The following is a 144179-nucleotide window of genomic DNA, read 5'->3' as shown; positions in this document are numbered from 1 at the left end:
ATAAAACTGAATTAAAGTGTTAAGTATCAAAATATTTTAGATAAGAAATAAAAGATGTGAAGTGTAAGCCCTTAGAAATTACGAATGTATGTGTCATGAGCACATATGCCTTTTTATTTCATTTTTTCCATTATGCATTCATATCTAGCATGTACAATTTGCAAAGAATAATTCCACATTTGCAGTCACAATGAGTGTGTAAGCTTTCGTTGAAATCCCTTATAAACACGCATCATTGTTTGCGATGCGAATATTTCTACAATCTCAACTCCTTTTTTTTCTCCTCACATAAATGATTACTGGAACGTATAATACACGGATAGGGAAATTGCTATCAAGAAAATATTGCGCATTTATACGTGTTCCCTTCACCAGAGGAATTATAATCACGTATGTTCTTCGACATGCCAATAGTTGAATTTCAAGATATTCTATTGCGACAAAAGAGATCAATGGTCAAACTGTTTGCTGTGTTAAAGGTAGAATTGAGAAGACTCCCCATTTAAACAAACATGTTATCAGCCATATCTGAGTGCTGTTGAATTCGTGCTGGATTCGCACAATCGGTTACCAGAGCAGACAAACAACATAAACGATACTGTTAGTAATAGAAAAAAACATACCTGAGCAAAATTTAGGCAGTTATGCGGAATGAAGGGTCTTGTTGAGCTCCATTAAAATTCACATGAACCTTTCTCCTTTTGTAGATTTCCCAATTGGGTGTTACTCCCAAAGCAGTAGGAATGACATCATAAACATAATTTTGCTTTTTGTCAGGAAAGAAACTTTTGAAACGTACTCGGTCGAGAGCTGTCAGCTGATTGAAAAGTTTTAGTATTTGCTCAGTCATTACAAATGGGTCACAAAGTTCATTCTACTACAATGTCACCTGAGCTTGTTTTAATTTTAGCTCTTTGACATAGGTAATATACGCTGCTTCGCCCTTACAGATACAGTGAAACCTGTCTATAGTGACCACCCAAGGGAAACACAAAATGTGGCCTCTTTAGACAGGTGGCTGCTATAGAAAGGTTCCTATACACACAATCTGTCTCCATGGGAATCGGTTTAAGTGGTCACTATAGGCAGGTGGCCACTATAGACAGGTGGCCACTAACACAGGTTTGACTGTACATGTACCTTCTAGCTTATTTTGTAACGAATGAATTTGTTCCATCGATTATCAATATTCATGTTTTTTTTCCTATACATATACTGCCGTCAAGAATGACATCATGCAACATTTATATGGTCTAACCATAGAGCTATTAATAGCTCCATGGTCTAACTTAACGTTTCTGCGCTGCATACTAGTGCCCCACATTTAGCACGGCTACCCTAATGACGAGCTCGGGCATTGGAGGAATTCTTTTCTACCGGGTACCCACTACACCTGGGTGGAGAGTGGCAAACGTAGATAAATACCTTGTCAAAACGTTGGGGCCCAGTGGATTTAGTCTTCTGACTTTGAAACAGAGGGTCTTGAGTTAAAATCCCAGCCATGGCGTAGTTTCCTTCAGCAAGAAATGTATCCGCATTGTGCTTTACTCAACCCAGATGAGGTGAATAGGTGCCTGGCAGGAATTAATTCCTTGAAATGCCGAGCACTGGAAGAATGTTTGAGCTACAGCCGTAATAATATCCAAGTACTTTGGAAGCGCATAGAGACGTTAGTCATCATGCGTTATGCGCTATACAAGAACTGTCTATTATCATTAAAGGACGTAAGTGCCGCGGTGGGATTCGAACCCGAGAGGCCCTTGTTTTATTATGACATTGGAAAACCAAATGCATCATAAGCACAAGAGACAGTGTTAGCCAGATATATTATATATTACAGAGAGTAACATAATGTCCTCATAACACCACTTTTATTATATGATATAGAATTAAATAATGTCATAACAGTGGTTATATTAATTAATATTACATGTTAGCCTACGTATAAACCTAAGCCGGATATGGATACGTCGAGAGACAGAAACATGTCTGAGGTGATGGTGGATATCAAGCTCATTGTTGACCTTTTTGGCGTTGGTGTTATGTCAATTTACATGAGCATAACACCTAACCTACGATGAGGTTCTTTCCGAACAGTCACTAACTCGGTGTTGAGCCACTAATTGTGATCTGTATCATTTTGTAAGCTCGGAATAGGTTTTGGAGATAGGAAACGCAATCCAGTCTATGCTTCCAATTACGACACCAACAGCGTACACAGCAAAAACTGTGGTGTTAACCGGTGTACATAGAGGACCACACCAGTTGTTTTACTCCGGTGTTAAATTGTTGGTGTTAGTTTTACACCCATAGGTTTTATTACAACACCTTTGGTTGTTTCATTTACACTCTTTGGTGCTATGTTCAATCTCTAGGGTGTAATTTTAACACCTTAGGGTGTGGTCCTCTATTAGCACCAACTGGTGTCACTTTTAACACTACAGTTTTTACAGTGTACTTAAAATTACCCATTGTATTGCATATTATATCATATTAGCTGTATTGTAGGTAATCATGGTGATGGTCCCGTGACTATAAATCTTTATGGAGGAAATATATTATTCGTTTTAACGTGAGCTTTTAATGATTTCCGCCTCATTGGCCGTGATTATGATCATTATTCTAACCGAGATCAAATGAATTAGGATTGCTAATAAATGTGCATTTTATTTCAACTTCCTCAATTTCCTATGGCCATGAAGCCACGAAACATGTTATTGTTTCTGTTTTTAGGGCTAATGTAATGATTTGTCTCATAGCTAACTGAGAGGACTTATTTCCGGCCATCTATATTGGATATAATTCTTTCAAACCCATACATTTAAGACAATTAACAAATAGGTAAAATGAGGAAATAATATATCGTTAATTGGACATTGTATCATGAAGTGTTTCATTCGTCCAAAGTGTTGCTTTCATCGATATGAAATTTTGCCTCTTTGCTGAATACATCCCTTATTAATATTCTATTATCGCACGTAGAATCCATTGAAGATTATACTACCATGTTAGAGAAATTTGTTATTGTTTACGACTGTGCAAATAAAAATGAAATCGCACTTTGCTCCCTCCATTCATATCCATTCTTATTCATATCCAGTATTATTTCCATATAGTCACAATGATATGCAGTATTGAAATATGAACCGAAGCTTGGATAATGTGGATTTATTTTTAGTTTAACTATAATGACAAAAATACCATATACACGAGGAATGATCATGCCGTGTGACATAGTTTTTCGATATTTTTTTTCTGAATTCCTCGTCTGACTCATCTTTACATTTTTACATTTGTACATATGTATATAAACAAGGTACATAGTTTTTTGCTTAATCCAAAGTAATCTACTTGATCTACTTTCCACAAATTGTCGACGATGCTCTATCGTCTTAAGTGAAAGGCTCTCTCTCTCTCTCTATATATATATATGATACATGTATGTATATATACTTACATTTGTAAATATAATGAGGATGTGTGTGTTAGATATTCGCTGAGTTCTATGATGGAGCTTTCCGTTTATTTACATTAATTTTTTTATGATGAATACGGCCTTGCTGAAAAATAGCTTTCTATAATATGTTGTTGATAGCATGTTTTTTATTACCCGATCTAAATGAATAAACAAACATGATATTTAACTAAAATATTTTCTTGGGATTAATATATATTGCATTGTTAAGCATTTTGAAACATTTTCCAGATTGGTCACTGAATAATTTCTGAATTTTAAAATCTTTATTTAGTTTGCTTTACCTTCAGTAAACCTGTTTGATTATATTAAAACTAAAATGTACGGAGGCTTTAATGGGGACACTTAATGTTATTTTTCATATCACTTATCATGATGTCTATGTTGACTATATATACAACCTGTTCTGTTTTATATAAGGTATTTATGTTTTAATTTAATATGTAGTGACGATTGGCAATATTTTGTTTTCATCTAGTTTTTTTTCATACCACTCTCTTCATCCTCCTTCGCCATTCTCTCTGAACATGATTTTTTTTTACTTCTCTTGACCTCTTCAAAACACATCTCAAAACACAATAGCCATAAACCTTTAACTTGTCTTATGCAATCAACAGCGCTTTGAATCCTCTGGAAAAACGCTATACAAAAAATATTATTATTATCATTATTATTACGTGATAAAAATTATCTGGTTTAACGTTTAAGTTAAATGCTTGACATGCAGTTATATGGATTGACAAAATTATTGATATCAGTTTGTTATATGATAAATTCCCTCGCTTATTCCATCATAAACGATAATTTCATTTGCATGTGTAGGTTTAGGCGGGAAAAAAAATCAATGGCTGCAGCCACACCAGAAATTAGGGCGCCATCAGTTGGCGACAAATATAAAGCGTAAAAACACAGGATGTATTAGCCCGCGTAGCCCATCTCAGTTATGAGGATGGCAACATGGTCAATATAGCTAGAGCTGAAGAGGTAATAATGTGCCAGTTTGTAAAATTATGACTTCAATGAGATCAAATAAAAAAATGTTTTAGTGTCATTATTAATTGTCTTTCTATATGTTTTATTTCTTTTATTTGATCACTTCTATTGCATTAAAGCTGTGAGTATTCTTCTTTACAAAAAAGGAATCAACCGTTGCCCTGAATCTGTGAGGGCTGGTATCATGATTTCTGCTAATTACCCCCTCTGTGCCTCAATGTAATCATACACCGATGACAAGTTTTTATCACTCGTCATCAGTCAAAATACGTTCTCAATCAATTCCAATCTACATTAATGAGCTTTGCTGGCCTGGATATGTGCCATTTGAAGAATCACGGATACTTTAGAATGTGGAACGATTCTCGTTCTTCGAAAAGATGGCGTAAAACCCCAAAAGACTTACTTGCATTTGAAATGGCGATTGTCAATGTTATGATTTGTTGTCGTAATAACAGTTGTACTGTCGTACAGCATTTCTCCGTCCACAGAACAGATGGATACATCACATTGTAAAATCCTCGATTTTAACACAATAATAGGGGGTGAGTGATTCGCAAATATCTAAGCATGATTTCGGGTCGCTTTTGAATGCCAGCGCGTATATGAAATGTACGGAGCCTTTAAAGTGCCATCGACTTGGCGAGATAATTCATCTCGCCATGTCGACATGTAATGTTTTATAAATCAACCTGACAAGATAACGTATCTCGCCAAGTCGACAATATAAGGTTATTATGTCGACATGGCAAGGTAAAGTATCTCGCCAAGTCGTCAAGTCGATAGCACTTTAAAGGCTCCGAAGATATGCAAAGCACAATGTTATTGATTAATTATACGTATTACTTGCCACTCCTCTTGGCATGATCTGACCGATGCGGTCATGCTCTTCACTAGGCATGCAACTAGGCACTTAGTAGACCAGTTCGGTATTACGTCATGGGCAATTTTGGTCAAGTGACCTTTCATTTCTTACATTATGATAGGCAGATTTCAAAGCAACATATTATGTAAGCATGCCATTCATAGCAGGATGCAGAAATTGTTTAGACCAGGTGACTAGAATAGCACACCAATGAACATTCTGTGAAAGTATTTGTTGCATTTTTACTTTGAATGGATTAACAAGTTGCTATGACAAATGTACTTGGCAAACTGTGAAATATCAGTCGCTAGTGGACGCATTGTTGTTTATTTGTGGATCTAATTAAAATATAAAATAATTTCTGAATAATCAAGACATCATAGTTGTTGCTTCTCTCACTAGATATTCAACCACCATGGGCCGATTGCACGACAGGGTCTTTCAAAGGACCGTCTTTTGTGTTGCCAATCTTTTTTGATGCGCTGTATGTATCATACATTTCTGAAATGTATGATAATCAAATATAATTTGTTAGCTAGCATTTAATTCAGTTTGTGTACAATTTCATGATATATCACATCATTTTATAAACAAAGATTTTGTTTACTTTAACGGATGAATGAAATATGTTTGCAGGTACTTTATTTGAAATGCGTTTCACATGGCGCATCATAACAAATGGGCGACACGAAAGACGGTTCTTGCAAAGACCCTTTCGTGCAATCGGCCCCATGTCCCTTTTAATCCGAATGATCTTTTTCTGATCATGCGCAGAATGGAACTGGCTCATTGCGCCTCTAAAGCCGGGTGCACTACGATTCGTTGCCATTCGGATTACCAAGAAATTGCAATAACATTTGAAATGAACATTCTAATCAATAAATCTTAGTAATCAGAGTTAAGAGTAGTGGTAGACTACTGAAGTCGAAATTCCGTCTAGTTCGAACCTTCCTGTAAGAATAAAAGCAAATTCGCTTCAAGATCGTAATGACGTCATCAACGGCTGCGACTTGAAGCCGATTTAGACTTTGCTCCGAGCACAGAGCTTGCTGCAAAACAAAATTGTGATTTTATTATTCCTAACAGTATGTCGAATTTGATCCGTCATCATTGTCCTTACACCACAACCCAATGTACTTCAATTCAGATCCATTAACACAGTCAATATTATAGATTTTATATCCCTGACATCATCAGAAGTGTACCCTTCACCATCGAAAATCATAATTATCACCACAACCATCACCATCATTGTCTTCTTTTTCAGCATCATCGATGTTATCATTTCTTTACCACCATCGATGTCATCAGTAACCGTCGTCGCCGACATCAGTTTTATCACTCAAGGATCCCTACTGAAAAGGACACCGTGTCCATCGGTGTGTGCCACAGTACGTTCACAATGTGGGACACCACAGTGTGTTCACAGTGTGGGACACAAAGGGAAATCACCTTCACAGTGTTCATTTCAACAGTGTGAATCACATAATCAAACGGTTGGGCATGGGAACACAGTCACATTGTGGAGGTGTCGTCAGTGTGAAAATACATGTAGTTTCATATTGTTGATTTTGAGCATTTCAACTGTGTGAATTATTAATTCTACATAGTCCACTTTGTGAGCACACTGATCACATTGTGTCACACACTGTGTTTTCTTTTGTTTTACCAACAGGGAAGAATAGAAGAATGGCAGCTGGACCCCGTCATACAAATAATTGCGACAGATTCACATCTAATTAAGATTGCAGTTGACCTAAAACTCATACACACATTTCGATCAATCACAATTTTAGATTAGTTTGAATCTATCGGAACACTCTGTAAGACGGGGCCCCAGGGATGCATAGGATGTTGCGGCTATAAATCGCAATCATCCCTGACGAAATTGGCTTTAGAGGGCACTCAATAGGTCTTACGATTTTCCGAATCTTGACGGAAATAATGATATTCATTAAATCAACACACCCTTTGGGGATATACGTTAATTATAATTTCATCTGTCTTGTCACCCTGGAGCCGGCGGCTGAGCAGATTGACGTGACACGTTTACCCAACATGGATCCTGGCCAGTTTCTTCAACGTTCACCTGAAATAAAAGGAAAGGAAAAGGGGAAAAAATGATACCTTGGCTTATTTGAGGTATGAAATACCAAGGCATTGTTTGCGTACCCTTGCTCTGTAACTGAATATTATATAATTTGATATTTTCAATATTATTCTCATTATTTTTTAATATCATTATTATCATTATTATTTATAATCATCATTACAACCATGGATTACCGAACTGTCCCATCTGAGTAAAAAGGGGGATTTGTTTTCCCTTTTGTGTATCTGTTGTAAGAGGTGAAATGAAACTCTTGGATTTCAAGCCTTATGCATATAAAAGTTATCCACTTATTCTATAGAAGTTTTTGCTCTTATCATTTCCTTGATTTTTCGGATATGACATGTGTCAAGCGTGTTAAAATGCAGAATATTTTGTCGCCATCAGGACTTGCCTCTGGGATCGGTTGGAATTTCCCCGTTCATCTTCTTGTCTTAATGTATACCTCAAATTTATAAGTTTTTTTTATAAATCAGGTTTATCTACTCCAACTTGTTAAATTAATGGATAAAGAGAGTACATGTTATGACTCATCTATTTCCGAATCCAGTACCACACACGTCAACTGCTGCATTCGTTTCGCATGACAATCTTCCAAATGCATTGCAGAAATGAGAATTAGAAGTGGAGAAAGGGGTATGGTCATTTATAAAGATAGAAGCCCCTAGAAACATGGCTGAAACGACAACGAATGCTTCGAATGTCTGGTAGACCAGACCCACGAGGTGACAATAATCAGTTTTTATAGCACATTTCGCATAATGAATATGTCTCTATGCGCTTCTTAAGAAAAGAAAACTATGTACACTGTAAAAACTGTGGTGTTAAAACAGACACCAATTGGTGTTAATAGAGGACCACACCCTGAGGTGTTAAAATTACACCCTAGAGATTGAACATAACACCAAAGAGTGTAAATGTAACAACCATATGTGTTGTAATAACACCTATAGGTGTAAAACTAACACCACCAATTTAACACCGGTGTAAAATAACTGGTGTGGTCCTCTATGTACACCGGTTAACACCACAGTTTTTGCTGTGTATGGGCTAGTTCACCTTGTTCACATTTAACGTTAAAAATTCAAATTCATACATGTATCTTATCCTGATAAAATATTTCAGTGTTCGATCATCTTAAATATATACACAAAATACATTTTTGAAATGAATGAAAATGAATCTCCCCTTTAAATGGAGCAGTTCTACCTCAATTTACTCTCTTCTAAATTCTAATCACTCTATAGTTATAATGATGCATGTAAGTGGGTGCAAGCATTAAGTAATTGACGCTGACATTTGCTTTCTTCACTTAGCTTCAATGGGAAAATCGTAATTATTTCGCTTCGCCGGCATGTTAAAAGCGAAACCCTACATTAATGGGCAAGTTTCGATAAGGCATGTAATTTGAACCACTATTTGCATTCAAATATTGCTGCACATTGTGTTAAAAATAATATCAGCATTAAAAGGAACATGTTGAAACTTTCATGCTTCCGAATTTATCAAAGTCCTCGAATTGTTGACGAGTGCGTGGTTCACTTAATAAAGACGATATTCACTCGTCAAAATTTGTGGACTGCAATATATTCTGTTGGGAAAAAAGAAAGCTTCTACATGCCTTTTCAATCTCTCTCTCTGATCTTTTATAATCAATTCAGATTAAAAACCTATTTTTCTTCCATTTGACTTTCCATTCACGTTTCATGTAGATATACGACACAATACTACAGAGATAGAGAGAGATAGAGAATGGTTGAGCGCAGTGGTTTAAATATTTCCGGCAATATATTTTTTCATTAACTCCTATACCATATATAGTTAAGCATTATCAGTAGTTGTAGTCTTCACCATAATTCCGAATGGAATAGTCTATAAAAACATATCGTAATTGTTGAACACAAAAACAAATGTAGAAAGGGAAAACACTATACTTGCGTAGACAAAATTCCTTTATAAAAAAAAAAGTTGCTACAAAATTAGACTAAGCTTGCCATTTGACATTTTATTCTTTCATTTTAATTGTTTTGATCATTGGTTTTAGGTGGAGCTGGATTCTTTACAAACCAAACATTATTGAAAACCACAAATCTTTTGGAATCATATAAATATATAACCTATATATATATGACTCTCGGATTTTTGTCGAGGCCCACCTACCAAAATTTAGGAAAACGACTATTTTGATTAAAAAGAAAACGTTTCGTAAACTTTGAACAAAATCTAAGGCACAAACAGACTGAGAACTAATCTGCATTCGCCAATGTCCGGCAAATGGGCGACAATTAACTACATGCACATACGGTTTACATCAAAGTTAGATCGAAGCCATGATAGTGTGCATGCTTTGCAACATGCATGACACCCAATCGTGCTTAAATTTGTTTGACCCACGTAGACCTTCCGAAAATAAAGCATGTTCGGACAGTTCTGTGAAATATACTTTAGTTTATTCCCCTTATTTTTTTCTCCGTCTAGGGCTACTTGCGGCCCAACTGAGAGAGCTTTGGAGCCCACTGGATATGCAATCTCCATCATCAAAGATTTTCTCAGTGAGCAATGCTTGATTTAAAGTCCTCTTAAGTATTATGTCTCATCGCCTTCGGCCTTGTGTATAAAGGGGTACCCTGTCGTAAAATAGTGATATCTATATTTTTTTTAATGCTGAAAATTACACCAAAATTCGATAACAAATGTCGAACATGTCGAAGTTCTGGAGTTATATGCACGTCATAAATATTAATTAGGTGTGCTAATATCTCATACACCCTTTCCTTTTTCTTCTGTTATTGCATGAAATTATTTCATATTTCCATACATGTGTCTATATGATATGTCTCCCTTACAATAGAATAAGTTGCAGTTAGGAATATCTTATTGATTGAATATGTCTTGGAGGAAACAATTTGAACAAACATTATTTCAAAGATGTAACAGAATACAAAAGAACAAGTGGGGACACAACATCATATATGTCCTCAGTGAATATTTACGAATACATGTAACATGACTTTTTTACCGAAATAATGCAAAACTCTTGAATAACATAACTTTGTAATTCCTTGTTGATTGTGATCAAATTTCGGTGTTTCATTTGTCTGATATTTCTGTATCTGTTCAAATCATATAGGTTTCAGCATACAGTCCCCCTTTAAAATGATTTCACTCTTGCCTTTTTTTTCGATGACGCAGAATGCTCGTAATCTCGCTATAAACGTTCCCTTGCCTGTTATAAGGAAGATGGATTGGATTTGTAAAGTCGGTCACAAGATTAGTGTCAGAAATCCCCAAGATTGATGAGAAATGTGAATATCCCCGGAGATAAAAATATAATCTATAGCTTCAATAATATAATCGACTTTACTTGATACTGCTTTCACGCCAACATGACCAAAGTACGGTCGCAGAGGCCGCACCCATGCAGCGACAAATGAAATCGTGTTGTGAAAGCATTTCATAATAATCAGCGACCGATGCAAGATTGATGTGGAAGCACATCGTACTCAGCGATCGATCGAAATGCAATGAGCCCAATACGTTCCCCGCGCGCTATCTCTACTTCCGCTTCTGGCTAGGTCTTTTAAAAAAAAAACCAAGTGCACACCTAGTTACCAATAATGCATATAGCATTTCCATTTATTTGAAAGCAAGATAAAAGAGCTTTGTAGATTAAATGATTGCTCACGGGCATAGGTGCCGCGGCCGGGGATCGAACCCCGGACTTTCCATGTATAGCCAGGCGCCTTATACACCACTCGGCCACGGCACCTCCACAGCACTGTACACTGTTAAAAAACCCGTGATTTTACAGAAAATAAACAGAAGATTTTGTAGAAAGCAATAACAGAATCATTCTGTAAATTCATAAAACAAGAATTTTTCTGCAATTGAACAGAACAGGTCTGTTTAAAAAGGGGGAAAAGGGTGTTTTATTCAAGGAAATTTGTAAGATTCCATACATCAAATACCAATTTCCTGTAGGATTACGCAATTCGGTAAGATTACAGGTGTTCTCGAGACTCTGCTGCAGGAACTTCTTTTATTATAAGGATAAATTTTCTAACAGTGTATACATGGTATAGGTCTGCTATACAGCGACCGATCGCTCTGGGCCTGCCCACATTTTGACTGCGGTGTGAAAGCATGTCCGATCGGTCGCTGGGTATGTTCTCTGCCACCGTACATTGGTGTGAAAGCAGTATTAAATTTGATGGGTCACATTAAAATATGAATATCCATGTGCAATGCCATGGACCTATGTCCATGGTTATGCCTAGACATAGCGAGAGACGAGGCTTTGCCTTATTCTACGTGGGACAATACTGCATTTATTGCTATACCTATATCAAGGAGCTGTGTGGAAGCTCCTTGCCTATATAGACGCATTTGTATTCGTTACAAAGCAAATAGTTGAAGTTTCGAAGTACATTATGTGAGTTAAGACAAATGTAAATAACGGGAAAACTGTTGCAGATCAATTGGGAATTCACAAATGATTTCAGTGAGAGATATGTATTAGGCCTCTGAATGGAAGTAAAGCTAAATCGCATTTATAAATTCTTTATTTGTATTTTGCCGGCTCATTGAAGGCATTGATAACTATGGCGAGATTACAGGAAAGGTGTGGGTGTGTGTTGGGGGTATGTTGGATGTATGTCCTCATTAAGAGGAGCAATTTCCGCCATGGTATATGCTGAAAGCCCACATAATGAAAAAGCACCATCCATTAGTCGAAAGCCGCTTGGGGTCACAAATTTGTAGAAATACAGAGCTATATCGTAGCAATCATAATGATTAACCAAGCGATACCTTTTAACAAGTATAAACACGTGGTAGGTAAGAATTTGAAATAGCGAATTGGAAGAGAGGAACATTTCATGTTTTATTCTCACAACGTTAAAGGGGGAGCTTACCCTGGCGTTGTGTTTGTCTTGAACCCCCCCCCCCCACCAAGAAAAAAAATGAATGAAAATTAAAACAGATATACCGTATTGGGAAACTTGAAATTAAGAAAAAGGTTAAAGTATCTGAATCATTCTTTATCTCTTCTCTTGTTATTAAAGGCGGAGTCTACCATAACATAGGGTTGTCTTTCACACACACACACACAAACAAACAAGAATCATAACTTACCATAAGAACAGACTTATAAGCATTCTTAAACAATCGTTTGTCACCCCCTTTTTGTTGCATTATGAAAGGTTAGTCTCTCATGGCGTAATGTTTTTTTCCAACAAAAACAAAATCAGATATACCCATCGATAAAGCTCTTGGGTACTCGCAAGGATATTAGTGTTAAAATGTTGAATTTGTAAATGAATTGAAACAAATTTCGTCGATAATTTATGTGATTTAACATTAATATTTAATTATGGACCATTCAAAATGGCATGCAAGTTGTATGATGTACTCAGGGCATGTTCCATTATCTCATGTAATATCCTATTATAACCACTACAACAAAATCACTCTGTTGTTGTACTCAGATATGTTTTCGCGAAAACCATTGTAAGGTTCCTTGGCCTTTGAAGTGGCTTCTTCCTATAACATGTATAATGAGCATTAGAAATTCACAGGTTGATCATGGGGAACACACTACTAATTTCGACAATGCTCTTAGTTGTTGCAGGATTTGATGAAGTGGAAACACTATCCGTTGACATTTTCCACATAACATCCCCAGGCTAAGAAGGCCATTTCATGTTGAAAGGGAACCAGAGGTACGACCGGACGGTTACCTATGGAAATGTCGTTGTAAACGAAATTTAAAGGGACGATATAAAACTCCTAAGATCGAATTCGCTAGGGAAGTTTGATGTACATAAATTATCACGGGGGGGGGGGGGGGGGGGTCAGAAATATCGAACTGAGCAAAAGGTGCAGCAATAGCAGCAGCTGCAGTGTTGAAATTGCTATTATAATTCAAATTTAAGTATCTCATATCTGAAATATTATTGGAAAAATATAGAAACATATCAATCGGAACGTAATGATTATTAGAAATTTTATGATAATTTCATTTAATCGTTAATTTAATAAGGAAACTCAGGCAGTCATCAGTACCAGTCATACCAGGCTACTAGGCACGTTAGATATATTCGTAAATAAGGAGGGGAAATGAACAGAAGAGGTAGGGAGCATAGTAGGGAAGTAGAAGTAGTAGTAATAGAAGTAGTAGTAGAAGTAGTAGTAGTAGTAGTAGTAGTGGTAGAAGAATTAGATAAAGCATAGGAAACGATGGTAACACTTCTGAAAATGATATTGATATGTTCAACATATCATAACTGCGTGTACATTAAAGGCAAAGCATTAGCCATGAACTATTCATTGTCTTTTCTCATGTTTTGCTCGGGGAAAATTCTAATATATTACACGAAAAAATGTAATGGGACAACCACTTTTTTTTCTTTATTAGACTCTAATCATACAGTATTTTCTTTACGTCTACATCGCATGTGTCATATGCGTGTTTGTTTATGGAATGCAAGAATGAAAGACGATCCTATAAACAGATTTATATGTGAAGATGATTCCTTCGTAAGATTTAGTCGTCATTAATCCAATAACCAGGATTACTGCGAGATGACGCCAACCTGATTGAGGCAAACTTAACCCCTCAACCCCGCCCCCTTGGAGATATTTGAAATTGAGCCGTACGATAAGATAACACTGTCTTATGTTTCGAGGAGAATATGTAGCGTCAAATTGATTTTGACATCCCAAATTAATGAAGTATTCCGGATTTATTACTATCATTATTATTTTCGAGATATTACGCAATGGAACGGGATTTGCCTACCTTGTTAGAGTCAGGGCGAAAAGCAAACTAGATCTTCAAAGTAACATATTTTCAATCTTTAAAAGGTCAAGTCCACATCGCAAAGTAAATTTGATTTGAAAAGAGAAATTAAATTAGGAAAATTTTCATCGAAATCAAAATGACATTATGTCTATGACATTATGTATGACATAATATATGACATTTTGAACGAAGCGCACGTTTTGTGTGCAAAATTACTTTTACATTTTTAAAAATATCACTATGATTTGAAGTAATGAAATGAATTAAAACTAGAAATGTAAAATGTCTGATTCGTCATGGAATTTGTAAAATTCTCATCAAAATAATTCACTCTGTTTTTGTGCCATAACTAAAATCGTGAGAGATCGAGAAATCGCTGCTACCTACACCCATACACGCGCACCCCCACACTCACACACACACAGATAGGCCGACACTAAATCTTCCATGCACACAATAACATGCAGAAATGGTCAAACATAATATAGTTATTAATTTCTTTATTTTCCAAATTTCAGATCCACACAAACCATTGTTTAGAGCACGCACGCTTGATTACAGATTGTAATTCATTATTGCGCCGAGCATAATTGATATTTCTAATAACACTGCATGTCGTTAAAATAGAAGCAATTAAGCTCCCGACACGGTTAGTACCCAACCCGGTGATGATGTATATCAAATTATATATCTAAATGACCACCTTGTTAATATTTGACATGTCTAGAGACCCATTAAAAAGGGGAGTTATGCACTGTTTCAATGAAAAACACGCATAGTACTACCTATTATTACCCACATATTTCCCCGATAAATTATGTTAATGGTGGGGTCCTGTAATGAAGTAGAAATCCTTAAAGGATTAAGAAGTGCTTTTTGCAGACTGTTATCAAATTTAATGTCAAAACTACTTGGTTGATGTCATCCCGCATGGTATAATTTAGTTTCTCCAACTAGCAGTTGTCATATGTTTCATTTTGTATTAATATGTCAATTATTCATTTACTCGAGGAAACCTTAATTGATAATTAATCAATTCCAGTGGGTTCCCTTTTTATTATACTATGTTGTCTTATATTTCACCCTAGCTTGTTGATTTGTTCCTTATTGATTTATCAATCAGATAATAGGATTAGGCATATTGCCTTCTGGGGGGCGTTTCACAAAGATTTAAGTATGACTTAGGTCGCACTTAAATGTCGACGCGTACAAGATATGCAACGCGCAATCTTATTGATCAATACGCAGTAGTGCGCGTCCTCCTGGCATGATCTGACCAATGCTGTCATGCCTTTTATACTGCGCGCAACTAGACATTTAAGTGCGACTCTAAGTCATACTTAAATCTTTGTGAAACACGCCCCTGGTCACATTTTTGTTTTACATTATGCCTTAATTTTCAGGGGATTCTAGCATTGACTTAGTAAGGGGATAGCCCCTTCCCTCCCTAACCAACAAAGAAAACAATATTCATAACTTATTACGAGAACTAGCAATAAACTTGAATTGTATACGATGCAGATAAACAGGAGTGGTCATAGGGTATATTGATAAAAGGAGTTGGGTTAAAAATGCAAAACGGTACTTTTTACGGGGGTGCATGACGGCGCCAAAATATCTTTAATTGTGATGATTAGATTATCTAAAGAAAAATACGTATTTTACACTTTCATAAATCTGGTGTTCATGCACCTAATGTACCCGATTTCCAAAAATACTTATTTCCTTCTAGAACAGATATGGATGATTAGCCAAAACAGTGTAGAAATCGGATCGTGTTAATGAAATCAAACTTATCCTCGCTTGGTCCGTTTTGTTATTTCTGTTTAAGAAATATAATAAATGATAGAAATCTTTTGACAATTTCCTTATCATGTTTATGCTGTCATTTCGTGTTATCTTGCAGTTTAAAACTGGTCAACTTAATACTACAGCTTCAATAGATTTGTCTATTGTTTTGAACATACGTTAGAATATTTAAGACAAGTTTGTATTACAGATAATCAGGGGCCTTTTTTTTCATTTTTGCTTCAGAGTAGGGAAAAGGTCGCAAAGGGGCCGCGGGGGGGGGGGGGTGCTGAAGCACGCCCAGTCCCAATTTTTTTTTAAACTGCGTACAAAAACGTAAAAAAAAAACCATCTGAATGCGATTTTTTGCATGGTCGTCTCCTGCCCCCCCCCCACACACACACTTTCAAAACTATTCCGCGGCCCCAGTTGCAAACCTTTCCGTTTTGAATGCAATTAAAAGAAATATGAAAACAAGTTTCTAGTGAGTTCTAATGTGTCTACCGCACTGGTATATCATTATTGTTACGTGCTTTGTCCTGGGTTGAATGTGGCACTTTTTTATCAATAAAGTTGTGGCAAGAAAAATCCTAGTTGGATTAAAGTGCAGCACGAGGAAACAGCAAATAGGTCTAATTGACCAACACGGATGATATGGATAAGAGTTCATTTCACAAATTGCAATTACTTAACAGTGATTGTGTTAATATCTCGGGTGTAGCTGGGCTGCATTTTACATCCATGTGATAAATTCTTACGTGTAAACCATTCACCTCAGCAGGATGGAGTGAAGCCAATACAGACAGAATTCTTGCTGAATGAACGTAATGCCTGAAGCAGAATTCGATGTTCAGATAAAAAGGCAAGTCAAAACCATACACAATGTGCAACAAACGATGCTGAATGAAATATTCGGAATGCATAGTATAAATTTTCAATTTTCGTAGAAATGATTACTGATTATCCTGTTGCACGAGCTTCACATAATTGACGAAACAACAAGTTCTAGCAATTACGAGTCTAATGAAAAGTAGGCCGTTCGTTGATGACGTGCATGCCTTTCCTTAGATGAAGAAATTGCATGAAATTCTGCTTGTAGTGGATATTGGTGAACGCATACAAAAGGGGATTAACAGCCGAATTCCCCCAGAGGATGAAGGTCAATATCTGTGTCACGGCCTCGTTCGCTGATTCCTCCCCATTGATAAGAACAATGCAATCATATATGTAATACGGGAGCCAGCTAATGATGAACACGATAAGCAGGGCGGTAAGAAGCTTAGCTGCTTTGTGGTGACGCGAGCGCGCTTTTGCGAATCGATGAACGCGAATCTCATTGTCCCTGGAACGCGAGGTGCTCTGTGACCTGAGGTCATCCGATGGTATCGTTTGCGCGTAAGACGACGGTTCAAAAGAGTCGACGCAAGTCGGTACCTCGTACGTGATTCCACTTTGGCTCCAAAGTACCCTGTATGATGTTAAAGAAATAGCATTTGGTTCGTAAAGTCCACTTGCTGTATCTTTACCAAGGTTGATGGTAGGATCAAATGCAACCGTTTGCGCCTTTCGGCTTAGTCTGATCCTACTCCCTTGTCGGTGTATATGCATGAAAACCTTTGTGTTCAGTAGAAAGAGGCACGTCACCGGCACAACGAACTCTACTAAAAACATGGATATGACTAAAATTTTGTCCCTTCTGTATTCCAGATTGCAAGTTTGATATTTCAGGTATTTATATTTCGTGATAGCCGAATAGAGGAATGCTATACATAGATGAATAAAAAGGCACGCGGTCCAAACCACGATAAAGATTTGAGCTATTCGTCGTCTTGACTGCCGAGCACGATGACGCATTGTGTTTCTCACCATGAGGTATCGATCAAGGCTGATCGCGATAATGGTAATGACCGACATGTCGGTCGACGTGAAATCGATAGCCCATACAATGATGCACACCGTTTTCCCGAAATACCAATCGTCTGTGACGTACATCGGTGCGTTAACTAACATGACCAATCCTACAAGTAAATCTGCTATGGCAAGATTTAAGATGTAGGTATTTGTTGAATTCTTCCTTATGCGTTCGTCGCGCTTGTACGCGACGAGAACGAAAATATTCCCAGTGACCGTCAAGGCGGCAAAGGGCAGGTAAAGGCAACAAACCAGAACAATACGTGCGGCAGAGGGGTTAGCGTGGTGTGTGTCGGAGTCGTTCAGAGATTCCCCTAGGCTTTCCATGACTAGTAATAGAATTTACTATTCACTGATCGCTGGCACCAAAAGAAACTGAACTCACAAAGCGCAACATTCAACGTTTCCATTATGATAACCAAGGGCTGAATTAACGATGTAATCAATGTCGATGCCGTAGTGCAATATTGATATTTTCCTAAGATGATCAGGGTTTTTTTTTTCATTTACCCTTATCACCGAATCGTAAAAACATGGGACACAAAATTAGCTCACTCCCTGTTATTTTTGCGATCAGGTTTTTCGAAGACGCAAATTTAATCCGGGAGGATCGATGAGTTAGCCCAACAAATCAATATCATAATTATATTCCACATGTTATTCCGCGTCACGTTTGGTGTCGTCCTACGTCGATCCCAGTTATCTGATGTGGCTTTCCTGAAAGAAAAAAAAAGATAAAGTTAAGAAATGTGTTATGGCTATTTGTGGTAATTGGTATTACTGCTGGATTTGAAAACACAATTTATAATTTGAATTCCCTACCTTTTCAGCTATTTAGGAACGATCATTTTACTATTGGAAAATGGACTGTTTGCCAGCATGATATCATTGGTGAAAATAATAGTGAACATAATGGCTCTGCATTTAATGGGAAACGTTTTTTTTTTACACTTTTACAGACATGGTATTAAAGGGGAAGTTCACCCTGACAAAAAGTTTATTGTAAAAATAGCAGAAAAATAATAAAAAATATTACCGAAGGTTTGAGAAAAATTCATCAAATAATTAAAAAGTTATTAGAATTTCAATTATTTGATTTGTGACGTCATATGCGAGCAGCATTCCTGCATAGCGAATGGTAAAAAATCAATGAAATGTCATTTTCTCAGAAAATTGAAAATGGTTTTCACTGTAACTTTTGTATATCAATAGACAAATCATTTCACACCCGATCATGAAAAGAAAACAAAATTAAGTCATAAGGAACCATACAAAATTTGAAATTCATACATTTTATATTACATAACACATGGGGCAGCTGCTCGTTTATGACGTCACAAATCCAAAATTTTGAACTCTAATAACTTTCTCACTCTTTAACGGATTTTCCTCAAACCTTCACCAATATTTTTTACTATTTTTTCTGCTATTTTTACAAGAAAGTTTTCTTCTTGGTGAACTTCCCCTTTAACCAAAAGTCACATCTGAGTGACACATGAAATGACTTTTTGATGTGGGTGTCCAATTAATGTTGGCTGAGCAAAACCACTGTGACACGATCCCGTTAAATGTTCATATGCAGTACTCAACGAGTTATTATCTATATGTACATTTATGTATATCATTGTTTTCATTATAATGATAATAATAACAATTATAATAATGAACTTAATGGCAAACTACTGATGACCCGACTACAATATATCGTAAAAATTATCAATCACATGTTCTTTGGAGTTGGTTCCGCACCATTACTGTACCTTGCCTAAGCAATTTAGACAATTTTTTAAAAATCTGTTTGCCGAAATGTTAATTTATGAGTGTGGTCAACACATTTCCCCTGTATTTCTGATGTTAGTACTGAAACACAATTCAATCTCCAAATCTACACAACAAGCATGACAACTCGGAAAACGCCGAACGAAGAAGAAGGAGCAAGTTCGAAAAGCAACCTCACCTGGAATCGAGCAAAAAAAACACATGTAGTAAAATACGAACAGAAACGCCAAATTTCGACGAAGAAAGTAATCCCCGCCAATAGCAGGCGTACATGGGTGGGTATATTCTTACTCGCTGCGCTTCAAACTCTCATCTACATGGTCTAGGTTTCCGCAGGTGTGGTGGCTGCTAGGTTGCAGTAATGTGAACAAAAAAAAGATGAAGTATATCCAGTACTGCCTAAAATTCGAAATGTCATCTCAAATGGAAATGCATCTATCCGATATATGGATCCGCATGTAAGAGAATATTATAGCTACATCCCACTTAGGGAGATGGAGAGAACGGAAATTGCCCTAGGATCCGACACGAAAACCACCTAATGGCTTGAGTAACGTCCGCTTTAGAGAAATAAATGAACTCCACGAGTTTGGGTGATGGCTTGCGGGCCGCCCAACAACTTGTACTTGCAGTGCACGTACGGCGTATGTCTGCTGTCTGTTGCATGTAGATTGTAATCCCTCATATAGATTGTTCATTTGTGCGGAGAATTCTCCGGGAAAACTTGGTGTTGTCTTTTTTGGCAACGAAATTATATTTTAAAGGAGTTTTCCACACTAAACTAAACCAGGTGAAATGTATTCGTCTATGCAAAGAGTTGGACAATAAATGTATAATTCCCGTGGCGAAAAGTGCAACTCCGAACCCACTGTATTCAATCTGTTTCTGATCAGGTTTCTTTTCTACATCTCTCTATCTCTCTCTCTCATATTCTTTCTACTTCTCCTTTTGTCCTTTTTTATACGCCGTTGATTATTTTCAGTAAGCCTTTAAATATATATCTTTTTCATTCTAGGAGATCGTTCTCAAGCTCTTAGAACTTATCATGATGCTCTCATGTATATATTCCATGAATTATTATACCAAATATAATGTATATATGAGTGTGTGTGTGTGTATGAATATATATGTGTGTGTGAATAAAATCAATCAACCTAATCGATCTCCGATGTTCGGTAGGATGCGAAAAAATATTGTATGTTTGATTTTGCCAGCGCCATAATGAGGCTGCGATGAATGCAAGGTATGCTCCCCAGGGAGTGGAAATTGTGCACTTTCGTGCGGGATTGAAATGAATCCAATGACCGGGGTAATAATATGCTGTAACGCGCTTTGAGCCATTCTGGGAAAAGTGCTTTATAAAAATTGGCTATTATTATTATTATTCGTTCTCCCTAGCTCACAATAATGGCGTGTTCATAGCTGTATTAATAACGAATTCCAGGCTACGTCTCTAGCTTCAATGCTTTTTGAGCTTCTTCGCCAATATATATATATATATATATATATATATATATATATATATATATATATATATATATATATATATACATTATATGAATGACGTACAATCTATTGTACATTATACTGGGATATGTTTAGATTATGTTTATGGCCGAGGTAAATTAGACCTATATTGATTTAAATGAACATTTTTAATGGGGTGGAATTTACCTTTAACTATGCAAAGGGTCAGAGTAACTAGTGCTTTGACTGATTAAAAACAACAAACCAAGAACCTTCAATATGCTGGTAGATATTACAAATCATTACCATGATTGCTCGTCATTTTACTCTGCCAGATTGCAGGTATTGATTGCTAAAAATTTGTTATGCTCTAATAGCCAACAACTTGCAAGTTTGTACAGCAAGTCAAATGTTCTATTACATTGCAATAATAATGTACATGTTAAGGCAATGGTTATGATCTTTATTTCCATCAACCTGGGCAAATTGAAAGAAATTGGGGAACGTTTCCATGAATGAAAACATTATAGCGAGCATAAAAATGGGGACAACTTGCCTCTTCCTTAATTTGATAAAAATACAAGTAAGCGCCATGGGTAACATGCTTCCTGATATCCGACAAAATATTAATAATGAATCATTTCAGTAATTTCGTGAATATTTCGATAACGATTCAGGAATTGACAAATGAAAAGGCACAAAATATATGAGAATTGTGGGGTTGGTGTTTAAGAGAGAGGGAAAGGAAGGAAGAACAAGAGAGCATTAATAAAAAAAGGAGAGAACATACAATAATGATGTAGGTTATATAGAACTTAGAATATATATACATATGAAGAGAGAGGGATATAGTATTGTAATGATTGCCCTGAGACATTTGAAAGCAAAAGAAACAGGGTAAACCGTCTCCTTTCATTTTCCGTCATTCCATTTTACCGACGTGCCTAGACATATCGAGGGACTGCTTGCAGCAGGCGTAGTCCCATTTCACCTATAATCTTTAGGATGACAGAGCACTTGAACGTTAACTGACATGAAAATACTAATTTTATCCTGCCATCGATAACACAGAAGTCAAAATTCAAACTGGCTTTATTTTTAAACATTGTATTGTCCATGAGAACGACATTTTAGAGATTATATAAGTCACATTCTGTTTGATTTCCATAAAGTACAATTTGTTATGTCAATTTGTTTTAAAAGATACGCATCCGATTTTAAGCAATTGGATAAAGGTAAGGAATGTTTCTTTTATCATGGCAATATAGAGAACATTACATGCAGTTTGAACTTTATTTCATTCAAATAATCACATTTTGTGTTCACCGCAGAGCTAGAGACGCTGTGTTATGCTGCAATGGTATACAGATCCCATATAGCAGAATTTCCCTACAACCGTTATCGGATTGTTTAATGTGGTTATATATATTATTTCCATATTTTCTAACCCCAGAGATTCCCCGCTAGTAATTTAGTCAGTCTAATGCTGTATGATGTTCAAACATAATGTTTAATCCGTACACTGTAATTCTAGACATCCAACATAGCTCTATATCATTAAATTTTACTAGCTCTTAACGATGAGAGAACGGCCTTATTCTGAGATGTCTAATAGGTTGGGGCAATTTGTTTTTTCTGAATTGTGCAATAAGGGCTATAGAGTTGCGCTAACACAACCCATAAATGCAGAAGGCTTTTTTACGGAACGTGGGGGAGCTTCTTGCATCCTTATCACGCCACCCGACCCTGACTGAATCATTGTCGGTGTAATTGTCATTTTCCAAATATTGGGCAACACTCTTTCCTTGCTCTGTTAGTGCGTCTTGTATAAATGCAAAAACCCAGATGTCCAATTTCATATTACCTCTGATCATATTATCGCGGGAATTCGAGGTTGTATCCGATATACACTAGCTGACTTTACCAACCGCCTTTTAACACGGTAAAAAAAATCGTAGCTTGAATGATGATTCCAGTGAAAAATAAGGCAAATGACGAATATTTATCACGTGTTAAGCCAAACTAGAACATGATTAGATCACGAACGCTAATCACAGTCACGATTACAATAACAATCATCATTACAATGATGATACAAATTCACGTGTGAAAAGGCCCAAGATCAATTGGAATGATGAGTAGGAATATATCAATCCTAAATGTGGATTACAAAATTCTTGCACAAGTTCTTGCCAGACGACTACAAAATGTAATAACAAGCATAGTATCACCCGATCAAAATGGTTTTATTAAGGAAAGGTCTTCAGCCGAAAGAGATAGATAGAGGGCGCTTTGAGGTGTTACGACGCCTCTTTTCTCTCCTCCGTTCAATTCGAACTTAAATCTTTGGAAATCGACTTTTGCTATTATCATTTTTCTGTCGTATTGAAGGACTTTTACAAAGGAATATCATAGGACAATTACATCGTAAGTATAATTTGGATTATTGTTACGTTTCCGAGATGTTTGCGGAGAAAGCTACGCCACTCCCTTCATTTCTTCCACAAGGTCCCAAACCCGTATTTCTACGTTCAACCGACATCCGCAACGTAGACAAGAAACCACTTTCGGGAGAGGAACTTTACAAGAGTATCTTAAAGGTCGTTGAACCTGAAAATATCTCAGGTATTCAAGAAATTCGTCACCTATGGAGAATCTACCTAATCTCATCCGAGGATAGGGTTTCATTGATTTCAAATGGCCTTGATCTACGTGGATCTTTTGTTGCTATCCATGACGTCAATCCTTTTACAAAGGCGAGGGATGAGCATCTTACCAGGGTTGTAGTGAAAGATATCCCCCTTTCTTTAAGTGATGATGTCATCAGAGGAGAGATCTTGGCACGAAAGCAAGAAATAAAAGGAGATATTCATCGGCAGAGGTTGCGGGTCAACGGTCAGCTGACCAATTGTTTGAATGGGGATAGGATCATCTTCATCACCCCACCAACCCACCCACTCCCAAGAAAGATGAGCTTCGGCAACTTGTTCACCGGTAGAGTTTACCATGATGGCCAACCACAGCAATTCAGCAGGGGTCAAGTGAAATGCTCAAGATGCTTAGAAGTTGGTCACCATGCATCCACCTGTATTAGTGAAGTAAAGTGCATAAGGTGCAGCAAGTTTGGGCACATGAAAAGTGCTTGCCCTGGCAACGAAAGTATAGATGAGTTACGTAATATCGCGGCATCTAGTGATACCATGGATACAGCGTGTGCTCCCGACCCCGAAGCGGCAACTCAACACAAAGAGTCTTCTTCGAGTCATCAAGAAGCGAAACGTCAAACCAGCCTCGCAGATTTCCTGACGAAACCACAGCAAAGCGATCGTAGTGGCGCGAGTACATCTTCACTTCCTCCTCGTAATGCTGCAAATCGTCAGACATCGTACGCATCAGACGGAGCGATCTCCACCAACCGAGAGCAGCGACTACAGAGAAGGCAGTTGAATAAGGACTTAGAAGCACAAGTAAGCAGCAGCGAAAGCGAAGTTGACTCACCTTCAACATCATCTTCATCTGAAGTTCCAAAAGCTGTTTCGAAAGGTAAAAAACCCGCAAAAAGAAGGCGAAAGGGATCAAATAAAATCAAATAAATTTTGAATACGTTCCTGGATAAAGTTGATCTTATCCTCTACTTTAAATGACCGGTGCTTTAGTGCACTTTATATCCTTGAATGTGAGAGGGCTTCGGGATCATCTGAAGCGAAGTAAGATTTTTCTTTGGTTAAATCAACAGAAAAGTGATATCGTGTTTTTACAAGAAACGTACTGGACAAGTGATCTAGAACCTAAAATTCGAAATGAATGGAAAGGTCAATGTTATTTTAATCATGGAACGAACCATTCAAAAGGGGTTGCAGTTCTGATTAAAAATAATCTTCATATTGAAAACATACGTAGTAAAGCTAAAGGAGATGGTAGAATACTAAATTTGTCTTTCACATGTCAAGGTGAATCTTTTAATTGTATTAACATTTATGCACCCACCAAACGATCTGAAAAGGGTTCCTTTTATAAAAATTTTATGAGTTGGATTAAAAACTTTGTAAATCCAAATGAGAAAATGATTTTTGGTGGAGATTGGAATTATGCTCAAAACAAAAAATTAGACACACAAGGAATTTTATATACATATGGTGCAGATGATTATATCTTAAAGTTAAAAAAACAATACTTATTGTTAGATATCTGGAGAAAGTTATATCCAGCATGTAAGCAGTTTACATGGAGACAAATTTCCCTCAATTTATTTTCTCGTTTGGATTATTGGCTAATTTCAAGAGACCTTAGCCACTATGTTCTTTCTACGGATATCAGACCATGTCTCAGTTGTGACCACAATGCTATTTCATTGAAATTAAATTTTTTTAACGACGTACGAGGAAGGGGTTACTGGAAATTTAATAGTGATCTACTTAAAGATGATAGATATAGGTTGAATATTGAAAATGTAATATTTAAATGTAAATTGAAATATGAAAAACTTGATGCTCAAGCAAAGTGGGAAATGTGTAAAGTTGGAATAAAAGAATATACAATTAAATATGCTATAGATGTACAACGAAAAAAGAGAGAAAAACTTGTTCAATTGGAAAAACAATATTTTTTATTAAACAAAGAAATGGACAGTAGTCCTAATGATAGAAATATCGAAGAAATCAATCAAATAAGGAAGGATATCGATGATTTGTATAATTATAAATGTAAAGGAGCTTACATAAGATCGAGAGAGAAGTGGATGGAGGAAGGTGAAAAATCAACAAAGTACTTTCTTGGCCTTGAAAAAAGAAACGGAAAAAAGAAAGTTGATTGCCTAGAATACAAGGGTAAAACCATCAATGATAAGGTGAAAATATTACAGAGATTACGTGAATATTATGATGATTTATATAAAAACCTTAATTGTAAAAGTGATTTGGATTACGAAAAATATTTATTACATACAAATATACAAATCCTAAATGAAAAAAAAATGAAAATGAAGCATCGAGTTGTGAAGGTGATATAACCGAAAAGGAATGTGCTGAGGCTCTGTCTAGAATGCAGAACAATAAATCACCAGGTAGCGACGGCCTCACAGTCGAGTTTTATAAATGCTTTTGGAGCAAGATAAAATATATGTTAATGAACAGTTTAAATGAAGGACATAGAAAGCAGCAATTGTCTCCAAGTCAAAACATGGCCATGTTGGCGTTATTGTTTAAAAAAGGAAATAAAAACCTTATTCATAACTGGAGACCGATATCAATCCTAAATGTGGATTACAAAATTCTTGCACAAGTTCTTGCCAGACGACTACAAAATGTAATAACAAGCATAGTATCACCCGATCAAAATGGTTTTATTAAGGAAAGGTCTTCAGCCGAAAATATACGTCTGGTGCAAGATATAATTGATTATTATCAGGGCATGAAAGCACCGGGCATTATAATGTTTTTGGATTTTGAAAAAGCATATGACAATATAAGTCATAATTTTCTATTTTACCTTTTAAAAAGATTAAATTTTGGAAATTCATTCATTCAGTGGATTCAAACAATGTATAACAACGCAAAAGGCCGTGTATTAATTCATGGCTGGATCTCTGAACCTTTTCAAATTAAAAAGGGTGTAAGGCAGGGGTGCCCCCTCTCATCACTACTTTTTATAATTGTTGCAGAAGTTTTGGCGACTAAAATTAAACAGAATCATAAAATTGAAGGTCTCAGTTTACCGATTTCTCAGATGTATGTTGATCAAGTAGATGTAAAAATATCCCACTTTGCGGATGATACAACTATATTTATGAAAAATGAAAATTCTTTTTATACTTTGATGGAAGAACTAAGACTTTTTGGTTCACATGCTGGGCCAAAGATTAATTTGCAAAAAACAAAACTGCTGAAGTTTAATATTGATATTGTCCCCGGACAAATAGAATGCACTGAAGAACCGATAAAATATTTAGGTATATATGTTGGGAAAAATGAAAAAGTTGTTGAAGATTATAATTGGCAAAATAAACTAGATAAGATACAAAATATTATTAGCGTATGGAAGCTAAGAAATCTAACATTTTTCGGAAAAATTATTATCATCAAAACTTTGTTGGTCTCGCAAATTGTGTATCCTGCAAAAGTAATTAGAGTTCCCCCCCCCAAATAATCAAATCTCTAAATAAAATGTTATATACTTTTATTTGGAATTCTTCAAAAGAAAAGGTTAAAAGAAATGTTTGTATAAATAAAACAAACGAAGGTGGTTTCGGTATGGTCCACTTAGAATCGAAAATTAAATCACTTAAGATTTCGTGGATAAGCAAGCTGTTAGAGCAAAGCGAACGTAGTTGGAAATTTCTTTTTAATTATTGGTTATCAAAGATTGGTGAAATTCCTCTATGTTTTGAATACAATATTTCAACAAAAGATATGCATTTTCTTTGTACAAAAGCAAATATGCCCAGTTTTTCTATGATTTTTTTTGTAGCTGGTCTAAGTTAAGATATATTGGTATATTTGGAGTAAAAGACATTGAAAATGAAATTATTTGGAATAACAGCAATATAACTTTTAATAAACGTATGCTGATATTTGAGAAATGGAAGCATGCAGGTATAGTTAGGGTAAAAGATGTTATTAGAAATCGTCAGTGGTTATCACCAATTATTTTGAATAAATCTGTCTATTCGTCTCAGCTTTTATTTGATTTAGAATATGTTAAGTTAAAAAAGTCTTTTCCTGTTTATTGGTTGAATAAGTTGTTTAAGGAAAATCGTGTACTAGAATTAAAGAAAAGTGAACGAATTTTAATTTCATTAAAAAGTGGAGTACAAATAACTCTAGATTCTTTACCAACAAGAAAGATATATTCTTTATTGTGTTCAGAGGTATCCGAAGAACCAGGCATTGTATCTTTTTGGTCTAATCTGTTCTCATTACCAATTTCCTTTAATTGGAGCCATGTATTTTATTTCAAGTTCCATTTAATTGTGGATAACAGAGTTAGACAGTTTAGTTTTAAATTTTTAAACAAGATTTTACCATCAAGAGACAATTTATTTAAGTGGCATGTATTAGAAAGCAACACATGTAACATTTGTGGAGAAGTTGATACCACTTTTCATTTCATACTGTATTGTAAATATGTTCGATTATTTTGGAAAGTTATAGAAAGGTTGGTATTTTATATTTTCAAGATTACTATTTCTATAGATGAAAAAACATTAATTATAGGTTATGATCTGCAAAATGCCAGCAATATTATGTGTAATCTATTTTGTGTTATTGCCCAATTTGTTATTTATCGAAATTACATAAAAAGCATATTCAAAGGAAAAAGATATAATGCGAATTCTTTATGGATTGAATTAAAACTTACTATGATTATTAATTTAGAAAATTTATGTAAACAAAAAAACAAGTTCGGAATTTTGAAAAAATGTGATATCCAAAAAATTATTGCATTATTGAATTGAATTGTTTTTTTTTATTGTTTGTATATAAATGTACATGTTATTGTGAATAAATACCTCGATTAAGAGGATAAGAGAAAAAAAAAATATTTTTTTCTGAATTGTGCAATAAGGGCTATAGAGTTGCGCTAACACAACCCATAAATGCAGAAGGCTTTTTTACGGAACGTGGGGGAGCTTCTTGCATCCTTATCACGCCACCCGACCCTGACTGAATCATTGTCGGTGTAATTGTCATTTTCCAAATATTGGGCAACACTCTTTCCTTGCTCTGTTAGTGCGTCTTGTATAAATGCAAAAACCCAGATGTCCAATTCATATTACCTCTGATCATATTATCGCGAGAATTCAAGGTTGTATTCGATATACACTAGCTGACTTTACCAACCGCCCTTTAATACGGTAAAAAAATCGTAGCTTGAATGATGATTCCAGTGAAAAATAAGGCAAATGACGAATATTTATCAAGTGTGCAGCCAAACTTGAACAGAATTAGAATCACGAACGCTAATCACAGTCACGATTATAACAACAATCATCATTACAATGATGATTCAAGATTCACGTGTGAAAAGGCCCAAGATCAATTGGAATGATGAGTAGGAATAGACTTCGGTGCATTTCATGCAACGCCTCTGGGCTATACTCTTTTCTTTTTTGTCCCACCATGCCCACGTCAGCATGGTTAGTGTGCATGTGAATTGAGCACAATGTGTTCCGATTTACTCATGAAAATCCACTTGACTTTTCTCACTAGCCTTGACATAATAATATACGGTATGTAGTCAAGTTTAACATTGCGAACATAATTAGAATGCTACAGGCCCTAGTCGTGTGTCTGCAATAAACACTTTAAAGCATGTCCTCTGAACTTCATTCTGGTCGACAGGTGATAGATTGCTTGAGAGTTTATTAGCAAACTGGAGAATGTCCGAGGGCACCTACAACATAAAGAAAATGATCTCTGATACAATTCAGAAGAAATGAAAACTACATTTTAATATCGTCGGGTTTTCTTTTTTTTTTTATTTTCACTTTTAATCCTTGGCGAATGCCATGCTATAGTCGAAATAGGAAAATATGCTCCAGGTTGAAGATATTTATATCTAAATAAATAGAGTAAAATTCACAAACCAAAAGGCTGAAAATTTTATCAAAATCTGATAACAAATAACGAAGTTATTTAAATTGATAGTTTAGCAGTATTTTTTTTACAGTTATAAGCAGGTCATGATGAATATTCATTGGGTGGGCTGATGTCACATCCCCACTTTCTTTTTTCTTATGTTATTACATGAAACCATCATTGTTTCATTATTCATACATGTGTAAATGATGTGCCTCGAAAAAATAATGAAATAACTTGCATCAATAAATAACTGATGCACTTAATTAGTTGTCAATCCAATTATTTCAATCTTGGTAGAAAATTTCTGAATAAACCTAATTTCATATACAAAATACAAAAGAACAACTGGGGATATGACATCAGTTTGTCATTGAATTTTTATGAAGAAATGCCTAGAACCGTTTCACCAGAATAATGCAAATCTTTAGAATTCAATAACTTTGTTGTTTGATATCCAACCAACCGCGTAGCCAGGATTTCATTTTGGAGGGGGCGGTAAATGCACGCGAAGCGTGCCAACACTTACAGAGCGCGCGAAGCGCGCTCCCTAGGGGGTGGGTGCAGGGAGGGGTAGTTTCCCCCTCCCGCGCGAAGCGCGAAGCTTTTAGTGTTTCATAAATTAAAATGAAAAGGAGCCGTTTCTCTTGTCTCTAGTACCTCCAATTCGGTTGACTATATTGCGATCTTGAACCTTGTTTTCAAAAGTGATTGTGAACGCACAAAAGAGGTATACAATGGAGGAAATTAAAATGATAATAACTCCGCGCGAAGCGCGGAAGCTAAAGTGTTTTTTCAATTTTTCTTGCCATAAAAAGGGTCCCGAGAAAAGGGTATTCTCAAAGATATATTGAAAATTTGTTTGGAAAGATCAGATTTGATTACAAACAATTTAGCATCAGTGCATATTTTTAACTCGCAAAACAGAGGAGAAGATTGGTAGAGGAAGATATTCCTCCCCGCGCAGAGCAATGAAACTCTGAAATTTCAAAGGGCGGACGTTTCATCAAATTTAGATATCTCTAATACCCAATCGTCTCTAATTCAATTGATTTTCTAAGATTATTGAACTTCATTACAAGGAAAATAGTGCGCATAAAGTTGAAACTTCTGTGATTTATTGAAATTATCTATCTATATAATAAAGGATGACTATTTTTTTTTACTTATCCTGAAGCGCTTCATTTTGAATATAAAGAAACTTAAGTGTCATTCAAAATTTCAAACTGAGGGCGCAAAACAGGACAGGAGATGAATGTATACAGGGAAATGACATGAAGTTTAATACAAATTGATAAAAAAAAATATTGTACTGTTTTATTTAACACGACACGAATTCCATACCTTCCTCTATTTAAATTAGGAACCTGTTTGCCCCCAAATTATGGTTGTTTATAGTAATGAGCTGAAAAGCGGGAGAAGCTGACTTTATGGAGGTGGCGGCAGAAACTGATATAAAGATTTTACCCGCTCGGAGCCGACCAGACCAGAAGTTGCGCGATCAATTGAAAAAAAAAGATAACTTCATATATTTACTTCGGCCTAACTTTACTGAAATTCATGCCCTAATGTATACAATTTTAACTTTAACTGGCAAGCAGCACATAGCTCAGGTGGAAAAACAGGGTTAGAGAAAGGGGGGGGGGAACAATGGAGAACTTCAATATTGTCATTTAACCGCGCACAGCGCGGAAGCAAAATTCATATATGAATTTAGAGCAAGAAGAGTGAAGGAGTTTCTCTTTTGAGAAAAAAATAAAGAATAAAAAGAAAAAAAAAAACAAAGCTACCTTTCTTCCCTTTCCCCCCTTCCCTTTTCCTTTTCTCCTCTCTCTTTTCCCTTCTTTTTTTTTCTTTTTGGGGACTTTTTTTTTTGGGGGGGGGGCGACCGCCCCCATCGCCCCCCCCTGGCTACGCGCCTGTATCCGATTTGATCAAATTGTCAGCATTTTGTTCTGTGAATTTCACTATATTCATTGAGATATGAATATCTTCAGCCTGGTGTATCCCTTTAACTTTAAAAATCCATTGCCCAGTCACTATGAGCATGTACATGTAAGGGTGATAAATTTCAGCTTGCGCTGGGTAGAAGAAAGGACAAAAGACACATTTCGAGTGCACACGGCAGCTGAAGATCAAATGAAAGGTAAATACAATGAATAGTTCTTTAGGGATTTTCAGAGAGGGGGTGGGGGAATGATGGGGCTGGGTGAGGGAGAGAGGCCATTGAAACGAAGAGGAAATAAGAACCAAATATTTTACATAGAACATTTTAACTGCTAATAACTCAAACTAGGGATTTTCCTCGAACGTTCAACTTTTTTAATCATTATTTTCTATGCTATTTTTGCAATTAACATTTTAGTCAGAAGATTCGAAAGATTCGAAAAGTTCCAAATAGAAAACTTATATCTTTTAACATGTTGGAAGTTCGACATTATGCTCAGAATACTAACATCAGATTCAATTCACAGTCCATGATACCATCATTACGATTTCGAATTGAATTTGTTTAATTTCTACAGGGAGGCTTGAAATATGCTTGAATGTCAAAATCAGTATTCATAAAGCTTTTCGGAACTTGACCAACATCTAATGGTTTGAATAATTATATCAAATGCTATTGAAATTTCTACGAAAACATGTTGCAGTCAATCGTGTAGTGTGCGTCGGGATTTAGATTTTAAATGATCACGATTAACCCAGCTTGGTGCCGTTTCATAAAGCTGTTCGTAAGTTAAGAGCGAAGAACGACTGATGAACCTTTCTTACGCGCTAAACCATCGCCAATTAACATTTTAGTACATACCATTTACCACAAGAAAGGATCACCAGTCGTTCTTAAAGTCGCTCTTAACTTACGAAGAGCTTTATGAAACACCCACCTGCAAGAACACAGCCTCACACAGTGTGATCGCAATGTGTTCACAGAGAGGATTATGCGAAAGTATCCACACTGTTCATGCTGTTCACACTGTGGCTATCTCGATGTTGGATGTTCACAGTGTGTTGGCATTGTAGTTTTTGTGAATATGTGATTCACACTGATGAAATTTCAACAGTGTGAAGGTGAATTCTGCACTGTGAACACACTGTGGCAAACACTGTGGAACACGCTAAGGAACACTATTATTTTGGGTAGGGTTATTACGATTACATTGCCAATCTATACGGGATTATTCGTAAAACTCGCACAATTGTCATCATTTATATAACTCATATTTGCATTGCCCTTTTTTCCTTTTCTTGTCCATAATCAGACCTAAACTAGGGATTCACGATTTCCGTCATGCATAATCAATGACGTACAAAGTGCCATATATAGCCAATGACATTTCCACTGACCGGTTCACAAAAAGGGCAAGAGATGGTAACCTTTAAAGAGCCATCGATATCACTACGCATTTGTTCATACAAAGTTGAAACCGCCAAATGGAAGGTATTTGATATGCACACTATTAACCAAGCTTATGAACCTGATAATAATAACAACCATATTTCTAATGCGCACATATCCACTCCAAGGGATGCTCAAGTCAAGGCGCATGACAATTCAATATAAATTCAACATAGTAAGCAGTACATCAACAAAAATTAAACAGGAGTTATAGTAATAGGGAGAGGGGGTTTATTATGTTACATTTATTAAAGGTCAAGTCCACCTCAGAAAAATGATGATTTGAATCAATAGAGGAAAATTAGACAAGCACAATGCTGAAGATTTCATCAAAATTGGATTTAAAATAAGAAAGTTATGACATTTCAAAGTTTCGCTTATTTTTAACAAAATAGTTATAAAAACAAACCATTTACATCCAAATGAGAGAGTCGATGATGTCACTCACTCACTATTTCTTTTAATTTTATTGTTTGAATTATACAATTATCTCAATTTTTACGAATTTGACGATTAGGACCTCCTTGCCTGAAGCACAAAATGTTAAAATAATGGAATTCCACGTGTTCAGGGAGGAATGAAACTTCATTCCACCTGACAATGATGAGAAATTAAAATATTTCATATTTCATATAATAAAATACCAAAAAGATAGTGAGTGAGTGATGTCATCAGTTCGTCATTTGCATACCGACCGAGATGTGCATCTAACTGTTTTGTGAAAAGAAGCGAAACTTTAAAATGCCATAACTTTCTTATTTTGCATCCGATTTTGATGAAATTTTCAGGGTTATGCTTATGGAATTTTCTCTTTTTATTAAAATAAAGTTTATGTTGGGCTGGACTTGTCCTTTAATAGACATTATGGGACACCAGATACATGTAGGTTTTCAAGTATGATTGGAATGACTGAATAGAGCATAAGCTTTTAACTGTGTACGGAAGTAAGATATTCGCAATTGACCAAGGTTTGATATCTGAAACAGTAGTCATGGGTAGTGTTGATGGGGAATGGATTAACAATACTTATGATACTGAATCACGAATTGTGCTTTGCAAAACGTTTATAAATTATGTTTGGTTTTTGTTTTTCATTTGAAATAAGAGGAGTGTAAGGAGGGGCGTGAAAGCTTGAATAGAAGTAGATCTGATGGATAGCATTCAATGATACCGAAATATGCATTCCACACAATTAGATGGGCTAATTTGTGAGCAATTTTGTCTTATGTTTAACTCATTTCGACCGACCGAGAGCTTGGCATTAGCAAGAGATGGTTATTCTTATAGCAGGGTACGATTCAGTAGAGGTGTTGTGCATCAGTTGTGCATTATGGAGCGTTGTGGCCCAGTGGATAAATCTTCTGACTTTGAAACAGAGGGTCGTGGGTTCGAATCCCAGCCATGACGTAATTTCCTTCAGCAAGAAATTTATCCACACTGTGCTGCACTCGACCCAGGTGAGGTGAATGGGTACCCGGCAGGATTAATTCCTTGAATGCATGAGCGCTGAGAGGCAGCTCAAGCTAAAGCCGGGGTAATAATAATAACAAACGCGCCTCGGAATATAATATTTCTAGATAGATGGCGCTATATAAGTGCCTATTATCAGTGAATCTTTGGACTTTGAACCACATGGTCCGGGGTTCAAATCCCACCGCAACACTCTTGTCCTTTGGTCAGGCATTTATCTACATTTGCCACACTCTACCCAGGTGTAGTAAATGGGTACCCGGTAGGAAGGAATTTCTTGAATGCTCGATGAGCCCAATCAGGGTAGCCGTGCTAACCCGAGGTATGCAGCGCTTATCAACATTTGTACATGTTGTATAAAGCGCCTTATAAATGTCACTATTATTATCATCATGGTTACATGTGTTAATATATCCATGATGTTTACATGCAATTGCTTTTACGTACAGGCTTATTGTCCTTCATCCTTCTTTTTTGTATTTACTCTTGTTAAGATCCTATACGTAATATCATGGTTATGTTTTTAACCAAGTGAAATCTTCCAAAACCTAGTACAGTAAGTACTTTGTGTTATCTTCATTTATAAGTATGATTCCATAATAAATATATTTTTTGCTATTTTTGGTCATTATTTCATGCAGGGATGGTCAGTTTAACCCTTACGTTTTACTCTGTGTCGATGTTTAATTCATTTCTATAACTAAGAAGTTACAAACTGAATAATTTTGACATATAATCTACCATCTCTAAAGACGCACAAGCAATAAAACTTAAAAAATCATATCACAAGTAGTAAAGTGTGTATAAAAATGTGTAGGCATACTTTGTGTGTGTACGGGAGGCTGTGGGTTCGTGTGTGTGTGTGGGACTGAATTGCATGCACTCAATAATGTAGATATTAAATGAACACAGACAGCATATTTACTGCAACTGAATGCATCGACGCCCTCGGGTGTCCATGTAATGGGATTCTCAAACCAGATTATGTTTCTCCAACAAATTAGTATTAGATGGCATATTACATTTTTAAAATTGCCATTTTATTCACTCCCCTGTGAATAAATAGGCAATAATCGGAAATGTGCTCATCTCGATTGCCTATAATGATGAAATCATGTTGACATCCAGTTTCACCAGACTCATCGTTGCGTGCTGCTATAAGTTGCATTTCTTCCCTGGATGGTTTGTATTACATATATAACCTCACATTACATTATTTATCCATACCTCCTATCTAATCTGCTCATTTTCCCATTGTTTTTTCTGCAATAAAATTAACGGTAGAAAATACATCTTTCCTATAATGAAACATTACATCCGACTAGAAAAAAACAGGGTGTGTCACAGTGTGTTCACAGTGTGGAACACAGTGTGAACACACCTTCACACTGTTAAATTCGGCCATTTCATCAGTGTGAATCACATGTTCACTTTGTCGACAATGTGAACAAGCTCTAAATAGTCAACTTGTCTAGGTGTCCACTAGGTGAAAATATCTTCACACTTTCAAAATTGTAAATAATGTGTTCACATAGTCCTCTGTGAACACACTGACACTGTGTTCACTGATTAATGCCTTTGTGTAGCACCAGATAATTCAAAGTTCCATAAATAAAAGTGTTAAATGAAATAGTAATATGTTTGTTTAAGGTCAATATGTGTTCGAATGCCATGATTATCTACAACTGGATCAATGACATCCTTTTTTTAAGCTAAAGGACAAGTCCACCCCAACAAAAACTTGATTTGAATAAAAAGAGAAAAATTCAACAAGCATAACACTGAAAATTTCATCAAAATCGGATGTAAAATAAGAAAGTTATGACATTTCAAAATTTCGCTTCATTTCACAAAAACAGTTATATGAACGAGCGAGCTACATCCAAATGAGAGAGTCGATGATGTCATTCACTCGCTATTTCTTTTGTTTTTTATTGTTTGAAATATGAAATATTTAGATTTTCTCGTCATTGTCATGTGAAATGAAGTTTCATTCCTCCCTGAACACGTGGAATTCCATTATTTTAACATTTTGTGCTTCAGGCAAGGAGGTCCTAATCGTCAAATTCGTAAAAATTGAAATATTGTATAATTCAAACAATAAAAAACAAAAAAATAGTGAGTGACATCATCAACTCTCTCATTTGGATGTAACTGGCTCGTTCATATAACTATTTTGTTAAAAATAAGCGAAACTTTGAAATGTCATAACTTTCTTATTTTACATCCGATTTTGATGAAATCTTCAGCATTTTGCTTGTCTGATTTTTCTCTATTGATTCAAATCAACATTTTTCTGAGGTTGACTTGACCTTTAACGCTACCACGTGAACCCTTTGAAAGTGAGAGACGTAATATTCTTTGTCGCAAATTGGTGATTGTAAACCGCAGTGTCGTTGTATTGCAAGTTTTCGTCTGGTTTAAATATTCGGATGACCTGCTGTCCCAGGCCAACCTTCGACACAAACCTCTCGGATATCCATTGTGATTTGCATTTTCAAAGGAATTACTGTGTTGTAGAAAGCGTCTACGATTGCGAAGTACGCTAATTCATCATGTTGCCAACACAAAATGAGGGTATTGCACTCTCATACTCACGTTGGTTAAAATATGACCTGACGAACTTTTCCACGCAGAAAATCCTCATTCATTTTGATGCAATTTCGTTTAACCAACATTTCAGTATTTTATGAAAATAACATCATTGTATGTATATGTATACATATTGGTTATTGCAATCTGGAATTCAAATAAAATCAAAGCAACCACTGTAAAGTTCATGTAGTAAACAGCTTTGCATAGAGATTTTAGACACCATTTTTTCTGTGTGATGTGGCTTATATTTCCTCAATGTTCAATGTGGACTATGCCCGGCGAAAGAACACATTTAATTGACATGATGGAAGAAAGGACTGTTGCATTGCACAGTTTCTACCTTCAAAAGGATACTCTAATCCATTCTATGGCCTATCATTCCCCTGAAAGAGGGAATCTCTTTACCTTGACAACGTCAATGCGTGTTACAAATCGAGCAGTCCGCGCCTCTCGATATACACATATATATAGAAAAAGGCTTCATCCAAAAAATGCATCTTTGGTGTCGGATTCCATGCAGATGTTTAAGATAATGGAGTCTGATTAACAACATTATAGACGCACATGAAATGGGATATATCGTCCCCGGCTATACTTACAATAATTAGCAACATGAAACCAGGAGACGAATTGCTTATTACTTTATATTGGATTAAAATACAGCCAACGAACAGTGAGGGAGAATGGGGTTAGTATTGTCATCGAGGGCAGTAATAATCTACACCGAGCACAGGTGGACTCTCCCTCGGCATTTAACTATTTGTCGGGAATGCAGGTCATTTCTGGCAATGAACCAAGATATTCAGGCTAACAAGATGGATGGAGGTAAGGTATTTCTAATAGAAATTGGGGATGGTAGCATTATCAAAGTTTTTTTTTTCAAAAATGAAAAGAACATAATGCTTACAATGTCAAGAAAATCCATAGTTACACCGAAAAAGAAAAGTAGACCTTTAAGGCCCGAATTCACAACAGTGATTATTAAAACCAACTGTTGAACCCATGGTTTATGCATATTTCCTGTATAAATTACGTTTATTTACCGCATATATATATATATATATGTATATATAAACATGATAAATGTCCAATGCTGATGCGCGCTTTTTCCACAGTGCGCAAAATTGACGCCTGTTGCCATGGTTAAGTACATTTTTTTTATTCATGAGTCCACCGTTTGAAGACTAGACTCATTGACTAAAAAAAAACACCCACCAACCAAACCTCTCACACTCGTATATATATTTATGTATTTTACTACAATATGAGTTAATAGGAAAACTTTCAATCATCATCTACAAAAATACTTGAAATTAAAATCTATGATGGTTCGTATCTTCATCAAATTTTCACTTATTATTGCTATTTTTTTTTCAATGTTATGCTGCTTTGCGTCATTGCTTCCTTGCATTTATGTTTAGTTTCATCTAATTATTCTAGTCATTGTTCTGTTGCGGTAGTTATTTTTTTTTATTTCACCTACCTACGTCGACTTCATTTCCTACATGTATATGTTAATTCTAAGATAGAAATTGGTAGATGTATCTTAGAGTCATATCAGGGTGCAGATTGACACTAACAGATAAATGTGATTGCCCTGAAGCATTATTGTAATAGACCCATCGATCGGCTTAATGGATCAGCCATCGCGACTGAATTAATGAGTTCCACCCAGCCTTTTATTTCCATCATTGAACAAGGGAAAGTGGAACTCTGATCTCAAGTTTTTAGCATTGAAAGTAAAAGTATGACACATGAACTCCTTGGGGCCGTTTCATAAAGCTGCTCGTAAGTAAAGATCGACTTTAAGAACGACTGGTGAACCTTTCTTACTCGCCAAATAATCACCAACGAACAATAATGGTGAATATCGTTTGCCACAAGAAAGGATCACCAGTTGTTCTTAAATCGCTTTTAACTTACGAACAGCTTTATGAAACACCCACCTGGGTATATCATTCTTACAGTCATGAGAGTAGAAGTGGGGGTTGCTTTGATACAGGAACATTAAGGAAGGGGGGTTCTAACTTTTTTTTCTTAACGAAGATTAAATACTGGTATTCTAGGCTCGTACCTTCTCTTCGGTATTCATTTTCTTTCGTTTTCGTATTTTCTTTCGCCCCACCCCACAGAAACAAACCAAATGGGGTAGGAGAAAAAATACGAAAACAAAAGACCTCTGAAAGCCAATACTAAAAAGAAGGTGCGAGGGTGTTTAATATAATACCCGTATTTGGTTTTCGTTGAAAAAATATAACAAAAATGACATAGATACTAGGCTCAGAACACGTACCCAAACATTGGCATACAATTTTAGCGGATGAAATGGACAAGACCCATATTACACTTGCACACATTCTGTACAGGGGTCTGTTCAGATATGGAGACATATTTAAGATTGATCTTCCTCGACACTCTTTACATGCTTTACCCATTTTTGTTCCGAAAGGGTGAACAAAATGAGCATTATAAATAAACCCTAAGTACCAACATGCGTAGGATTGTTTCAATTTAGCCCAAAAGTTAAAATACACGTCTAGGTTTTTTTTCCGAAAGTGACAGTGATCATCGGGAGCAGATGTATTTGTTTCTATACAGATATCCTGCACTTCAAAGAAAAGGTTATTGTTTTAGTTGCTATTATCATTTTTATTTCAAACAAATATCACTGTCAACAGGGTATACGACCAGATTGAAATTGCAAAAAAGGTCATGCAACTCACATGCGCAAATAAATGAATAAATATATGAATTTAAGGAATAAATAAAATGCGCACTAAACAAAATCACCGCTGTCATTTCCCCACTTATCATGAATTGTCGTTAAACAAATATTTCACAATACAGTGCGTATCAAATAAAAGTTAACACTTTGAAAAGGCCCTGGGAATTAAAAAAATATACAACAGGTGGGTAATTTTTTTCACATACAATCTTGGGTTTGGGTCTCATCTATCCAGTGAAAGTAAATTGTTTGATAGAATGTTACAAATGAGTGAGCACTGTCTATTTTTGTAAAGCTTGCAGAAATCTGTTTGCGCAGAAATGTTCGTTTTCACGAACGAAAAGGGCGAAATCAAACTTACCCTCCCACATGTCCAAACAATTTCTTATACATTTCCCCTGCACTTTTAGTCAATTGAAATAAAACGGATACTTCCAAGTATTTTGTAACAATTTTGCCACCCAAATTGAAAATTCAACACTTAGTAAGCACAACCTCTACCCTTTTTGTGCCAGCTGGATCTGAGGACATAACTTAAGCATTTTGTCACAAACTTTTTATCATTTAAAGTGGGTTTTCATTTCATTTTTCATTTAATACTTGTTTCTCCAAACTTTACACAAGCTTGACAATGATTAACAAAATGAAATTCAAGTGTACATTGTAAGCCAGTTCATGTAAATCACCGCTCAGGGTAAAGCAAATATCGTTACGATGGCCTCGATGTGTGGGGCGCAATGCACTCATCGAAGTGTTTTGGGCAAGGAAACAAGTTAAAACAGGTCAAAAATATCTTAAAATCAATATTTACCAGCTAAATTCTACGTGTTCTTTATAAAGGTGTATTATTCTTATGCATAACTATTTCAAAGTTATGCGCAAATCATTTTTCACTAACTTTTCTAAAGTAAGTGGTGCTCACTCAAGCGGAAATATTTTTCGACAGTGATATCGTTATTTGCTTAAATGGATCTGTAGCTATGTTAAAATGTGGATAAATCTCCAGGATATTACAAATGTATAGTTGTACAGGATTTTTTTTCTAGTTGTAAACTTTTTTGTGATACGCACGGTATAACAGCAGGGTGAGTCTCACTTTATGTGAACTGATTTCCAGCAAGACAAGTAAATGTTTCTCTAATTTACGCAAAGTATTGTTTTCCTTAATGGCAAAACAAATAACATGGGCATGATTGGTGAAGCGTCAGAAAGGGTTATCGAGGTATGTCTCACTTAACGAATGAGTAACTTAATTAAGAAAACGGGCAGGTAAATCTGGATAGACATTAATGTTGCTCCCTCGTCTACACAAAGGATTAAACTTAACACAACGAGTGCATGGCAAATGAAATATTTGGGCTCACTGCTTTTCAATAGAGATTCCATTAATCATTAGTGTTGATTAGATGGAACAAGGAATGACGCATGGAACAAGGAATGACGCATGTTCTAATAGCTTGTGTACAGAATAAATACACTAGATGCAAACTAAAAGATTGTTGAAACCTGTCTGGGAAACGAGACAGAGTTGTGACATTGAATGTGTTCGTTTAAAAGTGGCAAGGCGTGTGTGTTTGCGAGTTAAAACACACAATGCTAATATAAAACGTTCTCAGTAAATCCGCTCTGTTTTTTAAATTGTGCCCCAAGTTCATCATGTTGAATGTATGAAGATTAGGATGGGGGTGAAAATGAAGTAGGGATGGGGTACTCGACAAAATCATCGTTCCCAGTGGCAGCCCTTTTAGCCAATAGGAAGGACCCGTGGCAGGTAGGGCGTATCCCCAAAACAGTTGCTGGCATCGCGCAACTACGTGTATATTGATGCCCTTAATTACAAAGAGAAACAGGGAGCTCTGAAGGAGTTTAGAGGAGAAGTAGAAAAGTAAGGAAAACAGAGAAAAGGAGGAATAAATATGTAGGGACTAACTAATTGTAGCATGAAAAAATATTTCTTAAATTGTCATGGATGATGAGTGAAACTAATACCACAATCTAATCTAAATGATATCATTATATATGCTTGACATTCAGTCGGCAGGGTATCGGGATATTTGGTACTAAAAGATATGACAAAATATATTACTGCTACCCCGGCCCCCTGTCATAACTTTTGTTATATCTTTTGCTTGTATAAAAGGATTACACGCAGTAATAGCCGCGTATTTTTGATGCGCGCTAAAGAGAAGAGACGAAATTTATGACAATTTTTGTGACAAAAGTTATGACATCCACCAGAATACCGATTTTGTCATATCTCTGAGAAAAGGTAAAAAATGGAGAAAAGACAATGTTCAGAATACGGCCCCTTTTCACTAACGAATGTTCCTATTCATTCCAAACTCTATGAAGCATAATAAATAAAGTGACTCAAGCACCTATCTTTGTAAAGCCAGCCTCGTTATTGGCAACGTGGAATAAGAAGCCATCGACATGATCGAATGGCCTTATAAATATATAAGCTCTCGAGGCTTTTCTGAAACTCTTATCTCCCAATTACTTGAAGCTGGTTAAGCTGGATCAGGAAGCTTATTCAGAAAATGGGTTCGGTTCCGAAACGGTATCTGCTTTTTGAAATGCACAAAAGAAGAAGCTTTGAAAAGTCTTTGTTGGATATATGATAGTTGTAGTTGGCGTGTTCTGAAGAAATTATTTCGAGAAAAAGAAGCTTGTAACACATGAAAAGATCTGCATAAACATTTCTTTTTAATATGGAGGTAACGAATGATGGCGAGTCAACATCTTTGTGTTCACTGACACACATGGGCTGGGTTTGTACCCCCCCCCCCACACACACACAAAAACATAATAATGATAAATGAATGTGATGTTATGAAATAAATAGATAAATAAATATTATATTAAATGAATGAAAAAGAAATACTCACAAAATAATATAAGCTTAAAAAGCGGTGAAAAAATATACATATATTTTGTCCATAACAGGGGTTATTTTACATTCGGTCGCTTCCTTCACTCATGACCATCTTGAGGGATATTGATTCAATATAGACCATGTTCTTCCCCTTTTATTATTATTATCTATTTTTATTTATTTATTTTTATTTTATTTTTATTTTTTCGGGGGGAGGGGTAATATGTCACTGGCTGGATTTTGGTTCCGCTTTCTTGTTCAACCGTCTGCCAGCACCGTGTTGTCACTATCTGGGCCCCCGTAACAAAAAAGGTTAGGGATTCATTGCTAAATAAAATGGTCCTATCAATGCCATCTTTGCATTCGACTTTTTTTTCTCAGTAGACTGGCTAGGAACCAATCAGAATTGTTATTTTGTATTTCGGCGATTGATCATTAACTTTTGTGTTACCGGGCCCTGATCTTCGTTAGATGTGAACTCATTAATTTTGAATCACGTTTTTTTTCGTATTCAATTCTTAGCGATTCTTTCTCATCCTATGACAGATGTGGCGCGAGACTATTTCCATAGCAAAGGGAGGGCTGGCGGGGGGGGGCATAGCAATAGAATGACAGGGGAAAAATCTATAACTGTTTTGTTTAGGCTTCTTCTTCTCCATTTCCCTTGTTCCACATCCCCTCTTATTTCTATTAATTTTGGGTTTTTTTTAATCTAAATGGACGGTCAGACTCTACCATCCCCGCAACTCTATTGGGGTGCCCTCTCTGGTCAAAATGTAATGCGCTTGAAGAAAGTACATGTAACTATTTCCTACCTGGTAGTTGCTTCAAAATTGTAAAACTTGATGATGAGTTTGAGTCCCACCACCTGCCTTAGATCGACAAGACAAAATGATGAGATAATCTAATCGGTGTCATGTATGATATGTCGTGTAATCACGTGCGCTTCGCATTGCTCGTGCCAACCCATCGCTCATCGTGTTCATGTGACTAATAGGAGACATGGATCGTTATGAGTTAATAGAACATGCGAGTGGATCTTACGCATGGAGGCTAATGGCTACAGCATACGTGCCAAGAATCACGAACATATCTTGTAGAAGATACATGGGTCGTGCGATTCTTGTCACGGTGGAAAATAATAAGCTAAGCCGTTTTACTAGAGCATGCATACAGCTGTGCATTCAAATATAGCCAATGAAATATCATTATTTATGCACTTGCTGGCATGAAATCTGATGTAATGGCCCAAATTTACCCCAAAAAGTAGGTTGTAAATGTGTTGTCTGATTATATGGTTAATGTATATTCCATGCACTAATTGCGCTTAATTGAGTGTGTTGCTAATGAGTTAGTAAGCTACAATTAATGTGTACTTTATTACAGCAGGCTAAATTCAAGGTTGGAACTATGTTAACAGCTTTAATTTGCCCTCTGTGTCGTATTAATTTTTACAATGTTTACATTAACTGGCTTACATCACTCGCTGGCTTATTAATAGCGTAGGCTTTCCTCTTTTAATAAGCCAAAGACACTGTTGATTTTGGCTGAAAATGCATGTTTGATGTCTCCGGAACTACAGTCTAGTTGTTAGAATCTGACTCGGGCGGTATCAGCAAGTGATCATTGATGGTCCACTATCCATTCCCACTCTACTAAGTTTGAGGTACCACAAGGGTCTGTCATCGGGTCTGTACTATTTACCCGTTACACTACACAAGTAGAACTTATTCATTCCTACAAGGGTTTTTTACGCATGCAGGTAACACACAACTACATATCTAGTTCGGCCGAGCATTCCACATGTTGCATGAAAGATTGTCTTGATGCCAATCTTTTGTTTGATGCCTGAAAACTACTCCTTAGCGTCTGTTAGCGACAGAGAAATAGATGTAATGTACCCGTCCATCCATTGGACAGGTATTACATGATCCCCTCCAATTAAATTAAATCATTCTAAAATAATGAAAATAGTCCTTAATGCATCACTTAATTTGGATATATTCTTCAATATCCAAGAGAAGTTTTCTCTTCAGATTGTCGCTTTACAAACTCACCAAGTACATTGTGGAGTGATGCGATTCGAATGTCGGCATTCCAATTTTGATCATGTCCTAATTTTCTGTCAAATTGGGCTTCGTTGAAGTGAGCTGTAAACAGGCAAACTCTCAGTGATTAAAAGGGATGGTTTCGATAAAGTTTTCGGATCACGCTGTCCGATCACATCCCTCCGTAGGGTCTTTCACACGTGAATCTTAAATCATCATCGTAAAGGTGATTGCAATTCGTTTTAGAATCATCGGACCTTTCACACGGAAAATTTGTTGAGTCATTTGAGTAAAACTTAACTGGAATTCACCTTCGGAGTAGACTTTGAATTCGTGATTGTGATAAGCGTTCGTGATTCTCGTTTGGTTTTGGTGCTAAAAATTCGTTAATCGCCCTTTATTTTTTCACTGAAATCATTTAAATTTCGATTTTTTTTCTATGTCAAAGGGCGGTTCTTAGAATCAAGACCTGATATCGACCAATAATACCTTGCGTTACGTAATAACATAACCATTGTAAGCAGGGCCCGCTGGGAGAACAATTTTCGGAACTGGAGTGGCTACCCTGGATAAAACATGACTTTATTACTATTATTCTTGTTGCTGTTGTTAGTATTATTGTCATTATAATCAGAATTACATTGTTATTTATGCATATGCTAAATGTTGGCTATGTACAATTTCTGATCCGAGACCCCACCTTATCTTAAGTAATTGCTAGCTTCAGAGTTACAGCGTCTTCCTGTAAAATCTTAACTTTGTTTGGAAGGCAACGGCTTGGTATACATGTACCTGACAGAAGCCTTTACAAGTCGCATATCTCATGTATCTCTTTGTCATGGTTGTAGATTGAAATGATTAACTTGCATTTCTGATTTTACATGTTTATACGTACGCCAAATGATTGTTAATATGAGAAATGAAGGAAAATTAAATGAAAGTATGTGAAATACGTTAATGAAAAGTGGTTGATGTGAATGAGCCATTGTGGCACCTATATTCTTGACATTCGTGCGTGAAGACCCGCTTCTCTAAGACTGATGCGTTAATAAAGATAAATGATGCAACATTGTTGGAAACGTAGATGTTTGATGCAGGCTGAACGTCTGACTTTTCCATGTAGCGATTAGATCTCATCATAATTCATCCTGGGGGCATAATAATGACAAACCAACGTTTGTTTTATTAGATATAGTCAAGCTTTTTCAAAAACCTTGGGGGAAAATTCATTCTGTAGGAGCCACTTGGCAGACGAATTATGGAATTCAATGTAGAGAGATGAAACGGCATTTCACACACATCCAAATGATTTTGAACAGGGTAGTGGGAGGCTGCGATTATTTGTTTTCCTTGTACATTTTCAATGATATAGAACATAGTTGAAAAGTTTATATGGTTAATGATTGAAAAAAACAGTAAGCCTACTTTCAAGTCATCACATGAACATGATTTGAAAAAAGTACAACCCGATGCTACACTAAAAAGGGCATTTATTGAATGTATGTGCCTACGTTGTAGTTTACGAGAACCTCTAAGTGTACTTTTTGGTACCTTTTTACAAGATACATGTAAAGGAGCCGAGTTGATCCTTATTTTTCTACTTGATCTGAATACCTATCTACTACCCGTATGGTTTTCTTGTTGAATAAAAGTTTTCTAAATCAAATGAAACAAACAATATAAACATGATAAAACAGCAGCGTACAAATTAGTACCATGATGTAACTTTATTATATATATAAATTATACTCAAATTCGATTTAACAACACCATGGTATGCTATTAAAGATAATCCTGCTCAACAGTTTACGATAGAGATGATTATTGGTGTAAGCGTTTTCTGGTCTATTTTGAAGTTGATTTGTTTACTTACTTAAAACTACTAATTACTTTGTCGATCCCTTCTAAAGTAGAAACTTATTATATAGCTTAGCAAAATTGCATTAAACAAAAACATAATCTTCTCACGATTTTTTTTGCTGTTTGAGTTTGCAATTACTGTATCTACATTTGTCATGTTTGTGATTAGTCAAAGTTGAATCGTCAGAAAAGGTGGTTAAATTGAGAAATTGAACATCGCAATTAAACATGAAATAATAGAAGGATGTATATTCCAATTGTTAAAGAATCACGCAGAGCATAATGTTCCACAAAGAAGAAAGTTACTTTTAACATTTGTTTCCTATCACGTCTGCAATGTACGCAGTAAAACATTTTGCTCAGAATTATGTAGGGTTGTCGACATTACCATGATTGTTGTTGATTTGTCTGCATTTCCTGAAAGTATACCCAGTTGTTGTGTGTCCGGACAGGTTGTGTGTCCGGACGATCAATTTTAGAAAGTCATTTGGAAAAAATGCAAGCAAAGTTTCATAATTTTTTGGTATGAAATATTAGGAATTATTACAGAGAACAAAATAGAAGACGATTGCAACTATTGAAATCATATTTTTAGTGCAATCCAAAGACAAAAAAGAAGGCTTCAAAAATATATAGTGTCCGGACACCCGACCCCCCATTCTACGATTTGAACGTTGTTTGGGATACATGCTGAGTTGCCCATTTCTAGGTACACAACTAATAACGTATTTCAATTTTGTTCAGAAAATATTGAATTCGTAAAATATTTATTAGTAATAAACTTGTAGCCCGCTCACATTTTTTTATTCAGACCTTATGGGAAAACGGGTACTTTTTAATGGCTCAGATGTGGACTATCGAAATGTATTGTATTTACCTAAGTGTTGGATTATTCAGTGTTAGCTCCATGATATTATGTCTTTATAATAACGGATATTTTTATACTGTATAAATATATAGGAATTGTAAGATACATTAATTCATCTAGTTATTTTTTTTCTCAGGATATTTATTGCCTATGTTTAAGGAATATTCCAAAATGTTTCTGCTAAGCTTTGTTAGGTACGCATATTTAATGACGCTGAGCGATGTCTGGTGTTTTTGTAATGTACAATGATCTTGGCAGACAATATAAATTTTCTGGTTGGGGAAAATATGACTAGCTATATTTTTAACATTGCTAATTTTAATGAAGTCAATCAAGAGTCTTCTTAAACGTGTAGAATTGGACTATTTACACAGCAAAAAAAAAATATACAACGCTGTTTACTATATAAACCTTACAGTCATTGTTTGAACAGTTTAAACAAGTTTTTAAATCTTAAGCAACAAAGTTTAATTTTCAATATCTAATCTTCAATAAATTAAACATGATTGTTTAAACGGTTAAACAAATACTTTAAGGTTCATATAGTAAACAGCGTTGTATAAAATCTTTAACAACATTTTTAGTGCGTAAGCATGAAGCAGAGTGTTCTTTGTAAAGACAATAATATGAGCTTCCAGTATAGTGGTATTTAAATATAACAACTGACAGTTTCTTCAATCAGATCAGAACTCAAAGTTTCATGCCAGTCTTCTTGTCAGCGCATAGTTCACGTTTATGTGGAATACGGCATTAACTTCTGTGGAATTATTTGCACACCATCAATGAACTGTTTGCAACTATTTTTGTGAGAGAAATTTTCAGTTCTCATCAAGATCATCAATCTGTTCTCGAGAACATTCTTCAACTAGTGTATTGCTGAATTCGACTATTTATCATCATCAACTTTGTCTTTCACAGGAATTTGAATTCACTATAGTGACTGTAATTATCCATCGCCTTTCAACATCACTTTCGTCATGACCAGCAATGTGAACTTTAATCCAAGGAAACGTTGCCAGCTAAATCTTTTTTTTTTTATTTAATACAGAATTATACATTTTTGGGGATTAACCAGAACTGACTCTTCAAGATAAGATAATTTATCATTTTCTGCTCTAACTCTTGTAAATAAAAGAGGAAAAATAATCTAACCAAATTATGTTTATTTGTTTGATATTTGTTTAATATCGTAACAAAATGAAATAAACAATCACTGTGCTTCCAGGTGAAAAAATCGAATTGTTTTCAGTGTTACTGGGTTTTAAATAGATCCTATCATGTTGAATTGTCTGGCCCGATGGAACTATTTTATACCAATACGACACAGTGTTGAAATGATCACAGTTTAAATATATTTGTAAGACTTTCCCGGAAAAATTGTTGCTCAACTCGACCATCTGGATTGGCGTCATGTCAATAGCGTAGTAGGCCTACCTACTTCAAATGGAAACATGTCGTGAACTCAATTTAGGACCATCCTTCGCTCTCAGAATTAATTACCTCACATCACCTGAAGTCCTATGGCAATTTGTCTTCATGAAATCCAATTATAGAGGACGTGTACGGATGTTATCTATTCAGCACATAATCGTATTCCTTCACCGTGTTACCTTAAATATAACAAGTCTACATGTTTCATAAACATGATAAACACTTGCTATGGAGAAAAAAGAGACTCCATGTACTTGTTCTTGTAACAAATGCACAATTTATATAACTACTTTACATTCAACCAGTCAGATTGAAGGATTTAAATATCTTTTGACTGCTATAATTGCAAATTTTTTGTCATAATATTTTTTTTAAAATAATCCCGTATTTCGATACTAAAATGCTTCTCATGTGTGCTGTTTTGCGGAGAAATAAATAGATTCACCCACATTGTGCTGCACCCATTCCATGTGAGGTGAGTGGGTAGCCGGTAGGGAGAAAATTCATCAAATGCTCGAACATGTTGAACGTCTAAGCAGCCCAGCTCGAGCCAGGGTAATAACGATAGCAGGGCCCACTGGGAAAACAGTTTTTGGAACAGAAATGACTATCATGGGTATTATTTTTTTTTATTAGAAGCAGGCTAGTAAGTATTCAACCCCAGTTTGAGTAAGTATTAATACTGGTTCTATTCAGTCTAGCAACACGAGTCGCATGTTAAAATACGAAGCAAATAAATTATGTACAATGTAAGATAACATTTGTGTATGCAACGTATCGACAAACATACATGTCCCCAGTAGTCTAATTAGAAGATTAAATGAATTACCTCTTCGGACGTGATCCACCGATTAAATGAAGAGATCCAACGCAGGACAGTGATGGTGATTATGTACAATTTATCCAGGTTATGAATCGTCTTGCTCTCTCTCCGCTGACGAGTCTCTTGGCAATAAACATGTTTCGTACTTCACCGTCTACCCTAGGGTGTATGTGATCTTTATTTTTTATTCGGTAATTTTTATCCCGAGAAAGGGAAAAGAGTCTCTCGCCGTATCAAATGAAAAACTCACTTGCAAAAGGGTTTAGGTGCATTTTTCATCAAATTTGATTTTATTTTGTCTCAATGTAAAGATTTTTCCTTGCCATTTTAGTTCACCTTTTTAATTGTTATTTCACCCTTTCTTTGATATCATCAAAGAAAAGGTGAAATAACAATTAAAAAGGTGAACTAAAATGGCAAGGAATATTTTTAAAGGGGTCAGGTCCATTTCAGTTTGGTTGGAAAAAAGTGGTTAGGTCCACACATATACTTATTTGGGGTATAATATTTTTTAAAAATATGAAGACGGGAAGATTTTTTTAATACCCAATTTTATGTTCTCAAGGTAGGGTATCATGACAATTTAGTTTCTCATAATAATATTGCAATAAGTGAGAAAAAAACTTGTTTTTTTCTCAGAATGGTCCAAGATGGTCCAAACCCCTTTTGGAACCACTCTTCAAACACGGATGAACAATCGATAATGTGTCTGAACGCCTCGAGATATATCCTGCTTACACTGCCTTCTTCTGTGTTCTTAAAACCCTTCCCTTCGCTGATTAATCCTTTTCCTTTATAATACATGAACCCCATTGCCACTCTTTTAATTTCCCACATGACCCCTTTCCTCTCTACAATATTTGATGTTCTATCACTCACCTTTCTCTCTCTCTCTCTCTCTCCCTCTCTCTCTCATTCTTTATGTAGACTTCCGAGTCTACACACATAATCGCATACTCCAACATCCAAGATACAAATCACGTTTAATACTTCCTGTCACCAATACCCATGCAGCATTATGGTTTGCGGTCTTTTTATTCCGCATCCCCTCATCTCTGGAACAACCTACCACAAAGTGTAAAACAAGCAGATTCATCAGAGAAATTCAAATCCATGTTCAAAGACCATCTTATTTGTTAAACAGCCTTTCCCTTCGCATGAGAAGCCCCTCAAATGTCTACAGTCTACTGTGAACTATACAATTACTTTAGCTTTTTGCTGCTTTCTATTGTGTCCTATATAAGCGCTTAGAGATATGTTTTGTGATAAGCGCTATACAAATGTTAATTATTACTATTATTATTTTTATCCGAAGCCCTTCTTTCCCATAGACACAAACTCACACAATCGACCGCACACCCTGCCCATCTCACTTTCTTTTATAGTTTCCCTCGTAATACGTGCGCACGCAAATTCCCTCCATATTATAATACTTATTGTAATTGCAAACACCTACGTCCGAATCCACGACCCCTAGCCCTTACCCGATAAACACACTGTGCCCCCCCTCGCTCCCTTGAATCTTCCTCATCTTAAAGGAGATGTTACCATGTCAAAATGGCTTTTTGCAAAAAAATAAAAAATAATTAACGTCGGAGGAAAATACACCGAAATTTAAAGTTATTAGAAGTTTCGTGTTTTTAAATTCTAACTTCAGATGCGAATGCTTTTCACTTTTTTGTGACTTACAAACATTACAAAAAGATGTCGTTTTAAAGCAAATTGTTTTTATCGTACCTTCGGTATATAAACTGGGGCCCGTTGCAGACAGAGTTGCGATCAAACGCAACTCAAAAAATCTTGCGTAACTTGATTTTCAGCCAATGAAGCACCCGTACTCGTGACTTGCGTTTAAACGCAACTCTTTCTGCAACAGGCCCCAGATCATTTGACAACCGCTCATGAAAGAAAAATATATTTTAGTCATCATGAACCATTCAAAGTTTAAACATATTCATCTAATATGACATAATTTTTATATGAGGGAGCTGCTCGTTTGTGACGTAACAATTAAAAAAAATCTAATATTTGTTTTTATTTTTGATGGATTTCTCTCAAGTCTTCACCAGTATTTGTTTAACAAGTTGACAAACAATTCGTGAAGGTGAAGTTCCCCTTGCCATGCATCTACAAACTCGAAAATAACAAGATGGCCACCAGCGCCTATCGTACACTCACTCTGTACCCCCACCCCCTTCTCTCCCTTTACACACACACACATTCACTCTCTCTCCATCCCTTACGAACATACCATCTAACTACTCTCCTATTTTGCGAGATCATTTTTTTTTAATGGGATATATCTATTTTACTGCCAAAGTAATATACATGAATAAATGTGTGTGTAATAAATGATTACCGATTCGCCTAAATACTATTGGGCCTAGGAATTATACTCTCTATTCGAAATAGATTTAGCTCAAATAGAAATGTGTCTTTTTTCACTGCATCATGTTGCCATTCCCTTTCCCCATTCCCCTCCTTATTACCTGCAGGTATTTTCATCTTAATACCATCCCGGCGATACCCTGACGAGACTGATTGCCAACAGACAGCAATTACAACTTTAAAAAGCGCATTTAAGCCTGCCTTAATCATGGCTATATAAAGAACGATAGCGTCAATTAAGCCTTTATTGGAGTTTTAACCCGCATTCCAATTAGAAAAGTGTAATTATCGTTAAATGATTTTCCATCTGTTTATTTGAGTATTTCGAGCGCCATCACTTGACAAATTTTTTGTTTGTTTTTTTTCTATAAAAAGTAGAAAGAAGGAAATGAATACAACTCATCTTAAGCCCGGTGCACACTAAACGATGCGATTTTCGATCAATCCACAGTTTACATACATTTTTTTAAGTTCCAAGAAGTAAAGTCAGATATTCAAAATTTATTGTCATGCTCAAAATAAAAAGAAATTACATTGGCGTAAAAATCATATTCCGGCTCTTGGTATACAAAGAACTATATATAACATATAATAAATAATAACAAAAATAATGGCACTAAATTGATATTCAATGCAAAATTACACAGTGACCTAATACTAACCCAAAACAATATAATAGTACGTTTGCATACAATTAGGGGAATTTACCCGAATTGAAGATAGGCTTTTAAACGGTATTAATCAAAAGATACAATTCAATGGCAGTTAACCAGACCTAGGTCGAAACCTTCTCAAAATAATTAATTTAATATTTGCAATTTCAAAGCCATAAATAAATAAATTCCATTATACTGACTTTACGTTATGATTCACAATCACAGGAGTTCTAACGTATGCTTACTAGCTTAATATTTAATACACTAAACTATCGCCATCTCCGAAAAAGGTGAAATACATACAAATAGTTTAATGCATCCGGAAGCACTTTGGTTAGATACATTCAAAGTGCGAAAGAATATTATCATTATTAAACACACTCTCAAAACAAAAAACAAAAATATGAGATTGAATCGTAATTAAATCCTTAAATTCTAGAAATTTAGAAAAGGTTCAGCAATGCGAATTAGACTCAAGTAACATCTAAAACTCTATATAAGAAAAGTGTCGTCGTCTTTGAGTATCCTTTTTAGCAGATAAATTTGGCAGTTTCATCCTTTCTTTTATTGCCTTGTTATCAAAATTTATTATATTATTAAAATACAAGTGCACATCTAATTACCGACGAATGCATATAGCATTTTGATTTATTTGAATGCAAGATAAAATTGCATTGTCGATTAAATGCCTTGCTCACGGGCATAGAAGCCGTTAGACTTTCCATGTAGTCAGTCGGCCACGACACCTCAAATTTTTAAGCGTGGATGTGGCATCTAGCGCCATCTCTCGGCAATACTCTTATTTTTATTCAAAGTAGCCATTTGAACAATTACTTTACAAAATTAACTTGGCAATTGGACATTAGAAAGCTACAGAGAGATGACATATGCCACAATTTTCACTCCATTCCTTGAGCAAGGGTTTATATGCAATACATATTTACGCAGACAACTTAAATGAGTAAATGTTGGTACCAGCTCACTAAATCAAACTATTAAACATATTTTAGCTTTTATCCCTCACACCATTTTCGGGTACATGCATTCCTGTTACATGTTCATTCTAAATGAATTGGAATAGAAACACGCATATGCATGGGGTGATTCATTAAAACCAAACTGCCAAAGAAGGCTTTAAAAGACGATAGAAAGAAAGATGAGATAAAAGAATGATTACTCTTCCGAGATGAAGTCCTGATATTTACTATTAACCAGATGGGTATTTTTGTATCTGCAATTGAAACAAATGGTTAATTGATTTGTTTTATATCGTATCTTGGACAGTTGGATAAGATATCTTCCGAATGAATAATGGAATACGAAGGTGTGGATCAGGGGAGGGGTACATAAGAAAAGGGGTGTCGGCTTTAAAGGAATGCAACATCCGGGTCCCGTCTTACAAAATAGGTACAAATTGATCCAATCAACCTCAATTGTATGGAAATCCATCAATTTCATATTTTTACTAGAAACTTGTACCATGTACTTTATAACAATTTTAAAAAGAGAGAGAGAGAAGAACATTTTTTTGTTCAAGATACTGATAAATATATGAATATCCAGCATATCTAAAACAAAAATTTAACAAACATGCATTGTGTACGTTGATGTTGCTGGCTTTCCATAGTTGCGATTGATCAGATCAACTGTAACAGACCGTCGGCAGAAATGTTGACTGGTAGATAATCGTCCAAATGAAATGCGAAATTTAGAAATTTATTTTTTCTCGTGCGAACTTGCTTCATTCTCTTGCATTAATGATTTTCAAAATCGGACCGTTACATCTGAAATTTCAGCCATCATTTTCAAAGCAATAAGGAGGCGATGGAGACAAGTAGAGAGGTGAGATACGCCCATAGATGGAATTGGGAGGAGCCCGAGTTCCTTTTTGGAGGGGGAATGTCCGTGTCGCTTTCGCTTGTAGTCTCTGCAGCGCCTGCGAAGGAGGAAAGGGGTGGATGAAGAAAATAAATGATCGCTTCCAAATGATGTCATCTTGACATCCAATCCTATCAAGTGGTTGTACATAATTCCCCTGTTTTCTAATTTCCATTTTGATTTGAAAAGTGCTGAGGAATAGAAATTCGCTTGCGAGTAAATGGTAACACCGTTCTGGACAGCTGGTGACTTATTGTCCTAGTTGCAAAAGGGGTTATATCCACTTCAGACCATTCCGAAAAAAAATGTTTTTTTTAATTCTCCCATATTGCATATTCTTATTCAAAACCAAATTGACATGAAATACTCTCCTACCATGTGAACATTGAAAATGGGTATAAAAGAAGCCTTCCCCTCTTCATATTTTTGGGAATATATATTTTTTACTACCATTGTGGATGTAGCCACTTTTGCAAACAAACTGAAATAAATCTTTCCCCTTTTGAAGAAAAGTGATTTTCTTTGCCTTTTATATTTACTGTTTAATGGGAATATCATCAGAGCGACTGAATCTTTACATTGTGGCTATAAAAAAAAATCGAATTTGATGAAAAAGTGATCCAACCCATTTTGCTAATGAGCTCTTCAGAGGAGTTTGTTTGCAAAACGAATTAGATCCACTTTAGACCATTCCAAGAAAATATTTTTTCATTCTCCCATATTGCAATATTCTGGAATATTTTTATTTCAATTACCATTGTATTTCTAGCCCCTTTTTTGCGAACAAACTGAAATGGAGCTAACCCCTTTAAAAAACTGATTTCCATTTTTGTTTACTTTTTCATGGCATTTCAACTTTTCTTTTATATCAGTTGGTATAGCTACTAGAAATCTAAACATTGGGACCAACAAAGAGAAATCAAATTTGATGAAAATGGATCTAATCCTTTTGCAAAAGAGTTATTCATATATATATATATATATATATATATTATATATATAATGAATAGGTTGGTGTAAAAGGCCGCTGCTTTTCTCGTTCAAGACTGAGTTCTATACTTTATATGTACAGTACACTCTAAAAAATGGAATGTTAAATCAACATTTTGAAAGGTTGGAGGAGTGACAAAAACTGACAACATTTTCTAAATGTTGCATTTACCACTTTAAATGGTTCTACCCAACACTTAAAATGTTGGATTTAGCTTTATACAAAGTTGGATGTAACATTTGGAAAAGGTTGTCACTCCTCCAACCTTTTAAATGTTGATTTAACATTCCATTTTTTAGAGTGTACTATCTAAGGGAATCAAATGTTTGGTAAAATCAGTCTTACCACTGGTAAAATTTACCGAAGCAAGAACTTCTCGCGATACGCCATTGGCCAACGTGACAGTAATTAATGTATCTGGCATTAAGATCGTAATCCCAACTTCAGTTTCGAATATACCTCCAAGGGTTTCCACGGATCCGTTCGGGGACATCATGAGGGAATAGTAAACAACCGAATAGTCCTTCCATTGGAGAAAAGCCGAGTCAGATGTGACGTCACTGACCAGGATTTCACCGACGGGTATCTCATCTAAAAGAAAAAAAAATAGAACAATAATTATAATGATAATAACATGAAAATAAGAAGGGGTTGATGGTTCGATGATTGAAAAAAAAAATGACAAACCTTGGAGTGGGGAAAATAAAGTAATTGATGAACGAAATTCAAATAAAATTATTCCATTAAAAGTAATAATTAATGATCAACAAGCGAAGAGATGCTAGTTCTTAAACAACCTATTTTGATGGACAGAGCAAAGGGCAGTTTGTTATTTATATTTTATCCGTCAAAAAAGCTCAAGCAAAGAACAACAAGTGCTGCTTTCTGGTCGAAGTTTTTTCTCAACTATTATTAAATGCATCAGTAGCGGAGTTACATCGCAGTCTCATCAATGAAACAAATTCAAAACCAATAAATTTTATTTCACTAATAAAATGTAATAGTTTTGATTAGTCTGGGACAGATACCCCAAACAACTCATGCTGCTTTCTGGTCGAATTTTTTTCTCAACTATTTCTTTTGTTTTTTATTGTTTTGAATTAACCAGTATTTCAATTTTTACCAATTTGACATTAACAACCAACTCAGATTTTAATCATGGCCCAGGAAGGCTGGGTGCTGGAGGTGCTGTGTGTATTGTTATCAATAGCCAGCACCCCTAGCTATAGTGGAAGATGTGTAAGAGTGGGATAATGTAACGAAAATTGCCTTCATTTTGTAATGAGGGGTGAGGAAGGGGACTTTTAAAGTTTCTCAAGGCCAGTGTGATCTCCGTTTTTTTTTTGTTTTTTTTTTTGCTGTTCAGATTCCTCAGGACCAATTTGATCTCTATTTTGAACTGAAAACTTTTTTAATTGGGGGGGGGGGGTGCTTTTCAAATTTCATCAGCACCCTCAGTCAAGAAGTCAACTGCTGCTTTCTGTTCCTAGGACCCTGCATAAAATGATAAAACACTTGTAATACTACGTTCAGGAAGGAAGAAAACTTTGTTTCACTGAAGAAAATTCGAATATTTCATATTTTCCTGTAATAAAATACAAAACAAATAGTGAGTGAGTGATGTCATTAGTCCCGGCATTTGCAAATAACTGTTTTGTGAAATCAATCGAAACTTAAACATGTCTTCTTTTAAATTTTGTTATCTTACACCCGATTAGGATTAAAAAAATTAGTGTTATGCATGTCGGATTTTTCTCTTTTTATTCAAATCAACTTTTTGTTGGGATGGACTTTTCCTTAAAGGACTACAATTTCTCCATTTTCCTTCAGTCAATTTTCTGAACCCCTGCGGGGCATAGTGGTTATGACACTCGTTTTTCAAACTGAGGAACTTGGGTTCGATTCCTAGCCATGGCGTGTTTTCCTTCAGCAAGAGATTTACCCACATTGTGCTGCACTCAACCCAGGTGAGGTGAATGGGTACCAGGTAGGAAGAAATTTCTCGAATGGAATCGAGCGCCTATAGGTAGCCCAGCTATAGCCAGGGTAATAATAATTGCAAGGCCTGTGGGGAGAACAGTTTTCGGAACTGAGGTTGGTATACCCTGGGTAGATATAACGTTATAATTATTGTTATTAATATTATTATCATCATTTATATGTACAAGAGATATAACTCTCTGGTTTCGCCAGTACTTCAGGTCATATTTAATAGGAACTTTTCGTGCTTACCACGTGGAAGTTCTCTACAGCGCATCGATTCCTTTGAAAAATGCAATAAAAATCACAATGGAGAGCTGAAAATCTTTTGTCGAACGTTTATAGACTGGGACAGCAGATCATCCGAAGATTTGCACCGAACGAGCAATTGCAAAATGTCGTCCAGAGTCAGACAAGAGCCTCGCAGCTCCCTATTGTGGTTTTAATTGCATTTTTAAAGGAATTTGTGCTTTGTCGAAAGTTTTCCCCGTAGCAAATGCAAAAAGTCAGGATTAGGACTGTTTTCGGGGTGAAGTTCCGGATGAAGTGCCACGTTTTTTTGTTTTTTTTTCTAAGATTCATATTTCAGGAAATTATCTTTTTTGTTCCGTTGGTACTTAGTAAGTACCTGTTATATTGTTGTTACATCCAGTTCGGGAAGTTAAACCTCTTTCTAGGCTTCGATTTACCACATTTGCTAGTTAGGTGAGTTAGTGAGATTCGCCATTTTCACCAATAGCGCGAGTAGCTATTACTCTTAAAACCCAAAATATTTCAGTACAGAGTAAAGGGAGAGAGGACAATAAAAACGGGAGGCAAGGGGGGTATATTACCTCCAAATAGGCGGTCCATGAAATCGTCTGTGATCTATATCAATCATCAATCCCTCCCCGTATATATCATTGTAAGCACAATTTTCATTATTAGCAACGGCATGACTGTCAGCTATAACAAATTGATAAACAATTCAATAGCTAGCTTACCTGTGGAAAAATCTTCCATCATTCCACTGCCATTAACACCTGTATCCCATGGTGTTACTGCAACCGTGTACATCGTATTCGGACGGAGCCCCGTAAATGTGAACTGCATTTCTGTTGTGTTGACGGGATAACCATTCACACTAAGACCAGAGGACGGGGCTATATTGACCGTGTAGTGACTCCAAGATGTGCCTGCATCATTGACCCAAAATACCGAGATAGCGGTAGGGGTGGCGCCTGATGAAAATAAAAATTTTACCCCTTGGCCGGACTGAGTTGACAAGAAATAGAGAGATGAAAGAAAGTACACATGAGATAAAGGCAATGATCATCCCGCAATATTCAACTTTAAAAGAAAAGCTCACCATGGAGAAAGTTTGTCAAAATAGAAAATTGCAGAAAATGGTTAATTGGCGAATGTTTGAGGAAAAACCATCTTTTCAAATTCTTGATATGTGTCGTCATTTCCGAGCAGCTTGCCCATATCCTATTTTATATGAAATGCATTAATTTCACTTTTCATCATTTTATGATTGCATCATCAGGCCCAAAGAAAATATATATATATATAAATATTTCATTACACACATATTTCGGAAGTTTCTTGCATTTGACGTCACTAGTAAAGAAAATCGAAATCCAATATGAATATTTTTTTTTTGATCTACGATGTATTTGTCCCCTAATATTCAACAATATATTTTTGCTTTTTTTTTCAATATAACCTACCCTGCAAGCAAAGTTTGGTGTTTCTAAATGAGCATTACTGAAACGAAGCTAACTTGTTCATCATGTTCATATAGCGCCATCTTCTTTCATGTGGACCTAATACAAAAAACCCTATGAAATAGATCATGTATTAATGTATATGCCTATACATATATACTCCACGTCTGAATGAAAAACATCTTATGTTTTATTTCGCGTTGGCCTTGCCTTGTTTTTGCAACTTGTATTCTTTTACTAACATCAATTTGGTTTTGTAATGAAAAAATATAAATGATAAAAGGGAAAAAGATCAAAATAACCGAGACAAAAAAATAATCAGAAAATGTATAAATATTTTTTTACAATGCAAACGCTGTTGAAATAGACACCAACCTTGCCCTTTCCGCGAACAATCATGTGTTACCATGGTTACGTGCGTTATTAACTATGTCAATTATGTATTCGAATATGTTGAACTGTGACTAAGTTTGGCGGAGATATGGAACTTTTTAGGACCTACTAATAGATGGATTGGGGACTAATCAATATTAACGTATTTACATATTAAATCGTCGCCTAATGGTTTGACGTCACATGGGCGTTCCTTTACCGAAGTGCAACCAACGAAAACGACTGGCGTTAAAAATCTCGAGAGATGGAAGGGCGCCATCATTTTCAACTATTACTACTACTACAAACAACGCTACTACCATTTTTCCACACTGTTTCACCTGTTGAATATGAAATTGTTAAAGAAAAAATTAAATATATATGTAAAAATAACACCTTTCAAATTTTTGATCTAAGAGACGAAGTTGTTTGCTATCCTAAGCTAACTCTGCACATAGTCGCGCAAGAAAGAAAAAAAAAAGTGTTATGGGACTATTCAACCACCAACAAAATGGGTCGTGTTACGATATTGAATAGATGCCGAACAAATAACAGAAAAAATAATTATTTTTGTTTTTTTATTTACAGGTAAACAGGTCGTACACTAAACAAAATAATAAATGATCTTATATATTTTTAGGAGTCAGTTCTAATTAACATGATTAATTCTAATATATGATTATCTTGTATCGAATCCGAATTGGCTAGCAAGGAGTTCCTTACGACGAAGTCCACAATGCTGTCGATGATGAAATCGATGTTTCAAGGCGATGGATAATTGCAGCAACTTTAGTCAGTTGAAATATCCGTGAAGACGAAGTTGATGATGATAAACAGTCGATTTCAGTAGTCCCTGGGTATTATGTTCTCTCGAACACGTTGATGATCTTGATGAGAACTGAAAACATACCTGTCTCAAAAGAACTGCAAAGAGTTCATTGATGCATGTGCAGATAATTCCACAAAAGACTTAGCATTCCAAAAAGGGGTGAATTATTCTCTGACATTTAGGGCCTTTCCACACGTGAATCTCGAATCATCATTGTAATGATGATTGCTATTGTAATCGTGACTGTGATTAGCGTTCGTGATTCTAATCATGTTCTAGTTTGGTTTCACACGTGCTAAATATTCGTCATTGGCCTTATTTTCACTGGAATCATTCAAATTACGATTTTTTACCTTGTGAAAGGGCGGGAAGTCTGGGGGTGTTTCACAAAGATTTAAGTATGACTTAGGTCGCCCTTAAATGTCGACGCGTACATGATATGCATCATCTTATTGATCAATACGCAGTCGTGCGCGTCCTCTTGCTGGCATGATCTGACCAATGCTGTCAAGCCTTTTATACTGCGCGCAACTAGACATTTAAGTGCGACTCTAAGTCATACTTAATTCTTTGTGAAACACCCCCCAGGTGTGAAACTCTGAGATCTGATCTGATGAGGGAACTGCCAGCTTTTATATAAAGATTTCCACTATTCTGGAAGCTCGTAGTATTGTTTTTAAAAAAGAACATTTTACTTCTTTCTAACACTACCTTATGGCCTTTTCACACATGAATCTTGAAATATTATTGTAATCATGGTAATGATGATTGCAATTCGTCTCTAGAATCATTGGAAACTTACACACGCTCACTCGAAAACTGTGATTTGAGTAAAATAAACTGGAATTCACCTCCGGAGTAGAATTTGAATTCATGATTGTGATTAGCGTACCTGATTCTAATCATGTTCTGGTTTGGTTTCATACGTGTTTAATAAAAATTTGTCATTAGCCTTATTTTTCACTTGAATCATCATTCAAATTATAATTTTGTTTACCGTGTGAAAGGGCGGCAATGCTACATGTTCTAGAAGACTCTGAATGACCTCAAAAATTTAACAATGTCAACAACATAACAAATCCTTTTTTTTCCTCATCAGCAGTCTCTATTGTCTGCCAAAATTATGGTACATGTTCTTCCTCATTTTATACGGGTAATTAGAAAAGCTTAACTGGGACATTCTGGAATATTCTTTATCACATTATCCTTAGACAGGAAATGACTGAATATACATGTAATTTCCCTTACAATTCTTCTTAAATATATCAGTTGTATTTCCTGACTAATCAAAGTTCACACTGGTAATGAATTGAGGTTAATACTAATAATATGGCAAACGTTTGATGAATTCCATTTGAATATATCAGAGTCGTGAAAGAGTTTTGAATTTGTGACGTAACAGGCGAGCAACCCCTTCATTTATATATCGTGTGAAATAACTGAAATCGCCCTAAAATGCCTTCTTCGAAAGAAAAAAACACGTCATTTATGTCGCGGACTTATATGATTATCACCAGACGAATCATTTCATACCATCTTATGTAAACAACTGCATTCATCATATTTTAGAAATGTAATGTATGAAAAGAAATATTACATGATATAATTATGTGGAAGCTGCTCGTGTATGACGTCACAGCCAACACACCCGCACAAATACAAATACATACATATACAAACACACCCTCACACGCACCTGTGTGTGGGTGTGTGTGTGTGTTATATATATATATATATATATACGCACCCTTATGTGTGTGTGTGTGTGTGTGTGTGTATATATATATGTTGTGACAAACCATAAACTTTTTGGTGTCGTATCAAGGCAACTGGGCATAATCGCCTGAGTCATCCCATTAATATCACCAAAATGACGAGATAACTCAATAATAATCTTCTTTCTAGCAGAAAACCAAATATGTTTGTCTGGTGTCTAGGTGACGGATTGATTTCGATTGTATCATCATGATCATCCCACACTCTCAAAAATGCTTAAACAACTTAGCTATGCTTGTTAAAATATTCATGTTCCGAGCTCTTTTGTTTTACGCAGCAGTTTATATATCCAGGGTCCCATAACACAAAGGTTAGCTATTGATCGTACGCTTGATTTTCACAATTAATTGTACATTGTAGTCTATGGAATCAATCGTAGAAAAATATTCTACGATCATTGCTAAGCTTTGTGTTACAGAGCCCAGGTGTCATAAATAATTATTTTTTGTTTGTTTGCTTTTAATTGCTGTTCTTCCAGTCTACTAATTTGGTTTGATTTTGAGATGTTTGTTTACATTCTCAAAAGTGGATTGGAAGATATTGTTTTGTTTTATTATCAGTAGTGAATGTAAAAAGGGAGCAGCCTAGATAGGCCAATGGCTTTGTGTTACTCCCTCACATCCCATTCATTACTTTATGTTTTTTTCTTGTTAATTTTTGTTTAAATGGTACAACTGTCATTTTTGTTTATACTCTTTTGCATTAACTCACTGTGTATTGTATCCTGTTTTTAAGAGATGTGAAATAAATAAGTTTGAATTTGAATAATGGTTATAATCAACTTAATATCTGTTATATGATATGGATAGTCATCATGGGTATGATCGAATGAAACGATGATTCTGAAAATGTTGCGGTTTTGGTACCAATCAGAACGTATATAATAAACAACAGCCACCAAAGCAAAATCACACAGCTCGTATTCCGAATTTCAGTTTAATTAAAATCTGGGCTCCGTAACATAAAGGGTTGCAATGGATTGCACATAAGAAAGAACCGCACTGATTGGTCCCTGGTCAGTATTTTAAACCAAATGCGGGTGTAACATTGATATAGATTGGTCAGTTCATGTAGCGATTGATCGCTAAATCTTTGTGTTACGGAGCCGAGAATGTCTTGGATAACCAACTGTGTCTGAAGTCTCAAACATTATAAATACAGTTCAACATCATATCCTTCGCCCAACTTTTTTTCAAAATTATAAACTTCAATTAATTGTTTTCTTCAAGATATATTGGAAAAAGAAAACAATATATTTAGAAGCGTATGATGAAGAAACAATTTTAACATTTTTTTTTTTTTGGGGGGGGGTGCTTTTCATATGTTTAGTACCCACTTAGACCATAGTCTTAAGTGAAGTTGCTTCTAAATGCGAGTCATTTGCTTTAAGACTTCGAAGTGCCATCTAACAAAATGGAGCAAAAAAAATCCATCCATTGAATGTATTATCTGCTTTTCACCTAAACATACATGGAACATCATTTACGTTGGATAACTTATTTGCCACTCCACATTGTAATAATTCTGTTTTGCTTAATACCCAAATAAGAATTAATGAATTCGTTTATTTGAACGTCATCGGAATTTATTATCATTCTTGTTCGAAACAAAAGTACAAAATAGTCCAAACAAATATAAACCTTTGAGGAACACTAGTAAATGAACAAAACTTAATTCGTTTTTCAGTGAATATCTCACAGCATAAATAAAAGAAAAGATGAATAAGCATGCAGGGTGCTGTTCTTTCATTTTTGCAATCCATTGCCAAACTTTGTGTTACGGAGCCCAGATTTTTAATTAAACTGAAATTCAGATTACGGGCTAATGTGTGGTTTTGATTTGGTGGTTGTTGTTAACGTTCTCATTGGCATATTGGTACCAAACCGCAACATTTTCAGAATCCTCGTTTATTTCGATTATACCCATAATAAATATACATATTCATATAACAAGAATTAAGTTGATTATAGCCATAATGGCACCAGGACATATAAACTGCTGCGACAGAGACAAAAAGACAAAGTTTGTATGTGAGAGAGAGAGAGGGAGAGAGTGAGAAAACAAGATTTACGAAGGAGGATGAAGAAAGTGATATGAAGAAAATAGACGGAAACAAAATGTCGTCAGCCATGAATCATTATTACGTTGCATCTTGAATACCCTATGTAAAGCACAAATACAGGTTGCATGTATACAGATAACAAAAAAAATCATTGACTGATTGTTTTTTATTTTCGTAAGAAGTAACTTGTCAATCATGGGTACATTCTCCACCATGCATATACATGTAGATTTCTGATATACAGTATGCCGATGTTTACTGGGTTATCAACAATTTAGGCTTTAATCCCTAATGTCTAAGTGTATTTATCTTCTTATGTGTACCTTGAAACCTTTTGTATCTTTTGTTTTTAAGTCGGTCTAAAGAAACTACTACTTGGAACACAAGTTAAAGCCTGTGTATAGCTTTGGTAAAGGGTCAATAATGTGATTGATAATCGAATATCATCTAATATGACAGTCTTACTGAAGCGTAGAGACCGTTAGATATTTTTCCATCTGCACTTCTCTGAGAAAATTTCAAATATTCAAATCTTGGATATATAGCGCCCTCTCTCGGCGATGCTTGTTTTAAATTAAAAAAGTGGGCATTCAAGCACTTATCTTATAAATTTAGTGATTAGATATCCAGAATTTACAGACAAAGAACATATCTTGAAAGTTTCAGCCCATTCCATGATTTGGAATAGGATTTAATTGAAAGACAAACACACACAGATATTTTAATTTGATCGGGTGACCCGATCAAGTTAAATTTCCATGTAAAATCGCAAAATTTATCCTGTAAAACACATTTTCATTTCATATCCTCCACATCATAACTGTTATAGGGCATATCCATTCATATTAGCTAGCAATGAATTGAAATAGTGATAGGTGCATTTTGGTGGATTTACCAAAACTATACACAAGCTTTAAGACAGTCATTAAACATCGGTGGGCGGGGTGTATTTTTTGTGTATGCATGTTAGCTTGATCCCCACTAGAGGCCTGGTCACACCGCCCGAGCGTTGTTGGAGCGGTCGTGGAGCGGAGCGAAAAAATCATCACCGCTCGCTACCGTTCACCATTTTCGATTTCGATTGTTTTTATTTTGTTTTCGATTTTTTTCCCCCAATTTTGTGAGCGAAATTCGACCCTCTCTCCCTACCGCTCCATGATCGCACTTAAAATTACAAAAGCGTTTGGTATACACCGCGATACCGCCTACACTGTTAGAAAATGTATCCTTAAAATAAAAGTAGTTCCTGCAGCAGTCTCGAGAACACCTGTAATCTTACCAGATTGCATAACCTTAATGTACATTATATCATGTAAAATTACAGGAAATTAGTATTTGGTGTATTGAACCTTACAAATTTTTCCAAAATAAAACACCCTTTTCCCCTTTTTATACAGACCTGTTCTGTTAAATTGTAGAAAATTCATGTTTTATGAATTTACAGAACGATTTTGCTATTGCTTTCTGCAAAATCTTTTTTCCTGTAAAATTAGGTTTTTTTTAGCAGTGTAGGTCAGAGAAGACTTAATTCATTACATGTGAAATATTCATGTGAAGTATTCGAGGTCTTTATTAGAATTCTAACAATTATGCTTTGATATCACTATATTGGAATCATAACAAAAAAAGATAAATAAAAGATATTCACAAAAAGAATACAGATTAAGATATGCCAGGGTCATGACTGCCATTGCAGGTCGTTGCCATATATAAATGTGAGTGCGCGCGTGAGTATGTATATGAAGAGCTAACTTACAAAAGGGTTAGGTCCATTTTCCATCAAATTTGATTTTCCCCCCTCAATATATACATTTTAAGTAGCTCTATTAGATGATACCAAAGAAAAGTTGAAATTCCCATTAAAAGGTGATCTAACATGGCAAAGAAAATCACTTTTTTTAAAAGGGGTTAAGTCCATTTCAGTTTGGTTACAAAGGGGTTAGGTTCACACAGATTTTTTTTGGGGAAAAAATAGTTTTAAAAATATGAAGACAGGTATCTTTTATACCCAATTTTATGTTCACATGATAGGGTAGTACATCATTACAATTTAGTTTCTCATAAGAACATTGTAATAAGTGAGAATAAAAAAACATGTTTTTTCTCGGAATGGTCTAAAGTGGACCTACCCCTTTTGCAACGAAACTCTTCATATATATATATATATATGATATATCTATTCATATATATATATATATATGAAACCAATGAAAATATATACTCACACAGGAATGGCCAAAAGACAATAAGATTGCAAAAACGAAGATCAAAGATCTAACAAGTGCACTCCCTAGCGTTAATTCCATTTTAGATAGTAAGAGAGAGAATGCCCGATGCAGAATGATAGTCGACTTTCAAAAACTGGAATTTGTTTCACCTAGACATACCCGATTTATTCATTTGATGACATGATTTGTTTTTAGAATATTTATGCTACATTTAATAGTTATTTACCTGCTTACACAAGCAACAGTCAAAGTATGTTAATCGCATTTTTTAAAAACCACGAGAACGAGGCGTAACCGCCCGGCATATTTTTGCGGGGGTCGATTTCGATATTTATGCTTCTTGAGTATTGTAAATATATTTACGGGATTTTTTTTTCTTATTTCACTTTATAATAATTTGCTTCCGGGGCTTACCAGTTGAATTAATTGCTACAAGCTACATTGGCACGAGCTGAATCGTCTGACTTTGTATAATCATATTTATTCGAAAAAAATAATCAGATAAGTAATCGGTTTGTATTAATTAAAAGGCGTTTCGATTAAACTGATACTGGATTATCAATATAAATGGGATTAGCTTTATAAATCAAGACAAGAATAGAGAGAGTCAGTCTTATTTTTTTGTAACCTTTCCACAAAGACTGTATCTTTGTACTTCATAATTAATTACAGTTGATTTAGCAGGGGTAAAACACAAACTGTCGAGAATAACTATATCCAAACACGATTGGTGACAATTTTTGCCTAGCAATTGTTTAAAATGTTTTACCACCTGTCTCGTGTATTTTTATAGGTATAGGTAATGCACAAAATCATTTCACCTCGCTGTCACTGGTGGACGAACTTACACGCAGCAAAAACTGTGGTGTTAACCGGTGTACATAGAGGACCACACCAGCTATTTTACACCGGTGTTAAATTGGTGGTCTTAGTTTTACACCTATATTTGTTATTACAACACCTTTTGTTGTTAAATTTACACTCTTCGGTGTTATGTTTAATCTCTAGGGTGTAATTGCAACACCCCAGGGTGTGGTCCTCTATTAACACCAATTGGTGTCAGTTTTAACACCACAGTTTTCACAGTGTACGCATTTTCCACGCGGCTAAATGTGTACGATAACTGGATAAACATTTCAAAATAGATGGTATATGCTATTTTAGGCTATTAATTGTCTTTTTATCAGAGATGATCAGATGCTACCCGCAAATTCAAGATAAAGTGATAGATCCAAAAATAAGGTTTGTCTATCTTCGGGAAGTCAACACCGAAATGCAAACTCGAAGGTTTAATAATAGTCCACTTTAATCTCTTGAACATACGTACAGTCAACATTGATCTCGATTCGTAACGAAATCTGAATGATAATCCTAGGTCTTATTGTTGCTTTAAAGAATATTTCTGAAATACTCTGTATGGGAAGTGTTTTTTCCATTGCCCCTATGATTCATGAGCTTGTAACTATGGTAACAGTTCTCTCATACAGTATGTTCTAGTTTATGATGAATAACGATATGATGCATGACTGTTATCATAATCATGTTTTGATTCATCATACACCGATAATGATTAACATTTTTGCTCCCACAACATAGTACTACTATAATGTTGTTTGATTGATTTAATGGTGGGAGAGGAGAACACCCCTCCCCCCCCCAAAAAAAAAAGGGACCAGACTTAATTTTGGGTTCAGATCATTTACCACAGCTTTGTATACCGAGACAGAAGTTCATTTACCGTGTATGGGTAGTCTACAAATGTAGACCCACATCTGCAGTGTGTGTGCCTTAGCTGATTCAACGAGTCTGCATAGCAGACTAGAAAATGGCTCGCTACGCTCGCCCTTTCAGGCTGGTTTGCCCAGTAGCAGATCCCACCTCGTGAGCCATTCAGAGTCTGCATAGCAGACTATAGTGTATGGGTGTGTATAGCGTACCCCGAGAAGCAAAATTCAATTGGGAATCTTGATTCCATCATTTTTTGAAGTATTTTTCCACAAATATGACAACGTTTCAATGCAGTCCCGTATGCTAAGGTCGTCTCAGAGAGCTGGTTTTAGTATGCAGGCTTTGCAATTGCCCCTCCCCCTTCCTTATCTCCACAACTGAAATGTTTCCCCCTTCTTTTCACATGATCTGACCAATGCGGGTTATGCCTAGTCTGCAGGCACAAACCCTCATTGGAACATTGATCAACAAGTGTGCCTCCACGCAAAGACTAGCACATACAATACTTGCTGGAGAGCCTTCAGTACACAAGGCATGAGTAGGCTGCACAACAGACCCTTATTTCGAGTGAAGGGTTTGCCCAGCAGACTAGGTTATGCCTTTTATACCGCACGCAACTATGTATTCAAGTGCAACTCTAGTCTTTTGAAACACAAGCCTGGATTGTGGTGAATTCGGGCTTATTTTCTCCTGCTTTTGCTTTCTGCCTAAATTTTAAAGGATACAATGCATTTAACAGTATTCATTTGGAGTGTCTGTATACCGCAATTACAAAATGCGGCAATTTCGCGTAGATCTGGAGGAATGGCTGTTTGAGTACATAATCACAGCTTCTTACGTAATTGCAAACACGATAGTCTGCAACTTAAGTCGATATTTAAATAATCGTTTCTCTTAAAAACTTCCAATGACTGCCGAGACCTGAGAGACAAGCCATGCAAATATCATTTATCTTTATACAGTGACTTCATATGCATGCCATTACCCAAATAGTCCGCTCATGAGGTAGCTATTTCGGTTTTTCTATGAGATCTTCACTACTGGTCTGAAGTTGTTAGACTATCTCGCGGATTATGTCGGCTATATATTCTCGTTATCTTGCGAAGTAGTGCTAACTAGTTCAAAAGTTATCCAGTCCAGGTACCACTTTGCGAGTTATGCTAAATAGTCAAAACGTTTATTCGAAAGCTACACGCCATTTTGATCACAGCGATATTTTGTTGGTTCCTTCCCAAAAATAATCTAGGCATACTTATACGCAAACAGGTAACGAAATATGGCGGCAACAGAAACTGTCAGTTCGGCAGCAAACACGGGGGAAATTGATATTTTCCATCAATTCCTCGAATATAAGGGAGTAACCCTTATTGCGATGCAAAAGCCAGAAATATTGGAGGCTTTGCAGGAGTGGGAGACGAGACCCGACGATGTGTATCTTGTTACCTATCCGAAATCTGGTAAGTGCTATCAATCTTTTTAATCCCATTTAATATTTTTACAATTATAATTATTATTATTATAATTAATATCATTATTATTAGTAGTAGTAGTAGCAGTAGTAGCAGTAGTAGTAGTAGTAGTAGTAGTATTAATAATAGTGCTAGTACTAGTAGTAGCAGTAGTAGTAGTGCTAGTACTAGTAGTAGCAGTAGTAGTAGTAGTAGTAGTAGTAGAAGTATTAATTATTCAAAGGTGTTGCGGCTTAGCTAGTAGATAGGTCTCCGGATTCGAACCACAAGGTCCAGGGTTCGAGACCCACTACTATAAGCACTCGCTCGCGTCATCGGGAAGGCGTTATATTAATCTACATCTGCCATTCTCCATGGAGATAGAGTAAATGGGTACCCGGAAATATAAAGAAATTCCTTGGATCCCAAATGTCCGATGGGGTAATAAGTGTGCAGCACTGAAACATTGTAATGTTGCATTCTATTACTTTATTCATTATTATTATTGTATTATTATTATTACAATTATCATTATTATCATTATATTCATTATCATAATGATTATTATTAGGATTATTGTTTACTGTCATTATTATCATTATCATCGTCATTATTATATTTAATATTGCCAGGGACACATTGGATCTTCGAGATCGTCTCCCTCATCAAGAACGATGTCGAGATCGAAAAGATCGACCGGAGACGTATGGTGTACGCCCTGGACCTCGCTCTCTCCCACAGCGTCGAGGGCCTCGCAACCATAACGCCCGGCCACGAGATGATGGCCAAGTGGGAATCCCCTCGTGTAATGAGCTCGCACATCCTTGAAGAGTTTGCCCCAGAACAGATCAAGAAATCATCAAAGGTACATTCCTTGTAAAACAGGGAGGCAGGGACATTTGGAAGAGTTAACATCTTTGGCCACAAATGAATAAAAACACATATTTCTTATAACGTCAATTTATCGATTTCAATGAATAAAATTAGTTTAGATTTTTTCTTTGTATACATTTCATTGTTTTATATATTTCTATTACTTTGTCAAACCACCTCCCCTTGTAGGCCAATAATACAACATTGCATTCTTATTTCAATTTCAAATCTTGTCAGTTCCACATGGAGAGTTTGAAAGAGAAAGCCCCTTCCCAACCTCAAAAAAGCTCCCAAGCGTTCAATAACGACTGAGATCCCCCCTCACTCTTTGGTCTTTTTCTTGAATATCCTTTGTATCTACTCCCCCCCCCCTGCCCCCTATTGAAAGAAATCATGCTAAAGATCACGTTAGGGCCCGGGTGTGCATACAATTTGACTGTCAAAAGACAAACAGGTCCGCCAGATAAAGAGGTTTTGATAAATTATTGACCATAACACAAACTTCTTTTTTTTCAAAAAACATTTTAGAAACGACAAAGAAGAGGATAAAGGAAAAACAAATATACATATAGTACACAATTTCAAGAAAATACACTATGTCAACACAAATAGACGTAACGATAAGAAGAGATTAAAGGTATTGTTTAACTTTGTGAGCAACCGATTTAAAAAATTCTCAAACCAAGATGAAACATGTGTACAAATGCATGTATTAGAACTAATAAACCCTGAAAACAACCTATATTAAGAATAAAAAGGTTAAACTACAAGGCAAACCCCGATTTTGTAAATAGGCGTCTTATAGAATAGAATGAAATTAAGATGGTGTTTCCGGTCACTTAATATTTCAATTTTTGAAGCACTAAATAATCATTTTCGAACGTAATTTTTTCTGGGCTTCATTTTTGGAACATATCACATGCACAGGTGACAAGTGTGATCTTCTAGCTCAGATTTTTTTGAAGTCAAACCAATGTTAACCAATCAATTTAAGATGGATCACGATATAAGTACATTGAAAGGAAGAATATGACGATCAATATGAAGACAATCGAAATCAAAATAAAAAGAACAAGAGGAACTAGATATTAAATTATTTTTCTATTCATTTTATTATTTATTTATTCACCTATTTATTTATCGACTTGATTTCAGATATGCCAAGTTGCAGAATTAATCCACGGCGCAACTGCGAAAACTCCATATTATCTTGATCAAAACCCTTTCAATTATCCGTTTAAACCTATGTGTTCGATTTTGTCTTCTCCTTTTTAATCAGGTTATTTACTTTTCGAGGAACCCCAAGGACGTGTTTGTTTCATATTTCAAGTTCGTTGGTCCCACACTCCCTGCCGAGATGGAAGGCATGAAAGGGTTTCTCCCATTTTTTCTTTCAGAGAAAAGTAAGTAAACTTTTAAAGTAAAGATTCCCAACTTTTAACCAACCCTGGGCAACATACTGTCCACACAACTATTGGTTAAAATCTGCCGAAATTGGGTATTAAAAGCTAATGAAAGGGTATTCTAAATTTGCTCAATTGGATAATAATTGCCCACAGTGGACTTTATGTGGAGCGTCGTGGCCCAGTGGAGTAGTGGAGTAGTCTCCGGACTTTGAAACAGAGGTTTGTGGGTTCGAATCCCAGCCATGGCGTAGTTTCCTTCAGCAAGGAAGTAATCCACACTGTGATGCACTCGACCCAGGTGAGGTAAATGGGTACCGGCAGGAAGTAATTCCTCAAAAAGCTGTGTGCACCTGAATAGGTAGCCTAGCTTAGCGGAGGTAATAATAGCAGGGCCCACTGGGAGAACAGTTTTCGGAACTGAAGAGGCTACCCTGGGTAAATATACCGTTATCATTATTATTATCATGTTGCCCAACATTTTAAGTGTGTATTCTTCAAGCGGGGACACGACATTTTTACTCCTGCGTGATTTGCTCCGGTCTTAATCTGAGTGGGCATAGGGTTAGAGTTTGTAATTGTGGGAATGTCTTGGGTATGACTCTCGTCTTTCAATCTGAGGGATGTGGGTTCGATTCCCTGCCGTGGCGTGTTTTCCTCAGCAAGATATTTACCCACATTGTGCTGCACTCAACCCAGGTGAGGTGAATGGGTACTGCTAAACTGTCATTATACCACTACGTCTCCACCACTAACCCCCCCCCCCAAAAAAAAGGGGAAAATTCATCGGGCCATGTGAGCTACTTCAATACTCCGTGTATCTCTTGTATCCGTGTATTGTTTTCCCTTTTACTACTACTGCTACCTATACTTCTACCGCTACTACTAATGTAACTACTACCACAACCGAAGATAAATTTTGATAACAATAATTCCAGTTATTGAACCTTTATTCATCATAATCATTCCGCTGACGCAACCATCGTTATCATAAAACAAATGACCATTCTTTTTTAATTTTCCTTATCAGTGTTCGGGGGAAGTTGGTTCCGTCATGTTAAAGGCTGGTTTGCACGGAAAGATGACCCCAACATCCTTATATGTAAATACGAAGACTTTCACAAGGTAAGGATGGTGTAGAATTATTAATATTTCAATTATGTCGGCATTTTCCCCCACATTGATTCCACAAAAGCATGAACAAACAATAAGATCATTACGTGTTGTGACCAATGCTAGACTTATCATAACGGGAAGTCAAATCATTTCCAATTCAAAAATATAAAATGAGAGAAAATGTATTAATGCAGCAAACACGAAACTCAATCAACTGTAAAAAGTGTTCGAGATATAAATGTCAGCTTCCCATACGTCATTTGATAAAAAGAGCATTACACCTTTTTCCCTGTTATGGTTCATTATGCTTGCGCATGTCCCCCCCCCCCCCTCACAGATTCGTGCATGAAATCATGAGCCATACGAGCATTTGCTGTAGGCATGTTATTACATGATGTAACTATATCATGATGACACACAATTTATTACTTATATTAGTATAATTTTTATGTATTGTGTTTTTGTTTGTTTGTTTTTCATCGTGAAGGAATGCTAATTTGATGACAGGGCAGAGTTTCTTTGATGCAAATGTCACCCACATTAACCAAAACTATGCTAATTCATGTTGGCACTAGGCGATTACTTTATAACATTTATATAATAGACCAATAAGCAAGTTAAAGAAAATTAACCAGGATTTTCTCCAAACATTATAATATTAAACCTTACATAAAAAATTAAATATTTTATGATGAACAAAATTCAAATCGAATTCCATACACAGCAAAAACTGTGGTGTTAACCGGTGTACATAGAGGACCACACCAGTTATTTTACACCGGTGTTAAAATTGGTGGTGTTAGTTGCACACCTATAGGTGTTATTACAACACCTTTGGTTGTTACATTTACACTTTTGGTGTTATGTTCAATCTCTAGGGTGTAATTTTAACACCTCAGGATGTGGTCCTCTATTAACACCAATTGGTGTCAGTTTTAACACCACAGTTTCACAGTGTAGAAGTACGCAATAATAATCATGAACTCCCTGCTGGAAGGAACAGTTTGATCAGTATGTGCACATAATGGACTGTGTGAAATTGATATTCAAACTGTTAAAATGGTCAACGTTAAAGTGTGAAATGAATTTCGCACTGTTGCTCCCTCTTTTGTGTGGATATTGACAGTGTGATGACATAGTAGATTATGAATGTTAAATTGTGAATATCTGATTCACACTGTTAAAAAGTTCCAATTTATCAGTGTAAATATGATTTCACATTGTGTTCCATACGGTGCGCACATTGTGGAACACAGTGTTCTTTCCAGTATGGCCAGTCCATTGTCTTTGAGAAATGCGCTGGTGGGTGTTTCATAAAGCTGTTTGTAAGCTACGAGCGACTGGTTACCCTTTATTTGGCGCTACACCGACACAAATTGAGACCTGGTTTATATCGTTTACCACAAGAAAGGATCACCAGTCGCACGTAAAGTTTCGCGTAACTTTCCAACAGTTTTTTGAAACACCCACCCGGTTACATGGCCACAGCGAACATAGTCACTGAAAATGTTTCAACCTGTAGTCATTCGATTCCGTGCCCTCCCAATCATCCAACTTCAGTTCTGTAATTTCACGTGTTAAGTATACACATCTATAACCATGACACTATTGATATGTCTTTTTATAATCAAGGGGGGTTTTTAGGGAATATGAATAGTTAGCGGAATTAGATTTTTCTTCCCATTTTTTTATGTAGTTGTTACTTTTAACTTTTATCCTTATTATTATTGTTATCAATAATATTTTTCATCATCTTTATTAGTCATTTGTTGTTTTTTCCCGGTCTCATCAACTAATTAGAACTCTAAAGTCCTTAAGGAAAGCAGTTTTTTCATTGGAATAGTATATTTTTTCCACACTTTTCTCAGTTATATTGCTTTTTACATTAATATTTTTTAGGATTTGAGAGGCAGCATCAAGCGAGTTGCAGATTTCCTAGAGCGTCCTCTATCGGAAGAGAAACTCGATAAACTCGTTGAGCTGACTGAATTGAAGGGCATGCAGAAAACGTATCAACAAATCGAAGAAAATATGGGGGAAGAGGGCAAGTCAGTCACACGGCTGTTTGGGCAACTGCCCTACTTACGAAAAGGTGAGACCCGCCAAAATTGTTTTAAAGGATTATAAAGTGTAGACTACAGAGATTTTGTCGATTGAAATTATGGTTAATCAATTTAAAAACATGTATTTACCTTCAAACTAATATTTAATTTTTAAAAAGGCAAAACAAAAAAGTGCACACCTACCTACCAAGAATTGGTATAGCATTTTCATTTGAATGCAGGATAAAATAGCATTGTCGATTAAATGCCTTGCTCACGGGCATGGGTGCCGCGGCCCTATATCGAACCCCGGACTTTTCATGTATTGTCAGACGCCTTAGACCACTCGGCCACGACAACTCCATCTTCGGAAAATAATCCCCCCCCCCCCTCCCCCCTATTATAATGTTCAACAACCATGGATATTTTCTCTACACGCAATGTTGGATGAGAACCATTTCTAACGTTGTGCATCACGTCTATAAAACCAAATCAAAATTATTGCCATTTATATTCAAATATTCAACATATTTTCCGATATCCAAGCGTATTCATTAATGTTTTTCTCTTCTCTTTTTGTTTAAATTATTTCTCCAATTCGCAGGGAAGGTGGGCAATTGGAAAGAGAATCTCACCGTGGCTCAAAACGAATATTTTGATCAGGTCTACAAACAAGCGATGGACGGGACCGGGATTGAATTCGAATTCGAGTTGTAAAAGCATAAATATGCATTTGGTATTCGGCGCAATTTTATTTGATGTGTACACTGTTGCCGGTCATTCTTGTTCTAATACATCGCTTTCAGTATTTCGCTGGTCCAGACCAGGCCGGGGCTTAGTCGTAAAATTTTGAGTTTATGATTGGCGTGAATAGCCCGCTCCATACCCCGGAATATTCTTGGTCCTGCTCATCAGCACCAGACCAGACATCTTAAAAGTAGCGTTAAAAAGTAGAGCGGATGTGAATGCTTGTAGTGCGGAATATTTTAGTGCGGGCCTGGTGCGGACCAAAAACCTAATAATTACTGAAAACTGTAAAGTGTACGAACTCAACAACTGATCTAATGGTTCTTGCAAACACCGTCATATCCAGCAAAAGCAAATCCCAGTGAAAAAGGAAATGAATGGCAATCTTAAACGATGTATTTCCAAATCACCTCTTTTCCGTATAATTCATTTTTTTATATTCGTGTTTTTCATATAACATTTTTCTTCCGACATTTTTTTTTCAGATCTGACAACGTTCTTTCGATTTGATTGGTTGTGTGTAGCTATATAGACCTCCATATTGATCATAGGGGCAGAGCCTCTAGAGATACAGCATGCATTATTGCAATGATACATGTTTCAATTTTGCCTTGTTTATGATGATTTGTTGAGAGAATTACTATTAAATTTATGTTCAATCATGATATTTTTCAAATAGATGGAAATCTCCTCCTTCCAAACAAACGATACATCGAGAAATGTGACTTGAATTAGCAAAAAAATATTTTGGTTATAGATTTGAAACCTTTATTAGATTTCTATTTCACCCAATCTTATCATTTAGCAAAGGTATAGCTTAACTGTTTTCAATTGCAACGATGTATAGTTAGAAATTCACTTAAGCATTGATTTAATGCATCATGGACCTAACATGATTGCACTACGATTAATATGTAAATATTGTACAAAGCTATTCGCCTGAAGATTTATAATTGACTCATAACAACTCAACTAACTAGTGTCCAATCCTTTGTGGATAATGTGTTTGTGTTTGATAAAGGCACCGAATAAAAATACGTTAGGAAAATTATCAATATATTCCTTTTCATAACCCCCCCCCCCCTCTTTTGAAGGGGGTTTCTATTCATGAAGATAGATTTTACTCCACTCATTGGCTCGTATTGAACCTTGATGTATTCTTTTTATACCATTTTTTATGATAAACAAATCATATGGAGTTATCAACTGTTGTGGTTTCTTACCACAGCTTCTTGTTTATAATGATTTATGAATAAATATTTGTTTTACCAAGCCGACGTCTTTGCTGGAATTTCATTTTCTCTCACCGGGGGGATAGCGTCAGGATTTAAGAGTAAAAATGGTCGTACATACATATAGAAATACAAGTGGACAAAATATAAGACAAAAAAGCTCACTCATACACCCAATATAAACACAGCCCATCAGCACGCTACACACATTTTAAAGTTTAGGATGTGCTATTTAATCTCAATAAAAATCTCAAAGTTCACCTTGGGTGACTTATTGTTTGCTTTAGGGTGGCATGTCAATTATCTTACCAAATAGAGTAAGCTTCAACCTTAGTACGAAAAGAATTGCTGAACATTTAATCCAAGTGGAAAATTAATTAGGTTGTTCAGATGGTAATTTTACATTTTGTACATATTTTTTTACCCATTCGCAGCTTTTCAGCGGTATAAAAAAAATTACGATAAATTAATGATTAAAGGTATTGTTAAACTTTCTGAGCAGCCGATTTAAAAAATTCTCAAACCAAGATGAAACATGTGTACAAGTGCATGTATAAGAACTAATAAACCCTGAAAACAACCATTATTTAGAATGAAAAGCTAAAACTACAAGGCAAACGCCGATTATGTAAAAATAGACATCTTATAGACACCTAAATATTACACATAAGTGTATGGGATGAAATTAAGATGGTGTTTCTGGTCACTTTATATTTCAATTTTTGAAGCACTAAATAATTATTTTCGAACGAATTTTTTTCTAGGCTTCATTTTTGTAACATATCGCAGACACAGGTGACCTTCTAGCTCAGATTTTTTAAAAAGTCAAACCAATGTTAACCAATCACTTTAAGAGAAATATCATGTTGGGATACAACGTGTACTTATGGTCAATGTCCAAGGTATAGCAATTACATCGATAATATTTCATTACAATTTGCATAGTGGTAGAATAACGGTTTAGTTGTGTTCGTGGCCAACATGGCGACTGCTAACTTGAAAAAGATGCTCGCCGAAGATGTTTCAGAAATCGATATATTCAGCCACACCTATGAATATAGAGGTGTTACTTTGTTTAAAATGCAAATGCCTGAGATTTTCGATGCTCTCCAGACGTGGATTACCAGGCCTGATGACGTGTACATTGTTACATATCCCAAATCAGGTATTTATATGGGGTTTTCTATGTACGAAATTCATGACGACAAATATTTCATGGATGATTTACCCCCAAAAATGAGTTAAAAGCTCATATGAATTGTCGTAGATTTAGGTACATAATTATATAAACCTACTGGATGACCTTGACTTAGGCTATTAAAGGACAAGTCCCTCACAAAAGAAGTTGATTTGAATAAAAAGAGATAAATCCAACGAGCATAACACTGAAAATTTCAACAAAATCGGATGTACATGTAAAATAAGAAAATTATGACATTTTAGACTGATGACATCATCCACTCAATATTTCCTTGTACTTTATTAAATGAAATATTACATTTTTCTCCTCATTATCAAAGCAGTAAAACTTAGATTAATTCATCCATGAACGTGTGGAAATAGCATTATTTTAATAATATATGGTTCAGTCAAGTTGGCCATTATTTTCAAATCTGAAAATAAAGTATTGTATAATTAAATTAATACAAAAATATTGAGTGACGGACATCATCGACTGTCGCATTTGCAAGTCGCTAAGTTACGCATATAACTGTTTTGTGTAAAATGAGCAAAACTTTACAATGTCATAACTTTCTTATTTTACATCCAATTCTGATGCATCTTATGAATTGATAATTCTAAGCATTATTGCTAGTTTAATTTTTCGCTATATATTCAAATCAACATTTTTCATGGGTATACTTGACCTTTCATATTTACGCCGAGCATTATTTTCTATTCCCATTTATACACTTAACATTATGAATTAAAGTGTTGCCAAATTTGTTTATGATTTATTATACTTTTGTAATGTGTACTAAAGCTAATTCAACCCAAAAAATATATTGCTCCAATTTTCTTTCCATTTTCTTGTATTTTCTCCTTCTTTTTGTATGGTTGTACCAGCCGGGGGGGGGGGTGCTTTCATGCCCTATATAAAGAGCGATGAATGTTAATTAATGTAGGGTGACGAGACTAAAGAACTTAATCATGTATTTTTTTCCTTTTTATCTTAGTGCTAATATGAAAAAACGGACATGATATACCTTGTTTTGTGGACTTTCGAGTTAGTTTTGTTATTAACCTGTTAGTTTGGACTATGTTTGTTTATTCGATATGATGGTTTTACTGTTGTAATAAAGCAAAATGTTATCTACGCTATATACTACAATCTAACAATCGTTTTGCCTAATTGGATCTATTCGTTTTCATTTCAAATAAATCTAACATGTATTATGTAAAGCAAACAAATATGATATTACATAAATGAAGAAAAAATGGAACTCACTGGAAAGATCAGCCTGTTAAAGCCACGTTTTTATGTCTGCTTAGGGGCAAAATCCAAAGTACTATCAAGTTCAACGGTCCTGAGGGCAGCTTTAATAGGAAAAATGTTTGTTTATAATGTTTCATAAAACATACATTTACGTCATAGATAAATAGAGATTGAGAGAGATTATGCGAGTAACACATCAGTTGTATGTGAGTCAAACATGGCTACTGCTAACCTGAAACATGTGCTCACCAAAGATGTTTCAGATATCGACATATTCAGCCATACCTTTGAATATAAAGGTGTTACTTTCTTTAAACTGCAAACACCTGAGATTTTCGATGCTTTACAGACGTGGATAACAAGGCCCGATGACGTTTATATTGTGACATATCCAAAATCAGGTATCTATGTGGGGTCTTGTACGAAAATGAAATAATCCATTTGATTAATTGCATTATTTCTTTTTCATTTCAAATTCAACAAGCATTTACAATGTAAAGCAAATATATATATTTATATATATAGGTAAGTAAGTAAGTAGCGATATACTGCAATTTCTAATAGTGCTCGACTGTGTAGGAGCTGAGTATTAATATTTTTTTTGGTTGGATTGCTTAACGAAGCTAGTCGCACAGACTGTTTCACCCTAAGGCTCATCAGCGACTGTTTTACCATAAGGCTCGGGTCGCTGATGAGCCTTAGGGTGATACAGTCTGTACGACTAGCTTGGTTAAGCAATCCAACCAATCAACCAATAAATTATATATATATATATATATACATATATATATATATATACAGAAATAGAAAAAGGGACCCACTGGGAAGCACTGGGTACAATGCAAATTCGTGTGACTGCTTAGGGGCAAGGCCCAAGGTACAACGCTTAAAGTCCAAGGATCCTACCAAGAAATAGAGGGCAGCTTTAATAGGAACAATAGTTGTTCATAATACTTCATTTATCATACATGTACAGATACATATATAGAGAGAGAGAGTATGCGAGGAACATAGAAGTTGGATGTGAGACAAACATGGCTTCTGCTAACTTGAAACTGGTGCTCGCCAAAGATGTTTCAGATATCGAGATATTCAACACCTATGAATGTAAAGGTGTCACTTTGTTTAAACGGCAAATGCAGATTTTCGAGGATTTACAGACGTGGATAACGAGGCCTGATGACGTTTATCTTGTTACATTTCCTAAATCAGGTATTTCTGTTCGGTTTTCTCCGAATAAATGACGAGAAAGTATTTCATAGATGGAGGTAGACTTTCTTTTTTAAAAATAAGATTTTTTTAACATATCTGTAAATTGTCCCCCATAGGTGTGATTATGAAGACATGCTTTGATAAGGATAATTATGTGAAATAGACTCTAGAATTTATATAGCTTTCGAATATTACATTCGTGTATGATTCATTAAAGGTGTTTTCGACCGTCAGAAGTTTCGCCATTCCTTGTATTAGTTAGATTTTTAATGTGATAAGTAGCGCTCTCTCGGCGATTCTTTTTCATTTAATTCATAATAGGCCTTTGATAAATAAGGTCTCATGCGCATAAAACATTTCCCCATAGACTTGTGTGTTGAAATGGCTCTTGAAAAAAATCATTAAAAAACATACGTGAAACTATAGAGGGTCCATTGTTTACTACCATTGGATAGGATATATATCTGACATGCCATATCTGACCAGGGAAGGGTATCGTAGCCAGCTCATTTTGAAAATAAATCGCTATTTATGACGATAACTACGAAGGGATCAAATTTATCAACTGAAACAGTAAAATAGCCATAATACTTCCGCCCGTCAAAAAATAGTTCCAAAGTCATTTTATATCTTTCCAATTTGGGCAAAGGAAGTTCAGTAGTAACTATTTTTAAAATCAGTGTTGGGTTTTCAATTATATTCATACACTTTTGTCAATCACCAATATAAAATTGAAAAAAAATCGAATAGATTTGGTCGAACGAATATCCTTTGCCCTCCTGTTGTAATTAGGCTCATGGAACCAAAAATTTTGAGTGATCGAATATTAGAAAGCAACCGATATCGGTGAATTGTGGCTCCTTCTGGAGTGAAAATGTAATATATGTATATAGTAAATAGTGGTAGTAAAATACGAGCTGTGATTGGCTGGATTGGTACCACGTGACCTCCCTTCAAAAAGTTATATTGTACATATGTACAATATAACTTTCGATTTTTGGATGGCAAAACCAGTGTTAAATGAATGGGGAGAATATCGATTAATTTGTTTTTAATCGATATATTTGTATATCGATTTCCCGAAGTAGCATTTTTATAATTTCCGATAGCAGATAGAAATACAAATTTACGTGGTTTAACCCCTTGCAGCAGACGACAAATTGAACATCGTGTTCAATTGGAATTTCACAAATATAAGGTAAGAAGAACGTATGCCATCTAGATCTAGACTATGGTAAAATCCATGATGGGGGGCTTAGATTGAGGGATCTATTTACTATAATAAATAGTGAATTTCTATCATACAATATTACTGGACTATATGAACTGCAAATATAAAATTATCCCTCGTGCAAGCCTATTTCACCGAGGCCGAAGGCCGAGGTGAAATAAACCTGCACTCGGGATAATTTTATATTTGTCGTACATAATTATAATCCAGTATATTGTACAATAGATTGTACACTATTTATATAATATATATATAGAGAGAGAGAGAGAGAGAGGAAAAAATGACTACGAAGTGGTCGTTGCTCCTTCTCCATTTAATCAAGCTTTCGATCAATGCATGATCTTCCTCAGGACTATAAATATATAAACAAAGGTTTGTATTTGTACTTTGTTTATATATTTATAGTCCTGAGGAAGATCATGCATTGATTTAATGCATGATCTTCCTCAGGACTATAAATATATAAACAAAGGTTTGTATTTGTACTTTGTTTATATATTTATATATTCTCCGGGAGGACTGTGATTGGGGGCCAGAGTGGCACTTTCGCATTTGGAGTGAAGATTCAGATGTGCGAGTTAGATCATGGTTACATCCATGCGTTACAGAATGCAGATTAAAAGAGAAGGTAGGCTGAGGTTTAGGGGAGGGAAGCAGGCCGCGCTTCCTGGGCTTGGATGGGATATGGGGGGGGGGGGGGGTCGGCTGGGGTGCGAGGGTCTATGTTACTTAAATACTCATACTGATAATAATAATATAACAATAATAGTATATATTTAGGGCGCTAAAAACAAAAGTACCATAGCGCGTACAATGTATGAATAATTTTAACTTTTGCAATAATAAACATAATCAGTCATTCGAGATGAAAGTGGAAATTAACTGTTGAGGAAAAATGTATGCCTAAAGGGAATTAGATTTTAAGCAAAGAATACTAGAAGCATTTCTTATGTGAAGAGGAATTGCATTTTAGGTCTTGGCAGCTGCTACAGCAAAAAAAAATCGGCAGAGGAGAGTTTTGAAGAGGGAATGCAAAGTCTGCATGTGTCAGTTATTGAACGAAGAACGAGTGGGTGTTTATACTTTGTTGGTATTATCAAAGGACAAGTCCACTCCGACAAAAACTTGATTTGAATAAAAAAAGAAAAATTCAACAAGCACAATGCTGAAGATTTCATCAAAATCGGATGTAAAATAAGAAAGTTGTGGCATTTTAAAGTTTCGCTTCTTTTCAACAAAATAGTTACATGAACGAGCCAGTTACATCCAAATGAGAGAGTTGATGATGTCACTCACTCACTATTTCTTTTGTTTTTTTATTGTTTAAAATATGAAATATTTTGATTTTCTCGTCATTGTCATGTGAAATGAAGTTTCATTCCTCCCTGAACACATGGAATTCCATTATTTTAACGTTTTGTGTTTCAGGCAAGGAGGTCCTAATCATCAAATTCGTAAAAATTGAAATATTGTATAATTCAAACAATAAAAAAAAAACAAAAGAAATAGTGAGTGAGTGACATCATCGACTCTCTCATTTGGATGTAACTGGCTCGTTCATATAACTATATTGTTGAAAATAAGCGAAACTTTGAATTGTCATAAATTCTTATTTTACATCCGATTTTAATGAAATTTTCAGCATTGTGCTTGTCTGATTTTTCTATATTGTTTCAAATCAACAATTTTTGAGGTGGACTTGACCTTTAAGATATTCAGGTGCCGATTGATTTAGAGTTTGTGTACCAATAAACAGACCTTAAACTGAATACGTTGGAAAATAGGTATCCAGTGGCAGGCTGTCCATTGGAGTTCCTTAAGTAAGGTTGTAGTACAAGTTCGGGATCCAAAACCAAAAATTAAACTCATTCAGTTTCATTCAATAGCGTCACCATAAATCCAATTTTTGTTATATCTGTATTTTTTGTCTTCAGACAAAGTTAAAAAAAATCTTCATATGATTGTTATATTCTGTATTGTTGTACAGCTTTTGGTATTATGAATAATTATTGGGTGGATAAAGTCTATGTGACCGTCTCCAGAGAGTAACAATATGGGAATCTCTGTCGCAGACATTTACTCTTCGATGGGGTGCCCCACAAGGGTCAGTTGAGTTTAACTATTTTTGATTTACCCTCTATGCCGACCATCTTCCGATTCGATTCCGTCCCCTCGTGACATACATCACATTATGTACCAATTTGTATATTGTAATGAGCAGATATCGACGACAGAAGTGGTGCTCTAATCACATACTGTTTGCGTGATATCTTGGTCCGTAATTAACAACTTGAAGCTCAACCAAGCGAAGACTAAAATGCTGCATATATCTTCCCGGTTCAGGTATGTTGTGTTATGGTCTTTCTCCTCTGTCTGGAACATTTTTTTGTTCAGGTATCGGAGTGTGTCCGTGATCTCCGTGGTTACTTTTGACAACCAGTTCTCGCTCTCTCTCTCTTTCTCGCACAACACATCCGCAGCAAGTGCAGGACGGCTTCTTGGGGGTATAGCTTTAGATTTGGCCGAATCCGAAAGTACTTCAACACTGCAGCTACTTAATGTGTTTTATTCCCATCTGGATTATTGTAAAAGCCTCCTAGCTGGTCTTCCCCAGTCCCACTTTGCTCCCCTCCAACGGATCCAGTACCCAGGAGCCAGACTTGTTAGCCAAATTGAAAAAAAATAAACACATCGCTCCAATCCTGAAATCTCTTCAATGGTTCCAGGTACCGAAACGTATTGTCTTCAGAATTCTCCTCCCAATCTACAAGTGTATCCACAATCAAGCCCTCCTTGTATCTACCAAACCACGTCGCCCTCCGATCCTCATCCCCATCATCCACCACCTGCGACACCAATTGGGAGTCAAAGGGGTTTGGGGGCTAGAACCTTTGTCCTCCACCCCCTGCTCAAAAATCCTGGTGCCGCCAGTGGATAAATGAATATGCATGCATGAATCCTACACAGGTACACATTGGATAATGGAGATAACTTTCTTGATCATGAACGACCTTCAACTCGATAAAATAAATCGGGAGGCAAATCTGTTTGCCCTTGACTTCGCCATAGCTAACAATAACGAGAACACCACCAAGGTCACGCCAGGCCACGAAATCATGGCTCAGTGGAAATCTCCTCGGATCATGGTTAGTCACATCCTGGAAGAGTTTGCCCCGGATCAAATCAAGAAAGGGTCAAAGGTATGCTGGAAAAATATATACATGTATAACATTTTATTGTCATATTGTACAGGGTCTGTACTGAAATGTTAACCAATTATGAAATTGTGTTTGTAGTGGTTTATAAGCCTAACCCACATTTCCTATGATGTGATTTAGTAACTGAAAACAAAAGAATCAAGTTGGAGGAGAGATGGAGAAAGAATATGTATTTTACTAATGAGAGACAACGGTCATTTAAGTTTATACCTCTATAATCAAGTTTGCAAGTACGACAGGTTATAAAATTACACTCTCAAAAATACCATAAAATTTGAAAATGTTAAAGACCACGAAAATATGTTTATGTAGGAATAGTCCTTGGTAGTGGTCCTCGCTACGGCATATTTGGTAAAACTGCACATTTTGATAAAAGCAATTTGGAACCAAAATGTACAGTCAATTCGTGCTGTACCTGCACATTTTGGACAACGTGCATATTTTGTTAATTTAACTTAAACAACAAATTTGACGATTATAATGGAGTAGAGGTGATTGTGGTCGCTGGCATAAGGTGGTCAAATTTTGCGAACAGAGTAAAAGAGGGAAAAGGATTTTTTTTGTTATTATATGTTATAGGTATCACAGTTCTGTGAACAGTGAAAAGGGTTTAAGTCCCCCAAAATATTGTTTGTCAACATGGTCAAAGTGGCTAATCAACAGCTAATTTTCACAAAGACGTCATGTAAATATGAATTCTCAAATGCGTTATTTTCAGATTGGACATGCTGCACATGAAATGGTGTCAAAATGTAATGCTACTTTGGATCACTTTAGTATTTTGCAGTATAATCTTACAGCATAAATACTCATATCCATTTAAATCAAACAGTGAACTCTTATATGTAAATTAAATACACTAATTTTAACGATGTTAAATTTTACATTCTTTCTCCAATAATTTACTGTCATTCTTTTGCATGGCAAATTGACTACATCGTAGATTGAAAAGTTTGTTCACAATGATACAAAACTATATCTTATAAGTGAAGTTTACACATTCGATAAATAATCAACTTTATCCAATTTACTAATTGATTAAGTTTTAAGATCAGAGCAAACATGCATTCATGCATCTCTGAGAAGATGTAGTTTTTCATTGCGTTTAAACTGCCTAAAAATATGAGACTGACAGTAATGTTACATATTTTGTTAAGTTGTTAATTTAGTTTCATAAGCATTCAGCTCCAAATCCATGTCCAACCCTGTAACTCCAAACATTATGTACCTTTTTTTTTGTTGCTGATATTGTATGTGATTTGTGGTAATATAAATGTATTTAGCCTATCGTTGTAGCTTCAAAATGAGATCTTACACAACAATTCGGTCATGAAAAGTTGCCCTATTTCCTGATTAAAGTTTTTTTTCTCTCTGCCTTAATTTTTCTACCTACCATTCCCCTCGTCTTCCCTTTCGCCATCCCTGTTTCTATTTCTCGTTTTCTTTTTTTTTCTCCCCTTCCACTTTCCCTCTCTCGCCTAGCTTTTCCTTTTAATCTCTCTTTTTTTTATTCAAACTTCTCTCACTTTGCCTTACTCCCTCTTGTCTTACATAGGTCATCTACTTCGCAAGGAACCCTAAAGATGTAGCGGTCTCCTATTTCAAGTTCATTGGTGATACATTACCAGCTGAGATGGGCGGATGGAAGGGGTATCTCCCTTACTTTCTTTCTGACAAAAGTATGAGCAGGATGATTAGCCAAAATTATGTTTCTTCCAATTAAAAAAAAAATCTTAAATGTATCAAATGATAAATTAACCACCCGCACTGCAATTATGCTAGGGCAATACTTGGACGGCACAAGGGGCATTTGGATAGCTTGTGTATAAGGTGAATGCAGATTTTATATCTAGTGATAATTATATGAAGTGGCGTAATAAGCCACAAAAAAGTGAGGGAGCCAGATATGGCGTATCGAAATAGTCAAATTTTGTAATAGATTAAGAAATATTACATTAATTGCATATTGAATAAAATATCCAGATATCCTTACAAGCTAGAGTGGAAGATATGAAACTCTATTAGTAAATCACTTTTGGTTTAAATTAATTTACTTTAGAAGTCTCAGCGACGCTGTGTCATAAAGACCTCGAATTTGTCAATATAGTAAATTTTGATTCATTTGATTCAAAACATAAAAAGCAAAAAAAAAATGGCTTTGTGTCTTGCGCTGGAAAGTAGACAGTTTACCATCAAACATTGAAGAAACCATAGGTCCATAAAGAAACTAATAAAATAAATATAACACAATGAACATATCATAAGTTCAAAATTGTATATAGACACTAGGATACGTTTTCCATGGTGGAGAAGAAATGCTTAATTAGCAAGAAGATATGGTGTCGAAAATAACTATTTCAACTGTTAAATCATTTTCAGTGAGTAATAAAGGCTCAAATCAAAGTGAGATGGTTGTTCGCCTATGTTTGTTTTATTTTTGTTTTATTTATATTTTTACAGTGATTTGTGGTGGCTGGTTTCGCCATGTTAAGGGTTGGTGGGCTCTCCGTGACCAGCCAAATATCCTCTGGTGTAAATACGAAGACTTCCAAAAGGTAACTAACATTTTTATCACGTATCTGCGTGCTATCTCTTATTGGCTTTGGTTTTATAAATGACTAGCATTTAGATAATGATAACAATATGTCCATTTATATAGCGCAGTTACTATGTACATATACTCAACTGCGCTTTGATAATTGTTATCGTTTTATTACCCCGGCTGTAACTAAGCCGCCATATTAATAGGCGCTAAAGCGTTCAAGGAATAAATCCTGCAGGGCTTCCATTCACCTCACCTGGGTCGAGTGCAGCACAATGTGGAAGAATTTCTTGCCGAAGGAAATTACGTCATGGCTGGGATTCGAACCCACGACCCTCTGTTTCAAAGTTCGAAGACTTATCCACTGGGCCACAACACTCCCCGCTCAATTTAGATAACTATTAGTAGGCCAAACATATTGGATACATCAGCCTAAAATGTTATTTCAATAGGAAAACTAAAATGTTTTTGAGAGGAACGTACCTCTTTTGCTTATCAATAACATTATTATTATACAGATGTATTGAGCAGTGAAATGTATTACCAGTAGTTCTTTTTTAGTTTCTTTTTATTTTTTTCTCATTTCCACCAAATATACAATACATGCATATTTTTATATCTATAAATTTGACAATTAAAGTAAAACAATGCATGCAATATTATTACACATATAAATCATAACTTCAAAAACTAATTGCATAAGAACTCATCGCAATGCAACATAAATCTATGTCGATAATTTTAGCAGTGTTAAGGCCACCGCACACCTTGCGACTGTTCGCGATCCGAATTTGGAACAAATCGCATCTTGCTCATTTTCTGAAAATGTGAATGAAGCATAATTTTCACTTTATTTGAGGTTAAAATTAATTGAAAGAATACTTATATAACCATTTTGAAAGATTGCAAGCCTTTATTTTGGAGTATATTAAAGGCCAAATCAGTTTCAAATCGTAGCCAATCGTATGACAGCTATGACGTCATTACGACTAGATATTAAATTTGCTTTTATTCTAAGAAGGATGATAACATAGTCAAAAATTTGAATCTAGGTATTCGTACGATGATTTCGAACATTACACAGTATGATATTCCTAGTCTCAATATTAGCATCGCATTCTACAAAGTTTTATTCCAAAATTAAGTCGTAGACCAATCGTAAGGTGTGCGGTCGCCTTTACGCTGGAAAAAAAGGTCCATTTAGGCACATGGCCTACTTAAGCAGACTATAATGTTGCATTATAATAATAATAATATGATAATAATGATGATAATAATAATTTAAGATTTGTATAGCGCACATATCTGTAAATGACACTCAAGGCACACAATCAAATACTTACAATACAGAAAATGAAATTAATAAATACACAAAAATTGAACAAAAAAAATTAGAAAAATACACAATCAATTAAAGATGGTCGTCAAAATTAAAGTATAGGCCAGATCCCACAACAATTAGGGAAATGCTTCATGAGGTAAGTTTTCAATTTGCTGCGGAATAGCTCTCTCGATTGGCAAGATTGGCAAGACTTAATATCCGATGGGAGTGAGTTCCATAAACGGGGACCGGCAACAGAAAAAGATCTGTCACCCCAGGACCTTTTCACTCTCACTTGTTGGAACCGGTGAACATTCCCTGAAAGAATGCCGGGTCTATAACCTCCAGAAGAACTGATAGGTACACTGGTGTCTGGTTGGTTTTAAGTTTAGATACCAAGGAAAGAACTTTGTATGTAAGTCTTTGCCTAATGCCAATGTAATTCCCTGAAAACTCGAGTGATATGATCAGACAGTTTTGAACGCTTTACAAGTCGTGCAGCAGATTTCTGGACCTTCTGTAGTCGTTTTATGTGAGTATCAGGCAGTCCAACCAAAGTACTGTTGTACATGTCCAATCATGATGTGACAAGAGCATGAACTGCCTGCTTCGTTGCATGGGGATTCAGGTAATCCCGGATCTAACAAATCTGCCTAATGTGATAAAATGAAATCATTATGAGCAATGAACCTGACCAGATATGCGTAGTTCAGGTTTTGAAGTGGGGCTATCAAGGCTGCTGTTTCGTATGCCCTTTAAATAGATACATATGGGTGAGGAGAAGGTAAGGGTAAAATTTGGGATTTGTTTTAAAGTGCAGAACTCCTAGTTGCCTGCGATAATATAAAACGCATTACCGCATTGGTCAGATTATGCCAAGAGGACGCGCACTACTGCACTGCGCAATCTTATTGATCAATAAGATTGCGCGTTGCATATCATGTACGAGTCGGCATTTATGTGCGACTCTATTGGGGGTGTTGAAGAAACTTGCAATCAATTGCAAATCTATTATTGGTCCCTAAATCGATCATATGTCTTGTAGTTAATTGCAAAATAGTGATTGAATTTTAATCTGCTCGTTGAAGCAAGAAGTTTAATTTGATTTGCTACAGCTAACTTTATAAAAATCAGTTGTAAAATTTCAACAGAATATTTGCAATTGATCGCAAATATTTTTTTACTGGTATAGGGCCAAGTCTGGGAAACAAAATACCTCTAAGTGGTGCTGACTGTACAGCACATCTATGACCTATATTATGTAAATCTTTCTTTTGGACGCCAGTGACGAAAGCTGAAATTGAGAAACACCTCCGAGTCCTAGCCCTAGATGTAAAAAAGGCACGTGGTTATGATGATATACCAAGTCGGTTGATTAGAAATGCAAGGGGAATTATCGGTGCTCCGCTTTGTCATATTTAATATTTTCTCTCCAAGAAGGTAAATTCCCAAGTGCATTAAAAATTGCTAAAGTAACGCCGATTTATAAAAAAGGATCAAAGGAGATTCCAGGAAATTGTAGACCTATTTCTGTATTACCTATATTGGCGAAAATAATTGAGAAAATCGTTAATGATCAGATGATAGGTTGATGAGATTTCTAGAAGGTAACAATGTATTGCAAAAACACCAATATGGCTTCAGGAAGAAATATATTACAAAATTTTTAGTTTTCAATTTAGGTAATGCCCTCCTGAAATCATTAGATGGAGGGAAAATAACGTTAGGAGTTTTTATTGATTTTCAAAAGGCATTTGAGACCATCAACCATGATATTCTAATCAAAAAAATATCTCATGGAATACGCGGAATTGCGCTCCAATGGTTTGTGGATTATTTGAGCAACAGGTCTCAGTTTGTTAAATACAAAGACATCATGTCTCCGCACGTGAAAATTTATTGTGTTCTACAGGGATCTGTTCTTGGCCCAACTCTCTTTCTTATATATATAAATGATTTGCCAAACTCAACATCCTTTTTTAACTTCAGGTTATTCGCAGATGACTCAAATTTGTTCCACACCTTTGAGGCTGGAGAGACTGATATCGATATGAATGAAGTAAATGTGGAGTTGAATAGATGCAACAATGGTGCTATTCCAACACAGTTACAATCAGTTACAGTTACAATCTTAGTAAATCTAATTATATGATAATTAAGAGCAAAGGCGATTATTAAATATAACAGGTATCCTTGATATAGCAGGGACCACACTTTTTGAGGTGAATGATGTATCTTTTGTTGGACTGCTTATTGATAAGCACCTCACGTGGGACGCGCATATAAAAATTGTAACCCGCTCAAAAGTAGGTATCTTGTTCAAACTCAGGCACTTTGTTCCAAGAAGCATTTTGTTATTGTTATATAAGGCACTTGTACAACCAAACCTGTCATATGGCATCGAGGTGTGGGGGAGTACCTATAAGACCAATTTAAATTGTATTTTCCTGGCCCCAAAAATGGCAATGAGAGCTATAACCTTTAGCACAAGAAGTGCCCACTCTGATCCCCTGTTCAAAGCATTGAATATTTTGAATGTATATAAAATTCACTTCCTCTCTATTTCAGCATTCGTCTATGATTTATTGCACGGTAGGTTACAACACTCTCAAATTGAGTACTGTCAGATTATAGACAATAAATATGCTACAAGGAGTAAAGATGCTGATCAATTATATCTCCCAATATGCAGAACCACACAGGGCCAGTTTTCAATTACTTTCATTGGATCAAAAATTTGGAATTGTATACCAAATTATATAAAGGAAAGGAGATCAAGGAACACATTCAGAAAAGAATTATTTGCTTACCTGAATACAACCAATCCACTAATTTAATTCTGACAAGGGAATATGAAATATTTCAATAGAATAAAGAGTATTCTATATAAATCTCTAATTATATGTTTTATATATAATGTGGTGATTTTTCAAACAACATTTATAGCATTATTCACTGTTCACACGTATTTCTTTTATGTAAAAATATCAAAGATTTGAAGGATTCAGTCTCGACTAGCACTTGTGCTACTATCTGGTTCATTCTTAACAACAACATTCAACCATATACATGAACGTATCTTTTTGTTCAATCATCAATATTGGAAACTGTGACTAGGATCTTAAAAATTATTTAAACATTTGTTTTAAGTTTATACATGCACGTCACACTTTATGTATTCAGATTTATCGTTTGTATTATCAATTTATCCTTTATAATGTTAGCAATTATATTGTATACTAGAATAGTTGCGTTAGTGCTGTGATGTTAACGCGTTGTTATCGTTATTGATATTGTTGTTAAGTAAATAAATAAACTTAAACTCAAACCCCCTAACTCATTTTTTGTTGGTAAAGAACCCCCAGTCATCTCAACGATCACGGCTATGACGATAAAGGTAATAAATAACAAAAAGTTTTTTGGTGATGATAATACAAGGGGTCTCGGAACCGGAGTGTGGAGGGGGGTGGTCAGACCTCACTTTTCCAGGAAAAATGTCCAGATACGTAAATGAGAACAAAGAGTGATTTTCGTTTCGCGCCCCTCTATTTAATAATATATAAAGCATGATGACAATAGTGATATAAGCAATAATGTTAAATAAGATGTTTTTTAAAATGATAATGGTATTATTATTGACAATAATCGTAATAATGGTAATAGTAATGATAACTCTACTGGAAGTCCACTGTTTAATTTGAGCATTTCAACAGTGTAAATCAAATATTCCCATAGTGGACCATATGAATACGCTGTGAACAGTCACTATGTCGAGATGTCCAAAGGTTGAAAATATCTTGACACTGTTGCATTTGAGCATTTTAAAAGTGTGAATAATATTTTCACATGGTCCACTACGTGAACACATTGTGATCGCACTTTGGTATACTGTGTTCTTTCCAGCAAGGAATAATAATGTTGAGAATAATAATGATAAAAAATAGCGAAAATATAATATCGAAATACTTAACGCATGTTCTATAATATCCTATAGGACCTGAGAGGCAATATAAAACGGGTAGCAGAATTTTTAGAGCGCCCTCTTTCGGAAGAAAAGTTGGACAAGCTTGTTGAGCTGACTGAAATTAAAGGTATGCGGAAGACTTACCAAGATATCGAGGAGACAATGGGAGATACGGGCAAGGCGATTACTCAACTTTTTGGGCATCTGCCTTACCTTCGAAAAGGTAAGCTGTATTAAATTCTTAATAACCAAAAGTTTCTCGATGTAGCTCATGCAGTTCACTCGTTTGACCCAGTAACGTAGTTTTATGTAACACAAGTAGCGGTATGAAAACGGATGCGCCATTACGGACTAGACTAGCGAGTAGACCGGAAATGATAAGGTCACGCATCACTGAACAAGAAGGAAAATTCATAGTTCAGTGCACAAAGTGAAAGCAAATTCACGCCCTGCGCTACATCCGGGAACTATTCGTTGTAATGCTGTAGAGCCTTGACTTTCAGCCTTGGCGTGAAGGCGCCTTAAGGACTACTTTATCAATGCCTTGGGGATTCTGAGCCTTGAAATGTTTTTGAAGGCATTTTCAAGGCTTATTGTCAAACTTTAAAAATACCAAATAATGATAGCAAAGATTATAACTTAAGCCTACTATTGTGTTTTTAAAGTATATAATTACTGAATTAACTTGAAAATAAACTGGATATTTTTTTCCTTTTTTAAAGCAAAAAAAAATGTTTTGAACAATAATTTGTGAAAAAATAGTAAACTTGATCACAGATTTCCCCAAGTTTTGTCAAATTAAAAAATCTCATGTCGATGGCGTGACGAACTAAAAAAAATGAGGGGGGCAAATATTTCCTATGGATCGAAATTTCTAATACAGTTGCAAGCGAGCTTTTTAATCGATATTTACTCAACTTGGCTCAAACAGACTGAATTTGATTTTTTTGTTCCTCCTTTTCTATACAGGCAAGGTGGGTGATTGGAAGAATGAGTTTACGGTGGCTGAAAATGAGTATTTTGACGAGGTTTACCACAAGAATATAGACAACACTGGCATCGAAGTTCAGTTTGAGATGTAAGCAGGGATGAAGTCGAGACCGGCTTCAAGGCCTCATTTTGCCGGCCTTGCATGGCCTCGGCCTCGACAATCGTCACGTGAACAAAACAATGAGAGATTTCCTCCAGCGGCATCGTGATTCGGGGGGAATGGGTCCCGGTCTTACAAAGAATTTCGATCGATCCATCAACCACAACTATGGAAAGCTAGCAACGTCAACATCTAAACTGCGAAAAGAAAATCAGATATGATGTACATATCTTGTTTTCTTAAAAATTCGGTGTGCTTCTACTTATTAACAAAAGACGTTGTAAAAATTTCCTGGAGTAGAAATTATGACATTGACGGATTTCCAAACATCTCAGGTTAATCGGATCAATCGTAACTCTTTGTAAGACGGGTCTCGATTAGATTATTGACTCTAAATATAAAATGCTTCTCACTACGATGAATTTAAAATCATTTGATTTTATTTCATTAATTCATTTTATCTTATTTTACCTTGTTTCATTAATTTTATTACATCGTATTCTATTTTGCTTTATTTCATTTCATTTATTTCTTATTTTTTGTTCATTTTTTGGCTAAGAAAAAATCCATATTAATTGACTCATCAGATTTTTGGGGTGGTCTTACGTTTTAAGAGACTGCCAAAAGTAAAGAACAATTGACTTGCAATTGTCTAAATTGCATTTACTTCCCTTTCTTCAAATTAGGTATACAATTACGTAAGATAGGGATAGGTCTAACTTGATAGAAAATTATTATTTGAGGGTTGCGTCAAGAACAAGAACAACACTGCGAAATTCAGCTTGAGTTGTAAGTATATATTGCAATTATAATAATAACAATTGTCATCGCTATTCGATCATGAAAGTTAAGCTGTGTTGGTTGAAAATAAGGGAAAACTTAACTTTTCTCTCATCACAAAATCTGAAGACATTGTTTCTTTGTGTTGAGAGCAAAAGTTTATCTTTTTCCTAATCACCGCTATTTTTCTACTGTTACTAACATTATTATCATCATCGTCATTAATATTATCATAGGTTTATACGTTCATCCATTTTGTGGAAATTTGCTTTCCAACAGCATTACAAACAAAAATTAAACAAAATATAGAGGATGTGAGAAAACAAAACTGGCTTATAATAAATGTACAACAGAAAAACCAACAATTTTTTCACCAGAAATCATGGCGTTCATGTTGAAAGACGATTCTCATTTATCTACACGTCATCCTTTTTCGCATTTATAAAACAAGAATTGTCAGTATTACTCTTTTTACTATTATTGTTACTTTGCTAAGGATTTTTCGTCATAATTACCGAAACGTCAGATTGGTTGATTCGATCTTACGTCTACGAGGCTTAACCTAAATAAATAGTCCATTTCAGTTCCTAAGTTGCAATTATCATTTCCATTTATTCATACTGGCCATACATTTACAGGAGATATGGAAATTTGTAAATTCATGGGCAAATCCAAGGGCCCCGTCTTACAAATAGTTACAAGCGATCCATTCAATCTCACTTCTATGGATATCCATCATTGTCATAATATTTCTACAAGAAATTTGAGCAATGTCTTTTGTAAACACAGAGAGACACACTGAATTTTCAAGAAAACAATGAATGTATGAATATAAATAAAACACAATATTTTGAACAAACACGCATAATAGATATTGACGTGGCTGGCTTTCCATAGTTGTTGATTGGATCAATCACATGTCTTCGTGAAACGGGGCCCTGATCTGCCATAGAATTCATTAAATACAGACTTTGGATGAATAGTCTGTAGGGGAAGGCTGGGTAAGTTGAGCATAGGGGCAAGTTGAGCCACCATCCCCATTCCAATAGGCATGATGGGAGTCAGACATTGTGGTTGTGTCATGCATTGGTGACCCATTGCATAACCCCTAACCCCACCACATTGTTTTCAACTTTGAAACAAAAAGTACCTTTTTTAGAGGGAAAAATACAAATTTCAGCCAAACAAGTAAGAAAGGGTGTGAAAGAGATCAGTGTTTTTTACCCACACTCGTCTGTAAATGTAATAAAGAAATAAGAGCAATATTGTTAGTCCAGGTATAGATCTTCAATCTTGTCATAGTTGTTTACATGATGGATGCATAAGAAATGTGTGGATGCGAAATTATCGCATTAAGTTAGGACTGGGGTAAGTTGAGCCCACCAACACAGGGCAAGTTGAGCCATGGTATTTCTTATGATAATGTATACAAAAACAAGCAAACCTTTACAAACCATTGATATGCAGGCAGCAAGGAGCAAATTTACATGACTGTTCTTTTCATTTTAGAGGATGTAGGTATTTATAAAGAAGTAGCTAGTGAAAAGACTGTCCATCAAAAAATGACAACTTACCCCACAGATGGGGCAAGTTGAGCCATTTGACATCTCTTTTTTAAAGGTGGCAGCGACTTTCAGTGTGGGGGTAGAAAATTATATATAGGTGAAAGATATTTCAGAACAATAAAATTTTAAGGCAAGGTACTTATTTCCACAAGATCATTAATCATAATCAATTCTCACATGCAAAAAGAAAAAAGTATCACAACTTACCCCGCCTTTCCCTACACTGTACGTTGCCCACTACAGCATCTTAACGAAGAATCCGGGCACGGCCAAAACAGTATATTGGCTGACGTTTCGGTCAAATAGCATTATAATAATAAAAAAAAACTCTTATTTTCATACTTTGACAAACTGGCCTTTTTTATCGGTTTTATCTACATGTATTTCAATACTTATATGCCTGTATGTATATATATATATACATACATATATATATATATATATATATATATATATATAGATTGATATTCATATATATGTTTATATATATATGTATGTATTAATATATATGTTTATATATATGTATGTATGTCTGTCTGTATATATATGTATATATAATTATATATATATTTATATCTACTGTATATATGTTATCACGAATGGTTTAGAAAATGCCGTAGAAAAAAAATCGTAGATTTTAAAAGGAGCATAGCTCTCAAAGAGTGAAAAAAGTATAGTATCTAGTTTATCCTTTCTCAAACTGGGCTTCTCCGACCTTACTCCGACCAAAATAGCCTACGTCTTGGTCGTAACAAGAGTATCTCTGTAAATTCAGTCCATGCATAATAAAATTTTGCTCCCGACTAGGAATCCACGTGTGTTGCGATCTTATAAGCGAATCGTGCTTATGGGGTAACTCGCCGGGTAAGTTCGCGTAAAAGTGTTCTATTGCAAATATAATGTAACAGCGCACAGTGAATGGGGAGTTTATGCGAGAACAACACTCTGTATGTTTTTTTCTTCAACTACTTAAGTTTTTCTTTTTGGGGTGGGGGTTGTAGTCCGTTCTAAAAAACACATCTTTCTCATCACAAAATAAAAGAGATTTAAGACATATAATAACCTGGTAAAAAACTTCAGCATATTTTTCATTTAGAGCAGATCATAGGCGATCGTGTACGTGTACATGCAGTGGCTCCTATGCGCGCATCCGGTGCGTTTGTGTTAAAAACAAATCGTACCAAGCAACACAGAGGTAGTGCGCGCACACACTGGACACATTTTTAATAAGCTAAGAAGCGAGTTACACTATAGCAGGAGTTTACAGTTTAAGACCGTAACACACGTGTGAACGAGGCGTAAGACTAGGACATAATCATAGAGATGTATATTATTGACACTAGAGGGCGGACTTCATCAAATTGCTGTGAATCCATGTTCGGGGCGGCCGCCATCTTAAAGAGGGCAAGAGCGCGGATTTATAACACACGGCTCTATGGGAGAATATCACATATTTCACTTTTTTACATTATATTTTCAATTTAATGCTGTATGCAACGTTAAAATCACAAGGCAAAACATTTTTATGTTAAAATATATGATTACCATGCATATTTTATAAAGGAGATGGACTGAACCTCCAGAAAACGGGGGGGGGGGGAATAGGTTGCTGTACGTGCATTATATGATGTAGATCAGGGCTTGGTCTGAAGTTTCCCCTCCTTTCAGTTAATTTTGAGGAAATCAAAGTAGAAATCATATGGTGAATCACTGATAATCCCATTAAATATAATATTGGAGACTATGCGACGTTAAAGCTACATTTAACACCACGGGTGTTAAATCTAGCAGCCCAATCAATAAAGGACCACACCATCTGGTTTTGGAGTTACACTGCCACTGGTGTTAAGATTACCAACATTTAGGATGTTAAAATATATCAACACCAGTCTTGGTGCTCGATTTGAACACGAGTCGGAGAACGTTATGAAGTTGACACCATTTGGTGTTCATTTGACACCCTCGAACACCTGCAGAAACGAACATTTAAACGAAAGTTTAAATCACCCATTGGTGTAAAAAAAATACCAACACCAGCTTTGGTGTTGTTTCACGGTTTGGATTCACACCATTTGGTGTCCGATTTCAAGTTCTTCAACACCTGCAGCCTGACGGTGTAACTTAACACTAGGGTATTTTTTAAAAATACCCCAACAACAGACAGTGTTGAGTTACTCCAGTGAAGTGTACCTTCAACAATAATTTTTGTTAAAATATTTCAAGTTCTTCAACACCTGCAGCCTGACGGTGTAACTTAACACTAGGGTATTTTTTAAAAATACCCCAACAACAGACAGTGTTGAGTTACTCCAGTGAAGTGTAACTTCAACGATAATTTTTGTTAAAATATTTCTATCCAACACCTGTTACGGTGTTGTTTCAACACTTCTGAGTATTTGGTGTTTATTTTACACTCTAAGTGTTGTTTCAACACAGTATATTGCTTGAACACTGCCGGAGCTGAGCACCAAGTTGTTTCAACACTTCTGAGTATTTGGTGTTTATTTTACACTCTAAGTGTTATTTCAATACAGTATATTGCTTGAACACTGAGTGTCAAATGAGCACCAAATCAAGAGAACATATGAACACTCTAAAGTGTTAAGTTGACCTTATCTGACACCCTTGTCACGGTATATGCTATATGATGGCTTATATATTGAATAACTACTACTCAGTCGACCTCGTCGCCTTTTTCCCCCTTTTTCTGGATGTTCAGTCCATCTACTTTATAAAATATGCATGGTTATCATATACTTTAACATAAAAATGTTTAGCCTTGTGATTTTAACGTTGCATACAGCATTAAATTGAAAATATAATGTAAAAAAGTGAAATATGTGATATTCTCCCATAGAGCCGTGTGTTATAAATCCGCGCTCTTGCCCTCTTTAAGATGGCGGCTGCGCAATACATGGAATCACAGCCGCATTACGCGCGCGTCAATGCGAGCGATTACTCTAGTGTCAATATACATCTCTATGGACATAATCAAATATTGTTAAGAGGCACGTCCATCCCGACAAACGTGTATTTGAATAAAAAGAAAAAAAATGAATAAATTCAGCGCTGACATTTCATTAAGTCTGATGTAAAATTAGAAAGATTTGACATTTCCAAATTTTCCTTTACTCACTTTTTCTGTTGTGACCTATTATATGAACCATGAACTATTTTCTATCTTCTCATTATAAAGTGAAACAAAGTTTGGCTTTGCAGGTGTGCTGCTCAATTGTGGTTTGATAAAGAGTTCCCGTGTTGTCAGCTGCTAAATTTGAAATATTTCATAATCCATTGAACAAAATACAAAAGAGAAATGGAATGACTTCATCAATACTTTCTTCTGCATATATAATCCGTATGATGTGTATAGAACAGTCCTGTTTGTTTTAAAATATGAGCGAAATTTTAAAATGTCTGTCGTATTCCACATCCGCATCCGATTTGGATGACGGTTTACGCGTTATGCTTGTTTGATCTTTCTTTTATTTATTCAAATCATAATTTTAAGTTGTTGGGATGGACCTCCCCGTTAACAACTACCCACATTAAGCTTGACGATTCCCAAGTTGTGGAGTTGAACGAGAATGGCGAATTCGTCATTCATGGAATGGGACCCCGTTGCATGCTTCATTTTGTCAAAGTAGTGATAGCGTACGTTGGTCTTTTGATTTCCGAATCGAGAAAAAAATGGCCAGAATCCATAGAGATCCACCTCATCACAGATTTGTATAGCCATTGAAACGAAGTAGAAACCTGTAAATGCAAAAAGGATAAAGTCAAGAGGAGTCCATGTGTAGGATCTTATCGAAACCTGGATAAATCTTTTTGTTAAAGTCCGTGTACATAAGTATATTGTTTACCTCAGTGTTCTGTAGTCATGGTAGGTTGCCTGACATTTCAATAGGCATGTGTTATAATCACAGTAACTTGACTGTTGGCATCATAGTTTGCCTGGCGTTTCAGCAGGCTGGATTGTCACAATAAGTAGACAATTATGTTAGCAGGAGTGTCGCATTACAAAGTCTTTATTTTACATATTTCTGTTCTGTGCGCTGATCAAAGAAAAGCTAAGCCAGCTCACTCTTACAGGCCCTATCTCACCAACGGAGACGTCGCCGCGACAGTCTCCAACTTATCAGTCGCTGCAGTCGCGGAGACGTCTCGGAGAGAAAAATGACTTGCGCTCTCACCAAGGAGACGTCTCGATGGAACGTTTGAAAGATCATACACCTGACTTGGAGCAGGAGGAGAGATATCAGCACGCGTTCAGTCACGTGGTTTCTGAAGTGGGTCAAACAGTGTGAAGAAGTGTCGCGGAGACGTCTCCGCAATGTATTATAATTTTTTTTGGTCTCCAGCAGGTCTTCGCGATGTCTCTGAGACGTCTCTGAGACATCGCGGCGACGTCTCAGCAGTTGCGGATATCATTAGTCTCCGAGACGTCGCAGCAACTGATGGAGACTTCTCGGAGACGTCGCGGATACTAGAAACAGTCTCCAAAAATATTAAACATGTTTAATCTTCTTGCGACTCCTCGGAGACTCTTCAATTTTCATGAGACGTCTCAGAGATGTCGCGGAGACGTCTCTGCAACTAGCAAAATTTGTAGTCGCGAACTAGTCGCGAGCTAGTTTCAAGCCCAGTGAGATACCCCCTTACCTTGGAGGTAAAGAGTAGAGGGACAACGATATGCAAATAGCTTCCAATTTCTAAAGAAGTACAAAAGAAATACACAGGTGCAATGTAACCTTTGTTCCGACCTGTGATGCCGCCAGTTTCATGGAAAACCTAAAAAAAATTATTTGTGGTGAAAAAGGATAACTGGGATATTTCCATTTTTATTTTAGCACCAACATAGATATTGAACACCTGACGAAATATATATCAAAGGCGTATTGTGTCTTTATACAGGGCGAACTATTGACTGTTTCAAAATGTGATAAAAGCGGATAATTTGACATTTTTTAAATCAACGCTCTACAAAATCCCCGACACTTCCACACTTTAGAAAACCTTTTGATTAGTTTATTGGAATGTATCAATTTGTGATGCTATATGTCAGAGCTAAAGGGGGTATCTCACTGGGCTTAATACTAGTTCGCGACTACAAATTTTGCTACTTGCAGAGACGTTTCCGCGACATCTCTGAGACGTCTCATGAAAATAACAGAGTCTCCGAGGAGTCGCAAGAAGATTAAACATGTTTAATATTTTTGGAGACTGTTTCTAGTCTCCGCGACGTCTCCGAGAAGTCTCCATCAGTTGCTGCGACGTCTCGGAGACTAATGATATCCGCGACTGCTGAGACGTCGCCGCGATGTCTCAGAGACGTCTCAGAGACATCGCGAAGACCTGCTGGAGACCAAAAAAAAATTATAATACATTGCGAAGACGTCTCCGCGACACTTCTTCACACTGTTTGACCCACTTCAGAAACCACGTGGCTGAACGCGTGCTGATATCCCTCTTCCTGCTCCAAGTCAGGTGTATGATCTTTCAAACGTTTCGTCGATCCTATTTTGAAATTGTTGCTGCCACCACCTTGGTGAGAGCGAAAGCCATTTTTGTCTCCGAGACGTCTCCACGACTGCAGCGACTGATTGTCGGAGTTGGAGTTGGGGACTGTCGCGGCGACGTCTCCGTTGGTGAGATAGGGCCTTACCAGTCGAAATAATTTTAAATCACATTGCAAGAAATAGTGCAACATTCCTTTCTGCTGTCCCCAATAAAAGTGAGCAATGTATCTCATATTATCCGACCAGAAGCAGCGTTAAGTCATTTCAAGAGCATGCTTCTTTTTGTAATTCGCCTTAAGTGTGTAGTTAGGCAGGAATCTCTTGTCTAAAATCAGCGAGAAATATGCAACGAAACACATTTGTAACATATTTTATCATTGCGGCATCAAAGTGGTTATAACGGGATATTGTTGGATGGTTCTCCATGCATTAAAACTCCTTGCTCTGACTTTTGATTTTGGAGAAGGTCTCTCATATTTCGGGTGTTTTTCTAACCAAGGAAAAGGGTATATGCCGCTCAACACAGTGCAGGCAGGTTCCGCTCTTATCAATGCTGATTTGTAAGTAATGTTTATTTTATATATATTTTTTTAAGTTTCTTATGCTTTATAGCAGGTCTGTTTCCAAGAAAAATATGTACTTGTAGTCTTCTCCTTTTGTCACAAAATAACATGCAGTTCCTATTTATCTCGATTCTTCAAAATATAGTTTCTTATACCTGAAATGAATGCAAGTTGTATTTTGCGGTTTAAACAGAAAGTCAACAGTTCTGTATCATTTATACAAAGCTTTGTTTTACAAATTATGAATACTTTATGTGATTTCCCGAGTGAAAGCAATTTATTTTGCAGGTCTGTTAAATTGCTGGTATAGATTTGATCTACGATCGAGTCAGAGAGATAATACACCAGATATCTCAACTGGTATATTTTCTTGATTATCAAAAAACTCATGCTGAAAGCAGCTTGTTATTTATATACTTGTATAATGAATAATAAAGCTAATTTTAGATAAGGTGATATATTTTGGTAAATAGAATAGTGTATTAAAAGGGCCTTTGCTGTTAGACGGCTGTCAACTTAGGGTCAGCTATATCGGCCTAGGGCCGACTCTCTGTGTCAATTGGGACCTTTCGCAATCCTCACGGACGCTAATATTACGGTCATCTAACACAAAAGTTAACGCTTAATCATACACTTGATTTTTAAGATTGATTGTACATTATAGTCAATAGAATCAAACGTAGAAAACTGCTCTACAATCAATGCTAAGCTTTGTGTTACAGGGGGGTTACAGGCCCTACAGATCTGCTTTTCGTGTGCAAAATCCTTTCCCGCGACACCCGCACCATACAAACATGTATATTACGACTGATGGCTGGAGATATTCGAAATGCAGGGCCTAAAATAGATAATGACATGGATAAGAAAGTGGTTTTTCAAACAAATCGAGTACATATTGAGTGAGGAAAATCTTACTAAATGAAGGCTTAGATATAGATCATTACAGTCCATCGAATCGATAATGCATTTAATGTGGATTATTGGTGGATCACTGGCAATTGATTTCATGGGTCACATCAACCTCTGTAGCCGAAACAATTTCTGTACACAGCATATGCAATGCGTTTCTTTTGTTCTATTGTTTACTCTTTCTACACAAACGATATGCCTCTAGCACACGGGCATTATGGGCATTATGTTTTACTTTCCCCCAGAAATGGGGGATTAGATTCAAATTCCGGGGGGTCCACTTCCATCAATGAGTGGATACCAGGCACGACCATGGGGTTTCGAAAAGTACCCTAAACAAGGGAAACAATTCTTTTACAGATTGTGAAAATGCATCTCTTAACAACAAGTATTTGGCTTGTGAAACACTGCAAGCATTGGATATACATGTATATCCCTTTTTTCAGTATTTTAAACATCGTTTTGACACCCTTATAACGTTACATAGGCCTATACGTAACGTACTTGCCCACTGTGTCCCTAGCTTTTAAGCGTGGTCGCTCCTGGTATCCTCTAATCAATGGAAGTGGGCCCCCGGGCTGCCTCTCGAGCTATTGGAGGAGTTAAATGTGGCTTTGGAAAGTCGTCCTCAATCGGATATATCGCTGTTACCATAGCAGAAACCAGAATTCTGCACACGAAACGCATATTGAATGTTTCCGTTGCAGATGCGAAACGAAAAAAAAATCTCATGTCACACAATTTGCATTGCAGGACAGAGTTTTACGACCATGATTACGGGCCCAAAAAGTCTTCCAAAATCAACTACCGTAGTAAATAAGCGTGCGAGTCCTTAAACGAAAGGTCGGGAATGTCATTCAAGGGAAATGACACGCACTGAAATCAGTGAGCTACTATCTCAGATTCGACCGTAATTATTCCTATTGTTGATGCTAAAACTCCAAAGCTTCAACTGATCTCTGGTTCGTCATTCATCAAGGACACGTGTGTTCGCACTCATGACGTCATTTGCGTCTTCATCGTCTCATACTCGTTCCTCATCCTAGCCATCGTCGATCATCGCCATACTTGTTCTTCGTCGTAACCGGATCTTCGTATTCGTCGTTGATTGTCGTCTCTTCCGTCTTCAAACTCCACATTTTTATCGGTAATATAATTTCAAGGCCTTATCAGATCGATCTGCTCCCATAAACTTGGAAAATCGATTGCTTATATATACTCTCTCTCACTCTCTCACTCTCTGTTATATACTCATTTCATAATTTCTATATACAAAGTTTTATTGATTATTCATTTGCCTTACGCAGGGCGAGTCGAAACAGCCGATTTGTCTAATTCTAGACAACGTACAGCCTGAAACAGGCATGGCAATTTCATCATTGAAACGGCTATTTTCGACTCGCCGTACGGCCGGCCGCGCAAGGTCAGGAAACTGCGACTGCGCATTACCTGTCGAATGTCTTGAATGCAGTGCACCAGCGGCTCCCCCAGAATTTGGAAAAGGAAATGAAGTGTGCTGGATTCATGCATGTCATCTGAGGTTGCTTCAATTTGACCACAGACATTGCCTTCATCGAACGAGTCACGGTCCCTCCTGTGCAGAAGCAGGGTATGCTTAAGATCCCACTGTATTTTGAAACCTCGGCATTAAAAGCTTTATGTGACTTTGCTGATTGCAGATCTCGAAATCTGTTTGCAGAAAAAAATAAACAGATTGAACATAAATAGGAAAGCGTCATCAATATACCAGATATTCATCTACAAACATGGAAGCAAACACAGAATAAGGGGAAATGGCTTGCAATCCTTAACATTATGACCATTTTCTAACGAAAGATTTGGAGTAATTTCTAAATTCTAATTTTGACGTTTTTTTTTTGGGGGGGGGGTTCAAATTTCGCCAATGCGCGTTGCAAAAAAAACGGAAGAGGACTGCGCAAAAAGGAAATGACAAAATGAAATACGAGCACAGGAAAGAATGGTGCATAATTGATTACACGACATAGAGAAATGAATACTAATGGACACGATGATGATGACGGCGACGATAACGATGATGGGCATGATATGACGATGATAGCGGTGATGATGATAATGGCGATTTAGATGATGACGATAATGATGATGATGATGATAACAATGATAGTAAAGATGACGATGATGATGATGATGATACTTACAATTATGACGATAAAAACATTTGCACCTTGGTCTTTATTACTTGGCAGACTTACCTTGTACGTAAAATGCTGGGGTTCATGGAAACGTAATCATTTTTCATCCCAGCATCTACTTTGAACGGTTTGAGCGGAGCCATGTTACATCTGTATACCAAAAAGATAAAAGGAAAAGTTACGTTAAGACCTGAACCCTAAACCAAACAAAAAACGATTTTTTTTAAAGATCTATTCCATTGACTAATCTGTAAATTTAATTGTGAAAAATCAAGTGTACGACCAATCGCTAACCTTTGTGTTACTTAACACCCCGCGGAACACAGTACTGACTTAGACATTAGGGACTCTTTGCTCTTGAACGCAGGACGGATTTAAGAACAATGTATCGAAAATGCCCGTCGAATGGGAGCGAATAGGTAAAAGGGTTTTGTCAAAAATTGATAAGCCGAAACAGCAGTTTCATTGAAAACTTCGGAGCTGTAGAAAGAAAATGCAAATATGTCGGGTCGTTTGTCAAGAGTTTGTCACGACGAAACTGCAGTTTTGATTGACCAACATTCGACGAAAACAATATCGGTTCTTTGCCATGACGGGCGTTTGACAATAGGTTATGTTCTTGAACATATTGAATCCATCGTGCGCCGAGGAGGGACGATTCCCGACTAAAACGTACGTCTGAAACCAACAAGACTCGTTAAGACAAACTATTTGAGAGGTCAAAGCAAAATCAAATCGTGGTTTGGGATTTGCTCAATTGCACATCCAGGCCAGCCACACTTCAATGTACCGTTTGAGAGGTTTGTTCTTTAATATCTCTAATAAGCTTCTTTGTATCGAATTGTGAATTAGTAAGGCCCGGTCCCACTACACTGCACGAATGCAAAGCGGATGTAAAATGTAAAAAGAAGAATTGCCGTCCGTTGGAAAACGCTATGTATCAGCCGTGCACTCATACGCTCTATCCATCGAGCATCCGTCCACTATATGATTTCATCCGCGCAAAAGGCTTTGAGCTGCATAAAACTTATAAAGCAAATGGACTTTTCGCCGACACAATTAAAATCACAATCAAAATTAAGATAAATAATATTTGTCAAAAATAGTTTAAAAAGCATATGGGTTGAAAGAAGAGCAAGGCGAACAAAAGAAATTGATCTATTTTCGATGTTCTACACTTCTGTTACAGATTTGCCATTACTTGTCCCATCTTTATGGACCTTTTCTTTTCAGGGGAAATACTCTATACTAGATATATTTCATTGATACATTATGTTTCATTCATTACATCGAGGAGACCGATTTCGGAGACAAAATAATAAATTGGTTTACCTTATGACGTAATCATGCTTATCAATATTTTTTCCACATCCACTATCTCGCAACGAACCACTATTTCCCACAACAGCACACGAGCGGTACCTCTTTCCATTGGGTAGATTTATTGGATCAGTCTAAATTTAGATATAAAAGACGATAAAGCATTGTGATCAAATACTGTGAAAAAAAAAGTTCCATTGCATCTTGGTTCTTTGGGGAAAATCTAACAGCATTTTTTTTTGTCTGTATGTATTATGTATACATACAGTACCAGTCAAAAGTTTGGGTACACCTGCAAACAAATATTTTTTTTCAATCATTTACAATTAATTCACTTGTGCTCTTCAAACACAGTCATAATTTAGTATCAAAATATAGGGTAATTCTCAGGCTCCAAACTAATTTTATTTTGAAGCTGAAAAATCGTTTCAGAAAAAGGCGTATCCAAAGCCCCATCTCTCTTTTCAACTGCCAATTTAAGTCAAATGGGGATTTTTTTTTTTTACTTTGGGTTTTTAGGGTTTACTCTGTGCGTTTCATAGTATTTGATTGGTTTTTAGTGAAGAATCTTTCAATATTTATTGATCAGTAGACAAAAAACATCACTTCTAAAGCAAACTAAGATACCCTAGTGGTTGAAATAATCATATTTCCAAAAGTTGCCGGTCAAAAGTTTACTGTCTCCTTTTTTTTTCTTTTCTTTTATCATTGATAATTCAATTAAACCATTCAAAATGAGTCTGAAGTTAACCATGTCTTTTCGCTGAATACAAAAATATAAAAGAAAAAACAAGTGTGATAAGTGGAATTGAGATGAGACAAGACATGGAGCCCTCTTGTGGACTAGATGTTACCAATTACACGGAAATAACATACGTGGGACTAAAGAAGAGGTCGTTTGCAATCGGTCGACACTCGATATCAAATGGAATCATGAATGAATCAGTGAATATCATTACAAAACAAAAAAATGAAAACCGAACCGCGGAATTCAAGTGAGTTCGACGACGACGTACCGAAGTACGTAGGAGTCTACTACGACTTACATCGGGCGATGATTCGTATAGGCTCCACTACACTTCAATACCGCTTCCCTCCTAGAGGGGCCTATACGAACAATCACCTGAGGTTTACTAGATCTAACGTTAGGCCTTCTTCACTTCACTTACTAAAATGGAGCCTAGATTTGTGTTACGTAGACAGGAATAAACGTAATTTCTGAGATTCTCGAAATTTATTAAGCATTTCTGGATATGTAACGGTGAGTGCAGCCAACGTAGTTTAGCAGATAGAGACTGAAGCTTAGCTTAGAGTTTTGGATTTGGTCTAACGTTAACATCAAAGATTGGTGGTGATGTCTGATGAGCAATGAGGAATAAGAACAGCTTTTGGACAAATTAAATTGGGTAAGTATGTTTAGATTTAGGCCTAACGTTAGACATAGATCTAGGCCTATAAGTTAGGTCTAACTTTTTAACGTGTTAACAAGTTAGACCTAGACCTAATTTTAGAGTCTTAAAAAAGTTAGCGAAATCTAACGTTAAATCTTGTTAACGACAACGTTAGTGCTGAACGAAACATTAGTTAGATTTGGTGCTTGACCTAATTCGACAACAGAAAGATCATGTCATGTTGTCTCCATCTCCTATTGGCCAATTGGATCAGAATGTGCACCTCATCATGGCTCAACATGCATTCTCGCTCTGCTTTGGATCCTGGACCTGGGCCGGACTCTAACTTAGATGTAAGCCAAAACAAACTTGATTTTGATTAGATAAGGGTCATTCACTGCATTAGACTAAAGTTAGGCCTACTTATACCAGTTCCATGAGTCACTGTGAATACCATATTCATAAACAACTAAGCTGCTGCACACATCATAGACCAAACTTTATATCTACATGTATGCCATCATTCAAGGCTATCTAATACATTTATAAAGTAACATATATTGACTGATGGGGAGTGTAAAAACATTCTTTGCACCGCCGAAAGAATTTATATTTTCACTCGTGATCATATTTTCCCCCAGCTATGACCCCTCGGCCTCGGGAAAATATAAATCCGGCGGTCCAAAGAATGTTTATATTACACACCCCATCAGTCAATATCTGTATAATAACCCATCCACCAGGCTTACTGAAAATTTCTCGCGGATATGGTGGCGTTTTTCGCCAATAGCGTATTTTAGCATCCACCTCGCAGGCACTTTCTGCAATGTTCATAATATATAGCGCCATCTGATCTTGAAATGCTTTATTCCCAGGCGCATGAGTGATGACGTCACAAAAACCTTTTCCGTATTTCAACGTTTTTAATGATAGAAATGAAAGAGTACCGAAGTTCGACGTTACAAATTTTCCATTTTTGCACTTTTGATTCCATATTTTGGAAGAGTACGATAAAAAAACACTACCAATTTTGGTGGCAATCGGTCCATGGGGGCCTTAGATATGACCTCATGAATACATAATTAGCCCTATTGAAGTCAATGTATTATTGGCCCGGTTCTAATGTTAGGAACCAGACCAGTATTAATACACTGATTTAAATGGGGCTAATTATGTATTCATGAGGTCATATCTAAGACCCCATGGACCGATTCCCACCAAGTTTTGGTAGAGGGAGGTTTTCATCATGCTCTACCAAAATATGGAATCAAAAATGCAAAAGTGGAAAATTTGTAACGTCGAACATCGTTACTCTTTCATTTCTATTATTACTACTCCAGTTTCATACCGGCTCAAGCTGACTTCCAGCGCCCACTGTACAAAAACTATACAAATTACATGATTATCGCGAATTTTCATCATTCGTATTAACCATCCAAAGCAATTTTTACCTTGCATTACACCATACGAGGTGGAAGCAGGGGGGAGAACGGAAGGACGTGCCCCCCCCCCCCATTTTTTTGGTTGATAACTTTTTTTCTTTCTTTTTTTTTTGCTTGTCAAAAAAATTAGGTGATACACTCATAAAAATTAGGTTAAACCTTTTTTTGGGGGGGTTGTAAGTTTTTTTACCTGTGTCCATCCCAAAATTTCAGCTGGACCCCCCCCCCCCTAATTTGTTTTGCTTCCGCTGCCAATGCGTTAAACATGTTAAATGTCTCAGGATATGGTAACATTTGTCAAGTAGATAACTCATTCTTACCTTTGGAAATAATTTAAACAGCTCAGGAGTAATTCTTACTTTGCTTCTCCTGTCGACTAATCTTACACTTTCATTTATTTTGGTGTTCCTTTGATGGAGAATAATCGTTGTGGTATCGTTTAAAATTGATTGGAATCTCGCAAACTCTTGTCTGTAAAAAGGAGTAAAGAATGAAAAAGGGTACATTTCTATGCACTTTGCAGTTTTCTCTGTTAAACATATCAACTGAAGGCCCGATCGAGGTTTAGGTTCTCATTTGACAGAATAGAAAAAAATGAAGGAGACACGCAGGCAATCCTCAAATTTTCGATATTCTTGTTGCGGATCCCAAGTTGACAGTGCAGGTGTATATAAACATGTGTGTGTATATAAATAAATATATATATATATATATATGTAAAAATCACAAATGGTTTAGAAAATTCCGTAGAAATAAAATCGTAGATTTTAAAAGGAGCATATAGCCCTAAAAAATGAAAGGTAAAATCACACTCTTCGTCAGTGCCCATGATGTGACAAAAAAAAAGAGAATTCAAAATCCGTTTCTGAAACAGGCGTGAAAAACACGTCTATTCATATGTGTGCGTGTACATATATATGTGTGTATATATCTATATATATATATATATGTATATTTATGTAAATATTGTGTAAAGAAATGGATGAAGAGAACAATGGTAGGCGTAGCTTAAATCAAGGTTCCCCAGAGCTATCTACCCTTTGGAAAAATTGGTGGTGCCGAAAAAAATGTCTCTGCCGGGAATCGAACCCGGGCCCCAAGCTTTGAACGCCGGTGCCTTAACCACTAGACCACTGAGACGGGTTAGAGGTTAGGGCGAGCCTGATCCAATTGACCGTCAGATAGACAGATTTTCGACACCATACCAATTATAATTTCCTTTGTCGGGTGAAGTTGGGTTTTGAACAATGACAAGCCGCCATGTATATATATAAATATATGTATATATATATATACATTTAGATTTAGATTTATTAATTTTCCATTCACAAAGCACAACAAAATCAAACAATACATAATCAAATTTAAAGTACAACATCAATCAAAATAAGGTATAAACAATGAGAACTAATGCAAACTAAAGTATATCATGTATATTTGACTATAATAACTATATAAAACAGAACGGAGGGGCTTGCCAAGAAAAGCAAAGCTTGTATGGGAGGCAAGCCTCCGTAACTTAGTTTCAATACGTGTATTACAAAATATATATAGCGGGGTGCCCATTTTTAGTGGCAAGGTATCTACCCTCTTTTCATGGTTAATGCTGCATTCACATTTCTCCTACGGCGGCCGTACGGTGAGTCAAACAGTCGTCTTATTCAAAGCACCTATATGTAGTTGGTACAAAAAAATGTTCAAACGGCTGTATGCTTTTGACTAGCCGTACGTCCGCCGTAGGGGAAATGAGACATTTCCAAAGACAGCCCAAATTGTATTGCATTGTTAGAAAATACTTTCTTCTCTAGCCCAACAGCCGTCGTTACCCCCATCCTACATGTCCTATCTACGCTGTCAATTAGATACGAACCAGCAACATTAATAGCCCCATCTGAAGTCCTCAACTATTCATATCAGGTTAAGTTCATTACCCATAATGCAATATTGTGAGCAATTTAATTTTCTAATTATAGAACCACTTGAAAGATAAGATACAATGTATATTTATATATTCACTTCGCAATGATCATATTACCAAGTAGCAAAAAAACAGACCTACTTTTCCTCTTAAAACATTTTCTCCATTTCCCCTCCGCTTCCTTTCCCTCCGAAATTACCCAAATTGCCTTTCCCTACGAAATTACCCATAATTCAATTTACTATTTTACATATTTATATATTTTATACAGATCATATTTACGTAATACATCCACATCGAAATGATCACGTTGACAAGTAGCAAAACCGGTACGATTCTTTAAAGGACAAGTCCACCACAACAAAAGATTGTTTTGAATGAAAAAGAGACAAATCCAACAAGCATAGCAGTGGAAATTCAATCGGACATAAAACAAGATTATGACGCCTTTAATTTTCGCTTAATATTACAAAACGGTTTATGCACATCCCGGTCGGCAAGCAAACGAGGGGACTGATGACGTCACCACTCATTATTTCTTTTGTATTTTATTATATGAAATATTCTAATTTTCTCCTAATTGCCCTGTTAAATAGATTATAATTTCTTTTCAATGAACATCTGGAATTACCAATGTTTTAACATTTTATGGGTTGGTCAAAATGGGCCTTATTGTCAAATGTGTAATAAATGAAATATTGTATAATTCAAACAATAAACAACAAAAGAAATAGCAAGGGACATCATCGACTCATTTGCATATATCACTGAGTTGTGCATATATCTCTTCTGTGAAAAAATAAGCGAAACTTTAAAATGTCATAACTAGTTTATTCTTCGTACGAGTTTTCAGCATTATGCTCGTTTTATTTCCTCTATTGACATGATTGATTCAAATCAACGTTTCTGGGTGGACTTGACTTTTAGTGGTTCCGAAAAATCGGTTAAAAACTTACCTCAGCGTATCTGCATTGACTTTATTTGCTTTCCAATCTTTCTTCAATAATTGTTCATAAAGATATAGAAGTTGGTCGTCCACGTCTTTGAAGTTCCATATTTTGCCTAACAAAGAACTGTTGCTTTCTCTAAAATCGACAAGAAATAAAAGTAGATAATACCGATAAGAAGATAAACTTTAAGAAAACGTGGATATATTCAGTAAAAGCATGATAACCAAAATAGCATTATCCTAAGCTTCAATTATATTTCAAATATCTATAGCGCTTTTTCACAGGATATATAAAGGACTTTATATTCTAAAGTGAAATTATTGTTATTGGCTTTATCATAAATAATAAATTTAGTGATAATAATATTCAGTTATAGGTAATTATAATTATGCAAGTGACAATTACTGATAGTGATACTAAAGTTTACAACTGGTGCTTAATAACAAGTATGATATATTTCAATTATAATCGTTACTATTTGATACTATTTTCTTTATCATCAATACATTCAAAATATTTCGTTGAAACATTAACACACTATAATCTTAGTGATAATGAAAATGGAGTTATTAAACCAAATTGCGACTGATACTTAATAGTAATCATTAATGTTATGTGTAAGACCGATCATCATCATCTTTATCGTCATTACAATTATTTTATAGTTTCTTATCGTTATCTTAAACGTAATTTTAACAGTAAATCAAAAAATTTATGCACCAATACATTTCTCAAATACTACAATGTCACCAAGCACTAGCGCCGCCCCATTTTATTCAGTAGCGTATTTTTGCATTTACTTCGCAGACACTTTCTACAACACACCAAATATTTTGAAAAGCAAATCAAATCTTAATCGACAACTTTTTTTTTCAAAAGTTGGTGGACCGGGATAGCAGATCTTGATAATGAAAATGGAGTTATCAAAACAAATCGCGATTCGGACCGGATGAAAAATAACGGCAAATATGTCTAGAGTCTAGCTTAGGGATTGATCCGATCAATTAAAACTATGGCAAGCCAACAACGCCCACACGTTTAATGCATATTGTTTGCTCAAAATGTTTTTTAGAAATTAAAAGTGATGTATAGTCATAATTATCGTTGTCTCGAAAATTTTTGTGTCCCTTTTGTTTAAAAAGGACATTGTAAAAATGTTGTGACAATGATGGATTTCCATATAGTTAAGATCAATCAAATCGATCGCAACTCTTTGTAAGACGGGGGCCAGGACAATAGGCCTACTGTTGTTCTGATTCATAAAATTTTCAATAAAGGCTGTTTTTCATTGAGGGACTTTTGACAAAAATTATCTCTGTTATAGAAAGCGTCTGGGTAGTGATTGCGTAGGTTCCCCGAATGCATACATTGTAAGAGATGTGGTGTTAAAACTGATACCAATTGGTGTTAATAGAGGGCCACACCCTGAGGTGTTAAAATAACACCCTAGATATTGAACATAACACCAAAGAGTGTACAAGTAACAACCATAGGTGTTGTAATAACACCTATAGGTGTAAAACTAACACCACCAATTTAACACCGGTGTAAAATAACTGGCGCGCTCTATGTATATCGGTTAACACCACAGTTTTTGCTGTATACGTAGTGACTCACTTTATAGACTTCAGGAGGTGACTCTCCTTGTTAGGTGCTTGGTCCAGTGATTCGTTCCTCGTTGGCTCCGTTGCGTTAAGATTTTCATAATCAAAGACTTCAAAACATCGACTGTGTGCAAAATGGAGGTGATAGAAACGGAGGAAATTTCATCAGTTTACAAAAGGTTTTTAAAGGGGTGGCCGGGCTAAAAAATATATCTGAATAATTACAGTAAAATTCACGAAGAAAAATGCTGAAAACTTCATCAAAATCGGATAACAAGTTATTGATTTATAAAAAAAATCTATCAATATTTTGTGCAAACAGTTATATGCACATCGTCATGAATATTCATTAGGTGGGCTTATGATGTCACATCCCCACTTTCCCTTTTCTTATGTTAATACATGAAACCATAAATGTTTCATTTTTTATACATGTGTAAATGATGTGTCCCCATTACAGTGTTGTAGTCAAGGCATAAACCTCCAAGGCCGAGGCCAAGGCCAAGGCTTCAATACCCAAGGCTGAGGCCAAGGCATGGAAACCCAAGACCAAGGCCTGAAAACCTCAAGGCCAAGGCCAAGGCATTTCAAACTTTAGAGCGAGCCAACTGAGCGAGCAAAAATTTTGACTTTTGTACATGAAAAACAAAAATAATTTTATGGTAGATTTAGACATTATATTAAAATGATAATATAGTTACCTTTGTACATATAATTCTTATTAATTTTATTATTAAATTATTATTATAATTTATTATTTATGTGATTTAAATTGCAATAATTATCATTACCACGGTTATCTGATCCTGGCATGCAAGAGAGCACAAGTTGAAATTTTCAAATGCTGACCTGAAAATGAGTCACTTTTAGGACTCGTGACAGCTTTCATGTTTTGTTTCCTGCCACAACCCCTTTGAAATTTCAATTTCTTGTATCTTCTACACTTATTTTACCTAAAAAAACAGAATAAAGAATACTAACAAACTAAAGTTATATACCCTCTTTCTCACCTCTTTACAAATACCAGAACCCCCTCCCCCCCCCCCCCCCTCTAAAAAGAGAGAGAAGTTCCACCGCCAAGAATAAACTTAGAAAAGGAGAAAAGGAAAGGTTAAGGAGTAAATGTGACATTATTTTCTTAACATATTGTCACAATCTATCACAAAAATTAGCTTTTCTTATAGTAAGAGGGTGAAAAGTTTTGCTCGCTCGCTCACTTCAATCGCTTTCAACTTTTCTTGGCAGAAATTTTGCTCTATATATATATGCCATGCTTGGCCCCTCAAAAGTTTTGGCTCATCATGCCATTGACATAATTCATTTGGATATGACAAAATTGAAGATTGTGTTCAAGTTTACCAAATCTTTTCAAAATATCATTAAGACTTAAAACATTCTTCTTGGCCAAAGGAAATAATACAAGGAAAGTCCTTGTTATCATTCTTTATGAAAATTGTCAAAATTAGCTGTCAGATCTTTCAAAATTATTCCTGTCAGTGGCGTACCGTGAGTTACGGCATGGAGGGGGGCACCAGCAAAAATTTTGAGTCACTAAGTGAGCGTGCGAAGCGCACCCAGTTGCCAGGTATACTGACCTAATAGAGACATTTTAAGGACAGTGCCATTAAACGGATATGTCTCTCTCTGGTCAAATAATGCGAGCGCGAAGCGCGAGCTTAAAATTGTTGATATTCAGACCTAAAAAGGGACATTATAATCAATCTTTTGTAATCATGATACGTACCTGTCTAAATAATGCGAGCGCGAAGCGCAAGCTGAAATTTTTGTAAATAATGACCCCCTGTCCTGCCTAACAGGAAGATTTTAAGGACTATATTTTGGGAATCCATTATAAAGAGTATACACATCTCACCATAGTCATCTAATGCGAGTGCCAATAAGCGCTTACTGATTTTGTTAGAATTACATCTAAACATGCACATAAAGCACTTGAATGTAATCATGATTAACATACCCATCTTACTAATCAAATCTTGTGAGCGCGAAGCGCGAGCTGAAAATTTAGGAAATTGAGACCTGAAGAGGGGCATTTTAAGGCTTGTTTGTTAGGAATTCACGAAGACCATACACAGTTCACTAACCAAATGATGCGAGCGCAAAGCGCGAGCTGAAAATTTTTTACATTCAGATTAGAAAATGGGGCATTTTAAGGACTGATTCTAGGAATTTATGGATCCACTACTGCGAACGTAAGCATGGACAGGAAATGTTTTATGTTAAGACCTTAAAATGGGGCAATCACTTTACATGTAAGTAGTCATGAAAAAGAAGCATAATATTGTACAACAATAATAACTCGAAGTGCGACGATATATATTTGGCAGTTTGGTGTATGTTGACTTGAAAACGGGAGGTTTTAGTATAACAGGATTATATTTCTCAGTAAACAGACAATGCAAACACCAGGAACAATGAAGACATAGGCCCTGAGCAAATTATGTTTCATCAAGTTATGAAAACAAGTTTTTCTTATGTAATATATAACATAACATAATTATAATATAACATTATAATGAACAATAATGTCATCTTTCCCCACTACGTTTCTCTTCCTTTCTCCCTCTTTTTCTCCTTTCCCCCGTTTTTTTGTCAGCCGATGGGGGGGGGGGCACGTGCCCCCCCCCACTGTAGTTACGCCACTGATTCCTGTTATCAAATCACTGTAATCTTTATCATAATGATTATTACTATCATTATTATCATCATTAGTCATGATTACAACACGTTGCCAATAAATAATGCTATTTTTCATCATTACTGTTTTCTTTGTCACATACATGAATATGATGATAATTCTTGATGGTGATAATTACAATTTATGGCACTGCTAGAACACTTACTACTGCTGACTGGAAGAAGTGCCATTGAATATACAGAACAATTACTAATAACATAGTAACATTTATAATTACTTATATAAAAACAAATGAAAGTACAAAAAACAAAATGCCTTGAAAAAGCCTTGAAAATGCCTTGAAATTTCAAGGCTCAAAATCCTCAAGGCCAAGGCCCTCTCAAGGCCAAGGCTTGAATGTTCAAGGCCAAGGCTTTGAAAAAGTAGGCCTTAAGGCCAAGGCCGAGCATCAAGGCACTATCCAGCAGTGCCCCATTATGATGAAATAAGTTGCGGCAATAAGTAACTAATGCACTAAATCAATCGTCAATCCAATTGTTTGAGTTCTTGCTAGAGACATTTTGAATAAACCTAATTTCATACAATAAAATGCTAAAGAACAAATGGGGATGTGACATCTTCAGCCCATCATAAAGTCATGCCTAGAACTGTTTCACCGGAATAATGCAAATCTTTAAAATTCAATAACTTTTTTATTTGTTATTCGATTTGGATCAAATTTTTAGCATTTTGCTCTGTGAGTTTTATTCTATTTATTGAGATATAAATATTTCCAGCCTGGACCATCCATGTAAGGCCTATACGGAGATTCAAATATATTATCGCCATAATAAAGGGGAAGTAACATTGATAGTGTATTTTTAATACATATATGTACATTTTGATAATTTCTAATAATATACATAGGTAATTTGTCTACAGTTTTATACGTGTAGAAAAAACAAAATATTTTAGACGGAAAGTATTATGTTATAAGCTGGAAGATATTTGTTTTGCTCCTTGATAAGGCCATACTGAGTAGTGAATTGACGTGTTTATTCAGGTGGGTCTATATTGCAAGACTACGCTGATCAGAGTTTTAAAGGTCAAGTCCAACTCAGAAAAATGTTGATTTGAATCAATAGAGAAAAATCAGACAAGCACAATGCTGAAGATTTCATCAAAATCGGATGTAAAATAAGAAAGTTATGACATTTCAAAGTTTCGCTTATTTTTAACAAAATAGTTATATGAACGAGCCAGTTACATCCAAATGAGAGAGTTGATGATGTCACTCACTCACTATTTCTTTTGTTTTTTATTGTTTGAATTATACAATATTTCAATTTTTACGAATTTGATGATTAGGACCTCCATGCCTGAAGCACAAAATGTTAAAATAATGGAATTCCACGTGTTTAGGGAAGAATGAAACTTCATTTCACATGACAATGACGAGAAAATCAAAATATTTCATATTTCAAACAATAAAAAACAAAAGAAATAGTGAGTGAATGACATCATCGACTCTCTCATTTGGATGTAGCTGGCTCGTTCATATAACTGTTTTTTGTGAAATGAAGCGAAATTTTGAAATGTCATAGCTTTCTTATTTTACATCCGATTTTGATGAAATTTTCAGTGTTATGCTTTTTGAATTTTTCTCTTTTTATTCAAATCAAGTTTTTGTTGGGGTGGACTTGTCCTTTAAATTAGAGGTTAGGAACCTCGGGTCAGATTTTGCTTGAGGACTTGACATGCTTGAAGTGGTTTTACCGACAAGGCTGCTCGTTCGTATTTGCTTTTGAACTTGAGTACCATGAGAAAACAAGTCATAATAAATATGTAAAATTGACGACCCTTAAGACATATGTAACTTAAAGCAATCATGGAACTTCCAATTTTTGACTACCACCATGTGCATGCCCAGGAAGTGAACCCAGGCGACGTGGGGGAAGTTGTGGTTTAAGTATGGGAAGCCAAAAGTACCGAAATTTGTATTAAGTTATATGTTTCTTATGTTTATTGTGCAATCTTTCCTGATTCATCGATGGTGAAGACAATCATCTATTTATTTATGAATGATTTGAGAGCCTAATGAGCTGAGATATGATATCTCTACCGTTAGTGATTTATCTAACAATTGGCTATCCATACTTAAACCACAACTAAACCCGGTTTAAAGATAAATGCCAGTTGTGGTGACGATTTCAAAATGAGTTCTTACAGAATGCAATGAAATGACTACCAAAGTGTCTGTTTGTATAAATAAAACATATGTGCCAAAGAATTCTGGAAGAAATCCTGTAATTGCTGAGAAATTAGCAAATAAGCACAGGATTCGGGTCAAGCGTCGGGCCGACATTCAAGGCAATAATAATACGCTGTCCCACGTGCGCTTATCTGTATTAGTGATCTTCAGTGTGAACATTTTTCAGAGTAGAATTCAAGATTTCAAAAAGTTCAGTCTATGTAACTGTACCAGATCTAGATCCTCGATGATATAGTGACAATTAAGCCTGGTTTTACTGACTTTCTCGTGAAATCAGTGTTTAATGCAACTACTTTCATTTATCTTTAGTTTAAACCCGACTTCAGAATACGGGCCTATGTGCTTAGCATCATTTTTCCTTAGCAACGAATTGTTTATCATAGTTCAGATTAGTGCAATATACACACAAATTTTGTGTACAATATACACAAAAAGTGCACAAATATACACAAAGAAGTCGAATCCTGGCTAAGGAATTCTTCATGCGAACAACATTTCATATTCAGAGCAAATGAGCATCATAGCAACGGAAGCTAGGTAACGCATTTTTTTTCAGCTTAGTAGGCCTGCAGTTTCAATATTACTTTCTTTCACATTTTCAACAAAAGAGCAAGATTCATGCATACTTTATGAAAATAAATAATTAAATTAAAATGCATATAATGTAAGTTTTCTAATATAAATTTGCAACCAAAATTAATTAATACTCATTTAAATCCCAAAAATATCTCGGTCAAATTTATGTTTGTCTGGAAAAAAAAGAGACGTTTCCATTTTCCCATTACCGATTTTATATCTATTTTCATGATTATAATTGTTATGATTGGGGCGGATCCAGCTTTTTATAAAGGGGGGTTGGGGTGGTATGCGAGGGAGCGTAGCGACCGAGTCCAAGCGAGCGGAGCGAGCGAGGGGGAGGGGGGTGTCCCCCCTCCCACAGTAGGGAAAATTTTGAAAATCTGTGTGTGAAAATGGCGTTTTCTTGCATCTAAAACACCACCATTTTTGGTTTAGAGGTCGTTGCAAAATTAACCCCCATGAAAGTTTGTAAAATTAAGTTGCATTTTCCTGCAATGTAAGGCCAGTTAACAACACAGATACAAAGACATTTGTTCGCAACCCCCCCCCCCTCTAGATCCGCTTCTGAATGAACCATATTTTTCTCTACTAACATGACTAAAGGCCATACGAACAATTAGCCTTGAAACTCCCATGTCAAGAACATAACTACTCACATCTGGCGAGCGTTTCATCAACCTTTTTTTTCCGGCGAGTTGTCAGATCTGGCAACTTTCCTTGATTTTGATTGGATGAGGAGCACTGTTCCCATGGTAACTATCAGATAACACAGGACCTGATGGATAAAACGTCCGACAACTCATTCCATGAATCGCTCCCCTGGACTGATTTATTACCCCATTATGCAACATTCTGAGAAGGGAAGTCTTGTACTATACACTGTTAAAAAAACCTGATTTTACAGGGGAAAAAAGAAGATTTAGTAGGAAGCAATAACAGAATAATTCAGTAAATTTATAAAACAGGGATTTTTCTGCAATTCAACAGAACAGGTCTGTTTAAAAAAGGGGTTAAGGTGTTTTATTTAAGGATTTTTTTTAGGTTACATACACCAAATACCAATGTCCTGTAATTTTACATGATATCAATGTAAGATTACAGGTGTTCTCTAGAATCTGCTGCAGAATTTTTTTTTATTTTAAGGATAAATTTTTTAACAGTGTATAGGCCCAATTGAATGATAACACATTGATTCCCCATTTAATTGATTCATATTCCAATGATTATATTCCCCAGTAGCATCTGTCCTCTCAAAACCATTTTAATTAATCATAATCTAATTTTTCCTCTGTTATACTACTTTTTTACAACACACAGTCGATCACTTTCTGTCTGTCACTTTGCTCTTAAAAGCATTAATACATTATTCACACAAACCCAGAAACTGAACCCCGTCCATGCCAAGTAACAGTTGCTAAGCGACATGATTATTTATTTTGTAATAAAAGATACTTTAAAAAAAGATCTTACTCAAATCGAACCCATATTATACTGGTTTTCATATTTGGGTTCTAGATATCTGTATACTACATGTTGGATGCTTAAAGGGGAATCCAACCCAAATAAAAAAAATTGTTTTTATAAGGAAAAGAAAAATCAGACAAGTTGATAGGTGAAAGTTTGAACAATATTGGACAAACATCAAGAAAGTTATGAATTTTTAAAAGTTGTAAATATTGGTAGTCACTATACCCATGGAGACTTCAAATTGGCCGCATATGGGATGTCATAGTGATGTAAGGCAAGGACTATTCCTCCATGTACTCCAATACATATTTTGGCTAAAATATCATTTTTCCCAAAAGTTTTATTTCAAATTATATTTTTCTTTCATGAGGACATAAAACAATATACTACCTGATTTATATTTAGATTACTGCCCCAGGGGAATGGGTACTTAAGAGAAAACCACAAATACATGGCCTATGAGAAAGTTGTCCTTGCCCCTTGTCATAATTTACTTACTGAGTTGCCAATTTGAAATCTACATAGTATTAGTGATCTGAATTTTAAAGCAGCTATATCTTTCTTATTTCTTGTCCAATTTCTTTCAAACTTTCACCATTCCGTTTAATTTATTTTTCCCCTTCCCGACACAACATTTTATGGCCAAGGCTGGATTCCCCTTTAAAATGAAGAAAAAACATCGAACGATCTATATTCGCCTGTTTTATTTGAAAACCATAACTATCAAGCGTCGAACATAATATGCAATATAATGATCCATATAAACCACAGATTGATAAATGAAAATACTGGCGACAGACATCCCTGAATTTCTCTTGAAAATAAGATAGGTCAGAAAAATACTGAAATGAGTCTAAAGAACAGGCCTTTGCTTTTAGGGTAAAGTATACGTCTTTTTATAAACTTAACATGTATATGTTTCATAACAAACTTGATTTTTCTTTGAATTTATGTTTACGAAATATGTAGAAATTTGTGAAATTGAAGAAGATAAATGTTCGGAATTGGGTGTGCACAGACATGGTAGATCAGACGTAACAAATGACGGTTGCTAAGGTGAATACGTTTCCTAGCAACGGTTGCTATACTAGGGAAGATCAGGTTGGCAATGATCAGCTTTGTTTACTCCACCTTTAAGCAAACATTCATGCTAGTGCCATAATCTTAACAATTCTTGTTATTTATGCACCAATCTTCTGGACGATATAGTAATTTTCTTTTACTAAATCTTAATCCCTACAGCTAATTTGCGTTTTTAGTATTGTCCCATATCGCTGTCATCTTTTATTTATTTCTCGCTATCACCCATCTTTTTATTCCCATTATTTTGTTTTAACTTATTGTATTTCCTTACACCTACACTTGCGAATAAGTCCCAAATTTTCCATTGTTTTATATATTACCTTGGGGGTTCCACGCTCTACAAGCAATGATTTTTAGTGGATCCCCTCATTTCCATATAAGATTTTGTTAAAAACTAAAACTAGTTATAAAATAGTTTTGGAATTTGTAATTGATTTGTAATAAGCTATGTGAAATATCATAAGACAGTAGGGTTTATCCTTTCGGAGATTTTCATGTTATTTATTATTTTATACAAACATGGCTGCTCCAAATAAGTTAGAGTTAAACAATGTTGTCATTAAATTACCAAAGTACACGTATGCCAAACTAACGTAAGCCAAAATGACGTACAACTCATGTTATCTGGATACAAAAACATGCTATGTTTGCCTGTAAACATTTTGAGCATATGGATTTTGTTCCTTTTTTAATGTGAAGTTCAATACTTTGACCACTAAATGAGCATTTCCATTCAAATATTAATTTTATTTGTATTCCAATATAATGTATAATTGCTGTGAAAAAGCGTGTTCATTAGAAACTGTTGCTATGGATGGTTGGATGGAATGTTGCTTGGGATTTATTTGAAGGATTAGGAGTTTAGAAGTACAAAATAAAGGAACAATTATGGTAGATTGGTTACACTTCGTAATTCCGAAGGTTCGTAATTTCGAAGGTTCTTTATTCCGAAGGTTCGTAATTCCGAAACACGTAAATTGCCTATACCTCGATGTTCGTTAATCCGAAAACGAAAAAGGGTTCGTTAATCCGAGCATTTGTGGCGTTATTCCGAAAACGAAATAAGGTTCGTTGTTCCGAAGGTTCGATAATCCGAAAACGAAATAAGGTTCGTTGATCCAAAGGTTGGTTAATCAAAAAACGAAATGAGGTTCGTTAATCCGAAAACTTAAAGAGGTTCGTAATTCCGAAGGTTCGTTAATCCGAAGACGAAATAAGGTTCGTTAATCCGAAAATTAAATAAGGTTCGTAATTCGGAAAATGAAATTAATTCATTTTCGTAACAAAAACGGTGTTGTCCTTGCAAGATAACATAATATTATGCAATAAAAGTAATAACAACGATGATACATATGTGTGCTGTGGCAAAAGCATGTATTGATTTAAGAATAGGCGCCCGGATCAAGCATACGCTTAATTTCGATTTTATCTGAGCAATTGCTGCCCAAGCAAATGGTTTAAAGATGCAGGGGATTAAGTGTGTTGGTCGCGTGCGAGTAACCTCCAGATAATAGGATTTGTTTTTGAGGGGATGTCATTTCTATTAAGAGCTTCACCTGAAAATTAGTCTAATGTATACTTTAAAAAGAGTATTTATTTTGAAAAAAAAAGGGAATTTACGATTTTGGTTGTTAGTTATTTTGGGGGTGCAAGTGCCCCCTGCTAACCCCCCCCCCCCCGGCGGATCCAACCTTCGCCAATAGGGGGGGGGGGGCTAATTTTTTCACTCATAATTTCCCCGATCAGCAACTTAATTTTGATATTTGTTTATTTGTTTCTTTGAAAGGGTAGTCCTAATAGCCAATCATCAGCTTTATTCTTAGAAAAATAAAGTAAATGTGTAATAATATCATAAACCCTTTTTAAATAATGCGAGAGCGAAGCGCGAGCTATATTTTTTGTTTAAAATATGATGGGCAATATGTTTGTGATCTTCAAAACAAGATGGCTATGTAACTAGATAACAGCTGCGAGCAAGAAGCGCGAGCAGAAATTTTAATTATAAGCTCTGAACTGATCCAAAAGGGACATGTTAAGGGATTTTTGCAGTTAGCCATGAAGATGATACATGTTTCAACCAAGGGCGGCGGAACGTATTTTCCTATGGGGGGTATAAAGCCAAAAAAGGTGCACTTATATGCCAAAACGGGCATTTTGGTGCAAACGGATATTTTCACCATGAGATTATTATCTGTGTAAAGTTGTATGTTTTGTAGTAATTAAGTTGAGCAAAGTTTTTTTAATTTATTTTTGATTGATGAGATATATATTTAGGTTTCATTTTCGCGAGCAAGCGTAGCGAGCAAGTGGTTTGGAAAAAAAACTCGATTTTGGGTCAATTATGGACCTAATTACTGTTAAAAGGGCATCCTTGTGAGATATTGCGAGCGAATCACGAGCTCAAACTTTGGAAATTTCATGCAGGCCTAATAAGACATGATGATAATAATAATAATAATAGTAATAGTAGTAATGATAACAATAATGGTATTATTTACCAAGGGAAGCCACTTCAGTTCTAAAAGTGGGCCATGCCATTATTATACCACGGCTTTAGGCGCCCAAAGGAAGACATTTAATCAATTTCTTCATACCGGGTACCACCTCACCCGGGTTGAGTGCAGCACAGTGTGGATAAATATCTTGTTCAAGGAACCTACGACCCTCTGTTTTATAGTCAGAAGACAATTCCACTGGGCCACAACGCCCCCACATAAAAGTAAACATTCCGAGCATTTTTTAAATCATGAAAAACGGATTAACATTGTTAACACTAGGCGTAACGATCAATAACATTGTATTAACATTTATATTCTTTATCACCATTTTAATTATGACCATCGTTTGTGATTAATATGATCATCATTAGTATCATTTTTATTACCAGCAGAAGCTCTTAAAACTGACATCCCCTCCATTACAAATTCTATTATCTGGAGGTTACTCGCACGCGACCAACACATTTAATCCCCTGATCTTTCAACCATTTGCTTGGGCAGCAATTGGTCAGATTCAGGCGCCTATCTTAAATCAGTACATGCTTTGGCCACAACACACACGTGTATCATCGTTCGTTATTACTATTATTTCATAATATCCTGTTAATTTGCAAGGACAACACCGTTTTTCTTACCAAAATTAATTAATTTTATTTTCGGAAATACAAACCTTATTTAATTTTCGGATTAACGAACCTTATTTCGTTTTCGGACTAACGAACCTTCGGATTAATGAACCTTATTTCGTTTTCGGACTAACGAACCTTCGGAATTACGAACCTCATTTCGTTTTCGGACTAACGAACCTTCGGAATAGCGAACCTCATTTCGGATTAACGAACCTTTGGAATTACGAACCTCATTTTGTTTTCGGACTAACGAACCTTCGGAATTACGAACCTTATTTCGTTTTCGGATTAACGAACCTTCGGAATTACGAACCTTCGAAATAACCGAACCTTCGGAATAACGAAGCTTCGAAATTACGAATGTATACGGATTATTCAAGCGTTAACATATACCACAATAATGTGGTATCATATAATCTGGAAGAAGATACTCTTTCAGGCCATATACAATAATTATGTGTTTATGACATATTTTCCCTAAAATTGGGGATTTGAACGGTGGCAGTTTTTTTTTTTTTACTCAATCATATGAGAAATGCGAACGAAGTGATTACACAAGTAATGTATGTTTGCATTGCCACCGTGTTCTTGAATAGATAATTTTGCATGCTCTGAGAACATGTTGGCAATACAAACGTGCACTACTTGTGTAATCACTTCTTTTGCATTTCTGATGTCTAAATATTGTCAATAGGACCTACGTGGAAAACTTGATTTGTTCAAGGAATCAATGTCCCCTTGACGATAGGATTCATGTCTTTCATATGCGCCTTGAATTTTGTTGCACATAATAAAACGATATGAATAAATATTGCAAGCTCTTCCATTAATAATGGATATCTCCTTGTGCTTAGGTTGACATTTTTCTCTTACTTATGAAAGAATATTCAATGCTAAAAGGTAACATATTTAAATGAAACAAGGTAGTTTGTGAACCATAAGTCTCGCCTGATTTCGCGATGATAAATTTATGCAATATAATATTTTGAACCCTAGACGACCTTTGACCCCAACATTTTCATCGTAACACAATCATGTAGTATTACCCAAGGATCATATGTACCAAGTATGAACATGATTGATGCAGAAATAAAGAACAAAAACTTTTTTTGAAAGGTTGACATGACCACATGTCATTTGACCTTTTGACCCCTAGACGACCTTCGACCTCATCATCCTCATGGAAAGATATGTAAAATTATCCAATAATAATATTTACCAGGTATGAACATAATTGATATAGAAAGAAATTAAAGCAAATTGACTAAAATCTAGCAAGAAGTCTGATAAAAAATATTTTCTAATTTTCTGGCATTTGGCGCAAGCCTTTTTTTTTAACCCCTCACAAAAACGTCTTGTGTTTACTTAAGCATGAACGAAACTATTTTATAAACATTTACAAGATAAGACATCAGATCATCTATTAACATCAAAGTATATACATAGTCATGATAATAATTTAAAAACAAATTTTTGATAGACTTTTCTAAACTGTCCCGTTTTTTTATACGCACTGCACAGTAAACTTTCTTTTTGGTCGCACACACTACCAATATCAACTACGGTGTAGCATGAATACGTGCAATTATATTATATTCCAAAAAAAAAACCTTAGAAATTTTTTTTAACGCAATTTAGATCACATACATGCCTTTTCCTAACAGTATCGTAAAGTTAATGACTTTTATCTTTCCCATATCTTTGCCAATTCACGTTTAAGCAAATCATTAAAAAGCGATCTGAATTGCTTTTACAACGTTCTATTACATCTCCACACATTTGACCGTCTAGACACCAAATTTTCATCATTTACTCTTTATTTTATTTGCAGAAAATCTTTTATGTACTCTGGACCTCGGTTTTTTTAATTCTCTACCCAATTGCAATTATTGTAAAGAATCTCGCAGCAAAATCATTTTCACATATACCCAAATAAGAACATGTTGATATGTCAATATTGTACTTCCCTCACTACAATGGTTTATTTCTAATTCGTCTAATGCCAATTTGTCCAATTAGCCACTCGTCTACTATCATTTGGTCTACCATCAGTTCGTCCACTCACTCACCACATGGTCTACTTTCATTTAGTCTAATGCCATTCCGTCTAATAACCAGTTGGTCCATATACCATGTGGTCTAATTAAACTAAATTGTTAATTGTACAAAACGAATGAAAAAGAAAATGGGTATTAGACCAACTGGTTATTAGGTGGAATGGTAACAGACGAACTGGTGATTAGACAAAGTGATGATTGGACCATGTGTTTATTGGACAAAATGGTTGCTGGACGAAATGTTGATGGACGGAACAAACAAAGAAAGCAAATCTACGTTTATTCTCTTTCCGTATATACCTACAACAATTTAATCCATGAAAACTCTTTATTCCCCGTCCCTTTCTTTTACACGCTATGAAAAATAAGTTCATCTCTGCACCTTTAAAAGTGCAGAAAAGCTGTCACACTTGGAGCAACTTTAAGGTGCAGCTTTATACCTGTTTAAAGGTGCAATTTCGCAACTTTCTGAAAGGTGCAAATTAGCACCTGTAAGGTGCATAATTGCACCCCAAATTTGCTTATTTTGCACCTTCCAGAGAAGTGCAAAGCTGTACTTTTCCAATAAGGAATAAAATTGCACTTTATAAGTGCTCCAAGTGTGGTGTCTGGTCTGCACCTTTAAAGATGCAAAGTTGAACCTACTAATACCGCTTTCAGTAACTCGCTGGTCCAGACCAGGCCTGGGTTAAGTCGTTTAAGTTTTTAGTTTATGAATGGCGCCTGCTAAAGTAGCCCGCGCCATGCCCGAACTATTTTGGTGCACCAGACCAGCGCCATCGTAAAACTAGCGTAAAAAGTAGCGCGGATCCGCTACAGTTACTGAAAGCATGTGGTGAGGATTATGTTGGTGCCGACCAGGTGCCGACCAAACAATCACGAATTACCTAAAATGGTATAAGATCGGTCACGGATCCAACTTTACACGGTTTTCTTATTAGGATGCCACCGTGCCTGGCTGCCCGCTTCGTCTGTTTGGCCAAATTTTCAGGTGGTTACGGAATTCTTTTACGATTTACATAATCAGAGTTAGTGATTTCTAGCTCTAACTTTGATTAATTGGCACAAACAGAAAAGAAATGGTGGATCGTGTGTAATGTAGTAAAGCCTCAAATCACACACCTATAATTGCAACGTTTAGATTCCCATAAGAATATACGAAAAGTTTATTGAAACGTTTACTAAATTTACTATTTTTTCCAAACGACCCGATTCCCCAAATAACAACTTTCCTTACATTTATTTTTCCCAAAACAATCATAACAACCGTAACATGTTCATAAAATATGCGAATTATGCAATTTTTTTTAAGTCACAGATCCTTCAACACACGACATACGATAGACCGTATTAGCTCTATATATGTCATTATTTAGATTCAAGTTCGCAAGTAAGAGTAGAGTTTTAATTATACACAAGACGCACACTCATTTGCACACACAAACAAGATTTTGTTTTATTGTCGAGCAGGTTAAACTAGGAGAAAATTTATAATAATGAGGAAGTATGAAAGGAACCTAGACTATACCGAGGCTCAAAGTTGCACCTCCACCACCCGCTGCTTGCCTGCGCAGGCGTGGTGGCGTGTGAAAGGTGCAACTATGTCGGAACTTTCTTACAGCCCCATTTCTTATTGTGTACTCGTACCCTCTCCTTTTTAGCACTACTATATTTTTTTCTTCTTTTCACATGTAATCACCTGATTATGTTCTCTCTTTATCCTGTCTTATTCGTTCTATCCCTTTGCTATTTCGTTCCTCCGTTATATGATTCAACGAGGCTTGCCTCTTTAAATGAACATTGTTCGTTTTACTTTTGTCATGTTCTAGTAAACGTGGTTTTGGTAGGTTTGAGTCCTAAACATGGTGTAGGTCCAATTTCGTCCAGCAAGAAATTCACAATGTACTGCTCTCAGTCCATGTGGGTGTTTCAGAAAGCTCTTCGTAAGTTAAGAGCGACTCTAAGAACGACTGGTGATCCTTTTTTTTTCTTTTGGTAAACTGTGGATTTATAGGCGATGGTTTAGCGCGTTATAAAGGATCACCAGTCGTTATTAAAGTCGCTCTTAACTTAGGAACAGCTTTAGGAAATGGTCCCCTGGTGAGGTAAATAGGCACCGGTTGGAATTTTTTTTTTACCTGAGCACCGGAATCGATACTAGTAGCCTGGCTTACCCGGGGTAACCCCTTGAGCAAGGAGGATATGAGGAATATGGAAATATGTATTTAGTATTAAAAATTATCCCGGGCTCCGTAACACAAAGGCTTGCAATCAATCGCTACATATTAATGACCAATGAAGATCATCGTTGCATGAGCACTCTGTTTGAAATTATGACCGGGAGCCAATCAGTGCAGTTCTTTCGTATTTGCAATTTATCACAAAACTTTGTGCTAAGTAGCCACGGCCATCGGTAAACAAGTTTGAAAACCGATTTCTCTCACCATTTAAATGCGTCTTCTAAAGTAAACCTCCTGGCTTCTCCATTGACGATGATATTCGTCTTTCCCCGACCAATATATGACGTCACACCAAAGTAAATGCCGGGTACGCAAGCAAGGAGGGAACAGACAATAATTGCGAATCGCTTGTAGATAGGAGACATCCTTTCACCCAGTAAAGTCTAGAGAAAAAAAGGGGTCAGCAAGAAGAAATTCGTGCTTTTTGAGTTCTTTCAATGTTAATATACAAATATTGACTCTTTATGATGCCTGTGTAAATTAAGGTCCCCAAGGTGTTTTTCATACTGGCCCTTCTATCACCCAAAGACATAGGCGGGGGTCGTGCCCCCCCCCTAAATTTGAGGGGGGTGGACCCCCCTAAAATATTTGTTAATAACATGTTTTTTTTTTCTTTTTGCTTGTCAATTTTGTTTCCTGCATTCCCCCCCAAAAAAAAAAATCAGGTGGACCCCTCCCTAAAATTTTGAATTTTTTTTGCTTGTCCAATTTTTTACCTGTGTCCATCCCCAAATTTCAGGTGGACCCCTTTTCAATTTTTGGGCTTCCGCCGCAAATGCCCCGAGGCCTTGGCTGACGGTGATAGAAGGGCGCAGTTATGTAAAGTTTTGAAAGTGATGATTGCCAACGTCATCCGAATACCGAGTAGTCTTTATTTGTTTAATACGTCATCGTTAATCACATATCTATAGACATCGGAGCTAACGAGACCAGTAGAGTAACTCTAACTTGCTTTGAGGGGAAGGTTCGGTGTGTGACAATTATTATTACACACTGTGTTACGCAGAGTGAAACAATATGTAACGTGTCGCAAAAATAAAGCTATTGGCACTCTAAATGAATAATTTGTGAAACATCACAAAATCATGTTGTATATGATCTTTATGATCGCAACGTATCATGCATTTCATACAACTGGCTTAAATTTATTTGCGTTATGGTCTCACAGGCCTAATTCATTCCCCATAGACTCATGTGTTAAATTGGCACTTTAAAAAATTCATAAAAAATAAGGATGAAATTCGGGGGTCAAATATTTACTACCAGTGGATAGAATTTATATCTGGCAATCCATAACTGACCAGAAAAGGGTCCCTCGACCGGCTCATTTTAAAAATAAATTGGCGTGTTTGAAGACACCGTCGGGGGGAGCAGATTCATCAACTCAAACATCAAAATAGCCGTAATCCTTCCGCCATATATGTAGTCCAAAATTGGTGATATTTCTTCCCAATTAGGGAAAAGGAAGTTCAGTAATTACCAAAAATAGAATCAGTGTTAGATGGACAATCATATGCATACACTTTGTCAATCAGCCATATCAAAATAAAAAAATAGCAATGGGTTGGCTCGAATGAATATCTAAGTCCTGCCACTAGTGATTAGGCCCGTGAGACCTGTAATGTATGGCACATGAAGGTTTCTTTTTAATTTACCTTCCTGGCTTTTCTTTAACATCTGTACACTCACTTTATCACAAAGAAATGCATGAAACATACAGATGTGTTATGTAATGACCATTTCTAATGTTACTCCTAATGTCTAGTGCCCTATGGATTTACACACATCCTACATGCCTATATGTAGCTCTGTAGCTCAACAATGGATGCAATGTAGGGCCCAAATCCTATAATGCAAATTGTAGATATGAATAGTGTGCATATCTGGATTCAAGATCTGCCCACAATATAAATACCAGATTCACATGAGTTTAATTAGATAACAATAAAAAGAAATGAGAATCAACATACAAGCATACTATACATTCACATCTTCCTATGACAAGGACCCAAGCCAGGGTGTAAGAGAAAGAGACAGAGGGTTAGATGGCTTGTATTCTAAATGGAATGGATGGGGGCTAGTCTGGGTAGAAGTCAGTAAAAGTTGAACAAGAGAGCAGTAGAACTCATTCTCAGCCCCCCCCCATACATGTACTAGCTATGCTTTTCTCTACCCCCCCCCCCCCACCCCCTCCCTCTTGAATCCACCACTCTTCAGCCAAATTCTAAAGTTTTCTCTTCTCATTCCCTTCCCCATGAACCAATTTCACAAGCGCAATTGATGCAAGGCCTATCTAATGTGTACTTTATCTCGTGATGGGTGCAATACACAATTTACAGCAGCGCTCGTCGGTATACGAAAACATACGACAACATGCAAGCAACCCAGTACACAACACACGCACAGCCTACACAGCCTAGCCTAGGTACACAAACACAGAGTTAGTTACTAATAACAACTTGTTACATTGTACCTGTAGTACCCCCTATGTAGCCTTGTATAGCCATGAAGTTCAGTTTTTGGACCTCTTGATGATTGAAACATGTCTACTAGTAAAAACAATCTGCTACTGAAGAGTTGGGCAGGTATTTCATCCACTAAGGAATTCCCCATGTAATAGGCTATGGTCAAGGTTATAGGTCTCACAGGCCAAATTCATTCCCCATAGACTCATGTGTTAAATTGGCACTTTAAAAAATTCATTAAAAATAAGGATGAAATTCGGGGGTCGAATTTTTACTACCAGTGGATAGGATTTATATCTGGCAATCCATATCTGACCAGAAAAGGGGCCCTCGACCGGCTCACTTTAAAAATAAATTGGCGTGTTTGAAGACACCGTCGGGGGAGCAGATTCATCAACTCAAACAGCAAAATAGCCGTAATCCTTCCGCCAGTCAAAATATAGTCAAAAATTGGTGATATTTCTTCCCAATTAGGGAAAAGGAAGTTCAGTAATTACCAAAAATAGAATCAGTGTTAGATGGACAATCATATGCATACACTTTGTCAATCAGCCATATCAAAATAAAAAAAAATAGCAACGGGTTGGCTCGAATGAATATCTAGGTCCTGCCACTAGTGATTAGGCCCGTGAGACCTTATGGTCCATATTAAACACAAAGATACCTGCAATCTTCCCCACTCATCAGAAATTCTCTCAATACAAATTTCATGATTACTTTTAATGAAGTGCCTTTACGTCCGTGTCCATTCATTATTATTTTCACTTCCTTTTTTAGACTTTGGCCTACAACTTGCGGGCCCATATTTGAAATTATAAGAAAAAATAGGTCTAGAAAAATGTGCATGATTTCTTTGATAAAACATGTTGTTTTTAATGAAACAAAAAATATAAATAATAAAAATTACCATGATATGTACTAAAACTGACTGCACATATTCTGATAGGTTCCTCGTCAATATACTGAGCAAAATGCGCATGCAACGATGATCGTGATACGCCATTTCATTTAGGGATCATTGTGTTACGGGGCCCGAGGTCGATTCTTAACACGCTAGAGCAAGGCATTTCATCTACAGTGCTCTTGCTATCTCAAATCACATGAATGAAATTCTCTATGCATTACTGGTAAAAGAGTGTGCATGCGTTTAGTGAAAAAAATTCAACTACAGAGCTCTTGCTATCTTAAATGACATGAATGAAATTCTCTATGCATTACTGGTAAAAGAGTGTGCATGCGTTTATTGAAAAAAAAATAATTTCATCTACAGAGCTCTTGCTATCTTAAATGACATGAATGAAATTCTGTATGCATTGCTGGTAAAAGAGTGTGCATGCGTTTATTGGGGGAAAAAATATCTACAGAGTGCTCATGCTATCTTAAATTACATGAATGAAATTCTCTGTGCATTGCTGGTAAAAGTGTGTGCATGCGTTTATTGGGGAAAAAATATCTACAGAGTGCTCATGCTATCTTAAATTACATGAATGAAATTCTCTGTGCATTGCTGGTAAAAGAGTGTGCATGCGTTTATTGAAAAAAATAATAATTTCATCTACAGAGCTCTTGCTATCTTAAATGACATGAATGAAATTCTGTATGCATTGCTGGTAAAAGAGTGTGCATGCGTTTATTGAAAAAAAAAATCATCTACAGAGCTCTTGCTATCTTAAATCACATGAATGAAATTCTCTATGCATTGCTAGTAAAAGAGTGTGCATGCGTTTATTGAAAAAAAAAATCATCTACAGAGCTCTTGCTATCTTAAATGACAGGAATGAAATTCTCTATGCATTGCTGGTAAAAGAGTGTGCATGCGTTTATTGAAAAAAAAAATCATCTACAGAGCTCTTGCTATCTTAAATCACATGAATGAAATACTCTATGCATTGCTAGTAAATGAGTGTGCATGCGTTTATAAAAAAATAATAATAAATTAATAATATCAATTTCATTTGTCCGTCATGCCAGTACTGTAGTGTAGTCTTAGAGGGCATATACGGTTAATAGTTATGATTGTAATAGAGTTTTTGATTCAAAACAAGGTAAAAGAAAGGAAGTATGGCTTATTTTGTGTCAAAATATTTAAAGATAATGCCGAACCCGACAAAATTGATTTGAGTAAAAAAAGAGAAAAATCCAACAAGCATAACTCTGAAAAATTCAAAATTGCAAAATAAGAAAGTCGTGATATTTTAAGCTTTGCTTAATTTCACATAACAGTTATATGCAACCCCTGGACGGTATGCAAATGATGAGACTGATGACGTCACCCACTCATTATTCCTTTTTATTTTGTTATATGAAATATATATGAAATATAAAATACTCTACTTTCTCTTCATTGCCAGGTGAAAAAACAATTAATTCCTTCCTGAACATGTGGAATCAGTACTGTTTAATATGGTTGTCAAGTTGGTCATTATTGTCAAATCTGTAATATATATACATATATATATATATATATATATATATATATATATATATATAGGCCTATTGTATAATTCAAACAATAAAAACAAAAGAAATAATGAGTGAAAGACATTACTGTTTCTGTTCTACGTAATCATGCTAGTTAGATTTTTCTCCATTTATTAAAATCAAAAATTTAATCGGATGGACTTGACCTTTAAATTTCTGCTTGGCGAAATGTACATTTTTTTTTATCTGAGCAATATCGTCGCCGGAGCAAACATCATGGAACCAATTCTAAAATACAACAACGGTGTTCTTTAGACTACCTTGATTTTTATAGATTCTTCAAAGAATACCTTGATTTTTATAGATTCTTCACAGTTCTACATGATAAGACGACAGTGACTATTAAAGGCAAATTCACCTGATTTTCTTTACAGTAAAGATAACACAAAATTAATACAAAGTATTGATGAAGATTTTGAGGAAAATCCATCAAAGATTTGAAGTTACTATAATTTTCAAATTCTTATTTGTGAAGCCATAATGCAAGCAGCATCCCTACATCTGGTAGTTTAAAATACAGTAATGTAATTTCTTTGAAAAAAAATAGAATAATTGTATTGTACCTTCAGTTTATCAACAGACAAATCTTTTTACGCCAGTATGTTGGCGTACACTTGAAAGCCATACTTGTAACCGCCAGGAATTAAAATCGTATTTGGAACTCCTGGTTATATCTGTGACTCAACAACGGTTGGGTTAAAGTGTAGTGCCTCAGATTGCGGCATCTACTCTTCTTGGTAAGCCTATATAAAAATTGTTGCAATAATGGTGGACTATCCATGAACTACTTCTACTACTACTACTACTACTACTACTACTACTACTACTACTGCTGCTGTACTATACTATACTACTACTACTCTACTACTACTATTACTACTACTACTACTACTACTACTTCTTCTACTTCTACTTCTTCAACTACTACTACTACCAACTACTAATACTATTACTTCTACTATTAATAATAGTATTAATATCAATAATAGTAGAACAAGAAGAAGAAGGAGGAGGAGAAGAGGACACGAAGGAGGAGAAGAAGACGAAGAAGTAGTGGTAGTGGAAGAAGAAGACAAAAAGATCGAAGAAACAGAGGCAGAAAAAAAGAGGAAGATGATTATGAAGAAGAGAAGGAAAAACAGGTCGAACAACAATAGCAATAACAGTAAAAAAAAACACAAAATAAAATAATTGTATATATGCTCACCATTCGCGAAGAACAGTCATCGTATATGTCTATGCATCAGTACAAAATACGCGTATGATGTTCACGTGCACCCACGGTGTTTGATCAGTTTATACGGCGACTGCTTTCTGTATTTTGAAGTGGGGGCACGTCGCACAGTGTCGCTCAGACAAAAAACCTTAAAATTTATATATACATACATACATATATATATGTACAGTGGCGTAGCTACTGGGGGGGCACGTGCCCCCCCCCCCTGAGATTTGGTGTGTGCCCCCCCCCCCAGAAAAAAAATTTGCAGAGCAAAAAAAAGGGAGAAAGAAGAAAATAATAAAGGAAAAGAAGGAGGACAGGAGAAAACAAAGAAGAGAAAAATAAGAGAGGGAAGACGAGTGAATTAAATAATGTGAGGGGAAGATTTACAAAAAAATCTTTCATGTTACTATATAAAATTTTTGCTTGCGCTTCGCGCCAGAATTGCCTGTTCGATGAGATTCATGTCTTGCTCAATATAGTCCAGGATAGAAGAGGCATAACCTTGTTTTTTATACATATAATATTTTTTTAAGGTTTCTTGTAAATTCGAGGGTGCTGATTACGAATCTGAATGATGCCACTCGTGTAACCTTGAGCATTTTCCGCAAATTGGCAAAATCCAATATGGCCGCCAAAATATGAAAATTACCCATGAACATCCTAAGATTGTCCGCACATTGGCTATGAAATGCATGAAATTGTGTGGCAGGAGTGAAATACTCTCTGAAAAAAATAATTTTTGACAAAATATTTATTTTCCTGATATTCAAAATGGCCGCCATAGGCCCTTGTATACCCTATTATGTACAATAAGAAAAGCCCGGGGTATGACGGTATACCAAACTTTCTTCTAAAAAAAAATCATTGCAGCCATCGTTGATCCATTGGTACATATTTTTAATATCTCTCTTACCACTGGACGGGTCCCCAATAAAATGAAAATCTCCAAAGTCATCCCACTGTTCAAAAAAGGTGATAGCCAACTCGTTTCTAACTATCGTCCAATATCCTTACTAACTTCACTATCTAAAATTCTAGAAAAACTGGTCCATACCAGAACTAGTGATTTCTTCAAATTACATAACATTTTTTCAAACTTCCAATTTGGATTTCGTAAAAATCACAGTACTTCCCATGCAATTTTGTCATTTATAAATAAAGTCACCACTTCCATCGATAATAGTTGTCATACTGTCGGTATCTTCCTGGACTTCTCCAAGGCCTTCGACACTATAAATCATGAAATTCTCCTTCATAAACTATGTCATTATGGAGTTAGAGGGAAGGCCTTGGAGTGGTTCAGGAGTTACCTCACTGATAGGACCCAATTTGTATCAGTGAATAATTGCAATTCGACTACTCTTCCAATTACTTGCGGTGTCCCCCAGGGTAGCCTACTAGGCCCACTTCTTTTTATTACTTACATCAATGATATTAAAAATACATCAAATTTACTTTCATTTATACTTTTTGCTGACGATTCCATTATTTTCTTTTCCCATGATGATATTAACCAACTCGTTAGAACCTTAAACTTTGAACTAACAAATGTTACAGATTGGATCAAGGCCAACAAACTTTCACTTAATCACCAGAAGACAAACTACATGCTTTTCAGTAATAAAGTCAATACTCTAACTGACAGGATTTTCTTTGATAATTTTGTTCTTAATAATGTTTCCACTACTAGATTCTTGGGTGTCCTTATTGACGACAAATTATCCTGGAAGCCTCATATAGATAGTATATGTAAAACAATTTCTAGAAACATTGGAATTATTAATAAACTTAAACATTTTCTCCCTTCCCGCACTTTGTTAACATTATATTACACACTTATTCTACCACATATTAATTATGGAATTATTGCGTGGGGATGTGCAATACAAACACAAATAAATAGAATATTACTTCTCCAGAAAAAAGCTCTAAGAATAATTTTTCAAACACACTTTAGATCACATACTGATATCTTATTTTTTGAAAATAACATTCTTAAAGTAAATGACATATATCTTTTCGAACTTAGTCAATTTATGTTTAAATTAAGCAGGGACGATCTCCCCGCCATTTTCTTTAATATGTTCCGTAAAAATGCTTCCGTACACAGCTACCCAACAAGGCAACGTCTATGTTATCATCTTCCTTTAACAAGAACTTTATTTGCAAAAAACTCGTTTGTCTTCTCCGGGCCTGCCTATTGGAACTCTCTGCCTCAAGATTTCAAAGAATCCCCTAATGTTAATATTTTTAAACGCAAACTGAAAAAAATGTTAATTCTAAAATATTCATCGCAAACAGGTCAAGCTGAATAACTAAAATAACTAATTTAATTACACTCAACTTTTATGTATATGTGTTTATATTATATACATATAGTCATGTATATTATTTGTTTTACATTCTTTTTTCTTCTTAAAACTGCAATTAGCCAAGTACCTGCTCCTGCTGCCTGCCATATTTCTTTTCTACTTAGTGTATTGCACTGCTCTGTCCCGTCTGTCCCCCCTCACCTCCCTGTCTCTTAAAATATTGTATAACGTAAATATTTCTTTACATGGCCCATCAGTTACGTTTTTTCAAGTGCACAAAAATTGTATTTATTTTTAAACAAATTTATTATTACGAACCAATATTTATTTGTTGTAGTTTTATATTGAAACTAAGTTAGGGGCTTGCCTCCTGTACAAGCTTTGCTTTTTTCGGCAAGCCCCTCCGTTTTACTTTCAAATACAAATGTCATTTCAGATAAATTTATTTACTCAATTGTGTTCTTTAAATTTATGATTATTTATGTATACATATTATATTTCGTAGTATTTTCGACCTTGTTTTGTTATGTTTATTATATTATTGCTATGTTCATTATACTATTGTGAAACGGAAATAAATAAATCAAATCAAATCAATATGAATAGGGAAAACTAATTTTCACAAAAATATGCACTAAACTGCAAAAAATTGCGATGTATGAACGAAGTAATATATGCAAATCATCATTACTAGCGAGATATATCATTTTTATGTCATATATTGGAACATTTCTATATTTTGATATCTAACATGGCCGCCACTGGCCCAAACAGTATTGCGTACAATGGCAATGGGGGCCAAAAAATTCACAAGAGTGATCAATAAAATGCATATTATTAAGATTAAACGAGTGGAATACTGACTAAAACATAATTGTTAACGAAATGTATTATTAATATGCCATGCATGTGATGAATGTTTTGTAAACTTGTTTTGTAAACTTTTGTAAACTCTGTTTTGTAAACTTGTCTGTCTTCGTAGGCAATTCTAAAATAATTATTTAGAGGGGTCCACACAATACAAGCACTGCTTTTTAGTGGATCCCTCCATTTTCACAGAATTTTTATTTTAAAATGGTTATGATATTTGCTTATATATATTCTGTTTTGCTTTACTTCGTTTTATAGATAAATATCAAATACTGTACATGCCTGAATTTATTTTATCTGTATAAATTCATTGTAACTATTTTGATCACATTACTTTGTTCTTCTGTTGAAAATGAAAAATAATAAATTGAAAAGAATTCATAGCGTAATAGATGAATGCTGTATTTTGATATTCAAAATGGCTGCCCAAGGCCCTAAAAGTATTATGCACAATTAGAAAGAGGAGCAAAGAAATCACAAGAGTGAGGACTAAAATGCATAGATGTGATAAATCAAAGGGTTACTGTCTAAAAACATATTTTCTAACGAGATATATCATTCTGGTTTCAAGTTTGTATTAAATATTGTATTTTGACTTTCAAAATGGCCGCCATAGACATTAACAATATTATGCACAATGCAAAGTGGGAAACCACTATTTACAGGAGTGAGCACCATAAATGCACGTCATAGTGATCTGTGAGTGAAATATTATCTGAAAGCATTATTTATATTAAGATATATCATTTATTCTGCCAGTTAGGTGATAAATACTGTTATTGGACAATCAAAATGGCCGCTAGAGGCCCTTACGGTATTATGCACAATGTGAATGGGAACAAATTATTTCAACAGAATTTGACTTTGCTTGGCCAAATGGTGATGTATAAGTGAAATATTGTCTGAAAACATGATTTATAACAGAATATATCATATCTTATGCAATTTAGGTGATAAATACTGTATTTCAACATTAAAAATGGCTGCCATATGCCCTTTTTGTGAACATTATTTGTCTCCACTAAAATTGTATGAGGGCCTATGGTGGCCATTTTCAATTTATAAAATGCAGCGTTTATCACCTTAAATACACAAAATTATGATATATCTCGTTAGAAACCATAGTTTTGGACATTATTTCACCCTTACAGCACAATTCACAATTATATGCAATATTTAGAGTCAAGGAAAACCAAATGGGACAGTGTCCCATATTACAATCTACACAATACTTTTAGGACCTATGGCAGCCATTTTGGATTTCAAAGTACAGCATTTATTACCTCCACGACCAATATGTGATGTATTTAGTTAGAAATCATGTTTAAGACAATATTTTTACTCGTATATCACAGCTATACGCATTTTATGATTCTCATTCTTGTGAAAATTAGTTTCTCCATTCGCATTGTACATAATAAGGGCCTATGGCGGCCATTTTGAATGTCAAAATACAGCATTTATCACATAAATGGCATAGTAATTATGATTTTTTAGTCAGTATTCCACTCGTTTATCTTAATAATATGCATTTTAGTGCTCACTCTTGTCATTTTTGTGGCCCCGGCCATTGCCAATCTACATAATTCTCTTTGGGCCATTTGTGGCTATTTTAGATATCAAAGTACATCAATATCCCCATATATGACATAATAAATGTTATATCTCGTTAGTAATGATGATTTGCATATAATTATAACTTCGTTCATACATCGCAATTTTTTTTGCGGTTTAGTGCTTATTTTTGTGAAAATTTCCCTATTCATATTGTACATGATAGTGAATACATTGGCCTATGGCGGCAATTTTGAATATCAGGAAAATAAATATTTTGTCAAAAATTATTTTTTAAGATTGTATTTCACTCCTGCCAGACAATTTCATGAATTTCATTGCCAATGTGCGGACAATTTTATGATCTTTATGGGTAATTTGCATATTTTGGCGGCCATATTGGATTTTGCCAATTTGCGGAAAATGCTCAAGGTTACACGAGTGGCATCATCCAGATTCGTAATCAGCACCCTCGAATTGACAAGAAACCATAAAAAATATTGTAGGCCTATATATCAAAAACAAGGTTCGGTCAAATTTCTATGGGGCCTATCCTGGACTAATAGACTGATATAGACATGATAGAGCAAGTTTTGAAGTCAATATATTAAACATATTTTAGCTCGGATATCGAGCTTTCAATATTTTTTTTTCATTTACAAATTTAAGTGCTCTGTAAATGTCCGTTTTATGGTCTACATATCAGCATTTTAAGCTCACGCTGCGTTGTCACATTGTTTGATTTGCCAAGTTTATATTGTCTACGTGTATTCCATAATGTTCCATTAAACAAATGTATTCAGAATGCCCAGATTCTAGATCTAAATCTAAAACATGCGCGATAGCCTGCATGTTGTTTATTCAAAATGTATCAAGTTTCACATCAGAATATCAATAATCTGCTCACGCTTCACGATCGCATTATTAATGATACCTATATCCTATTAATGATTTATAAGTATGAATAGAGTGTCCTGTTTTTAGGTCTAAAATCTCAATTTTCTTCCGCGCTCGCATCACTTGTTTAGTTACATACCTATATCCGATTTATTAATACAAAAATGACCATTAGACCATAGAATGACCATTTTTTAAGTCGGAATGTCAAAAAAATTTGCTCGCGCTTCGCGCTCGCATTTACCGTCTTCGTGGGTAACTGTAAGCAGTCCTTAACAGGTCCCTTTTAGATAATGCTAGAACAGTTAATACAAATTTCTGCTCGTGCTTGGTGTTCGCAGTAACCATCTAGTTACATACTAATCTTGTTCAGGATCACACATAACATTGCCCAGAATATTGAATTTTCGGGACAAAGTACACGAAAGTTAAAAAAAAAAAATCGCTCGCGCTTCGCGCTCGCACTTTTTTATAAGGCTTATGAGATTATTTCATGTGTATGTTTTATAAGAAGTGACTGATCAGGGAAAATATATAGGTGAAGATAATTTCGGGCCCCGTCCCCTATTGGCTAAAGTCGGATCCGCCCTTGTGACACATACAAACACATCGGAAAAAAATGCCGGTGCCCCCCCCCCCCTGAAAAAGCAAGGACCCCCAGGAAAAAAATCCTAGCTACGCCACTGTGTATGTATGCATATACAAATTTTAAGGTTCTTCATCATTGTTCTCTTCATCCATTTCTTTCACACAATATTTGAATAAAAGAGTTGCCAAAGGTGTAGTACATGTATACAACTTCACACACACATATACATATGTATATGATATCAATATACTAGATTATATGTACGAACAAATGAAAATTATCCCGATTGCAGGTTTATTTTACCGAGGACAAAGGCCGAGGTGAAATAGACCTGCACGTGGGATAATTTTGTATTTTGAGTTCATATAGTCCAGTAATAGTATATGATAGAACGTTCACTATCTTATTGTACAACGCCCACTTAGCTTGTAAACATTCGTATCTTTGCAGACGTGACATCCCAAATGTAATGTCCATAATAACGTTGCACAAGTCAGGAAAAGATGACGTCACTATAAAAATGAAGATTCAACGCAATGCATGCGATTAGTAAATAATGCAGATGCTCAGGGCTAACTGGCTAAATGCGAATTGCCATTAATCGATATTATCCCCATTCATTTAATACGGGTTTTACCTTCCAAAAATCGAAATATATATTGTACATTACATATATGGAGTAGTGTGTGTGCAGCGCTTTGTAACCGAAAGGAAAAGGCGCTATATCAAATGACTTTTGGATTTGGATTTGGATTTACAATAAAACTTTTTGAAGGGAGGTCACGTGGTACCAATCTAATCAATCAGAGCTCGTATTTTACAACCACTATTTAATATATATACAGATATTGCCTACCTAGAGTTTGAATATAACATTTCCTCTCCCCGATGGAGTTATATTTTTCCCAAGGGAAAATATTATCCCGAGGGAAAAATATAGCTTCGGAGGGGAGTTGAAATGTTATTTATTAAAACGATAGACCAGGCAATATCTGTTATATTATATAGTATATGTGGATTCGCCATCAGAAATTGCATTCATCATCTGGTTCAAGAGCGAAATTCTTGCTACAGCTCTGATCCGTCTACGTCATAATAGATTTTTTTTTGGAAAATACATCAAGCGCGTTCTTCATGCAATCGACGCGTTAACACTAGCGCGTACATCAAATAAACTATCTTGTTGCGCAACTTGTATGCAGCGAGTGACGTCACCTTAGTGGATATAACGCCGCAATTGAAAATACTACGCAGTATATTCCCTGAGGTGACGTCAAAACCTGGAATATAACAAATGCGATCCTCGCAGCTATGGTCACGTGATGGCGTATTGACCTATCACTGATTCGAATCTACATAGCCTTTGTAATATATGTTTATATTTTATTCATATATGTTTATATATATATATATATATATATATTATATATATATATATATATATATATATATATAAAATATGTTGAAGATAATGCTTTCACTGCCAACTTAATAAAAACTTTATTGGCAATGAAAGCATTATCTTCAGCATATTTTGTTACCTTACAGAAGCCAATACGTGAAACTTTAAGATATATATATATATATATTCCAAAGGGCAGATAGCACTGGGTAATGTAGGCCCGGGGGGCACTCAGTATATAATGCATAGTGGGTATGTGCCGCGGCTGGGACCCCATTTTTACACTTAAATTTCCGTTCCAAGGCATAGCATTTTTGCCTTGTTGAGAAAAAGAACAAAGAAAGCCGCTCCAAGGCATAGCATTTTCTTCTTATCAAGAAAAAAGAAGAGAGAAAGCTTCGCATATTTTTCGTTACGCCGCACCGATCGCGTTGAATGAGCTGCAATTTTGGTGAAAAGCG

At 35.7% G+C, this 144179-nt stretch overlaps 6 protein-coding genes and 1 long non-coding RNA gene across 8 annotated transcripts in view; 2 read left to right on the top strand and 5 right to left on the bottom strand.

The window, feature by feature from the left end:
- Window positions 1-847, bottom strand: part of LOC121406377 (amino acid transporter AVT1D-like) — a 12035-nt gene extending 11188 nt beyond the window's left edge. For both annotated transcript variants that reach the window (XM_041597416.1, XM_041597417.1), the window contains exon 1: window positions 624-847. The gene's annotated coding sequence lies outside the window, so the exon portion shown is untranslated. The remainder of the gene's footprint in view (window positions 1-623) is intronic.
- Window positions 848-16417: 15570 nt separating this feature from the next.
- On the bottom strand, window positions 16418-18649 carry LOC121406024 (histamine H2 receptor-like). Its single transcript, XM_041597026.1, has one exon. It carries the CDS (start codon window positions 18269-18271, stop codon window positions 17054-17056), a length of 1218 nt encoding a protein of 405 aa, XP_041452960.1. The 5' UTR covers window positions 18272-18649; the 3' UTR covers window positions 16418-17053.
- Window positions 18650-54707: 36058 nt separating this feature from the next.
- On the bottom strand, window positions 54708-59543 carry LOC121406283. The gene is made up of 4 exons (XM_041597300.1): window positions 59517-59543; window positions 58735-59005; window positions 56117-56362; window positions 54708-54838 (listed from the first exon to the last, which is right to left on the bottom strand). The coding sequence occupies exons 1-4, from the start codon at window positions 59541-59543 to the stop codon at window positions 54708-54710; spliced, it is 675 nt and encodes a 224-aa protein (XP_041453234.1).
- A 9890-nt stretch (window positions 59544-69433) lies between these two features.
- On the top strand, window positions 69434-77359 carry LOC121406085 (amine sulfotransferase-like). Its single transcript, XM_041597094.1, has 6 exons — window positions 69434-69912; window positions 70536-70768; window positions 72056-72179; window positions 73210-73304; window positions 75195-75387; window positions 75942-77359. The coding sequence occupies exons 1-6, from the start codon at window positions 69732-69734 to the stop codon at window positions 76052-76054; spliced, it is 939 nt and encodes a 312-aa protein (XP_041453028.1). The 5' UTR covers window positions 69434-69731; the 3' UTR covers window positions 76055-77359.
- A 736-nt stretch (window positions 77360-78095) lies between these two features.
- On the top strand, window positions 78096-94799 carry LOC121406100 (sulfotransferase 1A1-like). Its single transcript, XM_041597116.1, has 6 exons — window positions 78096-78481; window positions 85164-85396; window positions 86970-87093; window positions 87875-87969; window positions 93272-93464; window positions 94211-94799. Exons 1-6 carry the CDS (start codon window positions 78298-78300, stop codon window positions 94321-94323), a joined length of 942 nt encoding a protein of 313 aa, XP_041453050.1. The 5' UTR covers window positions 78096-78297; the 3' UTR covers window positions 94324-94799.
- A 5556-nt stretch (window positions 94800-100355) lies between these two features.
- On the bottom strand, window positions 100356-105222 carry LOC121406047. The gene is made up of 2 exons (XR_005968749.1): window positions 105117-105222; window positions 100356-100432 (listed from the first exon to the last, which is right to left on the bottom strand). It is a non-coding gene; the product is annotated as an uncharacterized LOC121406047 (long non-coding RNA).
- A 199-nt stretch (window positions 105223-105421) lies between these two features.
- LOC121406282 (CMP-N-acetylneuraminate-poly-alpha-2,8-sialyltransferase-like) lies at window positions 105422-111592 on the bottom strand. The gene is made up of 5 exons (XM_041597299.1): window positions 111582-111592; window positions 110315-110465; window positions 107174-107295; window positions 105902-105991; window positions 105422-105425 (listed from the first exon to the last, which is right to left on the bottom strand). Exons 1-5 carry the CDS (start codon window positions 111590-111592, stop codon window positions 105422-105424), a joined length of 378 nt encoding a protein of 125 aa, XP_041453233.1.
- Window positions 111593-144179: the final 32587 nt, after the last annotated feature.

Source organism: Lytechinus variegatus, chromosome 19, assembly GCF_018143015.1.
Source record: "Lytechinus variegatus isolate NC3 chromosome 19, Lvar_3.0, whole genome shotgun sequence".
Lineage (NCBI taxonomy): Eukaryota > Metazoa > Echinodermata > Echinoidea > Temnopleuroida > Toxopneustidae > Lytechinus > Lytechinus variegatus.
This window is presented reverse-complemented; position numbering and strand designations above follow the sequence as displayed.

Bases quoted from the DNA above. Each gene is read 5' to 3' on its own strand.
- LOC121406024 (XM_041597026.1), bottom strand. From the start codon at position 18,271: ATGGAAAGCCTAGGGGAATCTCTGAACGACTCCGACACACACCACGCT.
- LOC121406283 (XM_041597300.1), bottom strand. From the start codon at position 59,543: ATGGCGCTATATGAACATGATGAACAA. The intron at 56,363-58,734 runs GTAAGCTAGCTA...TTTTTCTTTTAG, and splicing joins GATGGAAGATTTTTCCACAG to ATGAGATACCCGTCGGTGAA. The intron at 54,839-56,116 runs GTAAGACTGATT...CCTCCTTCGCAG, and splicing joins TTCGGTAAATTTTACCAGTG to GCGCTGCAGAGACTACAAGC.
- LOC121406085 (XM_041597094.1), top strand. From the start codon at position 69,732: ATGGCGGCAACAGAAACTGTCAGTTCGGCAGCAAACACGGGGGAAATT. The intron at 69,913-70,535 runs GTAAGTGCTATC...TAATATTGCCAG, and splicing joins TGTTACCTATCCGAAATCTG to GGACACATTGGATCTTCGAG. The intron at 70,769-72,055 runs GTACATTCCTTG...CTTTTTAATCAG, and splicing joins AGATCAAGAAATCATCAAAG to GTTATTTACTTTTCGAGGAA.
- LOC121406100 (XM_041597116.1), top strand. From the start codon at position 78,298: ATGGCGACTGCTAACTTGAAAAAGATGCTCGCCGAAGATGTTTCAGAA. The intron at 87,094-87,874 runs GTATGAGCAGGA...ATATTTTTACAG, and splicing joins TTACTTTCTTTCTGACAAAA to TGATTTGTGGTGGCTGGTTT. The intron at 93,465-94,210 runs GTAAGCTGTATT...TTTTCTATACAG, and splicing joins TCTGCCTTACCTTCGAAAAG to GCAAGGTGGGTGATTGGAAG.
- LOC121406282 (XM_041597299.1), bottom strand. The intron at 107,296-110,314 runs GTAAGAATGAGT...ATCTAAATTTAG, and splicing joins TGTTTAAATTATTTCCAAAG to ACTGATCCAATAAATCTACC. The intron at 105,992-107,173 runs GTAAACCAATTT...TTTGGTATACAG, and splicing joins AAGCATGATTACGTCATAAG to ATGTAACATGGCTCCGCTCA.